The sequence below is a fragment of the Callospermophilus lateralis genome, unplaced genomic scaffold (genome assembly GCF_048772815.1).
Source record: "Callospermophilus lateralis isolate mCalLat2 unplaced genomic scaffold, mCalLat2.hap1 Scaffold_45, whole genome shotgun sequence".
NCBI classification, from domain to species: domain Eukaryota; kingdom Metazoa; phylum Chordata; class Mammalia; order Rodentia; family Sciuridae; genus Callospermophilus; species Callospermophilus lateralis.
Window position 1 is genome coordinate 483,297 of NW_027514398.1, and position 144,179 is coordinate 627,475.

At 36.0% G+C, this 144,179-nt stretch overlaps 3 protein-coding genes and 3 pseudogenes across 3 annotated transcripts; 4 read left to right on the forward strand and 2 right to left on the reverse strand.

Moving 5' to 3' along the window:
* Positions 1–3,408: 3,408 nt before the first annotated feature.
* On the reverse strand, positions 3,409–98,647 carry LOC143388888 (A-kinase anchor protein 9-like). The gene is given in 34 exon segments (XM_076842336.1): positions 3,409–3,474; positions 4,093–4,281; positions 4,503–4,694; positions 5,588–5,709; positions 5,841–5,904; positions 6,314–6,802; positions 7,280–7,431; positions 9,075–9,846; positions 9,848–10,138; positions 10,526–10,705; positions 11,042–11,194; positions 16,718–16,822; positions 17,185–17,361; positions 20,204–20,323; positions 31,052–31,284; positions 36,837–37,042; positions 39,486–39,589; positions 40,057–40,203; positions 41,253–41,456; positions 43,136–43,492; positions 44,392–44,484; positions 45,629–45,728; positions 55,994–56,172; positions 56,704–56,732; positions 57,876–58,089; positions 70,902–73,262; positions 77,627–77,824; positions 78,585–78,740; positions 79,674–79,847; positions 80,213–80,266; positions 83,755–83,799; positions 84,323–84,568; positions 98,183–98,272; positions 98,630–98,647. Coding segments are annotated over 34 exon segments (8,280 nt in total).
* Positions 98,648–99,619: 972 nt separating this feature from the next.
* Positions 99,620–101,842, forward strand: LOC143640661 (protein C-mannosyl-transferase DPY19L1 pseudogene; annotated as a pseudogene).
* Positions 101,843–105,709: 3,867 nt separating this feature from the next.
* Positions 105,710–106,787, forward strand: LOC143640657 (nucleophosmin pseudogene; annotated as a pseudogene).
* Positions 106,788–108,602: 1,815 nt separating this feature from the next.
* Positions 108,603–110,130, forward strand: LOC143388772 (myelin expression factor 2-like). The gene is given in 3 exon segments (XM_077108323.1): positions 108,603–108,629; positions 108,632–108,762; positions 108,801–110,130. Coding segments are annotated over 3 exon segments (1,488 nt in total).
* A 582-nt stretch (positions 110,131–110,712) lies between these two features.
* LOC143388891 (sodium/potassium/calcium exchanger 5-like) lies at positions 110,713–116,042 on the reverse strand. Its single transcript, XM_076842338.1, has 4 exons — positions 116,039–116,042; positions 113,487–113,693; positions 111,505–111,606; positions 110,713–111,035 (listed from the first exon to the last, which is right to left on the reverse strand). Exons 1-4 carry the CDS (start codon positions 116,040–116,042, stop codon positions 110,713–110,715), a joined length of 636 nt encoding a protein of 211 aa, XP_076698453.1.
* A 2,013-nt stretch (positions 116,043–118,055) lies between these two features.
* On the forward strand, positions 118,056–120,573 carry LOC143386527 (RNA-binding protein 39 pseudogene; annotated as a pseudogene).
* Positions 120,574–144,179: the final 23,606 nt, after the last annotated feature.

Below are 144,179 nucleotides of genomic sequence, written 5' to 3' on the forward strand. Positions count from 1 at the left end.
ATGACAAAAAATATACTTATGTACATATGGACATTGAAAAGGTCTGTAGATATATTTACTTGGGTGTTAAATAGTCATTATTTTAGGATTTATGTGACTCAAGATGTGATTCTTAGGGGTAGAGGTCAATAATGTATACATATAAACATGAATCTACAGAGATACTCATTAAGACTTCAATAGCATTCTATATAAACAATATTAAATACCTCTAAAATTTTTCAATTAAGCCTTTGTCTACAGGGATATGTTTAATTTAACTTATTATACCTGTTTTCTCTGAAGAATTTTAACATGATTCAGCTTTTCAATGACAAATTTTGAGCTTGTGTCATGATTTTAAATCAGCAAAAGCACAGGTTTTTCTATCATCACTACATGAAACAGTTTCTAAAGATGCATGTGTCCTCAATAGATACGATGAGAATTTAATAACGATTTCCATTTAGAGTTAAATTAAATAGACTTTTATCAAAAAGTGGGGAAAAGATCCAAGCAAGCATATCACAAAAACAATAATCCAAACAGTTGATAATCATATGAAAAAGCACTAAGCCACGTGAATAATTAAAATCAATTAAAACTACAATTATGTACTGCATGCCAAATGGACTGGCAGCAAAGGTCTAACAATACTGGAAAGTTGGCAAAGTTGTATATAACACAACTCTCATATACTGCTAGTGCATGCACAAATTGACAAAACTACTTTAAAAAAATATTTAGTTTTTAGTTGTAGCTAGACACAATATCTTTATTTTATTTATTTTTATGTGGTGCTGAGGATCAAACCCAGGACCTCCAATGTGCTAGGTGAGCACTCTACCTGTGAGCCCCTAACAAAACTACTCTTTAAAATAGTTTGGGGTTCTCTAATAAATTTAAAGATATGAATTCTATGACCCAGCAATTTCACTCCTAGAAAGACATAAGTACAATTGCATCAGAAACACTTTGCAACAGTGTCCACAACAGCAATAATTCTAATAGCTAAAAAGTAGAAACAATCCAAATCTAATCAACCACAGAATGAAATATAAGTTGTTGAATATCCAAACAAGAGAATTCTATATGGTAACAAAAATGAACTATAGATAAATGCAGTAAGTTGGGATAATTCAGGAAGGTGACAGAAGCAAGACATAAAATATAAAGTTCAAAAATAGAAACACTTTAAACATATATGATTTTGGAATATATAAATTAGTAATAAAACTAAAGAAAAATCAGGATAACCTGATTTTTAGAGGGGGCCTTTAGGATGTGGGCAATGTTCTACTTCTTAACACAAACAATGTCTCCTCCACAGACATTCATTTAATAATGTAATCCTGGGGCTGGAGTTGTGGCTCAGCAGAAGAGTGCTCGTCTAGCATCTGTGAGGCCCTGGGTTCAATCCTCAGCACCACATAAAAATAAATAAATTAAAAAAGATATTAAGTCCAACTACAACTAAAAAATAAATATTAAAAAATAAAAAATAATGTCATACTGAAGAGTTGAATTGTTCACTTTTCTGTATGTTGTTATAGTTAAATTTTTAATAAGAGGGATTAAAAAAGAAATGGCTATTTTAATTATGGATTTCCTTTTCCTTTAGGTAGTAATTCTCTAGTATATAAAACACCTTTCTTAATGTACAGCTTTAAGAGAGTTCAACATCTCTAGCAATTAGAGAAATGCAAATCAAAATTACTCTAAGATTTCATCTTACTCCTGTCAGAATGGCAATCAATCATCAAGAATAGAGGCAACAACAAATGTTGTCGAGGATGTGGTGGAACAGGCATATTCATACATTGCTGGAGGGACTGCAAATTGATGCAACCACTATGGAAAGCAGTATGGAGATTCCTCAGAAAACTGGGAATGGAACCACCCTTTAACCCAGCTATCCAATTCCTTGGTTTATATACCCAAAGGACTTAAAATCAGCACAGTATAGTGATGCAGCTGTATCAATGTTTATAGCAGCTCAATTCACAATAGCTTATCTATGCAACCAACCTAGGTATCAATCAACAGATGAATGGATAAAGAAAATGTGGTATATATACTCAATGGAATATTACTCAGAGCTTTAAAGGAGAGTAAAACTATGGCATTTGCCAGAAAGTGGTTGGAGTAGGAGAATATCATGGTAAGCAAAATAAGCCAATCCCATAAAACTAAAGGCCAAATGTTTTCTCTAATTTGTAAATGCTAATTCACATAAGGTGGGGGATAGTAGGGAAGAATATGGTTACCTTAGATTAGGTAGAGGGAAGTGATGGGAGAAGAGGGGAGGGAATGTGGGGATAGGAAAGATAGTAGAATGAAACAGATATTAATAGTGTATGTATATATGTGACTACATGACCAATATGATTCTTCAACATGTATACTCAGAAAAATGAGAAATTATATCCCATCTATGCATGATATATCAAAGTGCATAAATGCACTCTAATGTCATGTATAACCAATTAAAACAAACAAACAAACAAAAAGAGACCATGAAATTAATTTGTTTAACTTGGTCAAGGTAAGGCTACTGTATTTAAAATTAGATACAGTTGTTTAAAATCAATTTGACAATCCTCTCTAGCCACTGCAGTAATTACTATAATTAATGTTATGAAAATGAGAAATCAATACCACTGAAAGGAAATGTTTTAACTGAGTAATAATAATGTAAAGTAAAATATTTTCACCCATTTGTATAATTATATGAGTCTGTTTTGTAACATACCTAGGTTTTTTTTAATCATTTTCTTGTTCTCTTTTCAAGGTCATTTTCTTGTCATTAACTTGAGCATGTGGTACTTCAATTTCAGATAATAAGCTTCTTCTGTCTATTTTTAACTACTGATTTGATGCTGTTGTAGGTCTTTTTAGGTATTCTGTTTCTTCCAGCATGAATTTTGATAAGTGATTTTTTTTAAAATTTCACCTCAATTTTCTTATTTGTATAAATAAAATAATTTATAATATTTTGTTATTTTATTTGTTACATGTTTAATTATGATCTCATATTCATTTATAACATTTAAAAATCATAATGAATTCTCCAGAAAAGATTTTCTTATTAGCATTTTCAAGGAACCAATTTTTAATGATTTATTCTCTATATTGTACTGTACATTTCATTAATATTTTTTACTTTATTATAGTTAATCCTCATTATTAATGGATCCTGTGTTTTCAGATTTGTCTACTTGATAAAAAGTTTTTGTAACCCTCAAACCAATACTTGTATTGCTTTGTCAGACATAGTTAGAGTAGTAAAAAATTTAAATTTCCTCATGCACATGTTCCTGGCTAAGTTAAACAAGGGCATACTCTACCTTTGTATTTTAGCTCTCATATTGTACACAAATGTCCTGTTTAGTAACTTGTTTTTCCATATTGTGCTTTTTATTTGTGATTTCATGGTTTTAAATGGCCCACAAGTGAAGGGCTTGGTGTTCCTAATTGCAAGAAATCTGTGACGTGCTTTAAGGAGAAAAGTGTGTTAGATAAGCTTCTGTATGATTGCTCTTGGCCGTGTTAAACATTAATGAATAATATACAACACAGAAGGTATCTTTTGTCTTTTTTTAATGGCACTGAGTACTGAGCCCAGGGCCAAGAGTATGCTTGGCAAGCATTCTACCACTGAGATACATTTCTTCTCCCCTCCCCATATAAGATTTCTTTAAACACAACCACACAGAAAATAAGATCATGTATTGACTGGTTGATGAAAATATTGTGATTGAGGCTTGCAGTAACCTATTTCTGTATTTCCCACAGGAGCAATGACTCCTTGTAGGTTTATAAAATATAACTACTGAAAATAATGAGAAGTGACTGTATCTTATTCCTTCTCTTTTCTTTAGGTTTTACAGCTCTTTCTAAATTTCCAAGTTTGAGGACTATCTCATTAATTTTAAGTTTTTCTTACTTTCTAATATAAGACAAAAGGTAATGTTCTTCTCCTAAATACTCTTAGTGACCCCTGTTAAAAATGCTTATCTTCATACTTAAATTAAGACTCTGAAACAAATCAGCAACTGATTTTTTATTACTATTAAAAATAGTATTCTTTAAAATAAAATTTTGGTTTGATACTTGTTCTTGTATTCACTGTTCCAAACACTTTAATAATCCAACTGCATCTTTAGTGCCTAGAGCTGTCAGTTCAATCTGAAAAGCAGCCAGCAAAACATTGTGCTCCTTTAAGAAAACATGTTGGAGAGCAAGTAGAAATTCCCCTCACCAGTCCGGGAGGCTCTCATGAGATTGAGAATTATCATTAACCTAGCAGAGTACAAATAACAAAAGTTAGGTTTCAAATAAACATGTTTTTAAAACATTCTACTAACCAAAATAGGTATTTAAAAGAATGTATGTATTTTTGAGTCTGAAAATACAGACAATAATTTATGTGAAAATTCATATAAAAAAGAATTTAATTTACAAAGTTCATTATTGTCATTAAAAATAATAATGCTACAAAGAATATAATATTCTTTGGGTACCTCAGATTCCCTTTGCACTTGTATTTTGGTAATTAAATCCTTAAGAGATGAGATGATATTAAGATAAGATCTTCTCTCTTCTAGCCAAAATTCTGAAACCTGTTGAATAGAATGGTCTTCTCTTTCACCACATGGTGACTCAGTGAGAGAAAGCACCTGCAAGCCCTCATTATGAACAGCTCTCAGTAATCCCTAGAAAACAAAATCCAAAAGCCAATATTATGACAACTTCTCCAAATGCTGAAAAAATGAGAGCTACAAGGAGAAATATTAAGCAATATAGCATAATGAAGAAAAATAGATTTAGAAAAGCAACCGCAGAAAAGAAACTCCAGGCACCTTTACTAAATACCTTCTTCCTGTGGAGAGCTAAGTCAATTGCAACAGATGGTTTATGATTTCCATAGGTTACACCTCTAAGTTCCTTCAGTTTAGCTAATGTACTCTTCCTAGATTTAATGATTAGCCATTGATTTGACCAAAAGAAATACTGTTGGAAAAACTTCCATTTCTTGAGACTGCTTTTACAATTTTGGCAAACAAAATCAGCAATAATAAAAATTATTTTTTTTAAATCTTCATAACATAATTATTTAATATATTGTATTTTATTATTTGTGGAATATGGAAATAAAATGAAATACAATATATTATTATTTGTGGAATATGGAAATAAAATGAAATAGGTTCTCATGGATTTTTTTTTCTTTTAAGTCATTTATTTTAGCCTGTTTTCATTTGAAGCATGAGGTGAGTGCTACCTTTTGCTTCTATTTGATGGGGTGGACTGTACTAGACATTGTTTGAGCAACCAGGGATGCTACTTCCAACATCCTTTTTCCTCAATATCTAGTTAACAGAGAATTGACCAAAAGATCTTGTCACTAATTCTGGAAGAAAGGAGGGAGAGGAGGGCAGCATATTTTCTCGCTCTCTCTCCCCCTTCCTTCGATCTTTCTTGCTATACAGTTTTTTTCAGAGATCCAGTATATAACTTTAAATAAACTACTATGTTCAACATAGAAATTATACTGGCTAAGTTTACTAAAATATATTATGTTTCAGTAATATTTATCTTTCAGTACCTTTATTTTCTTTGGAAATGATTCTGTTATATTTTCACCTTCTTCTCCTCTTCCTTCCGATGCTGTGTCAAATCCCTGATTTTGTGTAAGATAAACTCCCTGACTCCAGTCTGATCCAGAATCTAAAATAAAGAAAACAATCATTTGTTGTTAAACAAACAATCAAACAAAAATAAAAAACATACCCTCTTCAAACAAAAATAACACGTTTTAATCAAATGCTATAAACATTCCAGAATTTTATATAACTTACCACTGGAATATATTTCTCTAGTTTTGTAAGCATTAGAATATGTAAGTTCAGGAATCAAGGATCCCTAATTAGAAAAAAGAAACAACATACATAAATATTTTTGTTTTAATAAAAACAGAACCCAATGAACTATTTTGCTGTTATAATGCTGTAAAAAGAAAAAAAAAGGGAAAGAAAAAGAAAAAAACTCAATCTAAGCATACTTGAAATGAAACTATGATTTATAACAAGTCTATAATTTTTTCCTTAAGGATATTACCATAGTAAGAAGAGATAGTTATTATTTAAGGAACCATACCCATAATAAGTTGCAAACTTTCATAAGAACTCTATTATCTAATACAATGGGGAGACTTAAATTCTAATAGTATAAAGAAGAGATATTTCTCAAATTTCTTTTAAAATTTTTGCTTAAAAACAGGTTGTTGACAACAGTGGAAACTCCCCCCACATGACAACAACAAAATAAATACCTCTTTAGGTCTCAGACACTGTATCACTGCCTTCAATGTACCACTCTCCTCTGTCAGTAACTCAACAGCAACATAATGTTCCTTCTTTAAAGTTTCAGTTTCTGAAATATGTCTGAATTCCATATCCAAAATTTCAGTGGCATGAAGTTCTTGTATGTGTTCAATTCTTTCAGTAAATTGCCTAATTATTTCAGAGACTTTTTCTGAGGAACAGCTAGTCTGTATATCAATTTGAATTCCTGCATTTTTAACAAGAATTTGTGGAGTCTGGTTGCTCATGTTGACCTTGAGTATTTGGTCTGTTTGGGATGCAGTGTTTTTACCTACTACAATAGGAAGTGGCTCTAAGCAGATGTTTCTGTTTGTTGGTACTTCAGACTTATCCTCTTTTATTAAGAAGTGGGATAATTTCTTTTTTTCCTCCTCGACAAGTTGATTCTTAACTTGGCTTAAATCTCTCTGAAGAGATGCCATATTTGTCTCTTTTACCTAAAACACAGATGAATTAAGTTGAAAATCTTGCACATCAAATGAAGAACTTACAGTGGAGAGGGAAAGAGTATAATTTCATTTATATGTTCACTTGCCGCACAATAATAGGAAAAACACGTTGGAAACTGTAATACATATATACTTTCGCATGTACGTATGGTCACAGGTTACTACAAAATTGAAATAATTTTATTAGCCTTTACTTTTGTTTCCCAGGGGATTTAAATTCTCTTTAACAGCAGTTTTTCACTTCCTTTGCTAAAAGACTAGAGATTAAAAGTATTCTTCTAATATAAAGATTCCTAGCAAAACAAGCAAGGAGATGGTGAATAGATTTATAACAATGAATTTTTCAAAAAGACTTGTAAATTTAGTTTTTAAGTTATGTCTCTGGACTTGTTTCTATAGGACAATTTGAAAGGGAATTAAGATGGGTAGAAATGAATGAATTAGGAGTTATGTTACTTGTCTTACCAAAAGCTCTTTTTGAAGTTTTTCTGTCCTTTCTTTGAAAGTGGCAAGTTCTTCTTTGGTAGCCACTAACTCGATTCTAAGAGCCTCAAGTTCTTCAAAAAATCCACTTTCTCCACTGTCATTTATTAACTCAGTAGTTGTTTGGATACAGTAGAAAACATAAGAAATACATCATTAAAAAAAAGAGCTAAATTCAAAGCATTTACACATTCTAATGAAGCTTTTCCAAGACTGACTGCCTAGGGGTTTTAGTGATAAATGCTCTTTTAACAAACAGTGAAACATTTTAAGAACCATCATTTTGTATTCTTAAAGAAATAAGAAAGATTTTCTGGAAATGAAAGACAAATCATGCCATTAATATATATAAAATTTATAAATTATTGATAAAAATATTCTTTGTGCCACTCAAAAGTTTCATATTTATATTACTTTCCTCAAAAGATATGAGCTCAAAGATAATTATTATAAGTTATACCTAAAAAGTTATATTAATATTTTAATAATTATTACCTACAGTAATATGCAATTCCAATGAGCTAGGAAGAAAAAGTATAGTGAATAAAATTATTATCCTTTGCCAATATAAATTAAGTAGACATAAAATCCCAATGTATCAATCTTCTGGGGCAGATAAGACTGAACTTCTGGTACTTGAAATTGTAAGTTTATTAAGTGAGGGAACTTGTCATGTCTGTCATACACTAAGAAATAACTGCAATTTCTGATCTTTATGTAAGTAGACTTAGGTCAGTTACAAATTTTTCCTAAGAAGAATAAAATATATTATGAGGCATAAAATTTGCCAAGCTAATAACTTGTTACTCATATGTTAATTCAATATGAATATATTTTGATATTTTTATAATTGTATCTCACCTACATAACTTTCACAGATTTTATGCCAAAATTGTTTTTGCAAAAGTGTGGTATGACCATTTTATAAAGCTCTCCCCCAACCAAAAAAAAAAAATTGTGCTGGTATTCAGTGCAAGATTAGAATGTATAGAATACTTATGAATATACATTACTGTGGTGTTGATGATTATAGGGTGCACTATAGTACTTAAAAGAGATGATGACATAACATACTTAGTAGACGTACATTAAGGGGGAAAATATCCACAGAAATTCTAGAGGACATTTGCTAAATTTAATGTTTCCATATTTATTTGAACTGTTCTAATTAATGACAACCTTGATTGAAAAAAAAGATGTTTGAAGATCACAAAATATAATTAGGGCCCATTATTCTAATGATGATAAAATGACCCTATAGTGTTAAATTTAATCTGGACTCTATACCTTGAGTTTCTGTGTAAGAAACTGCAATATAACTTGGTAGGGAAACAAATGAACAGAGTATAATTAACTACTAAGTCTCAGCCAATGATAATAGGCAACTATGTTTCAGCCAATCATAGGCAATCAACCAATCAAATCACATCCAAACAAGGTCTAGCCATGACCAATCAAGCAATTTCTGAATTTTATTTGTGAGTTCTGCCTCTAAATCCACCCACTGTTGCACAGTGAAGCTGTTCGAATCTCTTCTGTTTCTGAGTGTTGCACAATGCATGTAGCACTTTTTGCTCAAACAAACTCTTTAGTTTGTCTATAGTTCTTTAAGTACAGTATGATTTTTTAAATAAAATCCCATTATGTATAAATTGGTAGGTGTCAGCAGAACTGTTTGACTTAGTAAATTACCAATCAGCTTAATAAGCAAAGGGAAAAAAAAGAGTTTCTTAGGGTATTTATGTGAAAAATTCAAATATAAAGCTAACCTTAAGAACAAAATCTCCATGAGGGCTTCTTTTCCTTTCTTTTCCTTCTAGTTTTTTCTTACTGTCCTCCAATAACTTCTGCAGTTCTATCAGCTTCTTTTCTTTTTCCAAAGCATTTTTCTCTGCAGTTTCTACTTGTTCTTTTTCTGAAATCAAAGTAGTATGCATTTCAATCACTTGTCTTTCTAAGTCTGATATTCTCAAGGTTAATGCAGACATATCTGACTCCATCTTGTTTTCTGTTATTTGATTTAAATTCTGCATATTTTCCTTTTCAAGTTCTGATGAAGCTATTCCTTTATCTTGATAGAATTTCACATATTCCTGAACTGCCTCAAGTTGGACTTGACTTACAAGAGCAGCAGCTACTTTCTCCTCAAGGACTTTCTGTAGGTTTACGATCTTCTTCTGAAGCATTTCTGTTTCAGATTGGCCTTGTTCTTTTATGTCTTCTGTTTGTTTATAACACTGGATAAGTTCTAAGTCCTTTGTGCTATCAGAGCTCTCAAGCTGTAGCAGTTTTGTTTCCAAATTTCTGGAAACTTCTGTGCTTTCTTCAAAAGATCTGAGATACATCTTGTTCTCAGGGGGTTTATGAACATCTTCAATATGGATTACTTCCAGTTCGGGTTGGTCTTTGCTGAGATCATCTATAGTCATGCTAACACTTTCATCTGGTATACTTTGGATTTTTTCCTTATGGTCATGTTCTCTCTTCAAGTTGACTAATTCTTGTGTTAGCTGATTCATTTTAAAATTGGTTTCTTTAAGTACATTTTTTTGTGAAGGCCATTTCTTCATTAGTGATTTCTACTTGCTGTTCCAAAGACAGCTTTTCAGCTATAACCTTTTCCAACTGATGTTTCAAGCTGTCCTCTTGTTCTGAGGGGGAATTGGTATCCAACAACATATTCTGTTTAATATATGACAATTCCTCCTGAAGTTTTTCAATCAATTCATTGAGCTTGTCTGTTTCTTCTTCTCTATTTTTCTTCAAACGTTCTTGATCACTCTTTAGACATTCTATTTGGGCTTCAAGATCCCTTATCAGTTCATTTTTTTCGTCAAAATCCTATTAGTTAATTCGAAAAAGGGAAACACAGAAAAGTATGTATTCATATTTTAAAATTTTGTTTTATTTTAGGGTAAAAACTTAAAGATGATCAGGCACAAAAGCTGTATAGCTTGTCAGACACATTATGTTACTTTCAATATAGACCAACACCTCCCTTATCACATCAAACAAAGACCTTATTTAGAACATCATTCTGGAAGTTCTATTACACATAAGTGGCTTATGCTTTTAGTATTTGATTCTCTAATAGGATAATGTCAACATTAGTGCATTTTATTGGAAAGGATAAAATACTGAATTAAGTCTATAACAGATGGCATCCAAAGCTAATTACTCTATTTAACTATTAGATTTCAGATAATAACCAATTTTAAATGAGTATACCTTGTTATCTGTTGTAAGTCTAAGTTGTTGATGAAAGTCTCTAATTTGCTCATTTAATCGATCAATTTTTACCTCTTTTTCCTGTATTATTTGAGCAAATTTCCCAAATAGCATATGCTGGTCATGAGTAGAGATAGCCTCAGGATCCATTATGGCAAATTTCAATTTCTCCATTTCATCCTAGTGACAAAAATAACTATCATAGTTGGATGTATTCATGACTGGCAATTTTCACAACATTGTTTCAATTAAGTCTTATAAAAAATACATTTCCTACAATGTACAAGTAAAAAAAATTAGACATAATGTAGATCAATAATTCTTGAAATATTTTAATAAAAGATCTCAAAAATTTAATTATAAACAGAAAATAAGTTCCATGCAAATCTATTTGCTTGCTAGTGTTCTTCGAGTGAGTATTATTTAGATCTGGACTTAGTAAATGTTTATTATAACTACATAGGAGCAAAACTTATTATCTCTTTATAGAAAAAATTTTTTTTCTAAAATAGTTACCTTGAATAATTTATTTTCTCGTTCAAGTTCCTGTACACAGGTAGTGGATTCCTTTTTCTGTATTTCCAATTGCATATGTAGTTGCTGAACTTCTTCATTTTTATTTTCAAGCTCATCTCTAAATTGCTCTAGTTGTTCTTCTAAGTTTGTTATCTTTAATATCAAAATTATGAAAAGTAAAGAAAAAAAAACTTTAAACAGATGTTTGTCGAGATAGAATTAAGAATGTTGGGGCTGGGGCTGGGGCTGTAGCTCAGTGGTAAAACACCTGTTGTGCACATGTGAGGCACTAGGTTTGATCCTCAGTACCACATAAAAATAAATAAACATATTGTGTCCAACTACAACTAAAAAAGAAATTTAAAAAAAATAATGTTGTATTTGCTTTACAAAATACATATGCTTAATTCATAAGAATAAAGGAAAGTGGTTTTCCAAGCCAGCCATACCTGTATGGTTCCTAGACATGCTCACACTGCACATTCTTTTTTTTTTTGTTTGTTTGTTTTTTGGTTTGTTTATTTTGTTTTTGTTTTGGCACTGGGGACTGAACCCAAGGGAGCTTTACCATGGAACCACATCCCCAGCCCTTTTTTACATTTTATACTTTTTAGATACAGTCATGCTTAGTAAGTTGCTTAGGGTCTTGCTAAGTTGCTGAGGCTGACCTCAAACTTGCAATCTTCCTGCCTCAGACTTCTGAGTTGTGGGATTATAGGTGTGTGCCACCGTGCCTGTCACCTGCACATTCTTAAACCATCTTGCCCAAGCAGAAGACACCTTAAAGAAGGACACCAGGAAACATTTTCTATCATAAGCAGAAAGAGTCACAGAAAGGAGTAGTCCACATGCTAACTCTTATGTTAAATTCAGTTAGAATTAAGTCAGTTGCTATTGAAAAGCTTAGAAAAATTGTAGAATTAATTCAGTTATTCTAGTATCAAATAAAACTAACTTAATATAGTCCCACAAATATCTAATTATAATCCATTGAATGCCCTGTCTGCTTTGTGGTTTGATTAAGCAGATGGAAGCAGAGATACACAATAAGGTCAAGAGATCCTTAGGTCTGAATTGCAGAGTAAGTTAAACAAAATAATTTTAGTAGAAAATCAGGGAGCTCTTACTTATAGGAAAACAGAAATTTAAGTTTTGAAGATGGATTATTAGTAATAAAAGTAAAATAATCCTCTTTGATGGTTATACAAAAAAAATGAACCTGATGATGAATATTAAGAGCTAATTATTGCTCTATTTTAAAAATATGGGTTTGATTGAAGACATTAGCAGTCACTTTAGCTCACTGCTTCACAGCTACTTAATATTTAATAAATGAATTTATAAACATATATTTACTTGATGATCAAAAATGTTGCATTAACAGCAACCTAAGATGCAGAAGCAGTGTTTAGTAGTAACTGGCTCAGAGCCAACTTTAAATCATTTAGTGCCTTAAAGTTGAAAAGGGGCATATGTTGCTTATATACTGATACATCACATAATTAGAATCATTCTAGCACAGGCAAGGCAAGGTCTTAAAAATCAGCCTAAAAAGAGAAATTAGCAAGGAAAAAATAATCAGCCTAATATTTCTTAAACAGAAATGGTATCAATACTAAATAATGGCTATTATTTATAGAGAATTACTGCTAGGCATGGGTACAAAGTGCTTTATATATTGTTATTTTTTAAAAAGCCTGTTACAACCTTAGGAGCTCTATTCTATGATTAACCCCATTTCAGAAGTAAGGAAGGGAGTTAAAGCAAGGAGTAACTTGTCCTGAGGTCACATGTCTACTAGGTGGTGAAACCACCTTTGGAACCTGGGGAGTTCCAGTCCTAAACTATAATTTATCTTGTTTCTAATAACTAATGTCTAAGACCTCTATTTAAAATTTTTTGTAACACTGATATTAAATTCTGTAGACACTAAAACACGTTTAGTGGTTGTACATATATAATTTCCAGGTTAGTTTATTGAAAATTGTGATGACTGTATCTTCTTCAAAGTTATCTGACAGTAGTTACACCTATTCTTCTCTTCTCTAACAAATTTTAATGACAAGGTATTATAAAATCAACATACACATAGTTATTTAAGTTCAAAATTGCGCCCCACCTCACATGACCTTTTTTTTCCTTGTGACATCACTTAATAGTCAAAGTCTTAGCTCTATGTCTTAAAAGCCCTGCTACTCAAAGTGTAGTCTCTGGAGCAGCAGAATAGGTATCATGTGAGAGCACGTTTGATGCACAGAATCTTGTGCTGCACTCAAAATCTGCATTTTGGGAGCTGAGGTTGTGGCTCAGTGGTAGAGCGCTTGCCTAGCATGCATGAGCACAGGGATTGATCTTCAGCACCACATTAGGAAAAAAAAAGGTATTTAGTTTCTCTACAACTAAATATTTAAAAAAAAAAAGATAAAAAAAAGACCTGCACTTTAACAAGATCCCCAGCTGATTCATATGCAGAGAAGGACTGGTTTAAAGTACTAACATTTTTATTTTAAGCAGCTGAACTTGAGACATCACATCAGACCTTAATTTCTCCAAATGACACTATGGAACATTCTTGTTATTCAAGCAGACTCTAGTTTCAGGCTGTCTTATAACAACACCCAAACCAGAAGAACATTAGAAAGGTTTAAACTTGTTTTACTTATCTACCAATTGATATATAGACTATTTGGATGACACTAATTTGTACCTATTTGAGTTTTATTTTATTTTATTTTTAAGTGTTTTTTTTTTTTCTCATAAAAAAAGTATAGGGGCTGGGGTTGTGGCTCAGTGGTAGACCAAATGTTTGCCTGGCATGTGTGAGCCACTGCATTCGATTCTCAGCACCACATAAAATCAAAAAATAAAATAAAGGTCCATCAACAACTTTAAAAAAATGTTAAAAAAACTTATATGTTCCACTAATTAGACAGCACATTCCTTGAAGTCTGGTGTTGATTTCACAACTGAACAAAAGTGCTTTACATGCAGAAACAGTTTAATAATAAATGTTGAATGACAGTCTTTAACATTTTTCACTAACAAGCAAAATATATTCAGTGTTCTGGCAGTATAGCATCATAGGGTTCCAGAATCAGTTCTTTCTGTCTGTACTAAGTACTAACCTCTCTTAAGGATCAGCTCACACATTGGCAAATTAGGAGATTTTAGAACAGAACCTATTCCCAGCGAGACTGTTAAGGGTTAATGGGATAAGGCATTTAATATACTTTCTAGACTCAGCCCTCAGCAAAGTTAACTATTATTTACTATTACTATCTGTAAACTAGAGCTCATTAATTCTACAGAGAGCTAAAACTTATTGAAGGAATCCTTTTCTCAAAATAACTATTGTCTCCACAATATTTCCTTCTCCTATAAGAAGCTGTTTTCTTCTTTTTTATTCATCCCACATTTCTATGTAGTCTAATGAACTTTCAAAAAAATGTTTTATTCAAATCTAGGTTTTGGGAGTATTTGAACATCTCAACTATAATGATACATAAGGATATCTTTATGTTTATACTCAATAGGACATCTGAAAACATTTGCCTAGTTTTCCGGATAGAATGCTTAAGTTATTTTCATTAAAAGACATATGTTTTAATTCTACATTCATTATTCAGTTATAGGTAAGGGAGAGAGTTCTGATAGAATACTCATTATAGTTATTTAAAGCAAGTAAATGAAGGTCAGCTGCTATTTTAATCCGTATATATTCACTCAACATTTTTGGCTCTGGGTCTCTATCTGTAAAAACTGAAAGTCAGTTAACAGATGCTCTCTATGGTTTCTTATAATTCTGAACTACTAGTGCTATAATCCTGAGTAAAAGGTAGATGTGTATTAGAAACTTAATTCAGGAAATTAAGGTGTTAGTAGATATATATTACGTTCAAAAGATAATAAAAATAATAGGGCATGGTGGCACATGAATGTAGTCCCAGCTACTCAGGAAACTGATGTGAGAGGATTGCTTGAACCCTGTAATTTGGAGTTTATAGCCAGCCTGGCACTATACTTAATGGCTTCCATCTCAAAATACAAAAACAAAAACAAAAAAACCTGTGTGTGTGTGTGTGTGTGTGTGTGTGTGTGTGTGTGTGTGTGCGTGTGTGCATGTATGTATAGAATTAGGGCTAAGGAAATAACTCAGTGATGGAATGCTTGTGTGATGCCCTTTGACCCCCAGAACACACACACAAATGAAGAGAAACAACTAGTAAGCTACACCAAGATTCCTTAATCAACTACCACTACTTTTAGATCCAGTTGTGAAGGTTCATTTTTGGGGGGAGGAGATTATTCAGTCTTTAAGATAAATCATTAAGTATTAATTCCTTTCAAATATACATAAATAGTTACACAAAAATAAATGTGCTCACTGCCTTCAATGAAAACTCCAAACCTAATAAACAAGAACTTCTCAGATGTTACATAAAAATGGGAAGACGATCCTTCTCATGGATCATTTCAACTATAGTAATTTCTATGGATTCCTTTTTTCTTCTTTGAACTACACATTCGCTGAACCGTCATTTTGGCTGATGTCTAAATTAGTTTTGTAAACAGATTTCCAAGTACTTATTAACAAATACTTCTATGATATTTAAGGAAAATAAGTATTTGTTAAAATAAATTTAAATGTTCTGAGAAAAATTCTACGGAAAGAGACAAAAACTTAATTAAAAACATTTTAAACATTTAAAATTATTTACTACTATACAATGTTGAGTATTATATGTTTTAGGAAAACTATTAGTAGACAATAAAAGTTATGATTACTATAGCTCTAAAGGTAAATTTTCTTTTCTTGTTCTCACAGGGGTATTATTATGTTGTCTAGGCTGACCTTAACCTCCTTGGCTCAAGTGATTCATTCTCCTGCCTCAGTGTCCTGAGAAGCAGGGACTACAGGCATGCACCATGCCTAATTGAATCCTTCTCATTAAGAAGGAGGGAGAAGGGCAACACAGGATAACTTTATAGTTACTTTCTTTATTATTATTTTGTGGTGCTGCAGATTCAAACCCACATTGAGCTAAATTCCCATTCCTAGTTCATTATTAATCTTTTAAGCACAAGCTTCATATGTTGTAAAACAACACTATCAATTCTCAGGGAAAAGTTTAAAAAGAAAAAGGAAAGCAAGCAAACCCAAATTCACAGTAGAGGGGAGCAAAAACTCAATGCCCATAGCACGAACAGGAGAAAAGAGATGCTGCCTTTTGTCCTAACTACTACATTTCTCCACTGTCCTCTTCACTCAGCCCATACCTGCTAAATTGTCCTTTCTCACTCTCTAAATTTCTTCTTGCTTCAAAGTGCTCACACTAGTTATCTTCTCAACCTGGAATAAACTTCCTTCATAAGCTTATCATGTTTATTGTCTTGAAGATCAATCTAGGCACTGAATTGAGAAAGTCTATACTTTTGTTTTAGACCACAAACTTCATTTTGTTCAAATGATGTTTTCAAGGTAACTGATTTTAAAATAACTCAAAATATATTTTGTCATTTAAAAATAAAGTGGTAGAGTGCTTGCCTAGTATGTGTGAGGCACTGGGTTCAATCCTCAGAACCATGTAAGTATATAAAACAAAGATATTTGCCCATCTACATCTAATACACACACACACACACACACACACACACAAGAAAAAAAAAAGTCCTTACCTCTTTCTCTTTTCCGTCAATAGCATCTCGCTCAGCTTGCAGTTGCACTTCTAGAGACAATTCTGCTTTAGCTTCTAAGGCTCCAAATTGTTTCTGGTCCTCTACCTTTAAATATATAAGAATGTTCTCAAATTTTCAGACATTAAATATTGATTATTCAGTGTGTGTGTGTGTGTGTGTGTGTGTGTGTGTTTGTATGTTTCCTTTTGGTTAAGTAGCAATTCTCTCTGACCAGTTAGGAGGACAAACTACATTAGTGAATATCAAAAAGTTATAGATATTCAGTCTTGAATACTTTCATAGAGTCAAACAGGAACTTTTGACACTTAAAATGCATTTCTCAGATAAAAATGAAGGCTCTTTCCCATCTGCCCCCATCCTCAAGCTTTCTTATTCAAGCTCTGATGTTTGTGTATCAAACTTTTCTTCATTAAAACACTTAGTAAAGTTAACTCAAAATGTCACACCTTTTGAAAATTTTCTGTGATAACAAGTAAGGCTTGTTCCAGTTCTCTCACTCTGAACTCTAGCTTTTCAATTTCTTCATTCCTCTCTTGTACATCGCTCTGCAGCTGTTCTTTTGATAGAAGCAGCTCACTGAACTTGTCTGTTTTTTCTTTTAGATCTTTTGTTAATTGTTCAACCTGAAAATATAATAAACAAAAAAAATCTAAAAATTTGAAAAGGTCATAACTTTCAATTCATCTCAAAAATCATTTTTTTAAAAAAAACATTTTGAAATGCTATATTAATTTCATTTTTATAAGAATAGCAACTATTATCTCAAACAAAGGTTGATATTTCCCAAGTTGATAAGAACTAGGCAGCACTAGTAAACAACAAATATTGCTTTTGCTCAACGCTTTTTAGAAAAATTTCATTCTCTTAAGACTAAGACTTTAGCTAGGAAGAGGGGAATAATGTTGAATTATCTAGTAATGGTATAATTGTACTAAGACCTATGACCTTAAAGATGGCAAATTTTGTAGAATACTTACTGACTTGGTCTCAGAATGTGAAGTAAGATAACCTGAAAAAAATCTTTCATAAATCACCTTTTGATAATAGTTATTTACAAAGCACTTTCAACCTATACATTGCACCATCCCAGAATAGAGATGAGGATGGGTGGAAAGAGAGAGCTGTACAGTTAGTGTCTCAATAGTTCTCCTGCATCCAAAATAAATGATGACACATCCCAGAACTTATCCCTGAAGACTGATATGCAAGTGCCTTCAATTCAATGGCTCTGTGATAAAAGAATACAGGAAGGATTAATAAGATAATTTATGAAATTAGTTCTGATCAAGAGGTAGAGGAGGTTCCTAAAAAGATAAGTGATGGTAAGAAATAAAAGAATACTACCTTTATTCAGTGAAACACTTGGAAGCAATTATACAAAATGACAATCATTATTCAGAACATTAAAAAAATGCAAGCTTAATTATAATTATAGGATTAAATTTAACAGTAATAAAGCTACTGAGAATAATAGGTTGACTAAGTTTTGGATTAAGTTCATGAGAAAAGGCTATAAAACAGGTACAAAGAAATGGCATATTATAATATGTATTCACAGTTGGAATTTTTGAGTCTTCAAAAAATCAGAAGCTGGGATTAGTTCTGGCAGGGTAAGCAGAGAACAAATGGGTCACAATGTTCCTGAGGAAATTCAAACATACCTTAAAGTTTCATGAACGAGATAGGTCAACTTTCAAATATTTTTTAAAAAATTATATAGTAGAAAATGGCAGTCAAAGTTCTAGATCTTGAATTATCTTTTGAGTTTTAATGAATAAGTCACTGTTTTTCAAAATCTAAAAATACATTTGTTAGAAATAAGGGCAATGACTACAAACAAGGGGAATGATGACTTCTCTGCTACTCTAGCAGATTTAACATTTCATTACAATGAACTTATAGGCATTTTATACTTCATTGAGGTACTTTTAAGAGAAGTGAATCAAGTAAACTTCTTAGAAATTGTAGATAATTTTCAGCAATAAAATTATTTTCAGAAATAATAGTAGTTGAATTTAAGTGTTAACTAAGGGCCACACTAATACTGCTATGCAGTGGGAGCTATTACTGTCTTTATTTTAGAAATGAATAAATAGATTTGAAAGGTTAAGTAGCGTAGTTACTGTCAGACATCTACTACATAGCATAGCCATGATCCACACTGGAATTGCCTTATCTCAAGCACAATCTCTTTATAACCAGGACAAGCCATCTTTAGAAATATATATAAGTGATATACATGTAAATATGTATAATATTTCCCATGTAGCATTTGTTTAATAAATGTAGAGTTTTCTGTATGAGGAAAATGGACAGTGGGAGTGACAGAGTAGAAGCAGGGAGACTGGTCAGGAGGCTACCTCACACATATAGGCAACTAAGACACAAGGAAATGAATAAAGGTGAAAAGAATAAAAAGATGTAGTATAAATCTGATCCATTAGTGGTTTGGGATCAGGGCTGAGAAGGAGTGGGACTGAGGAAGAATTCTAGAATTTAGCAAAGAAGATGATTTAGAAGACAACATTTATTGAGATGAAGAAAAAATAATTTTATTCTTGTCTTTTTGATGAAGGCTAATCAGGAACCAAGAATATGATTCCTGGATATGTTAAAAATGAGACATCTACATGGAGACAGTGTAGGCAGTTGAAAATTCAAGTACAGAGTTCAACAGAGATGTTAGGAATAAAGGAACAACTGTGGGGCAATTTACAGATGACTGGGAAGAAAATGTAAAAACGGAAGAACGAGGACTCTAAGACTGACTAAGTCATGAGGCACCCCTCATTTATTTTGGGTAGGCAGAAGACAAATAAACACTGGAGGAGAGAGACCATACTCTACAGTAGGTGTGTCACAGCAGTCAAGAGAAGGAGATACTTATAGAAGACTGTAATGAGTGTCTCCAAATGGTTGAGTAGTATTGAAGACAGAGAGGTGATTACTAGATACAGCCAAGAGGCTTTGGGTAACCTTCATAGGAACAGTTTAAATATACTAAGGGTTATAAAATTCCAAGAAAAAGATGTTGGAAACTTCATTGTAGTGGACTGTAAAAGAGAAAAGAAAGGGAAATAATTAGTAAAGAGTGACTACAGAGAATTATCAGTTTTGTTGGGATGGGAGTAGAGAATTAGGCAGAGAAGTTTATTTAATACTAGAAAATGTATAAAGATGGAAATAATTCCAAATTTCAGTACAACATTTTTATGTTTTGTTTTTTATGGTGCTGGCATCAAATCCAAATCCAGGGCTTCAGGTACACTAGGCAAGTGTTCTACCATGAACTATAACTCCTAGTCCAATACAAACATTTTTTAGGGTTTATGACCTCCTCACATTTAAGTAACATTCAATGTCCTGATTTTTAAGATTTATACCTTATTCACTTTTAAGTTTTTCATAATGTAACTCTTACTTCACACTCAAGATACAAATAGGCAATACCAATAAAGTTCTTACCTCTCTAGTTTGATGTTCACCAACAGGCTGGATTCGAGGCACAACCTTAAGTTGTTGTTCTAACTTCTGTATTTCTTGTTGGAACACATCTCTCTCATGTTCTCTGTCAATGGCTTGCTCCTGAAATTGAACAATAATAAAAACAATAGTAATTGAAGAAACAATATTTATTAAACCTATTATCTCTCTTTAGTCATAGGTTAAGTTTGTTTGAAAAGAAAGGACTGATGACCATGGAATCACAAAGATTCAAAAATATTTTTGGTATGACACATTACTTATTTGGGTTCTTCCCCAAAATTTAAATACTTAAAATTTATTTTCTTTTTTTTTTTCAATTAATTTTTATTGTAGGTTGTTCAAAACATTACATAGTTCTTGATATATCATATTTCACACTTTGATTCAAGTGGGATATGAGCTCCCATTTTTACCCCATATACAGATTGCAGAATCACATCAGATGCACAACAATTGATTTACATATTGCCATTCTGGTGTCTGTTGTATTCTGCTGCCTTTCCTATCCTCTACTATCCCCCCTCCCCCCTCCCCTCCCCTCTTCTCTCTCTACCCCCTCTACTGTAATTCATTTCTCTCCCTTATATTTTCCCTCCTTTCCCCTCACTTCCTCTTGTATGTAATTTTGTATATCCCTGAGGGTCTCCTTCCATTTACATGCAATTTCCCTTCTCTCTCCCTTTCCCTCCCACCTCTCATCGCTGTTTAATGTTAATCTTCTTCTCATGCTCTTTGTCCCTACTCTGTTCTTAGCTACTCTCCTTATATCAAAGAAGACATTTGGCATTTGTTTTTAAGGGATTGGCTGGCTTCACTTAGCATAATCTGCTCTAATGCCATCCATTTCCCTCCAAATTCTATGATTTTGTCATTTCTTAATGCAGAGTAATACTCCATTGTGTATAAATGCCACATTTTTTTTATCCATTCGTCTATTGAAGGGCATCTAGGTTGGTTCCACAGTCTTGCTATTGTGAATTGTGCTGCTATGAACATGGATGTAGCAGTGTCCCTATAGTGTGCTCTTTTTAGGTCTTTAGGGAATAGACCGAGTAGGGGGATAGCTGGATCAAATGGTGGTTCCATTCCGAGCTTTCCAAGAAATCTCCATACTGCTTTCCAAATTGGCCGCACCAATTTGCAGTCCCACCAGCAATGTACAAGAGTACCCTTTTCCCCACATCCTCGCCAGCACTTGTTGCTGTTTGACTTCCTAAAGGCTGCCAATCTTACTGGAGTGAGATGGTATCTTAGGGTGGTTTTGATTTGCATTTCTCTGACTGCTAGAGATGGTGAGCATTTTTTCATATACTTGTTGATTGATTGTATGTCCTCCTCTGAGAGATTTCTGTTCAGGTCCTTGGCCCATTTGTTGATTGGGTTATTCGTTATCTCATTGTCTAATTTTTTTAGTTCTTTGTATATTCTGGATATTAGGGCTCTGTCTGAAGTGTGAGGAGTAAAGATTTGTTCCCAGGACGTAGGCTCCCTATTTACCTCTCTTATTGTTTCTTTTGCTGAGAAAAAACTTTTTAGTTTGAGTAAGTCCCATTTGTTGATTCTAGTTATTAACTGTTGTGCTATGGGTGTCCTATTGAGGAATTTGGAGCCCGACCCCACAGTATGTAGATCATAGCCAACTTTTTCTTCTATCAGACGCCATGTCTCTGATTTGATATCAAGTTCCTTGATCCACTTTGAGTTAACTTTTGTGCATGGCGAGAGAAAGGGATTCAGTTTCATATTGTTGCAAATGGATTTCCAGTTTTCCCAACACCATTTGTTGAAGATGCTATCCTTCTTCCATTGCATGCTTTTAGCCCCTTTATCAAATATAAGATAGTTGTAGTTTTGTGGATTGGTTTCTGTGTCCTCTATTCTGTACCATTGGTCCACCCGCCTGTTTTGGTACCAGTACCATGCTGTTTTTGTTACTATTGCTCTGTAGTGTAGTTTGAAGTCTGGTATAGCTATACCGCCTGATTCACACTTCCTGCTTAGCATTGTTTTTGCTATTCTGGGTCTTTTATTTTTCCATATGAATTTCATGATTGCTTTCTCTATTTCTACAAGAAATGCCGTTGGGATTTTTATTGGCATTGCATTAAACCTATAGAGAACTTTTGGTAATATCGCCATTTTGATGATGTTACTTCTACCTATCCATGAACAGGGTATATTTTTCCATCTTCTAAGATCTTCTTCTATTTCTCTCTTTAGGGTTCTGTAGTTTTCATTGTATAAGTCTTTCACCTCTTTTGTTAGGTTGATTCCCAAGTATTTTATTTTTTTTGAGGATATTGTGAATGGGGTGGTTGTCCTCATTTCCATTTCAGAGGATTTGTCGCTGATATACAGGAATGCCTTTGATTTATGCGTGTTGATTTTATAGCCTGCCACTTTGCTGAATTCATTTATGAGCTCTAATAGTTTCTTTGTAGACCCTTTTGGGTCTGCTAGGTATAGAATCATGTCATCTGCAAATAGTGATAATTTGAGTTCTTCTTTTCCTATTTTTATGCCTTTAATTTCTTTCGTCTGTCTAATTGCTCTGGCCAGTGATTCGAGAACTATGTTGAACAGAAGTGGTGAGAGAGGGCATCCCTGTCTTGTTCCAGATTTTAGAGGGAATGCCTTCAGTTTTTCTCCATTCAGAATGATGCTAGCCTGAGGCTTGGCATAGATTGCTTTTACAATATTGAGGTATGTTCCTGTTATCCCTATTTTTTCTAGAGTTTTGAACATAAAGGGATGCTGTACTTTGTCGAATGCTTTTTCCGCATCTATCGAGATGATCATATGGTTCTTATTTTTAAGCCTATTGATGTGGTGAATAACATTTATTGATTTCCGTATATTGAACCAGCCTTGCATCCCAGGGATAAATCCTACCTGATCATGGTGCACAATTTTTTTGATATGTTTTTGTATCCGGTTCGCCAGAAGTTTATTGAGGATTTTTGCATCTAGGTTCATTAGAGATATTGGTCTGTAGTTTTCTTTCTTTGAAGTGTCTTTGTCTGGTTTAGGAATCAGGGTGATGTTGGCCTCATAGAATGAATTTGGAAGTTCTCCCTCTTTTTCTATTTCCTGAAATAGCTTGAAAAGTATTGGTATTAGTTCCTCTTTAAAGGTTTTGTAAAACTCTGCTGTATACCCATCTGGTCCTGGGCTTTTCTTAGTTGGTAGTCTTTTGATGGTATCTTCTATTTCCTCAATTGATATTGGTCTGTTTAGGTTGTCAATATCCTCCTGACTCAATCTGGGCAAATCATATGACTTAAGAAATTTATCGATGCCTTCACTATCTTCTATTTTATTGGAGTATAAGGATTCAAAATAGTTTCTGATAATCTTCTGTATTTCTGAAGTGTCTGTTGTGATATTGCCTTTTTCATCCCGTATGCTGGTAATTTGAGTTCTCTCTCTTCTTCTCTTCGTTAGCGTGGCTAAGGGTCTGTCGATTTTATTTATTTTTTCAAAGAACCAACTTTTAGTTTTGTCAATTTTTTCAATTGTTTCTTTCGTTTCGATTTCATTAATTTCAGCTCTGATTTTAATTATTTCTTGTCTTCTACTTCTTTTGCTGTTGTTTTGCTCTTCTTTTTCTAGGATTTTGAGTTGAAGTATTAGATCATTTATTTGTTGGTTTTTTCTTTTTCTAAGGAATGAACTCCAAGCAATAAATTTTCCCCTTAGAACTGCTATCAATGTGTCCCATAGATTCCGATATGTTGTGTCTGTGTTTTCATTTATCTCTAAGAATTTTTTAATTTCCTCCTTGATGTCTTCTATAACCCATTGATCATTTAGTAACCTATTGTTCATTCTCCAAGTGATGCATGATTTTTCCTTACTTCTTCTATCATTAATTTTCAATTTCATTCCATTATGGTCAGATAAGATGCATGGTATTATCTCTACTCCTTTATATTGTCTAAGAGTTGCCCTGTGACATAAAATATGATCTATTTTTGAGAAGGATCCATGTGCTGCTGAGAAAAAAGTGTAACTGCTTGATGTTGGGTGGTATATTCTATATATGTCAATTAAGTCTAGGTTATTAATTGTGTTATTGAGCTCTATAGTTTCCTTATTCAACTTTTGTTTGGAAGATCTGTCCAGTGGTGAGAGAGGTGTGTTGAAGTCTCCCATGATTATTGTATGGTGGTCTATTAGACTCTTGAACTTGAGAAGAGTTTGTTTGATGAACATAGCTGCACCATTGTTTGGGGCATATATATTTATGATTGTTATGTCTTGTTGGTGTATGGTTCCCTTAAGAAGTATGTAGTGTCCCTCTTCATCCCTTTTGATTAACTTTGGCTTGAAATCTATTTTATTTGATATGAGTATGGACACTCCTGCTTGTTTCCGAAGTCCATATGAGTGATATGATTTTTCCCAACCTTTCACCTTCAGTCTATGTATGTCTTTTCCTATCAAATGCGTCTCCTGAAGGCAGCATATTGTTGGGTCTTGTTTTGTGATCCATTCTACTAGCCTGTGTCTCTTAATTGGTGAGTTTAAGCCATTAACATTTAGGGTTATTATTGAGATATGGGTTGTTCTTCCAGCCATATTTGTTTATTTATGTTACTAGACATGGTTTGTTTTCCTCTTTGATTATCCCCCCCCCTTTACTGTACTACCTCCCGCTGTTGGTTTTCATTGATATTTTCCATTTCCTCTTCCTGTAATATTTTGCCAAGGATGTTTTGAAGAGATGGTTTTCTAGCTGCAAATTCTTTTAGCTTTTGTTTATCATGGAAGGTTTTAATTTCATCTTCCATCCTGAAGCTTAATTTCGCGGGATACACAATTCTTGGTTGGAACCCCTTTTCTTTCAGTGTTTGAAATATGTTATTCCAGGATCTTCTAGCTTTGAGAGTCTGTGTTGAAAGATCAGCTGTTATCCTGATTGGTTTACCCCTAAATGTAATCTGCTTCCTTTCTCTTGTAGCTTTTAAAATTCTCTCCTTATTCTGTATGTTGGGCATCTTCATTATAATGTGTCTAGGTGTGGATCTCTTATGATTTTGCACATTCGGCGTCCTGTAGGCTTCTAGGATTTGGGATTCTGTCTCATTCTTCAAGTCTGGGAAGTTTTCTCGTATTATTTCGTTGAATAGATTGCTCATTCCTTTGGTTTGGACCTCAGTACCTTCCTGTATCCCAATGACTCTTAAGTTTGGTCTCTTTATGTTATCCCATATTTCTTGAATGTTCTGCTCATGGTTTCTTAACAGCTTTGCTGAGCTGTCTATGTTCTTCTCCAGTTGAAATACTTTGTCTTCATTGTCTGATGTTCTATCTTCTAAGTGTTCTACTCTGCTGGTAGTATTCTCAATTGAGTTTTTAAGTTGGTTTATTGTTTCCTGCATTTCCAGGATTTCTGTTTGTTTGTTTTTTATAACCTCTATCTCCCTGTATAATTGATCTTTTGCTTCTTGGATTTGTTTATGTAATTGATTGTCAAAGTGGTCGAAGTAGTCTTTCATTGACTGATTTTGCTGTCTAATGTCTTCCTTGAGACTCCAGATCATCTGAAGCATGTATATCCTGAATTCTTTATCTGACATTCCATCTGCTGCAGAAATTACCTCTTCTAAAGTTGAGTTGACCTGCATTGCTTGTGGTCCTTTCTTTCCTTGTCTTTTCATATTGATTGCGTTTCTTTCTGCTTGGTGAAACTGTTGTGTTATTGATTTTTCCCCCTATATATTTATATTGCTCTTGTATAGCTGCAAAGTCTCCCTCGCAGGCTTTGGCGGTGGTTCTGCCCCTTCCTCCAATTGAGGCAATGTGCCTACCACGCTGGGAGGCCGCTGTGCCTGTACTTTCGATGGGCCTGTTCTTTCGGTGGTCACAGATCCGCCTACCTTGCAGGCGTGAGCAGCGGCTTTGCCCCTCCGCTGGCCACTAGGCCTGTTCTGTCTGTTGGTTGCAGGTCTGTCTACCTAAAAGGCGCTGGTGGCGGCTCTGCCCCTCCCCCAACCGGGGCGATGTATCTGGCGGGCCACTGGGCCTGTTTTGTCTGTGGTCACGGTTCCGCCTACCTTGCACGTGCGTGGAGCAGCTGTGTCCCTCCGAGAGTTGCGGGTCTAACCTGCCGGTGGGTGGCAAGTGCGCCTACCTTGCATGCCCGGGGGTAGCTCTGCCGCTCCGCGGGTTGCTGGGCCTGATATGCTGGTGAGACGCAGGTTTGCCTACCTTGCAGGCGCCTGGCGGCTCTGCCCCTCCCCCAACCGGGGCGGGGCGATGTGTCTTGCCGTCCTCTGAGCCTGTTCTGTTGGTGGTCAGGGTACTGCCTACCTAGCAGGCTCGTGGGGCAGCTGTGCCCCTCCGCAGTTTGTTGGGCCTGACCTGCTGGTGTGTGGCAAGTGCGCTTTCCTTGCAGGCCCGGGGGTGGCTCTGCCGCTCCACGGTTGCTGGGCCTGATCTGTTGGTGAGTTGCAGGTCTGTGTAACTTGCAGGCGCCCGGCGGCTCTGCCCCTCCCCCAACTGGGGCGGGGCGATGTGTCTGGCCGGCCTCTGGGCCTGTTCTGTCGGTAGTCAGGGTTCTGCCTACCTAGCAGGCTCGTGGGGCAGCTGTGCCCCTCCACAGTTTGTTGGGCCTGACCTGCCGGTGGGTGGCAAGTGCCCCTACCTTGCAGGCCCGGGGGTGGCTCTGCCACTCCGCGGTTGCTGGGTCTGATCAGCTGGTGATTCGCAGGTCTGCCTAACTTGCAGGCACCCGGCAGCTCTGCCCCTCCCCCAACCGGGGCGGGGCGATGTGTCTGGCTGGCCTCTGGGCCTGCACTGTCGGTGGTCAGGGTTCTCCCTACCTAGCAGGCTCGTGGGGCAGCTGTGCCCCTCCGCAGATTGTTGGGCCTGACCTGCCGGTGGGTGGCAAGTGCCCCTACCTTGCAGGCCCGGGGGTGGCTCTGCCGCTCCGCGGTTGCTGGGTCTGATCAGCTGGTGATTCGCAGGTCTGCCTAACTTGCAGGCTCCCGGCAGCTCTGCCCCTCCCCCAACCGGGGCGGGGCGATGTGTCTGGCTGGCCTCTGGGCCTGCACTGTCGGTGGTCAGGGTTCTCCCTACCTAGCAGGCTCGTGGGGCAGCTGTGCCCCTCCGCAGATTGTTGGGCCTGACCTGCCGGTGGGTGGCAAGTGCCCCTACCTTGCAGGCCCGGGGGTGGCTCTGCCGCTCCGCGGTTGCTGGGCCTGATCTGCTGGTGATTCACAGGTCTGCGTAACTTGCAGGCGCCCGGCGGCTCTGCCCCTCCCCCAACCTGAGCGATGTGTCTGGCAGTCCACTGGGCCTGTTTTGTCGGTGGTCACAGTTCTGCCTACCTTGCACACGCGTGGAGCAGCTGTTTCATTAGTGCCTGGGCACACTCTCCTTGTTTGCCTCCCTCAGGCCCTTAGTTTGTAGAGCTTGGGGCTGAGCACCCCCAGCAAACTTGCTTACCTTCTGGTAGCCACGCCCCCGTATCTGATGCAAGAGACCTCACTTGTCAGCACTGGTGGGAGCGGTAGCCGTGAGTCCCACGCCAAGGCGAGTCGGTGCAAGAGACCTCAGTTGTCAGCACTGGTGGGAGCGGTAGCTGGGAGTCCCGCGCCGCGCGGTTCCCGCCGGCTCCTGTGCCAGCACCGCCGCGGCTCCCACCGGCTCTCGCGCCGCTGCTGCGGCTCCCGCCAGTTCCGGCCGGCTCCCGTGCCGCTGCCCCGGCTGCCGCCGGCTCCCTCGCCGCAGCCCCGGCTCCCGCCGACTCCCTCGCCGCAGCCGCCGCTGCCGCCAGCTCCCTCGCCGCAGCCGCCGCTGCCGCTGGCTCCCTCGCCGCAGCCTCGGCTCCCGCCGGCTCCCGTGCCGCCTTCGGTCTGGCTATTGTGCTCACAGGAGAGCTGGTTCCTCTGTGGTCTGACCGATGTGGAGAACCGAATTGGATGGCTTCCTTCCCCGTCTCAAGCCCAGAATTCAGCTCTGAGTACAGTATTTGCACAGCTGGCGGGAGCCTGCAGAATCCGTAGCACTGTATCTTTGCATTGTTATCTTACCGTCGTTTCCCAGCGAGCGCCGCAGACTCTGGCCGCAGGGCGATTTGCTGCATACGCAGCGTGACCCTCCGTGCGGACAAATCTCTCGCGTTTGAGCTCCAGTAGCAGGTCCTTATGCAATGGAAATCCTTCCTCTAGGTTTCGGAGCACCCCAATTTTGCTGGAAATTCCTAACAAGCTAGCTTTTATCCATTCTACCTTGTCTTTTTCCTGCTCAGTGATGCAGTACACGGGAGTGCTGCACTCCTTTCGCAGCCATCTTGACTCACCTCTTAAAATTTATTTTCAAGAAAGAAAAAGTAGGGGCTGGGATGTGGCTTAAGTGATAGCACACTCGCCTGGCATGTGTGCAGCCCGGGTTCGATCCTCAGCACCACATACAAACAAAGATGTTGTGTCTGCCAAAAACTAAAAATAAATAAATAAATATTAAAAAAAGAAAAAGAAAAAGTAGGGCTGCAATTGTAGCTCAGGGGTAGAATACTTGCCTAGCGTGTGTGAGGCACTGGGTTCCATCCTCAGCACCACATTAAAAAATAAATAGATAAATAAAATAAGGTTATTAAAAAAAGAAAGAAAAAGTATTACCAGTTGTTTTCCTGGTAGAAAAAGTACAAATCATAGAAGATAAACACTAATATGACTGAAATAAGCATAAACAAAACAAAAAGAAGAATTTAATACAGAATTATCTATACTATACATCTTTCATAGAATAAATGGGATAATTAAGATGCATATGCATTCAAGCTTTAAGTACTGACTCAGCTGACTCAGTGGACCCGCATACTCTAGAAGTGGTTTATGGATAAGCATTCTAAAAGAGAGAGAATGCAGGACTTAGGCTAATTATAAAAGACTAAAAATGTAGTAAATCTTGGTAAAAAATGTGTATTTTTTAATGATAACTATGGAATTTCACATTTCAAAACAACATTTACAATGTCAATGTTTGAGTTTAAATAGTCTTCTCAACTTTGGGCTAAAGGAAAGGTGACTATAAAAATTCTCTGATCCAAGAGTGTAAAATTAATGTCTTAATAATACCAATGAAGCTGAATTTTACGGGTACCATTTCATTTCCCTACAAGCACTTAGAATGCTGATAATGAAAAATAAAATAACTCTTCAGAACTTTGAATATAGGACCACCACTAATTTAAAAAAAAATAAATAAATAAATCATTTTTCCTACTCTTGGCAAATAACAAGCATTTGAGCTTTCAAGAATATTATGTCTTTGGTTCTCTGTGATGCTCAAGTAAATTTTTGAGTTACTGAAATAGAAGCTTTAATCATTCTGTACATGCTACAAAAGAAAGCTCTAGAGAAACAAGAATTACTCAAGGTTAGAAATTTCATCTGCTATTTAACTACAGGCCTCAGAATTAATCTATGAAAACATAAAAGAATTTTTGGGAACTACATAAGGCATATGTTTGCTTTAGTTTGGCCAATCAAGGTGCAAACCAGAAGATATATTTATCTAACTATTAATTCCCTATCCTTTCCCCCAGTGCTGGGGATAGAACTAAGGGCCTTGCATATACTGGGCAAGTGCTCTACCACTGAGCCATATAACAGGAAATACATTATGATGAATTTCCCTGACCAGTTAGTGAATTCCCTTTACAATATGTGGTATCTCAAGAGTCTTTTCAAGGTATAATTCATATTCTACCACAGAAAAAAAGGTTTAGTTTATTTCCAAACAGAAAAGAATACCTGGAGAAAATTCTGGGTGTCATATATGAAGACCATTCAAAGAACAAATATTTCAACAGAAATGTATGTTATATTGATAATTCCTTCCTCATTAAATCCTAGAAGCATATTAAAAGTATCAGGGGGTGGGACGGTAGATTGATATGAGAAGTTAAATGCCAACAATTGAAGAAACAGCTTAAGTCAATAATTTAACCCTAATAGAAATAAATCAGGTATTAAAATGCAAAATATATATTTGTCATAGTTACTGTATCTAATAGTCACAGCTATTGCAGAAACATGCCATATTAAATAATTAGAGAAAATAGTACCAAAGAAAAGCCAGTCATCAGAACAAGAGCTCAAAGACATTCTTTCAACTTCTCAAACTTAATATTTAAAGAACAATATTTTTTTTGAGAATTTTAATATTTATTTTTTAGTTTTCGTCAGACGCAACATCTTTGTATGTGGTGCTGAGGATCGAATCCGGGCTGCACGCATGCCAGGTGAGCACGCTACCACTTGAGCCACATCCCCAGCCTGTAAAGAACAATATTTTAAAGGAAAAACTGCTAAAACTAATTTTCTACCAAGAGATAACTTGTATGGTGAATTAATCTACTCATATTTATAAAAAGAATGTAAAAATCAAGTGAAGGAATTGCAAGTTTGATATGTAATACAATAATGGTATGTTATGACATACTACAACATATAGTTTTAGACATTTCCACTACAACATATAGTTTTAAAGATTCCTTATAGTATTAAATAACATTTTAATGGAACATTTCACACAATAGTGAAGTTAAAATCTCTTTTGATATAAAAAAAGTAATGTGTAACAATCTAGAAAATCTGGATATTAAAACATCAACGAGTTTTTGAACTGGAAGAGCTCATCATTACATTACCTTCACACCAAAAACAGGACTACTAAAACTAATATTGGTTATCACAAATACAGCCAATTATTAAAGAGAAGCCTAAATAAAATTCTTTGGGACAGTAGAGAGAAATATTTACTCATTTATGCCTTATGCAATATTCAGAAGGTAGTAATAATTAAGGAGTTTACCTGACTACTAGTTTCACTTAGAGCTTCCAGCATTTTTTCAACTGCTGCTTGTAGTCGAGAACTAATATTCAGCATTAATTCTTCATTTTCAGGATTTATTTCAGTTCCAGCAAAACCAATCCTTATAAGGTGTTGCGATAATTCTGTTCCTTCCTCAGTTACTTTTGAACACATGCTATTATCAGTTCTTGGCATATCACTTCCAGAATAGGAGGGTATGGATCTGTCTATAACTAGAATAACAAAATGTTAAAGGCATACATTAATAACAATAATTTCACTTTAAATTTTTAAAATCAAGTCAAATTGAAATCATTTTTCAAAGTACATGTGTTTTAATAACAGCATTGTAAAATTGCAGAATTTAAGGTTTGGGTTATTTAGTAATTTTTCTTTAATAAAAATTTGGGGTTTTTTTTGGGGGGTGATACTGGGGATAAAATCCAGGGTCTTACACATAATAAGCATGTGCTGTATTGTTGAGCTATACTCCCAACCTGATAAAAATTTTTTAAGATAACTTTTAATAGATATTTATCAAATGACAAGCATATAGAGTTTGCTAAGAAATGGGGACACTAAGGAGACAAAATCTGGTTCCTATTGTGAAGGACTTTACAGTATAATGCAACAACACACATATATACATAAGAATAAAAAAACCTCTATCCTGCAGTGGGATATGGAAGAATAGAATAAGTGCTCCTAATTTGTTTGGAGTAACCTGACTTTTAAGCATTACATATTTGAACATTACCTGCTCTGGCTACAGATTAAAAGAAACAGATAATTTTGTAGCTTGGTATTTTTGTAAAAAGTATACTGGGAAGAAATTAGGATGATGAGCAGTGCTAATTTAACTACAGACACTGTTACCATACTATCAACATTATTGTTACATCTTACATAAGAAAATCTGGTTGACATAGGCAGATGATAAGCTTTGCAACTGAACAGAGGAATATTAATGGAATATGTGGAGATACATAAACTGTTAGAAATTTGGGTCTGCAGAATTAGGGGTCATCTGTAAAAAGGTAAGAGTTTAAACACTGAAAGTGGTTACATCTGTTATAGAAGTGATATTTAGTGAAAGGAGGAAACAAAGTTGGAGCCTCTGTATATCATAAGCTAACAAAAGAAGCCATATAAGAAATATCAGGTAGACAGGAAAGGGATGTTCTAGAAGAGAACATTTCAAAAAGGAAAAGACTTTAGTGAAGTTATTTGCCTAGAAAGACAAACAGTCAAGGATTATGCTATGAATTTAATGACTGAAAAGTCACTGTTCTCCTCAGAAAGAAGTGTTGGTAGTATAAGAACAGAAACTAAAGTCAGTTAAAGCAAGAGTTAGTGTATTCTTTTTAATTTTTTATACCTTCATTTAATATATACATTTTTTATGCAGTGCTGAGGATTGAACCCAGAGCCTCACAGGTGCTAGGCAAGCACTGAGCTATATCCCCAGCCCAGTCTCTTCTTGCTTATTCTCTTATGAAGTATACTGAAGTTTACCTTGTAGTATGTGTGTGTGTAAGTTAAAAGAAACAAATAGTTATTTTTATGAATATAAAATGAAATTTTATTGTACAATATGACATTTTGTGGTACAGAGAAGCAATCAATGGTGAGAAAAAGACTGAAGATTCTGTGTACACATGGGAATAAATCTAAAACACAAGCACAAGGTGAAACAAAGCCATTTATAAATGATCACTGAGTGTTAGTTTTTTTTGGAATAGGCAATAAAGCACCTAGAAAAGATAAAGATGTCAATCAGCTTAATGTATTTTTCAGGGATGGAGATGTAGCTCAGTAGTAGAATGCTTGTGCTTGCCTGGCCTGAGTGAGGTCCTAGGTTCAATTCCAAGTGTGCGTGCACACACGCGCGCACACACACACACACACACACACACAAAAAGAAACTTGAAGATAGAAATTATCTGAAATAATCTGAATATGTTCCATTAAAGAAACAAATTTGTTTGTTCCTATGAAACAAAAGAGAAAGACAGCAAAATTATAATTACCCATAATGACTAGTCTGGGGGAAAAAATCTGAGGACAAAAAAAAGAAGGGCTATTTTATAACATGCCAACAGAAATCAAGAACAGGCAATTTGGTGAACAGAATCACTTGAGTGGTGAACCAACCACTCAGATGTATGTTGTAAACACAGCAAATAATAGTTATTCAAGTCTTTTAGTCATATACTTTATGAATTATACCATTCATTTCCTGATGCATAATGGTAAGTTTTTCAGGTTAAAGGAGGGTGAGCAATATCATAGTGTCTTCCCAGCCTCAGTGGCTCACTGAAGACCTTTATGGTTCCAATTGGAAATCATGTGAATCAAGCTTGACCCAAGTGTCTGACAGATGAAAACTATACTAAAAGATATGGAGTGGAGACAAAGAAATTTGTCCAAAGTCACATTAAGGCAGAAAAAAAAAATGAGGCTTTCTCATTACTAATCCAGTATTCTTTCTATAACTTTCCACTGATTCAAAAGTAAGCTGAAACAAACAAACTTCAATCCATGGACTCCTACAGGAAAGATGAGCATTCTACCCCTAAACTATCACACTGCAAACCTAAAGGAAATTTTCTTTTAACAACCTAGGGAACTCATTTTTATGAACTGATCTAATATCCACTCAGGTTCAAGTGATTTGACATTTGGCCAAAATTTCCTTTCAATTTCATAAACTAGTTTGCTTTTACAAGGAAGTGAATATTAGCACAATCAGTTATTATTTTCAAGTGTTAACAAGTTCATACATGTTTAAAGCCTAAACAAGTTCAGGCTTGAAGGCTGAAACTACATCACAAGTGATACTTTAAAAAAAAAAAAACAAAAGTTGATTCACAATCAGATTAAGCTTTAATTTTTTTTGTTATGGTAAATAACACAAATCTTTCAATGGTGCATTTTAGTTTTTACAGAAATGCTTCCATTAAGAATGTGAAGAAATGTCAAAAGAACTTCTTACATATGGGGCATATTGTCAATATTTAAAGCCAGTATTTTCATAAAATAAATGTTTTTAATCATAAACTCTATTAATTCACTATATCCTTAAAGATGCAAACTAGGTAAGTATACCCCAATGATACTTAATTTTATTAGTAAAAGTAACATAGCCAGACATGGTGGTACATGCCTATAATACCAGCAACTTGGACAGGAGAAGTATGGGAAGTTTAAGAGCAGCCTTAGCAACTTAAACCAGGCTCTACACAACTTAAGATAAAAAGGACTGAGTTATAGATTAGTGGTTAAGTGTCTCTGGGTTCAATTCTTGGTACCAAATCAAACCAAAGAATGATTTGTAAATACAAAAATTAGGATTGAGTTAATTAGACAAAGAGCATGAGAAGAAGATTAACATTAAACAGGGATGAGAGGTGGGAGGGAAAGGGAGAGAGAAGGGAAATTGCATGTAAATGGAAGGAGACCCTCAGGGGTATACAAAATTACATACAAGAGGAAGTGAGGGGAAAGGGGACAAAATATAAGGGGGAGAAATGAATTACAGTAGAGGGAGTAGAGAGAGAAGAGGGGAGGGGAGAGGGGAGGGGGGATAGTAGAGGATAGGAAAGGCAGCAGAATACAACAGACACCAGAATGGCAATATGTAAATCAACAGTTGTGCAACTGATGTGATTCTGCAATCTGTATACGGGGTAAAAATGGGAGTTCATATCCCACTTGAATCAAAGTGTGAAATATGATATATCAAGAACTATCTAATGTTTTGAACCACCAACAATAAAAATTAATTTAAAAAAAAAAGATTGAGTTAATTAAATGGACCAGCAAAATTATCTGTGCCACAATATTTTACACAATATATTTCTTAACTTTGGATTGAATTTTTCTTCTAATGTTTTCTGAATCAACAGTTGATTTCAACAGTTAACATTTTTAAAGATCAATAATAATAAAAATCAATAATAATAATCATAATCAATTAATATATGTACAAAATGGTTGTAAGTAAAATATTAAGTATGATTTAATCATCCCTTGAACAGTAATCTCAGTGTTTCCTAGACTATGAACTACTATAAAACACAGACGATACAGAAATTACTGAATAAGTGTTTACAGAATTGAACAGATAAAGTTGCTTATAATTAACAAACTATTGCTAGATATGTTAAAATAGACACTATCTATGGATATAGATAGTGGATAGAGGATTTGCTTTCTCCAAGAAAATGAACATGAACATTATCCTCTGTGTTTGCTTGATCTCAATTACCAATTTGTCTTTATAACTCAGCATACTGCTCCTTAAGTAGTTGCTGTTGTTTGCTGAATATTCAGTAGCCATTTTAAGAAGTATCTATGAGAAATGCTAACAAAAAGGCAAAAAAATATGTTTGCAATGTACAGAACATTCCTTAGTGTCTTTTGAATATGGAAGTCAATCTAGTACAGTTCTTACCAACAGAACAGAAAAATTCCTCCCTAGATGATTAAGTGAAACCAGTTAATTACCTTAAAAATATTTTGGTAGTCACTTTTATAAGTTTTAGGTATTTTCAAACATTACCTAATTCTTCTTAATACATCAAGATCCATATATAGACATAATAGTCTTCATTGAGAACTTAACCAAAAGTAAGTTAATTTGAAAAATATATCTACCTAGTTTGAAAAGAGTAAATGTGGAAGGAAGGGTTTAAAAGTCAGGATTATTTCATCTTGTATTTTACTAAAAATGGCATTGAAAATTATTTGTGAACTCACCTGAAGTGTCTTTAATTCAAATTTATTTTAAATTCCAAATCAATCTTTTCTCTGTAGTTAAAATGTACTGCTGGCTAACTAGAACTTAAGCAAACCTTCTGTAATTAGAATACTTGCTATTTTTGCCCTTGAAGCTTAAAAACTAGAGTGTTTCAAAAATTGTAAAGCTCTGGCATTTCAGAATATTTCCTTCTACCTGGGCAGAAGTGGTTGGATGTGAAATGAGAGTGAACTATAGGCTTGACCTTCTAATTTAAGAATCCAGGGCCTATTTCTCTGGAAGCACCTGACTAACCTTTCCCCTCTTTTATTTCCTGATATCTTCTCCAGCAAGGAAAAAGAAACAGAAAAAAAAGACAAATTGGAGGTCAGCAATGGGATGGTAAAAATTTAAAATAAGAGTGTACAATCACAGATATAAAAAATTGTGTTCTATATGTGTAATATAAATAGTAAAACATTCTGCTGTCATATATAACAAATTAAAATTTTAAAAAATTAAAAAAAAGAAATTAAAAGAAGAGCCCAAACCACACAGCTACAGGAAAATGACAGAATTAGGAAAAAAAGCCATCTCATAACAGGACAAAAACTGTCAAACCACTTTTCCAAAAGTAAGAAAGGACCTAAAAGAGGATAGTCTTTGGTTTCTTATAATCACATTCTTCTAACTATCTCAATGAAAACTGGTGCTGGATTCCTACAAGTTCTTTATTTTAAGCTTTCCTGATTTACAGGGTGGTGATGTGGAACTTTTCCTTTATAAGTGGAGAAATGAAAGAGTCTTCTGGCTTGTGTAGGCATACCAAGGTATATAATGGCAACTCTAAAACATTCACTTGCAAATGCTATACAATAATACATATAGTGCTTTGAACAGAGGGGCTTTGTGTTTGGAGGTACATTTGTTGAAAAATACTTGAATATTCTCTCTCCTATATATTCTACACACAGAAAAAGTGCCTTGAACTCAGCAAGATGATTTGAAGATGATTATTTCACAAGCATATGAAACTATTATTACCTCTTATGTGTTCCTCGTGGATACCTGACTTTACAGATGCCTCTGATTCTGATCTCCAAATAAGGCTGACAGATGACTGGCCTTTACTAGATCTATCTAAAATCCCAAGAATATGGTGGCCAATAGTTTCTTCAACAACAATGGTAGTCTTTACAACTTCTAAGAGGATCTTCAGAAGTCTGTTGTTAGTTTTCTGGAGTGCAAACCTATACAGATAAAAAAAAAACATTTATTAAAATATTTAATCTCTTTATAAATCATTTAATCTTAAAATATTTATTTATTAAAATATTTAATCTTTTTACCATATAAATCCTTTACTACTATCTCACCAAAAATACATTGCAAAATATGTGTTTGGTGAAAAATATCATATAGATTTGCTCTATTAAAATAACACAATAACACCTACAATGAAGTGCTTCTTACTCTTAATTTATTTTTTTTTAAAGTGATTTGTTTAGAAAACAAATTTATAAGATTTCTAAAGGTGCATTTTATTGACCTGAAAGAAATCACATAATAATATTTTTTAAGATAGTAATAAATTGGAAGAAAACTTTAAGAAGACAAAAAAATTGAGTTTCAAAAAGTGTGGTAATACCAATATCTACATAATTGCATTGGTTATACTGATCATGTTTTTATACATATAAGGTTTATCTTTTTATGTGTCAGACAACAATATTTTAATAATTAAGAATCCAACTAGAAATAAAGTGGTAGTATTTGTATAATTTCTTGGTGATAAACTAGATGTTTAAATTATAATAACTGGCAAAGACCTGCTTTAAAAAAGGCTTTCAGTGAAACTACTCAGTCAACACCACAGGAAATATCATAGGCTGTTATTATACCTGCTCCAAAAACAAAAATATCTCTAGTTACACACATTGCACTCAGCCAGTAGGAAAAAAACATATTTTCAACTAAGTAGAAATAATAGCTTGTCTTTATAGAGATAAGAAATACATCCTAATTTTAAAATGAGAAAATATTGTTAATCAGCCTTCAAAATATCTTAGCACTATGAACATGTTAATGCCTATATTTCTAGACTTTTTTCCTCCTCTGCTTCACTCTAAAATATATACATTTTAAAAACAAAAACTGATCATACTGGACAATGTGATTAGAAAGGTTTCTTTTTAGCTTAACATGAACATTTTACCATGTGAAAAAATGTGCTTCCATAAATGGTGATTCAAAAGATGATATGATTAATTTTATGAATAACTAAACAACTAACTCAACAGTTTAATTCAACAGAGATACTATGGTCATAAGCTTTATATTTAATACATGTAAGATATAATAAGAAACTTTCATAGTAAGGTCCCCTGGCCTAAGAGACTTCTTTCTCAACCTCACATGTTGTTTGACACATTACCAACAATCTGGTTGAAAGGGTATCTGTTTCACAGGCACATGACAGACCTATTTTAAGATCAGGTAATAAATGGAGAAGTTTTCCTTTAGTATTTGTCAAGTGAAAAAGAGAGTTCTATTTTTGTACCTAGATCAAATTCTCTGCTTACATAATCAAGAATGTTTAAACATAAAACCCCAAATAATTTAGTTAGTGGGACGTAAGGGTTTTAATTCCGTAACTTTTATTTATAGAAGTTTTGTTCAAGTCCTAAATCCCAGGAGTTGGATAATGTGATTAAAACTGATATAATGGTTAAAAGAAATGAAGATGAGCAAGATGTTTATTTTATATTGGCATGGTAACTCTAATTTTCATAAACTGTCTTTTTTATTGGAGTTCCATACTGACTATGTTCCATATTGATGATCCAATGGGGAAGCCAAAATCTTAGGGGCCAAATTCCTCCATGCAAGATGAGGAAGTAGATTAGGAGGACACAAAAGGGTTGATAGTCATAGAAATTGGAAAAGGAGGAAAAAGTTAGTAGATATTAGTTCTAATTAAAATTTAAAAAATTATTTCCATTTGAACACAATAAATTTTAGATACTGTGCTTAATATCAATGTGGGATAATTATAGTATAGTTTTGTACATTTTAATATTAACATCTACAAAATGAAAGTAAGGAACGTTTTGTTAACATTGGGCCATTAATTTATTACTTTATAAAACTAGGATATGTATTAAATGTTCTCACCTATTATGCCATGAAAGCATGAAAGAAACTAAATGTTGAATATTTACAAATGCAGTAATTTTTTTTCTCAACATAAACAAATCAGAGAATAGCTTACACTGAATCCATGCCCATACATTGAAGGAGGAAAAAAGAAATAAAGCTCACAGGTAGAACTGTTTTTAGTTTTTTAGGTTACAAAACAGCATTAAGAAGAATAAAATTAATCAAGAAAGGTTTGATGTTAAAACAATTCTAAAAATTTAAAGTCAAGTTTATGATCAATAGCCAATTAAAATTTTTATTACATAAAAAGATTTAAAAATTTGTAATTTAATGTCTAAAAATTGATAATCTTTTATATATTACACATATATGGACATGTTTCATACATAGAAATATATGACATGTTTCATACACAAGATAGTATTTTTAAGAAAATACACATGTACAAGATAAAAATAAGGATGAATAAAGTTTATTACATTTAAACAATCATTGTAATTGACTTTGCACTGAAAAAATACACATTTTGAATACCTTTCACTGGACAGACTATCAGGAGGTGCATCTTCAGGTTTTCTGTCCATTTCCTTTTCTTTCAATGTCTCTTCCTCAATTCCCCTTTGGTTTTCATTTTCATTCTGTTTAAGTTTGTGCAACGGCAGATAGGACAAGACAGAAAGAAAACCTGTCATCTTAAAAACAGCATATCATTCTTCTATACTGGTATGATGTGAAACAGAAAGTGCTTGAAATAATATTTAACTACAATTTACCAATAGATCAGCAGTATCAAAAAAAGAATAAAACATTCAAGTGTAGAGATGAAAAATGTTTTAATGGCTTCAAACTAATATACTCTATATAGTGTGACAATAAGGGTTGTCAACAAAGGTTGCTCCTTGTAGTTTCTCCTACAGCAATGCCAGATTCAAATTATCTTAAACAGAAACCAAGGCATTTTGACTCCACCTACCTTACATCTAAGTAATCACCAATATGTTAAGCTTAGTAACTATAAAAATACGTCTCCCACCAACAATAAAGACAAACAAATCCTACTTAATTGTTGATCTACTGTTCTTAAATGCACCAAAGTCAATACTACCTGTGTTTGCGTACTGCTGCTGCGCAGCTCACAACACAGCTTCTCTCTTCCAGATAAAGACAGCTGCTTTAGTGCTTCCAACTCTAACTCTTTTAAAAGCACCATTTCTCTTTCTGAAACCAGGTTTTCATTATTTAATGAGCATCTCTAAATAAGAAAAAAAGTCATGGAAGAATATTGATTGCGATAGAGGTAAAAAGCAGAAACATCAAGCAGATTTCTTTTAACCCCTTGGGACCAAGAGACCTTGATTCTACCTTATGATTCATATTTCATTATTAGGGATTAAAAGGCACATATGAAGTTCAATGCAAAATTTCCAACTTTAGAAAAAAAGTTATTTAAACTTAAATATTCAAGAATTTGTATAGTTCGAGTAATATTTTCTCTGTCAATTTTTGCATTGAAATTTTAGAAGAATAAATTCACAAAATGCAATGAAGAAAAGCAAAACAGATTTTTCAAATGATATATTTTATTCTCAAATATCAATTTCCCTATTATTTTATATTTAAAAAATACACGTTTTAGTTTTCAAAATTAAATTCAATAAATTTGTTTTCATAAGAACTTTCATGTAAATATTTCTTGCTTTTCTGCAATAATTTTGTGAGTATATTTTATATAGCAGTTGACAAGAATATAGCTCCCAAATACCATGGGATATTTAAATTTAGAAAAGAATGTTATATAAATTTGAATTTCTCTAATCAACAAGAGATGTGTCCTTGGAGAGAGTTCTAGAAACAGATTAATTCAGAAGATTTCCATTCATGATTAAAAAGATGGATTAAAGATAGATAAAGATAAACCTTGAAGATGGTAATTGGTAGACTCACAGAACTATAAATGAACATGGAAAAAGTGAATGACAGCAACTGTATATTCAAGTACCTCGGTATAATATTTCCAAAACTCTCAAAATGCTTTAGCTATGTATGGTCAACGGAATTTTTAAATTTATATTGTAGTCACATTTCCAGTGCCTGAAAGGCAGTTAAATAAAATGATAATGCACATTATATCAGTTGAGTTAGGTGTGCCTAACAAGGTCTAAAGTTGATCCCAGAAACTTCCTGATGTTAAGTATTTGTAATTTATTTGTATCTAGGAAAAATAATTTTGACTTAAAAAAAAGCCACATAAAAAATACCATTATTTCAATTGAGGAGAAAAGAGACTCTAAAGTTCCATACCTGGGCTAACTGTCTATTAAGTCTCTTAATCTTTTCTTGTAGCTGCTCCATGTGTCTCATGTGTGCCTGCCTCAACAGTTCTGTGGCCTGTTGATGTTCTTCATACTGTCGTACAAGTTCTTGCCTCATATCTTCCAACTGTTCTTCATTTGACATCATTTGTATAGAAGCATCCATGCTTGATGTCAACATCTTACCATGAATCTTTGATGGGAAAAAACACAAGCAAAAAACTCAATCATAACATATTTTGTGGCAATTAGTCAGCATTGATACTTGAACTGTATATGAAAACAATTCTATTAACAACATAAAGCACATGAGTTTTAGTTTTATTATTAAACAAAAGCATAAATTCCTTTTTAAAAAAAAATATTTTTTAATTGTAGATGAACATAATACCTTTTTTCATTTATTTCATGTGGTGCTGAGAATCAAACCTAGTGCCTCACCCATTCAAGGCAAGCACTCTACCACTGAGCCACAACCCCAGCCCATAAATCACTTTTTTTAAAAAAGTATTTTTCTTATTTATAATTCCCAAACAACATGAAGTTAATTTATTACCACCATATATGTTATTTTCCAAAAGGAAACAGCTACTTACCAGATAGTTTAGCTAAAATCTAATTCTAACAGAGAAAAACAAAATACTCAAGATTCTTTATCCACCCCCTCCAACCTCCACCCCATCCACTTTTTTTCCCACCCGTACTAGAGATTGATCCCAGGGCCTCACACATGCTGGGCAAGTGCTCTACCACCAAGCTACATCTCCAGCCCCTTCTCTTAATGAAGTTATAACTCCTTTATATCTCTTGATATTTTATAATGGGGAAAGAATATAAACAACAACAACAAATACACACACACACACACACACACAAAGTTTATAGGGCCAGGCTTGTGCCTCAGTAGTAGAGCGCTTGCCTAGCATGCATGAGGCACTGGGTTCAATCCTGGGAACCACATAAAAATAAACAAATAAAATAAAGGTATTATGTCCATATTCAACTAGAAAAATATTTTTAAAAATTAAGTTCACAAAATATAAGGAATTTTGCCTATTTAATTTTTATTCATTGGTCATCACAGTATTATAGAAAACTGCTTATTCAAAGAAAAATTATAATAAATTTTATTTGGAAATAAATGCTTTACATTTATGAGTTTCTCACACTCATGACAAGTCAATAGGTTCTATGAATACTTCAATCCCTTAAGATACTAATTAAAATCATTCTGCCTTGAACAGCAACAGCTAAATTAGTTTTCATAAACATTTCACAAGTTTTGCATTACATAAAAAGCTGACAGTTTTATTTGAATACTCCTCTGAACAAGATATATCTATCGTGAACACATAAAATAAATTTGAAATTCAGATAATTTTAAAAGAAGTAGAATTTATTGTTTTCTAATAAAGGCTGCAATTCATTGGGGTAACAGATCCTCAACTAACAAAAAAAAAAGAATTAGTATATAGATAATAAGATACTTTGAAACGTCTTCTTGAATTCGTAGCAATTTCCTTTTATGTTCTTACATTTAATTGAGCAAATCATTTGGCCACAGGTATTAACTAGTTATAATATAATTAGTCTTCAATTAGTTTAAATAAAATTAACACTGGTATAATTTACAATGAGAACTTAACATGTACTGTGTCCATAAGACAACCAAGAATACTATGACCTGACTTATTTTATACTTCACACCAATATTGTTTCACTTAATCAAATACCTTATAATTAATAAAATACATTAAAGTCAAGACTGGACTTCATACTTTCATTTTCTATTAATCAGCATTATTGCTACTGTTTTAAACTGAAGACATTATTATAAGTTTTTCTCTTTTACATTCAAAGAAGCATACTTACAGATTCACTAGCTATAAATGTTTTGTCTTTGGAGAACATTTCTTCTGAAATAATTAGTTGGTGGACCTCTGATTCTACTATATCATCAAGATGATCACTGTTTGGTAATAGAACTTCTCCATCTTCTCCTAACTCTTTACTAAGTGTCTTAAATTCTTCTTTAAATTTCATGTCCAATGCATCAGAGGTCTGAAGATCAATTTGATCCTGAGATAATTTCATTTCATTAAAATAATGTTTTTCATTTTGCTGACAGAAAGTAAGTGCTTGTTTTGATGACATAGTATTTTCTTTTCCCTTTGATAGTCTAGATAGTTCAGTTTGTTGAGCAAATGCAACGCTCATTGACACAATGACCTAAAGAAATCAATCAAACAAACAAAAAAGGATTAGATTTATAAATACCAGCTGGATTTAAAAAGTGGGTCATTACTCAAAATTATATGAATTAGAAAAAAGCCTGGCCTCATAGTTTTAAAAATAAAAATAAATCCTCTGATAAAGAGATACAGAGATAGGCTATTTTTCAATAAATTTAACACCAAAGTGTTTTACTGCCTGCCTTTTAAAATAAAACAAGCAAAACTTTTCTAACTATAACACCAATAAATGCTCAGTACAAAAATAAAAAAATAAAAGTCTTTATAAAGTGATACAGAGATAGGCTATTTTTCAATAAATTCAACATCAAAGTGTTTTACTGCCTGCCTTTTAAAATAAAACAAGCAAAACTTTTCTAACTATAACACCAATAAATGCTCAGTACAAAAATAAAAAAAATAAAAGTCTTTATATTTCTTCCTTCCAAGAAAATTCACTTGGCCATGAGTGATAATGTTCTGTGACAATCCTCCATCAGTATCTGTAGTTATTATCTAACATTACAATAATTTATCAGGGTAATACAACTACTTTTTCTCTTCATAACTTTTCCTTCATTTTTAGAATGCCAAACTCCTTCACAAGGTAACTATGTACATTGTAACACATATATAAAAACGTGTGGCATTCTGAAAAATTGTAATTGCTATTCTATATCAAGAAAAAAATGTCCTTTTCAAAGAAATGCACCGCAAAACATTCTATGAAGCAGCAATTATAGTTGATGCTGTTACACAACTGTTTGATGGACTATATATAAAACTTACAAATAAAAAAAGTACATACCATCAATAAAATCCATGCTTTTTTTGACAGTTCAAAGATCAAGAAAATCTACAAACCAAGAAAATCTTGCAGATAAACTATAAACTTACCTTAGCTATTTCTTCTTCTAATCTTTCTTGGTATTGTTTTTCCAACAATTTAACCATATTTGTTTCTTGTTTCATTCCACATTCATTAGAAAACTAAATTAAAGGGTGAAATATGACAATTTACACTGATTTTATACCATTAATTTTAAGGATGTACTCAATATTCCAAAAATATCACTATTTTTGAACACTTTCAAATAAAAAAAAATCAGTTATCTTTTAACTAAAAACATTTAATCTAATAATCCTACAAAATAATTACACTTACTATAAACTTACAGATGCAAAGAGAGAAATATATTTACATATTTGTAATTATTAGCATAAATTCTAGGGTGGGTTAAGGATACTTAAATATAATTAATAAGACATATGTATAAATGTATATTTATTTTAAGTAAAATGTTAACAAGTGGCTATGTTTGATAATGAAATCATGAGCAAATTTTCTTCTTGGTATTTATTAAAAGAACACAATTTTCCACATAAAAATTATTTTTAACAATTAAAAAAATAAATCTTCTTTTAGAAATGTAGATATACTGTCAGCATGAAAGTATTTGTTTATTTACCAATTATTTGAATTTCATCCAACAGACATTTAATAAGGGATGAGTGTGGCTCATATCTCTTCTTAATATCCAGAATGAGAAAGGGCAATAATCAGTGATTTTAATTTTTACTAGAATTTAGAATTATTGAGTGAAGATGAAGATGCAGTTGGGGGTTTGAAAAAAGTTTTGAATAATACAATGTTGAGGACAGGCAGAGAGTGGTTCAGTGGCAAGCACGGTAAAAAAAGCGTTTTTCTATCATTACTTCTGTTGGAAGATGGCCTGATCCATTATTCCAGCCCTAGCACCTTGGATTTTAGGGAATCCTATACACCATTCTGAAGATACCCTCTGCTTCCATAAGGGGAAGAAAAGACTATGTTGGCCATGGTACTGAAGCTGATTTGTTACACAGTTCATAAAGAAATGTTACAAAGAAAAAATTTAAACTGTAACAGGGGAGGAAAATTCTCAAATTTAACTTTCTCTGTGTTTTTCCTATGCTATAAAAATATTTCTATAGACATTCTGGATCTTTTACATAAGGTATTATCCTCATGCTTTATGCTTAATCTTAGCCAAATATTTACTACATAATTACAAAACTGAAGACATAAAATTGATAGTAAGAAAAAGTATCAGTGTACATAACTGTTTAAAAATGAAGATTAAAAAAAACATACCTCTATTGCATGATCAATATTCTCTTTTAGACAACTTCCAGGATGTACTACTGATTTCTGTACATCAGATTCTTTAATTACCACTGAATCAACAGAGAAGCTAAATATAAATAAAAAAGTATAAAAAAATTAGTGTTGTGTGTTTTATCCAAAGTTTCTACCATGCATAACGTGTACTGAGGCAGTGGGGAGACAAAAATGATAGTTCCCCCAGGGTTACAAGTATTGTAACTTAAAACATTTTTGACTAAGTTTTCCATTTAAAAGTAACAATGAATATTATGTCAGTATAAATGTATGATAAAAAATTTATTATGTAAAAAAAACATTTTTAATAAGTCTTTTAAAAATAACATCTTAGATATGCTTATATAGCAACAGTGTACATAATATAACATGCTATATACACTGATACTACACACTACTTATATACCTAAGATATATGATACATATTATTCATATTACATGGATATCTAAATTACACAGACACAAAACATATAATAATATAGAATAGATTTTATTGGATTAAATATATTAAAATAGCCAGGTACAGTGGTGCGTGCTTGCAACTCCAGAAATTTGGGAGGTTGAGGCAGGAGGATCAAAAATTCAAGATGAGCCTTAGCAATTTAGTGAGACTCTCTTTCAAAAAAAAAAAAAGGGTTGGAAATGCAGGAAGATGGCTGAATAAAGCATTTGCTTCCCTGACAGATCTGTTGAAGGAACCAAGAAAAGCAAAAAGGTCACTTTTTTCAACAAGATGTGTGAATGGTCCAGAACTAGGAAGGACTTAACTGGAATTTAATACTGGATACTCAAAACATATCATGGACTCAAGAGATCTTGTATAATAAAATAAGGGGGAAAGATCCCTAGGCTCCAGAGCTGTAAAATAGCTGGAAGTACAAATCAGAATAATCCCTAAGTGAATGTAGTAAAGCAATAAAGGAACCCCCATTCCTAGAAAAACAGAGATGTTTTGCGGTATGGAGAGCTTAAGAGCTCAGAGATACTGCTCAAAAAACAACAAACAAACAAACAAAAAAGCCCAGTAAGCTGTGCTGCACAGCATCTGTGTACAGGAGGGAAACTACCAGCTTTCTTGGCGGCATGCATGGAGGACAGCAGAAAGAACCCTTGTGAAGCAATGGCTGGGGGGCCTGTAGCTAGGTGAGTCAATTATTGGCAGATCGAAATCTGGTCCCAAAAATGTGCAAGGCAAACCCATGCTGTGTGATAGAGAGTGTTCCAAAGTGACCAGGAGAAAATCAAGCATGTAGGGACATTTACACAGGAGAATACTGATCAAGGAAACCCACCTGGCTTTCCCCTCCATATCCAATCAGCTGCTTGCAGTACTGGCTGGAAGAGAAGTGCCTGACTGTGAATTTGAAAGGACAGGCAAAGGAAGAGATCAAGTTTGGAGACCAAATGATGACCAGGGTTCATGGGGTCTGCAGGCAAAGTAGTGGGCTAAGAACAGATTCCTACATCACATGTGTAGAACCTAAAGGAGATTCCCGAGGTACGGTCTTCTAATGTGGACAGACAATTGCTGAGCCTTGGAGGTGTGATGACTTAAAATCTTCAGACCAATAGGCACGCAGTGAAGAGAATGGAACGTACCTAAGCCTACACCTTGGCTCTAGTAGTTCCACTTCCAGGACTAACACTCTCACCCTAGCAACCCTAACTACCCTGAGGGTAGAGCTAGCATCAAATTCCAGACAACATACCTAACTGCTCAGAAGAGATGCTGAGAAACTTGAACTGCAATGGAAAAAAGTGTTCAATTTTTCATCCAGATTCCTTTTTTTTCTTTTCTCACTTGTCTACCATTTTTGAAACCAAGTATTTTTCATGGATCATTTTATTGAGGACTGAGATATCTGAATAGTACATTACAGTTTTGTTGTTTATTTTTTTCTTTTAAAAAATTATATATATATATATTATATATATATATATATTATATATATATATATATATATATATATATTCCCCTCTCATTTATCTGTTTCCTTGGATTCTCTTTCTCACTTTTCTCTTGCTAACACCCAACCTCTATTAAGTCCTCCCTTCATTCTTCCTATAATTTTTTAACTTCTATCTTTTCTGATCCTTTCTCATAAACATCACACCCTACATGACTTTTGTTCTCTCTTTGTCCACCAATGGAAACTATAAACTTTTTGCAAACTTACTGTTTATATTGTAGACAATAATTGAACACATCATTTCAGTTTAATGGAACAAAACTGTGGATGCCTTAATAGGAGCTATTTGGTTTAAGGCTGTATATTGTTTGTATTGGTTGCAGTTATTATTTGTCTCTTCCTTAAAAGTGAGGTACTAGAAATCTTCAGGGACACTATGAATCTACAGGGTAGAAACTGTACTGCCTGAAATCCACACTGCTAGAAGGACAGACATAAGAACAACATGAGAAAACAATGGAACAAAGTGGCCCAAACAAACCAAGATGATCTAATAATTAAACCCATAGACAACACAGTAAAAAAATGTAGAAAAGGAATTTAGAAAGTACATATTAGACTGACCTGGTACATAAAGAATGATATAGAAAATAAAATCAGAGATAAATTTGAGGATGTAAAAGATCATTGCAGAGGCAGAGATTCTCAGAAAATGACAACAACAACAACAACAACAACCCCAAAAATCCTCAAAATGAAACAATCAATAAACCAATTAAAAATTCAATGGAAGATAGAACCTTGGGCAATGAAGACAAAATATATAATTTTGAAAATAAAGTTGACTACACAGGGAAGATGGTAAGAAACCATGAACAGAACTTCCAAGAATAATGAAATAACAAAAAAAGACCAAATTAAGATTTATCGGGATAGGTGAAGGCATAAAGATACAAACCAAAGGAATGCCCAGTTTTTCAATGAAATAATATGAAAAAGTTTCCAAAATCTGAAGAATAAAATGGAAAATCAAATACAAGAGGACCTCAAATGTACAAGATCACAACAGACCCACATCAAGACACATTATAAAGAAAAAGGTCAAATATAGAAAATAAGGTTTGAATTTTAAAGGCTATGAGAGAAAAAAATATCAGATTATATATTGAGGGAAACTAATTAGGATCTCAGGTGATTTTTCAACCCAGACCCTCAAAGCCAGGAGGTCCTGGAATAATATATACCTAGTTCGGAAGAAGATGGATGCCAACCAAGAATTTTATATCTAATAAAATAAAACTTCAGATTTAAAGATAAAATAAAAATCTTCCATAATAAACAAAAGTTAAAAGAATTCATAACTAGAAAATCTGTGCTATAAAACATTATCAACAAAATATTCCATGAAGATGGAAAAAAAGTCAAAATCAACACAGGGAGGAGCCATACAAAAGGAATAATCAATCAAAGGAGAAATTAATTCAAAGTAAAAAGTAGAAATAAACTAAAATGACTGGGAACACAAATCATATCTCAAATATAATGTTAATGGTCTAAACTAATAAACCCAAAAAGACATAGATTGGCAGATTGGATTAAAAAAACAAAACTCAAAAATCTGTTGTCTCCAAGAGACTCACCTCATAAGCAAAGACATCCACAGAGTAAAAATGAAAGGATGGGAAAAAACATATCACTCACATGGATTGAGTAAACAAACGGGTTTCTATCCCCATGTCAGATAAAATGTACTTCAAGCCAAAAGTTAATCAGAAGGGAAAAAGAAGACATTTCATACTGCTTAAGGAAATTATACATCAACAAGACATAATACGTTAAATATTTATGCCCCAAACAATGGAGCATCTACATATATCAAACAAACCCTGCCTCAATTTCAAGAACTAATTAGACCATAATACAATATTACTGAGTGACTTTAACAAACCTTTCTCACTACTGGATAGATCGTCAAAAAAAAACTAAACAAAAAAACTATAGAACTTAATAATATAGTCAATAATTTATACTTAACAGACATATAAAGAGTATTATATCCATCAATGAATACATGTTCTTCTCAGCAGCACACAGACTCTTCTTTAAAATATGCCACAAAGCAACAATTATGAAATAAAAAAAGAGATTATACCCTGCATTCTATCAGATCATAATGGAATGAAATTAGAAATCATTGATACAATAAAAAATAAAAACTCCAACACCTAGAGACTAAATAATATGCTATTGACTAACCAATGGATATAAGAAGAAGTCAGGGATGAAATTTTTAAAATACTTACCAGAGATAAATGAGAACTGATACAACTTGTCAAAATCTCTGGGACACTATTAAGCTAAATTCATTAAAAGAATGGAAAGTCAATGAGTATATGACCTAACATAAGATCTCAAAGCCCTAGAAAAAGAAAAACAAATCAACACCAAAAGCAATAGAAGACAGGAAATAATTAAAATCAGAGCTGAAATAAGTGAAATTGAAATAATCGGAACAATTAAAAAATTAACAAAACAAAAAGTTGTGTCTTTGAAAAAATAAATAAAATTGATAAACTCAATCGTGCTAATGAAGACAGAAAACTCAAATCACTAAAATTCATAATCACAAAAAATATTACAGCAAATACTGTTGAAATACAGTAGAGAATCAGAAGCTATTTTGAAAATTTATACTCCAATAAAAATGAAAAATTTAAAGACATCAACAAATTTCTAGAGACAAATGAGCTACCCAAATGGAATTAGGAGGATATACACAATTTAAACAGATCAATTTCAAGCAATAAAATAGAAGAAGTCATCAAAAGCCAACCACTTAAGTAATGCCCAGGACAAAACAGATTCTTACTCAGTTCTACAAGACCTTTGATGAATTAACACCAATAAGCCTCAAACTATTTCATGAAACAGGAAAGGAGGGAACTCTTCCAAACTCATTCTATGAAGCTAGTATCACCTGATATCAAAATCAGACAAAGACACATCAAGGAAAGATAACTTCAGACCAATATCCCTTATGAACATAGATGCAAAAATTCTGTATTCAATTCTGGCAACTCACATATAAAAACATTAAAAATATAGTTGTTATGGTTTGGTTGTGAGGTATCCCCCAAATGTTCACATAAGACAATGCAAGAATATTCAGAAGAGAAATGACTAACCTAATCAATGAATTAATCCCCTGATAGGAATTAAATGAAGTGGCAGGGTATGGCTAGAGGAGATGGGAATTGGGGGGATGGTGACGGAGTATACATTTTTTATCTGGAGAGTGGAGTCTCTATATAGGGTATATATTTTGTATCTGGAGAGTGAAGTCTCTGTCTCTGTTTCTTGATCACTATGTGAACTCCTTCCCTCTGTTACACTCTTCTTCCAGATGTTCTGCCTTACCTCAAAGCCCAAGGGATGGAGCTGGCCTTCTATGGACTAAGATGTCTAAACACCATGAGCCCTCAAATAACACCATGAGCCCTTTTCCTCTCTTAAAATTGTTCTGGTCAGATCTTTTAGTAATAGAAATAAAAAAGCTGACTAAAACAATAGTGCATCATATTCAAGTGGGATTCAAGGTTGGTTCAACATACAGAAATAAATAAATGTAATTCATCACATCAATAGACTTCAAGAAGAATCATATGATCATTTCAATTGGAGCACAAAAAAGCATTTGACAAAATAAAGCACCCTTTCATGTTTAAAACACTAGAAAAACTAGGGATAATAGAAACAAATCTCAACACTGTAAAAGCTATACATGCTAAACCCAAGACCAAAATCATTCTAAATGGAGAAAAACTGAAGGCATTCCATCTACGAACTGTAGTAAGACAAGAATACCTTTTTTTTACCACTTTTATTCGATATAATCCTGGAAACTAGCCAGGGCAAGTAGACAGAAGAAAGAAATTAAAGGGATACAAATAGAAAAAGAACTCAAATTATTACTATTTGCTGACAATATGATTCTATATTTAGAAGACCTAAAAAATCCACCAGAAAACTTCTATAATTAATGAACGAAAATCAGCAAAGTAGCAGGATGTAAAATTAACAACCATACATCAAATGCATTCCTATATATCAGTGATAAAGCCACTGAAAAAAATTAGGAAAACTACCCCATTCACAATAGCGTCAAAAAATAAAGTAGAATATTTGGAGTCAATCTAACAAAAGAGGTGAAAGACCTCTACAGTGAAAACTACAGAACACTAAAGAAAAAAATTGAAGACCTTAGAAGATGGAAATATCTCCCATGTTCTTGGATAGGCAGAATTAACATTGTCAAAATGGCCATACTACCAAAAGCATTATATAGATTTAATGCAATTCCTATTAAAATTCCAATGACATTCTTTGTAGTACTAGAAAAAGCAATCATGAAATTCATTTGGAAAAAAGAGACCCAGAATAGCCAAAGCAATCCTTAGGAAAAAAAGTGAAGCAAGAGGCATCATAATACCAGAACTTAAATTATACTACAGAGCCATAACAGAAACAACAAAAAACAATGGGATGACACTGGCACCAAAACAGACACATAGACCAATGATAAAGAATAGAAGACATAGAGACAAACCCATATAAATACAGTTATCTCATACTAGACAAAGGTGACAAAAATACTCAGTGGAGAAAAGATAGCCTATTCAACAAATGGTGCTGGGAAAACTGAAAATCCACATGAAGCAAAATGAAATTAAACCTCTATCTCTAATCTTGCACAAAACTCATTTCAAAGTGGATCAAGGATTTAGGCACTAGAACAGAGACCATGCATTTAACAGAAGAAAAAGTAGGTCCAAACTCTACCATCTCAGCTTAGGAACTGACCTCCTTAACAAGATTTCTAGAGCACAAGAACTATAAGCAAGAATCAATAAAAAGATTAAAACTAAAATGGTTCTTCACATCAAACAATCAATAACATGAAGAGAGTGCCTACAGAATGGGAGAAAACCTTTACCACACATACACCTCAGAGCATTAATCCCCAGGATATATAAAAAACTCAAGAAACTTAAAACCAGGTGCTGGGGTTGTGGCTCAGTGGTAGAGTGCTTGCCTGGCATGTGTGAGGGACCTAGGGTTTGATTCTCAGCACCACATATAAATAAATTTTAAAAATAAAGATTCATCAACAACTAAAAAAAATAAATAAAAAACAATAAAAACACCAGAAAAACAAACCAATCAATAAATGGGCTAAGGAACTGAACAGACACTTCACAAGACATACAATCGATCAACAAATATGTGAAAATACATTCAACATCTCTAGCAATTAGAGAAATGCAAATCAAAACTACAATGAGATTCTATCTCACTCCAGTTAGAATGTCAACTATCAAGAATATGAGCAACAGGCCTAGGGACATAGCTCAGTTGGTAGACTGCTTGCCTCACATGCCCAAGGCCCTAGTTCAATACTCAGCACCACAAAAAAAGAAAAAGAAAAAAATATGCAACAATAAATGTTGGCAAGCATGTGGGGGTAAAGGTACACTCATACATTGCTGGTGGGACTGCAAATTGATGCAACTACTATAGAAAGCAGCATGGAGATTCCTAAGAAAACGTCGAATGGAACCACCATTTGACCCAGTTATCCCACTCCTAGGTTTATACTCAAAGGGCTTTAAATCAGCATAATACAGTGATGCAGTCACATCATGTTTATAGCAGCTAAATTCACAATAGCTAAACTACAGAACCAACCCAGGTGTCCTTCAACAGATGAATGGATAAAGAAAGTGTGATATATATCTTCCCAATGGAGTATTACTCAGCCTTAAATAAGAATGAAATTATGGCATTTGGTGGCAAATGGATGGACCTGGAGAATATCATGCTAAGCTAAATAAGCCAATCCCAAAGAACCAAAGACTGAATATTTTGTCTGATATGCAGATACTAATTCACAATGGGGGTGGGGGAGTAGGGAAGAATAAACATATTTTGGATTAGACAAAGGGCAATGAGGGGAGGGGAGGGTTATGAGGGAAGAAAGGATAGTAGAATGAATCAGATATTATTACCCAGGTACATATAGGATTACATCACATATTCTACATCATGCACAACCAAAGAATGAGAAGTTACAATTCATTTATGTATGATATGTCAAAATGCATCCTACTGTCTTAGATAACTAGTTAGAAGAAAAAAAAATCGTTAGAACTAAAAAAAAATAATTAGTAATTGAAAATACATATATAGAAATAATAGTTCATTAAATTTGATTTGTCTAACATTACCCAACTGGTATGTGGTAGATCTGAACATGAGTTATTTTAAATAAAAACAGTAGTTCTGAAAAAAAAAGAAGAGGGGTGAGGATGTGGCTTGGTGGTAAAGAGCCCCTGAATTCAATCCTGATACAAATATATGTGTGTGTGTGTGTGTGTGTGTGTGTGTGTGTGTGTGTGCATGTATGTATGTATGTATGTATATAAAGATATATCTAAGATATATTACTGAGTTAAAAAAGCTTGTAAATTCTCACTTGCATTAAAAACCTGTTTTAACATATATGTCTATATAAATAGGAAAATGTCTGAAAGAATACATATCAAAAGTAACAATGATTGCTTATATTGGAAATGAAGTGTGGCAACAGTAAAGAGAAGGTTCTTAACTTACAGTTAGTTTAATTTTAACTTACAATCAGTTTAATTTTTATTTTATCTAGCCACATATCTTTTGGTATGTATGTCTAAATTCTGTATTGTTATATAAGCATTCACTACTTTGTAACAATGTTTTCTTAAAATGTCTAATCTTATAACAATAAGGTAAGATTAGTATTTAGAAATCATGTGGATTTAGAATATATCAGTGACTTATATAGACAAAGATAAGTTTAAATTCCTAGGCTGGGGTTGTGGCTCAGTGGTAAAGTTCTTGCCTAGTGTGTATGAGGCACTGGGTTCAATTCTTAGCACTGCATGTAAATAAATAAATAAATAAATAAAATAACAACTAATAAAAATGTTTTTTTAAAAAGGCTTAAATTCCTTAATTGAAGACAAACAAAATGAAACAATACTTCCTCTAAATTTATATACATTTGGATACATAAATTACATACATACATTATTTATATACACATATACATGCACACACACAATGATTATAATGTATGCGTACATATAAAACAAATAATTTTAAGAAAAAATGAAGTAGAAAAGTAAGATACAGACTCTTTGGGGATGATTTTAATTTATGTAAGAACATGACATCTAAGTAAAGATCCAAAAGAGATGAGGGTGTGGGCATACAAATACCTGGAGAATAATCATTCTAGGTAGAAGAAAAAGCCAATGAATCCCTAAAGCAGAAGCGTACTGATATGTGATATATTTGAGGATCACAGTGGGGATGTATGAGGTTTTTTTTTTTTAATCTTTTAAAATTGTTTTTAGTTGTCAATGGACCTTTACTTTATTTATTTATATGTGGTGCTGAGAATCAAACCCAGGACCTCACACAAGCCAGGCAAGCGCTTTACCGCTGAGCTCCAACCCCAACCCCATGGGATTACATGGTTTGAGAACAGTAAGTGATAAGAAAGTCAGTAGGAAATGAAAGTCAAAGATGTCATGGTCCTCAGGACTAGTGAGACTGTAAAGAGCAGAAGAGGATTAGAGTAACATGATGTAACTGAAATAAAAGGAAAGGTTCTGGCACTTGTGTTGACTATATAGAGAACAGACTGTAAACAGAAGTTAAGTAATCCAGGTGAAACACACAACAATGGCAGGGACCAGTGGAGCAGTAAGGAGTGGCACAATTTTGATGTACTTTGAAGGTTAAAAAATCCCAAGATTTTTTCATAGAATGGCAGAGAGTTATGACAGAAAGGAGTCAGGATGGATGAAGATGGCTACAGAAGGAGCAAATTTTAGAAGATCCTGATCCAAGAAAACATACATAGTGGTAATTGAAGATCATTTCTTCTCTCCTCATAGATCAGGGTTCTATTTGGGACATGATGAATTTGAGCATTAGACAATCAAATGGAGTATATTCAAGTCATAGTGGAATGATCATACTTAGATTATTTAAGTATTCACCACATCAACATATCAAAGCCTAGGCATAGAACAAACAAGTAAATATCTACTACCTCACTTATTTTAATTCAGAAAATAGATTAATAATAACATCTTTATAAAAGTATAAGTAAAATTCCTATAATAAAATGTCTTTGGTTTATACCAACATTTATTTCACACATTTCAAAGATACAGAATTATATCCTGCTCTTATTTATTAAAAATATTACATCCTATCTCTTTGTTAACGTTATATTTTATTCTTAAAATAACCATTCCAGATGATACTATCATTGTTACTAAGCTACAAATACTGCTGAATGAAGTTTTAAGTAAATAGATACCTTGGGTCCACTTTGGCCTCACTAATGGCTTGAAGCTTCTCCTGTAGAGAATAAATTTCTGCCCTATGATTTTCTTCAGTTTCTTTCAATTGTTTGCGCAAAAAGCATATGAAGTTTTCTAATTCTTGAATTTGTTCTTCAAGTTGTTTAATTTTTTTGGTATCTTTCAGAGAAGATAACTGGAAGAGAAGACAATACACATTTCAATACAAACTTCTCAGTGAAATAACAATCATTTTATTTCAATGTATAAAAATATTTATTTTTTGAAAAATGTTTTGAGTGAAACTCAGGTTTTAATTTGACTCATTCTGACTGATGAAAACAAGAGAACAGTGTGATTCAAGATCATTTCTCCTATCCTTATGGTATAGTATCTCTAAATTCAACAATTTTATATCTTTAAAACAATTCAGAAATATGAAACAAAAGAAGGGTTGAAAAGGGACCAGAGGAGAGTAGTTAACACCTTTTACTTTCCTCTTTTATTTTTATTTCTTAAAAAATGCTGAGAATTAATCACTAAACTAACTTTTTTGCCAATTAAATGAGCCATTAGTTAACATGCAATTTGGGAAGTAGTGGACAGACTACCTCAAGAAGATATCAATTTAAAAAAATACAAACTTAAAATATTACTATATTCAAAGAACCCCTGAAGTGAAAAAGCATGGTATTATCTGATATGCTTGAAATTCTATTCTGTTCACCAAAGCAATTCCAATAATAAAACTCATTCCTAAAAGCAAAAGTGAAGGCCTAGAGATACCTTAAACACAAGAAGTCTAGTTAACTGGCCAAATAATCATGAAAGAAAAACATTAACTGTGACTAATTGTTTATGGTTCATTGTATGGTCCCTTAACATTGTTACTTCCCATTATTCCATCTTGGTCTTTTAACTCACTCTCTAGTTTCCCCTGATAACTCATTCTTGTCCTTGACCTCTTCTCCTTGACATTCATGCTGATTATAAATCTTTACCTCATAATTAAATTTTTCTCCCAGGTTTCAGACTTCTATTTTCAACTAACTCCTATATATTTTTTCAAAGTCAATAAGTATTCTATTCTTAACTCAATATATTTAAAACTGAATTATTATTTTTTTCACAAATTGGTTCCTTTCTATGACTAGAACCATACTCTAGTTTCTTAAGCTAGAAACTTGGGTATCATTCTTAATTTCTGCTAACATTAAAAACAAACTAGAACCTAACTCTAAGTGTTGAACTTAACTTTCTATCATACTCAATTCAATCTGGCTGGTCTTCCCATCAATAATTTCATCCCTTCCAACTGATCCTAATGGTATCAACTTAAAATAAAAATCTTATTGTTACTCCCACTATTTAAAATCCTGCTGTAGGTCTTATCACCAATAGCATAAAACATAAACATGTTTCATCAGAGTACATAAAACCTTTCCTAATCAAGCTCCTTCCAATCTCTCCAGTTTTATCTAGCTAACACAACCTGAACTCCCAGTTCTCCCAAATGGATGCAATCTTAGATAGAGCTCAATGCTTAAGACTCCATAGCCTTCCCCAAATTTCCAACCCAGTTACTCCTACCCATACCCTCATGCTACTCATCTCCCCAGGAAAGACAAAACTCTTTTTACTCCCTCCATTCTTTACATTTCAGAAATTTTCAGTGTATTTTATATATGCTTTCCCAATGGATTATAATTTCCTATGGAAAATGACTCAGTAATTTTAGTTTTCTCTAGCACTTAAATGAATATCCAATGATTATGTGAACAAATAAGACTAGGGATTAGATACACAAGTCACCTTCCCCTGTGAGTTCTAAGGACAGAATTATGAAATGGTGGACTCTAAGTGATGCTTCATGTTAATTATAAGTCAGAAACTATTTACCTATTTCTTGTGTTTTTACATTCTGTAGTTCTAACTGGTATATTTTCTGAAGCTCCTTGATCTTTTCCTCTTGAGCAGAAATAAGCTCCTCTTTAAGATTGCAAAGAGCTTTATCTTTTTCATTTTCCATATATTCACAAACCTGATCCACGTGAGCTGAATAAACCAGTGAAAGGCATATGCATTGAGCTTCCATCTGTAGCCTTAAATCATTCTGAAAGTGAATATATATTAGAAAAATTTAAAATAATTTACTATAAAATAATTTGCTTTTTGCATATACTAAAACAAGAGGAGAAATAAATTATAGTTTAAAACTTCATAAGAGAACCAATGACATTTTTTTCTTCATTCTTCATTCAGTTATACTGAGCTACTTCTTTTTTCTAGGAGAGTAGTATCATTACCTCAATTTTAGAGCAAATTTTGATATTTGGTATAGCTTATGATTTGTCCATATTGGAGAGTCTTTATTCTGACTGTCCGGGACTGCTCCCTACAGAAACAAGTTGCCTCTGCAGGAAACAGCCTAGAGCCTCAACATTTTAGGATGTTTAAAGGCGAAAAACCACATCCAGATTGACTTGGCAACCAGCAATCAAGCAAGCAAGAAGTAGTACAGAGGCAGAATAAAGCCATTAGCAAAACAATGCAATGTCTTAATCAAATTTTCATCTCATTCATTTCTCCTGGGATTTTTTCATAATCATAATCAAAAGAGAAATGGAGCAAAGTGACCCTAGTTGAATATAAATTAAAGAATGGCTACTAACATCTAATCAATTATTCCCCAGAAAGGTACACTGCCCAAGGAAAATGGGAACCAATAAGAACAATTTTACATTGTGTAAGAATTGCTATTTTGTATTGTAATTAGGCTATGCTAGGCAATTAGTAATGTGGTACAGTGATGGGGCTTTCCTATGGGAGAAGCTCTTCTTACGTAATATGGAGTCTCAGGGTAAAATGAAGTCTGTTTGGTCATTGCTTATATAGCCTGTCCTATAACATTCCCCACTGGTTTTTTGGAACTAATCAAATAATTAATTAATCATCATTGGTTTACAGCTACTGTAGTGAGTATGGAGGACCATCAGTTTTACAGAATGTATTTTTTGTTTTATATATCTTATTAAATAAACAGTTAAAGATGCAGGGTCCAATTAAAAACCCTAAGAGGACTAACAGCAATGGATCGGCTACAGCTGTGTAAGAGTAGTTAGCCAAGGAGACCAGGAGAACAAATTTTCATACCAATTTCTCTCATGTTGTCTTGGCTCTTCCTTATCTTTCATTTTTATTTTCAAATAACATTTTATTTTCATGGCACTGGGAATTGAACCCAGGGGTTCTCTCTACCTGTGAGCGACATTTCCAGCCCCCCCTTTTTTTTTCAATATTTTCATTTTTATGTGGTGCTGAGGATTGAACCCAGTGCTTCACATATGTGAGACAAACGCTCTGCCACTGACCCACAATCCCAACCCCAGCCCTTTTTGAGGCAAGGTCTCAACAAGTTGCCAAGGTTGGTCTTGAACTTAGAACCCTTCTCTGCCTTAGCCTCCCAAATAGCTGGAATTACAGGCATGCACCACCATGCCTGAATTTAAAATACTATTTTAAATATGGAAAAATGCAAGCAATAAACTCAAAACCCAAATTAACAAGTACTATAACATTTTCTCTATTTTTTTCATTCCCTGTACTCCCCATACACTTCTATGTTCTCATCACTCCTTTCTCACAGGCAACCATAATCATAGTTTGGTACAAATCCAGTCCAATTCTTACATTATCACTTCTCATTAGAATACATTTTGCATTCTCAATGCACTGTATATTTTGTATTTTTATGGACTTACACAAATGATATTAATTTTACAAGTTTATTTTCTCATTCAATATGTCTCTGGTATTATTCCATGTAGGTAACAGGGGGTTTAATGTCCAGTACCACAAACAAACAAAAAATTAACAGCATGTAGGCAACAGGTTAATTCATTTTAACTGTGGTATTATGACTATACCAAAATTTGTCCATTTCCTTTCAGGAGATAAATTGGTTTATTCCTAACTTTTGGATAAATGTGCTAATTTCTTTCTAATTAGTGGTTCTTAAATGTAACATGCATCAGAATCACTTGGAATGCTTATTAAAACAGGTTACTTTAGGAACCTAACCCCATCCCCACAGTTTCTGTTTCAGGAGAGGTCAAAGAGCTGTGAATTCTAACTCGTTACCAAGTAATGCTGTGCTTCTGGTCAGGAACCCCACTTTGAGAACTACTTAGAAATATAACTGCTAGGTCACAGATAGTGCATTTTTAACTGTGCTAGATTTGATCAAATTATTTTTATATAACAGTACTAATTTACAATGCTACCAGAAGGTTGAGTACTTATATACTCACATCCTCACCATTCTTTATATCAGACTAACTTCACCAACCTAATGGGTATAAAATGTTATTTTATTTTTACACTGAATAGTAAGGTTGAAAGAATATTTTCATGTTTATTAGATACTTTGATTTCCTATTCAGGCACATGTCTTTCACATCTTTTGCCCATTATTATTTTGTTTTTGGACCTCTTGTTACATTAATTGTTCTTTCTATATTCTTGATAGCTTTTGTTTGCAACTTACCTTCATGGCAAATATCTAGTCCCAGTCCTCAAATCTATTTTACATTATTGTTTTTAAAAGATACAATAAAAATTTTAAATCCTTTCCCATGCTTTGTCTTTATTAAAAGTTTTCCCTATCTTAAGATTCTATTTTCTTCTTATGTGTACATTTTTAACCAACCTGATTTTTTTCCCTAAAGCGACAATGATCTAATTCCCTAACTTCTAACCTCTAGTATCAAAAGTCAATTGTGCTCAAAACAATTTTGTTTTTTTTTTCCTCCCAAACATTTTTGAATACTCTAAGCTTCTTATGCTAATTTGGTCTATTTTTTGATTTCCTCTGTCTCTGCTCAAATATCATCTCATCAAAGTAGTCTTCCTTGACCTACCCTATGCAAAAAAAGCCCTACACTTAGGGAGATCTTATTCTTCTTATCATACTGTAATTTTATTCATAGCACTTAAGACCACCAGAAATATTTGTCTGTATTTTCTAATGTTCATTTAAACCCTAAAAATAAACTTTATTTTTCCTTGATCATTTTTATTCACTGTTAAATTATGAATGACTTGAACAGTGCCTGGAATGAAGTAGAGATTCACTAAGTGATTCATTGATTTGTAGGGCCTTCTTGCTAAATTTTTACAAGATACAGATCTGTTCTGGGCTTTTCATTATATTCTACTGATCTACTTAACCATCCTGGCATTAAACCATATTGTTTATAATGATTTTGTAATAAGTTTTAATAACAAATACATACTTTTTAAGATTGTCTTGAGTATTCTTGGCTATTTACTCTTCTATATCAATTTTAGAATCAGTGTTCCACATTCATTAAGAAACCTTATTGTAATTTTGACTAGAATTATTAATTAGGAGAGAACTGATATTTTTCTTTGTATCTTTCCATTATGGATATGATATGTATTAGCACACAGTCAGGTCTTTGTGTCCTTCAATATTTTATAATTTTCTTAACAAAAACTCAAAACATCTTATTATCTTGGTTTTAAAGTTTTGCCTGATCTGTTCATATTTTTTCTCATTTCCTATTCTTGTCATATTGCAAGAACTGGAGAAGCATTCACTAAGAACTACAAAACCATGTTGCAATAGTACTGTTGACAATGGGTATGTATCCTAGTCCTATACTTGATTCTAATGGAAATGCTTCTAAATTTCACCATCATAAATATAATCTGTTAACATTTTGATGAAAATCAGCATCATGACTAGAAAATTTCCCTGCTCTTCCTGATTTCCTAAAGCTTTTTTTTAAACTTATAAATGGGTTGTCAAATTTTTTATGTATTTTTTTCTGATGTGCACTAAAATAATCATGGATTTTGTCTTGCTATAAAAATGTAGAGATTACAGTCACAGATTTTTTTTTCAAATGTTTAACTATTTGTACACTCTTGGTATAACTTGCTAATATTTTATTTGGAATTTCTGCAACTACACTTACAAGTTAGATTACTCTACAATTTTATTTTCTTTACAATTCCTATCAGGACTTCATATTAATATTGGCCTTCTAAGGTGAATTGGGTGGTTTTTCTTTCTTCAGTTTTTCTTCTTTCCTTTCTTCTTCCATTCTCTCTTTAATCCTACTTTAGTGGACAATTACACTTTTGTTCTTGGAGAGTTAATAAGAATTACTTGTAAAATGGTCTTAAGTCTAGCATTTTGGTTTGAGATGAGGCAAAAGGGAAAACTTCTGACCACTACTTCAACTCTTTAATGATTACTGACTTATTCATTTCTATTTAATGGTTATATGAACTTATTCATTTCTATTTGCATTAGTTCTGGTAGTTTATATTCTTCCAGAACACCATTTAGAGTTTGCTTATATTTTCAAATCTATTGGCAGAGATTATTTGTAGCATTATTTATGACTTTTAAAATTTCTTGTGGTACCTGTACTTATGTCCTTATTTCCTTCTTGATTTTGCTTATGTGTTTTTCCCCCCTTGGTCATATTTTTGGAGATCTAATACCTGTAAATAATCTTTTCAAATAATAAACCTCCAAAGTTCTTAAAAATTTTTCCCACTTGTTTATTACAAGTTCTCTTATTTTTTGCTCTTTATTTCCTTCCTTCTACTTCCTTTGAATGTAGATATTCTTGACACTTTTCTATGCTGTTGAATACTTAACTCATTTCAATATCTCATTTATTAAATTGATAATATTTAAACCTAAAAATTATTTTTTACACATCATGTTACATACATTCTACTTTTTTTAAAAAAAATATTCATGTCTCTCCTTATGCATTTACTCTTTCAGATGAACTATAAACCAATTAAGTCAAATTTCTGTAACTTTTTAAGTTGGATAAATCTAGAGATAACTCACATTCTATAATATAAAAAATTGCCCACTCAGAAATGAGACTTTTCATTTATTCAAATATTTTTCATTAAAGTATTCTTATTTTATTTATATTGGTCTTACATATCTTTGGCTAATTTTGACATTTATTTTACATTAGGTTTTTTGGATTTTTTGCTTAGATTATTTTTCTCAATTTCTTAATTACACCTGTGAATTATCTACTTCTATTTATGCCATGTATCTTTTTATCTTTGGAATGGTTAGGGCTTATAGAACAATGCTAAATAGCAAGCGACAAAAGCTATTCTGATTTTCATTCTAACATGAAGGCCTATCCTGATTCACAGCTGATTCTTGATAAAGCAGCTTTGTTTATTTCCCCTATTCACCCCTCATTCATCCATTCGTAAAACATTATTAACTGCTGATCATGTGCAAAACATTATTCTAGGTACTAGGGATATAGTAGCTGTCTATATAGCCTATACAGTAGTGTCTCTTTGTCGCGACCCCTTGCCCGCAAGGAAGACGCAACTCAGGAATCTTCTTTCAGCAGTTCATTCAGGCCTTGATTAAAGTATCTTTTAGTGACCTCTCTCTCTCCCCCTGAGCGCCCAAGCACAGCCTAATAAAGCCTCCCACGTACCAATCTTAAGCCGCCGCGTGGATCTTTCTTATAGGGTGGCAAGGGATAGCGTGCCAACTCTCCACAAAAGAATTTGTTTATCACAGGCCACAGTGGGAGTCAGCGCCATCTTCTAATGGCGGCCACAATCTACAACAATGGCTTACCACAGTTCCCCCTTCTATTTTATAAAACAATGCAGGCGAAAGTAGAGGTCCTATCTCACTGTGCAGAAGCGGCTGCAATGTATGGTTCAGTCCTAAGGAGGCGCCTTCCCCAGACCTGACCCCATATCAGACGACGCCTTTTTTCGTAGGGCGGGGGTGTGGACGTCAAACCCGCATGCAATAGGACATGCTTTCCTTGAGGTCCGTTGAGGGATCACTCAAGTGCAGTGCTTTGCCTCGCATCCTGCATCGTGACGACGGTGAGAAGTAGGGCAACACAGGTAGCCTGGTAACATAACAAATTTTTAGTTGGCAACACAATCCCTAAGCCCCAGAGGAAAGTAAAGAGTCTGTAGCCGAGAAGAAAGACCAGTTCTAAAACCCATCTGCGTGCAATGGTAACAAGACCTGCAGAGTGCAAGGGCTATTCAGTACTGGGGGAGAATGAGAAAGAGGACATGCCAATCCCAGTGCAATGTGAAATTAACTTGGGGTGCAATGGACATGTCAAAGATTTACTGTTTAAGCTGCACAAGCCAGACTTGAGGTGAATTGCCATTTTCTAAAGCTGCAAGAGCTTGGATGATCATAGCCTTATCGTGAGCATTGTGGGCCTTGAGGTGACAGAGAAACCACAAACAGAGAAACATACTGAAGCAACACATTGCACCAAAAATGCCTACCCCCACCCACTCTTTAAAAAAGGAAAAGGCAGAAGATATCCAATCGGTGAATTGACCCAAAGTCACGGGATCAACACGGGTGCTATTCAAGAGAGCTATCTGGGTTAGTTGAGACTGGATCATGTCTTCCGCTTCCATGGACCAATTTCCAGCCAAATATTCGCCAATGATGCGGGAAGCATTCCTGGAATCATTAAATCTGACAGAGGTTATGCATAAATGTGCACGTTGGTCAACACAACCCAAAAGCACTAAGTCAGCCAATTCTTCTACCTGAGCTTGGAGTAAATCTATTCTTTGGTTGGCAGCTAAAATCCCTGACAAAATATGTTGATTAATTGTATTTTGGGATTCAAGTATGGTGGAAGTTTGTTGGACAACTTGATTAATAGTGGCAGCAGTTTGTACTTGATTGGCCATAGCCACTTCGGCCGTAACCGCTGCAGCAGCAGATATCGCCACTGCTGTCACTATAGCCGCTGTGATTCCAAAATCTCTGAGGACTCTAAGTAGCTCAACAATAGGGAATTTATCAGGATCCGCAGTGACCGGGATTGGGACAAAAGTTGGAATTTTCATAACCACTGCTACAGTCCAGGAACCATTCCAACACTCAGATAAGAGACAGGTAGTATGAGAACAATCCAGCATCCCCGATGAGGTGGCCTTAGCCAAAAGGAATAAGAAGGGGGATTGGACACAGACCATTGCAGGAGGCAATGTGGCATTATACAACAGAGAGTTGAATGAAACAGATGTAAGTCTATTACCTTGTTCACTTTCCCTAACAGTACCAGAAATATTAGCCAGCCAACTTTTGGCTCCTACCAACTGAGCCAGTGCAGAAATATCGGCTGAAGCCCCCTTTTCATTGGAAATCAGCCATTGAAACCAGGACCAACCTACTCCTGTAGAGGAGCTGGCACTATTGTTAAAGTTATAAACATACCTCTCAAGAGAGGGAGAAAGGGAGAAACCTTTAGCAACTTGATGTTTCTCCCAAGAATGATCCTGACAAGGCATAAATGTTGGGGGGAAACCAAGATTAGGGGAAGAGTAAGGAGAGGCCTTGAAATGAGTGGCATTATAAATACTACTAGAAGAAGGAGGCACTGGGGTTAGTGCCTCAGAGATAATAGCCAAGGTAGTTATGTTAAGAGCAGAGCTGCTGTTTGCGGGGGTCTCTGAGCCTGATTGCTTCTCCGAAGCTACCTTGCTCAATACAGCACTGATAATGCTTCCTGAGGCCTGATTGGACCGCAATGGGTCCTCCCAGTTAGTCAAATTTTTGGTCTTAAGGCTAATGCAATTAGCGTTTCTAAGGCTGAAACAAAAAACTCCTGTGAGATTAACTTGAGATTGATTAAAAATTCTCTCCATGTCCCCTCTAGGAGAGGCACAGGGAGCAGACATCTCTCATGAGGTTGAAAAAAGAGTGGGGAGGACACTAGAATTACCATGAACCGGCATCGGCATTGGCCATGCCCGTGCCACTGCCCACCACCGCATTGGTGTCGCCTGTGCCATCGGCACCAGCACCAGAGCCAGAGCACTTAGCAGAATGAAGATCCTCATCACAGGATTGTTGTGGTATCTCTTGTTGCTGGTCAGTTGATGTCGAGACTCTTCTTGTCAAGCGTTCAGGGACCCACAATGGTTCCATACGATCCTGGGGAAAAACACATACAGATCCTCGTGCCCATGTCAGCACGGGGTCAGGGCCGTTCCATTGGCCCGTAAGAACATCCTTCCACTTAACATAGCCAATCACAGAGGGCTGAGGGGACACATGTCTATTGGCTGCAGAGCGACCATGAATATCCAAATTCAAAAAATTAATGGTAAAGAGAGCTAAGGACAGGCGTTCTTTAGGAGTGTGTTCAGCTCCTATTCCCCCTTTTTGTTTTTGTAAAGTTTCCTTTAAGGTGCGATGAGCACGCTCAACAATGCCTTGTCCTTGAGGATTATAAGGCAAAACATGAGTAAGTTGCACTCCCATAGTAGAACAAAAAGCTGTAAATTGTCTGCCAGTATAAGCAGGTCCATTATCAGTCTTAAGGGATGCAGGTGAACCCCATGCTGCCCATGCCTCTAAACAGTGAGTAATGACATTACGTGCCTTTTCTCCCGATAAAGCAGAAGCATGGATAATTCCAGAGCACGTATCAACGGAAACATGCACATATTTAAGGTTACCAAAGTCAGGTATATGTGTCACATCCATTTGCCAAACAACCAATGGCTTTAATCCCCGTGGGTTTACTCCATAATTAGGGGGATGAAGAAATGTGACACAATGGGGACATTGCAATACTATCTGCCGAGCATCCGCTCTTGAGATGGAAAAACGCCTGTGCAGCGTTAATGCATTAACATGGAAGTTTTGGTGAAACAACTTAGCCCCCTCTAAGGAGGAAGCCAAGCATATCAATTGACCTCTAGTGGCTAAGTCCACACAGGCATTACCTTGGGATAACAGACCAGGAAGAGAGGTGTGAGCCCTGATGTGCATTGGATAAAAAGAAGCAGTGCGGTTAGAGATAAGCTGTTGAAGCTGAGTAAAGTAAACAGACACATTGTGGGCATCACTAATAGTTCCCACGGCCTCCAGGACTTTTAGTGCTTGTACCACATAGCTAGAGTCCGAAATAAGATTAAAAGGAAAAGAACACTGTTTAAAAACTTCAATAACAATTTGTAGTTCTACCCATTGTGGATTTCCAGGAGCAAATTGATGCTGGATAGGGGGAGAGTCATTAATTACGTAGGCTCCCATTCCAGACTTGGAACCATCAGTAAAAATGTTAACAGCCCCCGGAATTGGACTGGAAAGCTCTCCTCGAAACACCCCCACCGTACGGCGGCGGGTCCGGAGGATCATTTTTTTTTTCTTTTTGAGCTCCTGTTTATTTTTGTTCCCTTTTCCCATAGTTAGACTCCCTAGCTGCCGAGACAGTCTCCCGAGCTCCTCCTCCTCATCGTCCTCCTCTTCTGACCCACTTTTGCATGGGAGTGTGCGCAGTGTACTGAGATCTGGATACAAGCGTTTCCTCCCCCGTTTCTCACTCTGCACATTCCCTTCCTCCTGAAATATTTCACTCCGTGCCAGAGACAATCGCCTCCTCCCCTTTTTCTCGCTCCACACACTGCCATCCTCCTGAAATACGTCACTGCCTGCCGGAGATAATTGTTTCCTCCCCTGTTTCTCACTCCACACACTCCCACCCTCCTGAAATACCTCACTGCCTGCCATTTCTGATCTTTCTTCATGTAATTGCTCTAAAACTTCTTGTCCTTCTGCGAGGCAACTACGGATCATCTTCCAAAGGGGTATCACCCCACCCTCTAATATGCCCTGCTCAGAAGCAAAATCAAGATCTGTGCCTAACTTATCCCAGCTAGGCAGAGTGAGGCTGCCCGAGAACGCGAACCACGGTGCAACAATATCTGTCTTCTGTAAAAATCTCTGTAAATTACTACGTTTCACTTTTAGGCCCTTGGAATGTAACAGGTTATCTAGGGCCAGGAGAAGCGGACTTGAAGATACGGCACCCATGACACAACAAAAGACACACAAAAAACAAGAGTGAAAGTAAGAGCGAAAGTACACAGTGCAGCTGCAATAAGATGTAATGCTCTCTCTGGCTTTACAGAGGAGCCGCCGCTTTGATAGCGGGTCCCAATTACCTAGGACTAATCTCCGCTTTGATAGCGGGTCCCAATTACCTGGGACTGATCTCCGCTTTGATAGCGGGTCCCAATTATCTGGGACTGATCTCCATTTTGATAGGAGGTCCCACTTATCTAGGACTGATCTCCGCTTTGACCGCGGGTCCCACTTACCTGGGACTAACTGGTGCACCACCCCTGACTGCTGAAAGTTCTGGTTCCCGGGTTTTCAGCACCACTTGTCGCGACCCCTTGCCCGCAAGGAAGACGCAACTCAGGAATCTTCTTTCAGCAGTTTATTCAGGCCTTGATTAAAGTATCTTTTAGTGACCTCTCTCTCTCCCCCCGAGCGCCCAAGCACAGCCTAATAAAGCCTCCCACGTACCAATCTTAAGCCGCCACGTGGATCTTTCTTATAGGGTGGCAAGGGATAGTGTGCCAACTCTCCACAAAAGAATTTGTTTATCACAGGCCACAGTGGAAGCCGGCGCCATCTTCTAATGGCGGCCACAATCTACAACAATGGCTTACCACATCTCTTCACTAACAGAACTGATATTATGGTTCCTCTTGAGGTTTCTAAGCTCCAGTAGATGTTTCTAAGCTCAGTATCTCTTCCAATACCAATAATTACCTCCAATTGTAAACACACACACTTGAATTTATGGCTTCTTTCAGCATCAATAACTAGCCAATATCTATAATGTTCCTGCCACTCCTTATTTCTTGCACCCCAATGTTGAAAAGACTCTTTGATAATCTGGAATTATACTCCAAAACTATTCATTTCTTTCTTTTCAGTAAAAAAATTATTTTTTTTCTTTTTCTTTTTTCTTTTTTGGTACTGGGGATTGAACTCAGGGCACTCGACCACTGAACCACATCTCATCCTTATTTTGTATTTTATTTAGAGAGAGGGTCTCACTGAGTTGCTTACTGCCTCACTGTTGCTGAGGATGGCTTTGAACTCACTAGCCTCCTGCCTCAGCCTCCCTCAGCTGGGATTATAGGCATTTGCCACTGCAGCTGGCCAGTTAAAAATTCTTAACAGCCACATTTATTTTGGTTTCAGTGAGATATACGTGCTCTGATTACTAAGTTTAATACTGAGAGTAGGAGTATTTTGTTGCCTCTGCAGTATTTCAGACAAGTAAACAGTATCACTATGTAAGTCACCGCTCAATTTCTTCTGTGAGCTTCCCTCCACCTGCATACATACCTTACTCCCCCCTCTGTATCAATGATGGGGTTTATTTTAGTAATGATAAATGGGAGCAATTTACAGACTTGCTTTTCTTCACTTTGTTTAGTTAATTTCAAGGAGAGAGTATCTAAACACCATTGCAAGTATCTTCAATACAGAAACAAAATTCCTATTAATAAAATTTCACCAATTTGACAAATGTGCTTCAAATTCAGGTCTTCTTCGAATAATGCTTTTTAATAAAATTTAAATTATGTCTGACACTTTTTAGGAGTAAACACCACCATTTATAGTTTTAAAAACAATTTGCAATATTTAGCATAGCAATTGTAGTTAAGCAATTTGAATTTCTTGGGTCTATTCAAGTTATTAAAAACATAAAGTATGACCACATTTGATAAGATCATCAACATGAACATGTCATTAGAAATAAAAACAGAAAACTTTCCGATGACTTCCTATTGTACTTAGGGATAAAAATCTAAACTTACAAAGTCTATAAGGGGCTCCCTATGATTGAGTTTCTTCCTTCTTCAAATTCTTCTCAAACTCAACTACATAGGCCTTCAATTCGGTTCCTCAAATTTACTCATGGTACAACTGCTCTAATTTCCATAATGCAACCTCTTCCCTCTCATTCGAATCTCAGTTCAAGTGTTAATTCCTCCAAGCTCCAGACCACCACCCACCTCCACCCATCATTCTCAATTTCTTTTGTGAGCTTCCCTGTTTTATTTTATCACAATACTGTGTTTTATTTCTTCATAGACTGTTAACAATATTTCTGTCTTATTTTCACATTTATTTCCTGTCTTTCCTCACTGAAATATATACTCCTTAACTTCTCTCTTTCAACACTAAACTCTTATATCTGCAAAAGATATTTATTACCTAAGTTTTAGAAGCACATAAGTTTATTTAGCAGGCTACAGTTGTGGCTCAGTGGTAGAGAGCTTGACTAGCATGTGTGAAGCACTGGGTTAAATTCTCAGCACCATATTATAAATAAATAAAATAAAGGTAAAATTTCCATCTACAGCTAAAAGATGTTTTTAATTATAAAAAGTTTTTTTAGCATTATCATACTGAAGATACACATCAGACTTTTCTGTTATTTCTAATATGAATAGCTGACATAAAAGGAAATAACCTATTATTTTATGTGTTTTATTTCTTTAGCTGTACAGAGAATTAATACTATTTTTTTTCCTCCTCAGGTATAAGACTCAAAAAACTCTAGGGCTTAAGTGTTTTTCTTGCAAAAAGGAAAAAGAATTTATAACTATTGAACAACTGCATAAGGTTCTAAAACACTCAAGAGTTTGTTTACAATTGTGGAACCTTGAAAAAGACAAGTATGAAATAAAAACTCTAAAAGTCTTTGAAATTGCACCAAATACTAAGTTATAAAATCAATAACTTTTGTAAAGTTGAGATTCTAAACAATTTTATTTAAATTATTGTCATTACAAAGAAAATGCTGCTTTATTTCCTGAGCAGAATATATAATAGATTAGCTAAAAGAAAAGCAGTTTAAGAAAAAAATAGGATAATTAAATGATAAATGATAGATCCAAATGAGAATTACATGATTCACTTTCATTTTCTTTTATAAATTTGTTTTAAGAAGGTGAAAACTCTTTTTAGCATGAAATATACATTTTCACTGTGCTATACCATATGTAAATAAGTAAACATACCTGTTCTGATTTAAGTACATAAAGTTCCTGAGGGAGTTTATCGTTTTCACTTGATTGATCTGTCCCAGGTGAGGACTCATTTGTTACTGATGGTGAAAATAACTGTTCTTGCTTGCTTTCTCTTCTAATAGCCACATTTTCAAAAGAAATTTTCTCTTCCACTACTGTTTTTGATTCTTCTCCAAAATCTTCACCTACATTAGATAATGATCCTTGAGAATCCTTGTTTATAATAGTTACTATTCCATCTTGTAAAGAACTTAAATGAACATCACACATGTTTATATTTTCTGCTCTATGATGGTTAATTAGGAGTTCTAGCTCTTGAAACCTCAATAGAATTTTCTCTTTTTCTTGCTTTAAAGATTTGACTTCTTCACTGAGAAAATTAACCTCACCATGTTTCTGTTTTAATTGTTCAGAGAGATCAGACAGTTTCTCTGGCAATTCTAGCTTTTCTCGCTTGGTTACCTCAAGTTTTTCTGTAAGTTCTGCTGTATCTTTCTCAACAACTTCACAGATTTCTAATGGCTCTGTGACAAAAGCTTTGTCAGTATCAAGCATGGCACTTTTCACTTTGATTGTAGCTGGATTTATTCTTTGTAAATGAAGCTCTCCATTAAGTGCTTTAAGTTTACTTTTATACTCTAATTCTTGTTTGTTTTTACTGTCTTCTAAATCATCTTTTACCTTGAGAAGGCAAGTATACTCCTCCTGTAACTCTTGATAGTTAGCTTCAAAATTTTTTTCAGCAAATGAAAATGTACTTCTTTGCTTTTCAATTTCTTCATTTAGCTGAATACACTGTTGCTTGAGGGCCTCATTCTCTTTTGTAAGCATTTCCATTTCTTTTTGCCAGCTGCAATCTTTGGATATGGACTTGCTGGAGTCAATGAAAATCAATTTTTCTTCTTGTTCAGCAGGAACATAAATTTTCAATATGTCCTCAAAAGCTTTTTTCTCATTTTTAAGAATGTTATTTTCTGCTTCAAGTTGTGAAAATTTTTCTTTAAGGTCATCCTCTTTTTCCTTTATTTGTTTCTTCAATAATTCAATTTTAAGTTGTAATTACTGAACTTCTTGTTCAAGCGTACCTTTTTCTTTTTATTCTTGTCTTAATATTTCGATTTCCTTTTGGAGTTCATGCATCTGAAGGGTCATTTCTTCTGATTTTGAATCCATGATGGACTTCTGTAAATCTTTTAGTTTTGAAATTTCCAAAACCAACTGATTCTGCTTAGTTATCAAAATATCTTTTTCAAATTGCATTGTTTCCATCTTTTGACTCATTTCATTTTGTAAGCCATCTATCTTCTCTTTATAGTGAATGCCTAAACTATCTTTAAGTTTTTCAATATTTATTCGATGTTCAACTTCTAAATCATCTTTTAGTTTTGAAAGTTCTTCTTCATGACTAAATAGGAGCTGTGTTCTCAGCCTCTCTACTTCAGCTTCTTGTGATTCAGCCATTCTGTCTAATGCAGCATTTTTTCCTTTTTCCAACATTTCAAGTTTTATCTTGTAATCTGTAACTTCTGCTTCATGTTTTAACTCTAGTTCTTTCCTAGATTCAGATGCCAGAACAATCTCAGCTTTTAAAGCTTCCACTGTACTAAGGGACTTATGTGCTTCATTCAGTTGACTTTCTTGTTCAGCTATTATCATTCTAGCTCTCTGAATTTGGTCCCTTAAAAAGTTCAATTCTTCAAAAAGGTCATCAAGTTGTCTCTGCAGAGTAGATTTTTCTCCTGAAATTATTCCTAGTTCTTCTTGGAGTTTTTCCTTTTGCGCATTAGCATCTTGTAATTTCATATTCAGTTCATTTATTGCCACGTTCATTAACTTTATTTGATCTTCATTAATTGTAATATTTAAATTTGATTTTAAAACACTCTCAATTTCTTCCTTATGTTGTGCTTTAAGTTCCTCTATCTGTAACATGTGTTGCTTTATTAACTCTTGTTTCATCTGTACTATCTGTTGCCCATACATTTCATCCATCTCTGCTCGGAGTTGTTCTAATCTTTTCTGCATTTCTTGTTCCACCATTTTCTGTACCACATAAGATTCAAACTGGCTATCTGTGTAATGATGTCTTTTCTGAAGGTCTTCAACTGTACCCATTAATTGTTTTATTTCTTCAGGACATTGTCTTTCTTTTTGCTTAGAATTAGCCAGCTCTAATTTCATACTTGCAATTTGTTCTTGTAATTCTCTCATTAATTTTTCAGTGGCTGTGACTTAATCCTTTAGCTCAAGATTCTTTTTTTCTTCTTCTATTATTCTTATATTTAATGCCTGGATGATCGCCTCCTTTTCTTGTAATTCTTTTTTATTTGACTTTTCTACTTCATCTTGTTCCTTTAGAAAGAAAAGAAAAAGAAAATATAAGAATGACATTTTTAGCTTCTGGCAACTTCTTATGGGTGTCTCCTTTTTATAAAATTCTATAAAAAAACAACTGTTGGGCCTGCCCCCCCCCCGTTTTTCCCAGTACAAGAAGACCTAGGACTTATCTACCTGACAGTACATATGAGCAAACAATATAACAGTTTTACCCTTCTTGGGAAGAAATTTCTCTTACATTGTGCTGTGATTAAATATTTAAATTTAAAAATGCAATCTAATTTGCCTAGCATGTGTGAGGCCTTGGGTTTGATCTCTAGCACCACCAAAAAAGCAAAACAAAACAAAAACCAGTCTGATTAAAATATCTATATAAACTATCACATTTTCATTTTTCTTATTAACTGGTCAATATTCTAAATATAAGTATTTCTGATCGCTAGTTATAGTACTACATACTATTCAGACACTCTCAGAAGACACAAAAATATAAATACCGGTCCTCCCCTGGATTCTAGTGATTTGAAGGTATTTCATGGACAAGTGCTATAAAATAAGAACAACAACAAGAACTAAAGTGGATTCCTTTAAGTCTTCCTTAACTTCATTCCTGGGGTTTTAAGTGAATCAGAAATTTAGGGATATGCAATGCTTAAGTGACTGAACATCAAGTGACACCTAAGACCACTACTGTATATTTACAGCATACCAACTTGGGCTTAGACCCACAGTTCAAACAGAAAGATAAAAGACCATCAGATAATTTTCCCCAGTTCCTATCTTTGGAACTGGAGATTAGGCTAAGACAAGACATATTAACGCATATTCATTAAACAGTTAAGAGCTATAGTCCCAAAGCCAAGGAAATAAGTGAAATCCATATAACTGATGAAAATATAGGTAAGGAAGTAAAGTTATCTTAAGGAGACACGAGTCCTTGCCAAACAAGGACTTCTAGTCACCTTGAATGAATGTACTAAGAAAATGTAGGCATTGATCAATTGAGTATAGTTCTTAGAAGAAGACCAACACACCATCAACCTTTGAGAAGTCTGATCCCTCTCGAAAAACCATACTGAATGCAGAAAACAATGTTGGGAGTTACAGCAAGGAGCATTTAAGAAGTTTAGTCTACAGACATGAACATTACTACTCTGAGATGGATGTAACAGGTTATCTCAACCTCATACCACTGAACATCTGATTCCTCCAACACCCTTTCATCTAATACTTAATAAACAACTTTTTAAATTATCACCTGGCTTTTAAAATTCATCTGTCCATAGAAAGAATATAAAATCCAATGAGCTTAAAATCTGAAGTTTGTGATAATTATTTCTCATTGTAAATTCACAGTCTTATATTTAGACTTAAACATTAACCTCTTGAACTAATTAACCTCTGATATAGCTCAAGAAAAAAAAATATGACTTCTGAGCCTAACAAATAAAGGCCAAATTTTGCACTACATAAACCAAGGTTATCTTGTGCAGCCTCTTGAGTGAGACTATGAGCTGTTGTCTTAGTGTCACATATTCCTTTTCCAATTACATCATATGTTATTATCAAGTGCTGAGCCTTCTTAATTTCTACACTAGAATGCAACATTAGTAAATTAGTGTAATCTATTAATCCTGGTATTTCTATCTGTACAATAAAGATAAATTTCCTCTATCTCCCAGAATGTGTTTGAGGTTAAAATAAAATAATTAAGGTATTTTATTTTTACTGAGCTTTATACAAATATATTCATATGCTAGAAAGAAATTTATAAATTATTTGGAACCTATATAAAATGTAAAATCAGGACTGGGGCTGGGTCTCAGAGGTAGAGTGTTTGCCTCACACACATGAGGCACTGGGTTCAATTCTCAGTACCACATAAAAATAAATGAATACATAAAGATATCTTGTCCATCTACAACTAAAAAATTTTTTTAAAAAGTAAAATCAGTTCATGATGGTCAATTTTAGCTAAACTGTTAAATAATAACTAGTTTTGAAAAATGTTAACATTGATATAAAAATCTGTTATAATTTTATTTCCTGATTTTCTTCTATAAGATGAAAGGAACACTCATAAAAGAAAATAACTTAATTCAACACTGTCCAACACCTAATATGATAACCATAATTCTTCATTCAACTATTAAACACCACAAATTCACAGTTTTCTTTGTTTAGATTTTTTCAAATTACATGGTTTTAAATCACTTGTTCTATGTTACAAAACTGAGAGCCCTTCAGTCAAGGAAACCTCTATTTTTAGAACTACACCTGAAAGAGTGGGGAATAATATACTTCCTGTTTGTGACTACTATAACACAGGAGGTTTGGGGGATTAGGATAATGAGCCTTTGACTATCAATATAGTTACTTCAGCTGCTCTGACAGAACTACTTCTCAAAGGGATTAAATTTTTTCAAAACTGAGAAATTAAAATATAATAATAAGAACAATAAAAGTATTATTGCTAACATTCAAATAAACAGTTTATTTTCATTACTAAAATGAATTACATAAATTTTAGATTATCTGAAATTATACTGCCTAGTGACAATAAGAAATAATAAAATCCTAGATCCGGGCACTTTCAACTTAGGCCTCGATTGTCTTTCTACTCTTACCCTCCAGAAAGACACTTCCAAAGCCTATTGCTTTCTAAGTAAATTACTTTTTGCTCCCTATACATTTTCAACATTTCAGCCCGGGTCTTTATGCCCACTCCACACCCTGCAAAGAATATCCTGCCTATCTCTATTTGTCATGAATTCATAAACAATTCTCTTGATTACCAAATAGGTATTGAATAGCTGTTCCATATATTATGTTCCATATATTATACCAATTTATGGGTAAACAAAATATAAATAACACATTATTCCAATTTATAGATCTATCTCAAATATTACCTCCCTGCTGATGTCTACCCTGAATCTTTTCCTCATAAATCAGGCCTCGTCAAAACATTCATAACACTTGTTACCTGCAATTACTTTTTATTTTGTGGTAACTTGTGTACATGCCGCACCTCTCCATGGGTTCAGTGAAGAAAGAGGACATCTTAAGGTCCGTCATATATCTTTTGCAAGGGTTACTACAGAATAGGTATTCTGTAAACACTTGCATAATCTTTAAATTACCTTAGTTGAAAAGCATGCCCTTCTCATAATTTTAATTTGTACATTTCCTATTTTTCAAAGGGGAGTCTCTGGAGTCAGATAACTGAGCTATGAAATCTGACTCTATCAATATATCATTTCTGCACCTGGATTATTTCCTTCATCTTGCATTGTCTTGGTACCATCATTTGTAAATGATAAAGGTACCCTTATCTCATGGGGTTGTAGTGATTATTCAATGCATTAATATGTGTAAGAGGCTTTGAATACTGCCTGTTATACTGTAAGTACTTAATAAGTGCTAGTTAATGCTTTTGTTATTCAAACAATATTCTAGTCTTGGTAATTTCTCAACTTCCTGTAGAATCTTCTAAGTTTATAAAATATGCTGTATTATATGTATTCTCCATCTTCATTATTCCCAGATTCTGTATTTGCCGACTTGCTCAAATTTATTTGAAACCCACAAATCCATTCCAATGGTGCTTTCATAGATATTTGTAGACACACACAGAGTGATGGCAAGAAATTTGAGTTACTGTAAAATGATGTTCAGCTACATTCAAACACGGTGATCACACTGCCTTGTTTCAGCTCTCACAGAGCAAAAAAGAGGACAGAGATGGCAAGGATCAGAGTGCAGTGTAGTTCAAGGAGCTCAGAATTTCAACTCTGGCACCTGTTAATGGGGCAGCTTCAGGCAAATCACATCTAAACTTTAACTTCTCAAAAAAAAAAAAAAATGGAATATGCTAGCATGAATTGCTTTTAAGATTAAAGATTACAATCCATGTGATACATTTCCTACCAAGAGCACTTATTGACTAAATAATCCCCCCTAACTGGAATATAACTCAAGTGAATAAAAAGAATCAACCACATTTTTTTTTCTAATTTAAATTTACAAAATTTCTTTTTCAGAATTTTATAATCATGGCTAAAATAAGAAGAAATACATTTAGTTGGTGGAAAAGGGATAAAGATCCTAGTTATAAAAATAGATTCTCCTGAGACTTTAGTTTAGCATAGGCAGATCACATTTAAGGAGCAGAGTAATGAGTAGTATCATCTGTAAAACTATTACTACAAAATTCTCAATGTTTTTGAAATATATTATTTTATATACTCAATGAGTTTGTCTTAATTATGAAATTTTGGGTGCATATGCATAAAAAAAAGATAAACACCTTCATTAAAAACTTTAAAGTTAATTACAAAGCTGCTACAAGTAGGTTGACTTCCTTAAGATACACATACCATTTCATATACTTTAATTTTCTCCTGTAAGAAATTAATTTGCATTTTGAAGTCTTCTTTCTTTTTTTGATAATCTTCTAATAGATGGTCTTGTTCTTCAACCTGTTGTTGATGAGTGAGAATCTGTTGTTTGGCTTGCAGTAAATCTGCAGCTGTGTTACTGTGAGTGCTGTTTCGTAGAGTTTCACTAGCCTGTAACTTGAAAATAGAAAGAAAATATTTAAAATATTAAATTTTGAAGTGACACTTTATTTTACCCTCAGCCCACAGGGGTTATCTAGAAACTATGCTCACTTCATAGGCTTACGATCTCAGTCAACATGTTTCCATGCTGTCAACATGCTGATAGGTCATGTGCACTTTGGGTAATGAGCCAAAGAATTTACCTTTCACATTATAGGAGAAATAAGACAGGCCGACAGGCAGAGAAAAATGCGGACTGAAAGTTCTTCCTGGATTCTTGATGACTTTTCAAACTCTAGTTCCAATTTCTCTCAGAGTTCTGATTCTATTTCTGCCCTTAAGTTCTATAAACAAGCCTGTATTCTTACCTTAAATTCCACCCTTTTGTTTAAAGCAATTAGATTATAGTTCCAACTAAAGATAAATGGAATGTATCCAGTTGTCAGTCTAGTTATAATTGAGAACCTAATTAACATAAAACCATACCAGGGTTGGAAAAAGTAGAGTGTAACTGCAGGTTAAATTTCTGCAAAAATACACCTGATAAGACTTTGTAGAATTTTTAAATAGAGACAGGGAAGAAGTACAAAGAAAACAATAGCAAGAAACTACCCAAGAAGTATAAATTAAATTCTTGATTAACATAACACTTATTCACTAGTTTTTCCAGTATGAATAAACAAATGGCTTTATAACAGATTTGTTCTAGAAAGTGAAAAAATTTAAAAATTCGTTATAAAAATATAGTAAGTCTTGTTCTACTTGTAATACTTACTTGTTGGAATTGAATCTGCAATTTTTGACTTTGCTCCGTCAACTCTAAACATTCTCTCACCGTTTTGTCCCTTTCCCTTCTTGCCTGTTGTAAATTGGCGGTGAGCTGTGTGATAATACTATCTCTTTGTTTAACTGCTGCTTCAAATTCTTGTAACTAAAGGAAATCAGTGAAAATAATTACATTCTAGGCTTATATTTTACATAAAACTGATTATCATTGTTACAAGCAACTTTTTAAAAAATATGAGATTCAAAACACATTAGTGGAATTCTTACAATTTGTATGTTTTCTCCCACATTTAAAAGCTATGAGCTTTAAGAAGTTTGTTTTACTTCCCAATCAATCTGAAAGAAATTAATGTGGACATGCAAAAAATTTTCACTTGTTCTGGCTTTTCTATATATCTAATTCTAGAAGCAAATGCCTTTATATTGGGGAGCTCCCCCAATCTGTTACCAGGCAACAGCATCAACTTGTTTTTGGAGAGGATGAAACTGAAATCTATTCTGTCATCCTCATTAATATCCCATTTTCATCTTGATTCATAACTGATTACTTAATACAAGAGATGTGACTCTAACTGCAGATAATATTTACAGGGACATGCTGACATTCTTAATGGGTTTAAGTCATCATTTTTAAAAAAATATGATTTATACCACAATTTTCTTTCAGGCTCATTAGAAAAACATCTGTCCTGAAATCACCAAAGTTATTTTACTCTATCTTATTAAGTTAAATAAACAAAGTAACATACATGTTACCCCAATTAGTTGAATTCTAGGTGTAAAATGGGATTCTTAATACTATGTGCAAGAACCCCATTTTTCTCGTGAATGAGATAATCTTAAGTTAACACCTGTAATTCTCATTAAATAAACTATCATTAAAATTTCCTGGAGGTCTGGGGATGTGCCTCAAGTGGTAGTGCACTCACCTAGCATGCGTGAGGCACTGGGTTCGATTCTCAGCATCACATAAATGTAAAATAAAGATATTGTGTCCACCTAAAAAAAATATTTTTAAAAAAATTTCCTGTTTTTGTTTTTGTGAGTAGCAAACAAAGGCCACAGAAGGTAAATGTACCTGATGCAATCCTTCAGTCCCATAGGTGGTCCTCATTTCTTCCAGTTCTCTGTTCAGTTCTTATGGCTCATGTTCAGGTTTCCCAACTAATTCATTTTCTATCAACTCTAGGCGAGTCTCACTATAGTGTGCGCCTTGTTCAGAATAAGAATCAATGACACCAAATTCTTTTTCCTAAATCAATCCAATATTTTTAATAATTCAGTACTAGCAACATTCCTGAGAGAGGAATTCAAATATTGAATTCCATAGCAAAATCCACTTTAAAACATCACTCTTCACTTTGAAGTTCACTTCTATGGGAATCTGGTTTGCTATTAATGTGATATTACCCCTAAACAGCATATCTGCAAATTTTGTTCCAATTCCATGTTAAAATGAAATGAGGTAACTTTGTTTTGTTAAGCAGTAAAGAAGATCTAGTAACTTTTAGAAATCACATACAGAAAGAATGACATACAGGAGAAAGCTTGGTTAGTAAGTCAAATGATTTTAAATAATAAAAATATTAGTATCATGAGTAGTTTTATATACTGTACCATTAATAAATTGGTAGGCTTTCCTGTTTTCACCACATTACAGCAATCATTTACCTGTATAAAAACAATTTCTTGATATATTATGATAGACCATATTTTATTTACCTAACAATATTTCTACTAACTGTGTATCTTTTACATCTAGGGAAAATGCCTTAATAGAAAAACAAATATGGTAATTATATTTAACTGAAGTATCTAAGAGGCATATCAAATGTCAATCATTCCTCAAACATCTAAGTTCTTACAATGCAAAAGACACTTTCATTTAAGTTAACTGAAGTTCTAAGTGCAGTTCCTGTTTAGTCTTCAGAAAGATAACTAAAAGCTTCAAGTTACTAGATCTTCTTTTACAAAATGCTTCCTTAAAATTAGCTAAAAATATTTTTAAAATTAAGCCTTATTTATTTTCAAATAAAACCATTTACTGGTATAAATTTAATTAAAGGCTAGTAAGCAAGCAAAGGGAAATAAAGAGGTAAAGAACACTCCTCTAAGAACTTTCCTCTGGGGATAGTACTACTGCTAGTCATGCCAATCCAGACAGATGTGGGGGCTTTCTTTAATATATCACCACTTGTCTGTAGAACAGATATTTTGCAGTAAGAGAAAGGAGGATGATAGAATATGTATATAGGGTTTAAGGAGTGGGAAATGAATTTCTTATCAATTAATCATTTAATTGCCTTTTTACCACTAAGAGTACAAAAACCAACTTCATTCCTGCCCACATTCCTGCCCATATCTTAAGCCTTCACAATTCTATGTTTATAGAACCCAGGAGAATGAAATTGTTAACACTGAAATATGTAGGACAGACTAGTCAGAATGTCTAGTCAGAATGATAGGATTAAGTCTGTATGAGCCATGACACATTAAAAAGTAAAAATCCTAGGACTGAAGATGTAGCCCAGTTGTAGAGCATCTGCCTAGCATGTGCAAGGCCCAATACCCACAACTGCCAAATAAAAAGAAGGGGGGGGGGGAGGGTCCTAACTAAGAGACTTTTAAAAAATCAGTTTGATTGCTCTACTTTTATTCTAAGAATAATCTCTGAGAAATAAAGCTAAATGGAAGGCGAAAAAACAACTTTTGTTAACACATTATTGTAATTGGTGAAAAACCACAAGAATGTAGGAATACTAATTCTAGATATAAAGTCACTTGTGATAATTTTCAAATTATAATACTTCTAAATTTTAATTACTTTTTCATGACTCAGAAATGACACATTCTGATTGTAGTACACACTAAAATTTCTATTTTGAAGTAACAGTGTAATCAAATGAATATTTGTAAATATCATCAAAGATCATGTCAAATATCATGTTATCAATATTACATAAATTATTTATCCAGTATAATAGTTATATCTAATACCTCTATAGCAAATATTCAGTTAGTTCTCCTCTAATTCAGTTTAAACATATTTATAATGCCCCACAATGAGTTGGTTAGGGTCTATCTCCAAGTACTTTCTGGACATCATGTTGCCGATTGTAGAGTTGTCTGGAAGTGCCTGGACTGTTATGATCTGCTCTGAGTTCGCTGTTCAGCCCTGAGTGCTAGTCACAATGCAGCAGGTTGAAGACAGCCTACTGGAGGATTGTCAAAACCTTCATAACTAAGATTCTCAACTTCTTCTCTAAGATTTTTTTCATAAGTTTGCAGAAGAGTTCTCAAAGTTCACCTCATTCTCCTCCATTTCATTCTTCTCATCCTCATCTTTAGTTAGTTGCAGGCCTTCCCACCAAATTCCCCAAGCTACAGCATACAATACTCATCAATATACAACCTGAAAGCCCTGTTTCTCCACTCCACAAAAGCAGAGTTGCTATCTGATCTTTGCTCTCATCAGTGATGAGACCTGAGTCTCCTTCAGGCAACAGACATTTTTGACAGAAAAGTGATCTCACCTCCAGACTGGGAGGTATGATAGTCAAGCAGCTCAGAAAGGCATCAGTAGTTATTGAGAGTCCTCAGAGCTTCCAGGTTTTAGAGAGTTTAAGTGAATGCCTCTGACTTTTTTTCCCTGTAGTTTTCTTTATTTTGTGCCAGCTCAGAAAAAAGCTCAAGGCAAATTTTAAAAATGTCTTTGTGAATGTCTTTCAAGATGTTGCTCTGCTGGAGCATTTTCTTGGCAGATGTTCAGAGGCAGGTCCTCAGAGAACCACACCATGGATAAAGTTGAGATAATTCTGGTTTGCAAGTACAAGGCTAGCCTGAGCAACTTAGCAAGTCAGTTTCAAATAAAAACAGCTGGGAATGTAGCTCAGTGGTAGAGCACCCCTGGGTTCAATCCCCAGTAACAAACACACACCCACACTCAAACAACAAAAATAAAAACTGTAATATGTTAATTTAAAAACATAGTTTTTCGAGCTGGGATTGTGGCTCAGCAGTAGAGTGCTTGCCTAGCATGGGTAGGACCTGGGTTTGATTCTCAGCACCACATTAAATAATAATAATAAAATAAAGGCATCGTGTTGTGTCCATCTACAAAAAAGATTCATATTCATTCTCTCTCTCTCTCTCTCTCTCTCTCTCTCTCTCTCTCTCTCTCTTTAAAAACAGGACATGGTTTTTCTATTAGAAGCCTACAATAAATTCAGACTTGTGAAATATACTAAGTTGCTTAAACATTCAGAGTAAAGAATAATTTTCCATGTACTCTAAATCTGGGAGCAAAGAAATGACAATCATATCTCAAAAGAATAATATAACAAAGTGATACTTATTGCAAACATATAAAGAAGGCAGGTATTTCTTAAGAGACCAATGCCTATTTTATAGTTTATCACCTAAAATAAAAATCATCATTGTCAGGCATGGTGATGCACACCGTTAATCCCATCTTCTCAGGAAGCTGAGACAGGAGGATCACAAGTTCAAAGACAGCCTGGGCAACTTAGTGAGAATCTATCTTAAAATAAAACTTAAAAATGGCTGGGAATGTAGCTTGGTGACAAAGTGCTTTCCTAGCATGTACAAGGCCGTGAGTTCAATGCCCAGTAACACACATGCACACACACACACGCACAACACTACAGCAACATTAATTCCAATAAACATTTATATATATAAATGTATGTGTGTGTGTGTCTGTGTGTATATACACACAGACACACACACACACACACACACACACACACACACACTAGTATTCAAACATTTGTAAAAAGCATTACTATAAAAATCATACAAATTATAAAATTTTTACTGTGCTAAATGGCTATCTTAAAATGGTCATGGATCCTAGAATGCAGACTCACTTTCCTAAAAACCAAATTAGGGCTGCTATATAATTAAGGATTAAGCAATTCAAAAAGTTAAGACTTTAGCTAACCACTGGAAAAAGATACAGCAGTAAAATGTAATTTTCAGTTTTTCAATCCATTTATATTATATTATGTTACCTTAAATTATATTAAATATATACAGAAGCATATAAATTTATAAGAAATAAAGTACAAACAATCAATAATTTCAAAAAAATATCAATTTTATCTATGACATTTTTAATTGGGATATGTTAGTCTTACCTCCAAAGTGTAATCATCTGCTGTGGTTGAAATCTCACTTTCTGGCTACAACAAAAGTAAAACATGATTACAATTATGACATTTTTCCCCTGCTAAATATCATACTTTACCAAAAAAAAAAAACTCTGCTTTACTAAGACATTGCTGTTAGTAACAAAGATAGAAAATTCACAAAAATACTATTAAAAAACTAGTAAAAATTATCCAAATCTTTAAAAATTTCATTTCATTATGAATTATAATGACTTATAATAATGCATATAAAATTTATCACAAGGCATTGTTATAAATACAAAAGAACCAAGAAATTTTACATATATAGTAGATGTCATCTGTAAGCCAAAAGCATCAAAGACACCATTCCTCTAATTCATGTAACTCTTTTAAATAAAAGTAAATCCTTAACATGCCATCAGAAAAGTTCAAGTTCTTTAAAAGAATCATCAGTTCTTGATGCTAAAAAGTCAATGACTTTGTCAAGCTTCCCTCAGGTGGATGTTAATGACTTTTCACTGCCACTACTTTCTAGTTAGAGGTAGAATGTTTTAAAATCTGGATGAATACTTACATCAACACAAAAGACCTGCTCATGCTTAAGCATTTCTTCATTGTTTAAAGTTCTCATTATTGTGGAGTCAGGCATCACGGCTGATCCAACACCCTGAGAACTATTGATGAACATCTCCTCACTCTTTGATTGATCAATATTCAAGCCATGAACATCATTTTTACTGCTTGAGGTTTTCTCCTTTTTTGGCTTCTTATGAGGGTTTTGTCCATCCAATCGAGCTCTTCTTTGTCGAAACTGGGCAAGCTACAGGAAAAAAGTATCATTAACATCAATGATAATTTTTCTTTGGGATCACTTTCTTTAAAAGATCAAACTATCATGAAATTAAAACGATGATAATAATATAGATGACTTCACAGTTTCAGAATAACTATTGGATTGAATATTCGGGTTGTAAAGGTTGTAAAACTAGGTACTTGTGAATGAACTTATTAAATATTGAGGGGTAAGAAATGAACATGTCAAGTCTAAAGAAGAGGAAATTAGCTGAGTTAGGGGAATAACTATTCTATAACTAGAATAGGGGAATAGAGAAACTCTCATTCACAGTATAATCTCTAGATTTAAGATTATATGAAAATACACACAAAAACAAGGAGCTCCAAACACACTTGTTCTGTTCTACTACTTTATACAAAAGATATTGTCTATAATTATCTTTTATACAAAAAAGATAATTAGCCTATTAGCTATACAAATGCTCACTGCAACCATATTTATAGTGGGAAAAACTTAAACAGCAGTGTTTTCTACCCTTTATCATTTGTCTGTCATCATCAGAATTTGTACCAAACCCTAGTCAACGATACGTTATCATTTACTTAACATATTTTAAACAGTGTATTTTCTTTAAATTTATTTTAAGAGGAGATGTAATCTCTGGCATAAATTGAAAGTTAATATCACTTGTTATTTCTTTTAAGAGATAAGTTGAAAATAAAAGAAATGATAAATCTATTATTGAAATTTTAGTAAGAGGTTGCTGAAGGCTATGAAAAAAAATGGACAAAATAAAAGACTGTTAAAGAGAGACAAGCATCAAACAGATTTTCATTATCATAAGCAGAAAGAAAACTGAAAAAGGCAAAAACTTTCTTACTATACTATCCAAAGTTTTTTAAGACCTAAAATATTTTCTTACCACCTAAAATCAGAAGTACACTTTATATACCAGGTAACACTAGAACTAATTATGGTGAACTTATAGTAAAAATGCCAATGCAAGCAATTGCTATTAAAGACTTTGTGATATAATAGCAGGTATAAAGTAGTATTGTAGCATATCTATTTCTTTTCATGAAAGGAAAATTACACTTCATTTTTTAAAAGATAAGGCAAGTCTCAGGCTCATAGCTTTCAATGATTATATCCAGTATGAATTAAACATCATTATATTCATAGGCATAGGTAAATTCTGGAAAACTACAACCTTAACAACTTTAGTTTACATTTGGAGTTCAGATTACAGGTATTTTTCCTATTGCTCACTTACATTTTATTTATTTATTCTTAAGAATTTTTTTTTGATGGACACAATACCTTTATTTTATTTATTTTTCTGTAGTACTGAGGATCAAACCCACAGCCTTTTATATGCTAGGCAAAAGACATATTGCTGAGCTATTACTGTATTTTTTAAATACAGTAAGTTTTCTGATTTTTATATAAAGCAACTACTGACAAAGACTTAAAGTTAATTTGAGCTCCTGAATCACTCTTAAGAGGAGAAAAAAGAAGACCACATGTAAGTTTCTTTCTGCCTTAAAAAGAGGAAATATATGCCTAGAATTACCAAAACTATTAACCAGACCACTTACAAAGACAGCAAATAAATTTCTTATTATCTAAAGTACTAAAAGCAATCTTGCTAATGTTACTATCAAAATATGTGGCAAATACATTATTTATAAATAACATTTTATACTTAAATTATCTGCTGTAGATTAAGAAAAGCATATAAACAAGTTCTATTCCCTTAATAAAGATATTTAATTCATAAGTCAGAAATAGCTCATGATTATACTTACAGAGTATAAAAATATATCACATTTAACATTTTTTCCAGTAATTTAGTAACTACCCAGTGTGTTGAGGAACAGGTGCATGACTAGTTGCCTCTATTTTCACATTATTAAGCTGCTGGAATGTACTTGAACTACTTGGAGCATAGCAGATCATTCTTAAAAATAAACTAACTAGAATATTGGCAAATACTTTATCTATAAATAGAATCAGAAATCCAGGAGAATTATTTAAAAGCATCCCTTAGAGAGAATGCAATGCCAAAAAATAAATACTAATAACGACATTTATAATATTTATACTCAATTTCAGATACTTCTTGAAATATCACGTTTCTGCATCAGAATATATTTAGTCAGCAAAATTTATCAAGGCAAAGATGAAGATTTTGCTTAAAATTCCAAGTGTTAGATTATATCAATAATTTATATCTAATATTTATTCAAATGTCAAATATATAACAAAGGAAAAAATATTATCTTTGCATTATAGAAAGAATGACTTAGATCTGGGGATGTGGCTCAATGGTAGAGTGCTTGCCTAGCAAGCACACAGGGCCCAGGTTCAACCATCAGCACAACATGAAAGATAGATAAATAAAGAATGGAAAGTTTGATTTAAACAACAACAACAACAACAAAATAACAACAACAACAAAAAAAAACCTCCAAAATACGAATATCTGTTACTAAATGCAAAAAGAAGCACAGATATGGAATAAAAAGTAGAAATAGTTCCACTATAGTATTTAGAATGAATCACTTCTACAAACATAATTAAAGATACTGTTCTAGGCCTATACTACTCATTATAGAGTCATATTATTTTTTCAGAAAAATTAACCAGAAGGTAAACCCCATGAGGGCAAGGACTTTTTTCCTCCCTACTTCTATATACTAAAAGCCTAGAGCAATATTAAATAAATATATGTTGAATTTTTATCTATTTTTTAAAAAAATGTTAGAGTCTGTAAACAAGTCTGGATGGGCGCCTGGCATTTTGCCAGAGTGAGTGGTTTGTGAAATAACGCCAGTGAGCCATTAAGTGTGGAGATTCCTGATTGGTTGACTTCTGTATCTAGTTTATGTTAATTAGATAAGCTGTGTGGAATGTATAAATACCGCTCCTGTCCTACAATAAACGGCTCCCATTCCTGCTGTATCAACGTATACAAGTTGTTCGTCATCCCCTGGCTAGTTTGCTGTAGCCGGACTGCGGCAAAAAGAAAGAGAGAGAGAGAGAAAGAGAGAGAGAGAGAGAGAATTTTAATATTTATTTTTTAGTTATCAGCAGACACAACATCTTTGTTTGTATGTGGTGTTGAGGTTTGAACCCGGGCCGCGTGCATGCCAGGCGAGTGCGCTACCACTTGAGCCACATCCCCAGCCCCTATGTTGAATTTTTTAAAAGGATAATTTATCTTTTATTGAAAAGTCACCACACTAAGCAAGATCATATAAAAGGCATACCTAATTCTACTTTATTAAAATGTTCCATGGTTTCAAAATTAAAATGAACAATTTTCAAATTACTTGAATCACTCTTAAGAAGTGAAAGATAAAAGAATGAGACTAAGTGAATTTCTTTGTTCCTTAAAAAGAGGAAATATATGATTGGAATTACTGTAACTATTAAATAGACCAACTACAAAAATGGCTAATAAATGAATAAGAACATAAAAATAATCCTTCTCACTATAACCTCCCTCCTCCATCAAGAAAACCAAAACAGAACAAAAAGTTTCTCATAAAAAATAATATCCATAATAGCTTTCTGGTAAGACTACTGTTTTATAAAAATGTGAAAGGGATAAGATCGTATCATGTATTCAATTATTTATAGCTATTTAGTTTTATTTTAAATTTGAAAAATGGCAAGCTAGCAGATAAGCAAAAAAATCTGAATCAATTAGATAACCATCTGATACTGAAATGATGCACTTTAAATTACTGAGAAAACATTTATTCTAAAACATGCTGAAAATTCAGACTACAGCCATCTGTGTTTGTCATTTGGAAGCCAATTATAAAAGTGTTAATATATGTAGTCACAGAAATAGTTGCAAGATGTACTGAAAAGATATTATGTTCACATATTTATCTTTCAAAAGTAGACCAGATCACAAGTAAATGTCTTATCTTGACTAGAACATGAATAAACAACTGAATATAAATATATTGAGTTCCTTAAATTCAATATTTATACTTTTATAAATGATCATTCTAAATAAAACAATACATTTTCAAAATGTTATATATAAAAACATGCCAAGTTTTTATAATGTTCCTTCAAAAATAAATGACTAATTGAAGTCTGTTTAGGTTTTTGTGTGTACATTGACTATTTACTACATGCCAGGCACTGTGCTAGACATCAGTGAAACACATGGCCCCAAAAGTAGAACTTCACAGTATAATGCCAAACTCTATTATTAAATGGAGTGAGAAATAAGGGTTACAGCAATTTCTTAAGCCTGGCAATCGTTCATACATACATATATGGACAGCGAGAAGAGAGAGAAGAGGTGTATTGTGTTATAGGAAACTGTATTGTCCTGATTTTCTTTAAAAAGGACTTCTGAAAGAGATGTGTTGTAGTTTTATGCCTGGAAAGCATAAAAATTGGATTTATATCCGGTTGTAAGTATATAGTTCAGTTATTTAACAAATGCTTATTGACTGCCTATCATGAGCTATGACAGGGCATGTAGTGATAAATAACACATATGAACTCTCATAAATTGCAATCCAGTCAGAAAGATAATATTAAACAAAAAAGAAATATGTACATTCAAGTTATAAAAAGTGCTTTGAAGAGAAAGTATATGCATTAAAGACAGCATACAATGGAAATTCAATTTGTGGGACTGTGGGGAGAGGTCAGAAAATATCTTACTGAGACAAAAATGTAGAAGCTGATATATAAAAATCAATTTGTTAGGGGCTGGGGTTGTGGTTCAGTGGTAGAGCACTCGCCTAGCACATGCAAGGCCCTCAGCACCCATAAAAGTAAATAAACAAAATAAATGTCTTGTGTAGAAATAAAAAAATATTTTAAAAAAATCAATGTTACCTGATCAATATTATAATCAGTGGCAAAACAAAACAGAACTAGAGTATCTGACTCCAAATTCAACCTTTCATTCTACTAATTTGCTTTCTATGTATTTTTAGGTCCTTTTTCATTGTATTTCACAATCCTAGAACATTAATTTTAAAGCATGAACAAATGAAATTGCCAAACTGACAAGTGTTTTTTGATGAGAGGAAAAACAAACGTGAAAATGCACATACCTCAAAGAGAATGTTACAAAAATATGTAATCTGGTAATCTCTATAGTATTTAAAAATAAATATAAAAAGTGATTTTTATGTTTTTTCTGTAGAAAATGGAAGAAATCCCAAATAATTCTAATTATGGTGACTATTTGTTCTTTGCAGGGCTGTCATTAAGCCTTTTTAATATTTCTTTATGGATGATAAACAAGAAGCTATATAAACTATCACAGAAAAACTTTGGTGGCCTAACCATGGAAACAAAAAGATTATAACGACTAACCTAAAAACCAGCTGAAGAAGGGCAAATGAGAGCAAAGATAAAAGCACCATTTTAGGATGCTCTGAATCATATTTTCCAAAATAACAAAAAAAGTACAAACCAGGCCTAGTAGAATGCCTGTAGTCCCAGCTATTTGAGAGGATGAGGCAGAAGGACCTCTTGAATGTAAGAGTTTGTGGTCAGCCTCAGAATTAGCAAGACACACCCCCCGTTCAAAAAAACAAAACAAAACAAAAAAACCTATAAGAAAAAAATAGTGCTAAATAAAACTAAGGAAATCAAGAATGGAAAAGACCATAAGACTTTAAATCATTGAGCAACCAAAACTATTTATAGCCTATAATCTCATTCAATTCGATCACCTTCATGTTTAAAAAGAAAACAGATTCTTTAGCTTAAGGAATCATCTTAATTTTGTGTACTTCATGGCCTGGGTATACAGACAACCCAAATATTTCTTGAATTTCAAAACAATATGGACTACATATAATATAGTGCTGAGCTGTCATATAGTACAAGCTATGTGACAGTGGACAAGCCACTTTACATCAGGAGAATTCAGTTTCATCAACTGTATAATGAAGAGATGCATTAGAAGGATCATTTAAAATTTCCTCCAGGTCTTGAGGTTTTTTGAGAAAATTTTTCAATTATTCCCTTTCCTTTCTCCTTTCTTTACCTGCAATTCTAAGGAAACCAGCATTTTACTTATGAAAATTTGTAAACTGTTGCTTGAAAATACAAGTCAACAAAAAGTATATAGCTATTACTAAATAATTTCAACTGAAAATGGTATAGGATACAGAGAAAGTGGAATGATTCAGTGTTCAGAACGAATCACATCTAAGTACATAAAATTACCAAAACATTATTTTATTCTCATGTTATTAACTATCATTCAGAACAAATTACTAGAAAGTTCCATAAAGGAGGGGATTTTTAATAAAAATCAATCATTATACACTCCAGGTCTAGAACAGTGACTGCATATAAGCTCTGAAAAATTGCTAAATTTTTAAAAACTGATTTTTTGTGAAAGAGGCACCTCTAGGCATTAATTATAGGCATTATTTCTCAGAACTTCAGAACTCCTACATAGTTTCTTTAACCAAAAACAAACAAACAAACAAAAAAACCCCTAAGATGATATATTCAGGTCCATGGCTGCACATGGCTATAATTACTTAATGCAATGTTATGTTATGCAGCTGTCAAAAAATATTTTCAAAAAATTCTAATGTGGGAAAATGTTCTCAGTATAAAGCTGGGTAAAATAAGAGCACAAAACTGCATAAAATGAATCAAGTGGAGTTTTTAAATATATTTGTGCATATAAACAAACTATTAAAAATTAAAACAAATTATTAAAAATAATTACTTGTAGATAATGAGACTACAGGTAATTTTTATGCTTCTATATTTCAGCTCTTTTGACAGAAAAATTCAAAGTGGAATAATGCATAAATATCATATAAAATTATATAAAGCTATGTTTATGCAAGAACAAATGTAACAAATTATTATCACTTCTTTCAGAAAAAAAAATGAAACAAGTCTATTTAATGATTTTAAGTGTCTAGAAAATGTGTGCAAAGTTTATATTTTCCCCATATTTCAATCAATATCTCAAAAGCATTCAGGGATATTTTTTTCTCAGTAAAGAAATGGTGAAATATTATTTGAGAACTTGGTCCATTAACTTTAATTCATCTCCTAATAATTATTCTATGTATGAAACACAGAGGCACTTACCTGGAGAAGTTTTGCTATTAAGAGATTAGCAATAAAAATAATTTAAGTGACTATCACTTGAAGTAATATCTTAATTTCTAGACTAAGAAATAAAACATTAAAGTATTAGGAAAAATAGGTGAAATTACCATATAAAGTTTCCAAAAATATAACACTTGCTTATTCTGTGCTTTTAAGGGTGAATTTTACTAGCATAATCACTTATTTTGCTGCTTTAACATTTCTGATGTTTCTTCTCAACTCCACTTTAAAATGTTCTTAATAAAGATGGATATTGATTTCAGAAATGGTTAAAGCATTTTATTCAGTTTTTGTTGACAGCAATTTCTAAATTGCCACTAATGTTCAACATAACTCTTAGGCGTTAACTTATTTAATCTTTATTGGATTCTAGGGCTACAATGATACTAATTTTTTACTGTCTACTTAGCTTAAGCCCACCCAAACGGTTACATATGTCTTTTTTTAGAGAGAGAGAGAGAGAACATTTTTAATATTTATTTTTTAGTATTTGGCGGACACAACATCTTTGTTTGTATGTGGTGCTGAGGATCGAACCCGGGCTGCACGCATGCCAAGTGAGCACGCTACTGCTTGAGCCACATCTCCAGCCCCAACATATGTCTTTTTAATAGAGTTGTGTAATAATTAAAGGTTGTCAAGCAGGAAAAAAATTCAGATATTTAGAATTTGAGATTTTCTATATTTATTGGTATATAAATCATGATTCTGGCATAAACTTCATCCCATAATTTGCAAAATATGTCTTAAATTTTCAGCTTAAGAATATCTAAGCTAGTTTCTGTACAGACATTTGAAAGCCTATATTCTAAATTTTCCACACTGACATGCAAATTATCATACTGAACTACTTACAAATTAATCATACTCTTTCATGGGCTCCAGATCCTTTCTACATGTTGGCTTTGCTAAATACCCAATGAACTTAGCCTGTAGGATATTAAAATGGCTCTTAATGAACTTGTCTTCCAAGTAAGCCTTTTCTCTCTTTATTTTTTTCTTTTGAAGCGACAGCACATTCACAGAAAAGTTGCATAAATAACACATAAACTCCTATATATTTTGGTCAGTAATTTGTTTTAACATTTTGCCACAAGCTTCATCATTCTGTGTGCACCATTTTACTCCTTTTTAAGAGTAGTTTTTGATACTTTCCAGTTCCTTGGAGAAGAACAGGAAATATTTATGAATGCTTTTGAGATCATTTTTGGAATATATGAAAAAATCAAATGAATCACAAATTATCAAATATTATTCTTCCCATTGACGCCTTTAATATTTCAGTGGTACATTTTAGAATAAGTATTTTCTTTCTTTCTTTCTTCCTTTCTTCCTTCCTTTCTTTTTTCTTTCTTTCATTTTTTTTTTTTTTTTTTTTTTACAGAAGCTCGCTACAGTGATACATTTCAGGAAATTAGATGTTAATAAAGATCTATTACCTACTCTACATTTCATATTCCAGTTCTGTCAGTATTCCCAGTAACATTTTTAGGATATTTTTCCTCAGTATAAGATCAAGTCAGAATTTTACTACATTCTCCCATTTCTATTTACAATATAAATAGTTCTTCAGTATTTATCTTTCATGACTTATTCAAATAACTAAGGTCAAACACACTTACTAGGTAAATCATTATTCACCCAACAAATTCACATGAATTTTTAATCTGATTGCTCTATGCAGATTTAGTGAGTTCTACCATGGTGGTCTCATAATATTACTTGTATTAACCACTTATATTATAATTCAGTGTTTTTCTTCATTAAAATGTAAACACCTTAAAATATAGTTTTTCTATTCATTTTTACTAGAGTTCCTACACATGGTAAGTACCCCCCCCAAAACTGGCAGAATTTACTAAAATAAATGACTTATTCTATAAACACTTAAAAATTAGATATTAAACCAAAGAAAGATGACTATTTTTGTATTTCTCTGTCCATGTTCTCTTATGCATTAGCTTATTAATCTTTATTACATCCCTGTAAGATAAGCCTTTTTATCATAAACATGGCACAAATAAAGGAAGTGAAGCACAGAGAAGTGAAGTCATGTGCCTAAAAGGTTTAGGAGGTGTAACAATACACCTTCCCCTGAAGCTTTAAACTAGAGACCTCCTAAAAAAGGAAACAATACTTACTCTAAATTTGCTGAAGTCAGAGAGTACATATGTCTTTAGCAATGAAGGACAGACTTGATATTTTCATGTGAATATAAAATTATAAAGAATTTGTAAATTGGGAAATGAGATTATTTTTTCTTCCTATTAAATAATGATTGAAGAATGTTTTAAAAACTAAAATTCATCTTTATAAAGAGGAGTTCATATGAATTAATATGAGGAAAAAAATGAAAAACAAGATTTATTATCAACAATGGGAGGGGACCAATTTGTAAAGAACAAAAAAGAAAAGTGTTTTCTACAAAAGAACTTTAAAGTATTGCTATCAGTAACAGCAATTCAGCAATGTATTTGAAAATAAATTTTAGGCAACTGTGTATGTATGATATCTACAATTTCGCATTATATAAATGTTTTCCCATCTGACCATATAATGTATCTTCTTTGGGGAAATAAAATTCAAAAACTATTTAAATATTAAGTTCACAAATAGATTTTTCTTGTCACTGAAGTAGATAGCCACTTTAAATTAAAACAGTGGCTTAAATCTGGTCTGATATTGTGTTTTATATTCCTAAAGAAAGTGATAACCTTAAGCCAAACTAGTCCAGCCATATTTCTTATGATTCTCATTCCAAAGTAACAGGAAATTGAGCTTATTTTGAATGAGTACTAATTAGTACTAAAATACTAAATAGTATCATGAAAATCATGTCTCCAATACATGTCCTGAATGTATAAAGAATTTCTATTTATAAATTATTTTAAAATTCTGGTTAGAGAATGGGCAAAGGACTTACATAGATATTTTTCAACAAAAAGGGCCAAAAAGGTACTCAACACCACTAATCCTTACGAAATGAGATGTGCATGGTAGCCAAAAGGTAGAAGGAATCCCAAGAATTCGTCAATAGATGAGCAGATAAACAAAATGTGGTACATATATACAAAAGAATATTGTCATCTCTCATATGTAAGCATCACTGATAATGGTGTTTGTTGTACTAAATTTTCTTCCAGTTTTCTGCATAAGATGTAATTTATTCTTTTATGGTTGATAATTTTTATGCTTTTATTATATTTTATTTTTATGTGGTGCTGAGGATCAAACCCAGTGCCTCACACTTGCTAGGTGAGAACTCTACAAGTGAGCCACAACCACAGCCCAACAATGTTTTCTATTACTGATAAAACTTGCTATTATGAACATTCTTTTCTGTAAATTATTTTAACAATATTTATTGAACACCTACTATGTGCCAGGTACTGTGATTTTTTTTTTCCTAACTGGTTTTACATGACAGTAAAGCAGAATTCATTTTGACACAATGTACACAAATGGAGCATAAATTCTCATTCCTCTCGGTGTACATGGTGCTGAGTCACAGCAGTACTGTAATCATATATATATGCTAATAGTGTCTGTTTAATTGTAATGTCCTTCCCATCCCCAATGCCTCACCCCTCCCTTCACTCTCCTTTGCACTATCCAAAGGTTCTTCATTCTTCCCTACCCCAACTCCCACTGTGGATCAGCATCCATTTATCAGAGAATACATTCAGCCTTTGGTTTCTTGGAATTGGCTTATATCATTTAGCATGATGTTTTCTAGTTCCACCATTACACCTGCAAATGACATAATTTTATTCTTGTGCATGTCTCTTGGTACACTTATGCAGTTAATTACTCTGTAGTACATATTCAGGGATAGAAATGTTTTGTCATCAAGTATGTATATCTTCAAGTTTAAGAAATAATACAAAGCAGTTTTCCTAACTAGTACAGATTTCACTGCTATTAGAATACATAAAAGATCATGTTGCTCTTTATACACATTTTCAATTATTAAGTTTTTTCATATGTGTGTATGTAATGGTATCTTGTGGTTTTAATTTCTATTTCCTTGAGTAGTAATAATGAGCTTGAATATATGTTCACTGGCCATTTGGATAATCTTTTGTGGAGTTATTAAAATTTTTCCCCATTTTAAGTATCTTCTCTTGGCTTATTCTTCCATTTTACACTTCTAATTGTTTTTCAAATTTGCCATGCTTGAATTAAAACTAATGATATTCCATATTTATGCCAAGGATTATAGTTTTGTTGATTACACATGGGTGGTTTCCTTGTAAAAATTATTTAAAACTTTAAAGTACCTAGTAAGAGAGAGTAACTGCTGTCCTTAAATAAGAATCAAAACTAATCAAAGAGTTTCCTTTCTCACTTCAAGTGCCCACGCACTTTCCTTTAATCTTTTAAAAGCAGGAGAGGGACTACCAAAGAGGCATGTGGGAAAAGGAGATTTTCTGGAACCATCCAATCTCATTCCCCTCCACAAGTGCTACTAATTTCCACTGGTTTCAGCTATCATCTGAGCACTTTCATCTGCTTTCAGATTGCTTTTGATTTTTCAGGTGTGATTCCAACAAATATTGTTCACTGAAATTTTCTTCTCAAACATTTTTAAGAAGCAAATGAATTTTCTGCTTGACTATTTTGTACTTGCTTTCTTTTGGGGGAGTTCTGGGGATTAAACTCAGTGGCAACCAATTAATGAGCCACATCTCCAGCCCTATTTTGACTTTTACTTACAAAAAGAGTCTCACTAATTTGCTTGGTGCCTCACCATTGTGGAGGAGGCTGAGTTTGATCTTGTAATCATCCTGCCTCAGCCTTTTGAGCTGCTAGGATTACAGGCACACCTGGCCTAATTTACGTCTTTTGATTGTATTGCTTCAGACAGCCTGTTTACACTTTTTCCATCTAATTGTTTTAGTAAAAATATTAAATAAATGTCAGAATAATTATTGTACATACATTTTAGGCACATAGGCAAGAAATTTATTTGGTGATTTTTTCTTTTTTGTATACTTTGATTTTGCTGTCAGCAGTGAAAACTGAACCCAAGAGTGCTCTACCTCTGACCTGCATCCCCAGTTTTTTTGTTGTTGTTGTTTAATATTGAGATAGTTGCCCATCCTGGCTTCCAACTTTCAATCCTTATGCCACAAGCCTCCTGCGTTTCTGGAATTAAAAGGATATATCACCCTGCATAGCTCATTAGGGGATGTCTACTGGATACTTACCTATCCCAAGAATTCTCTACTTGGTATGGTGGGTCACACCTTTAGTAATACCAGCTACTTGGGAGGATGGAAGATCACAACTTTGAGGCCAGCGTCAACAAATAAAAACAAAAATTAAAAATAAAAATAAAAAGGTCTGGGGATATGGCTTCAATCCTCACTACTTCCAAACGAAAAGAAAAAAAAAAATCATTGAGAAATATTACACATATTGCGGAAATAATCCTTACATAATTTGATTGCACATATCTTCATGAAAGCTAATCACTTCATAAAGAATACATAAATATAGTGCAGTCTTAATATGAATAATACATACATTACCCCAGATATCTACTTAGTTTCTTAAAACATGTCTAGATTATGTACAGTTCTTCTTAGAAGTCCTATCATTGGACTTATACTTGTCTTCTATATTTATCAACATTGCAATAATCCTTATTTTACTATATAGTACAAATATTTTCCCTATGTGGATAATTACACTGTTGTTCGTATAGCCACTTAAGTCTACATATAAGATTAAGATATTTGACTATGGTGGCTTGACTCAGCCTAAAGCCACAGCTACTTTTGTCACCAATCCCTCACTAGATCTCTTGACACTTGGCAAATGTGAATAAGACTAATATGTATATTCTAAATACATATAAAGTCTTAGCCCTAATTGTGAAAGAAATAATACTATACTGCACAGTAAAAAAAAAAAAAAAAAAAAAAAAAAAACAACCAAAACACTCAACTTAAAAGTTACTTTCTTTTAAAGATATTTTTTAGTTCTTGATTGACATTTATTTTATTCATTTAAATGTGCTGAGAATCAAAGCCAGTGCCTCATACAAGCAGGGTAATTGCACTTACTTGCCCACGACAATTATTTTCTTAAGAAGTTAAAATAACATGAAACTTTAGAGCAATATCATGCATAAAATTATTACATAAATAAATCAACAATTAAAAGACTAATATTGTGTGTCTCTAAAAGTTCATTTCAAAAAGTAAACTCTTCTATCACATTGGTAACTCAAGATTTCACTGTGAAATAACAGATAAATTTTCCTGTCTATCTATTCAATGGAAATTACCTGAACATAAGAAAGATATTTCTCCAAATTTTCTGGAAAGTTGATTACACACACACACACACACACACACACACACACACACACATTTAGCCATAAGATATTTTATTTTTGTGAATAAAATGTATATAAAATACTATGACCAGTTCAAAAAATAGATTTCAGACGTCATAAATTTATTTCCTGTAAGGCCCAGGAAGTTTTTGCCTTACCTTTAATATTTTCAAAATAATGAAAACCGTCACCAGCATAAGGTGAGGAAGGACATAACGAACTGCTTCCTTAAACTCATCAGCAATGGACTGCAAAGCAAAAAAAAAAACAAAAAAAAAAAACAAAAAAAAAAAACATAATAATGTTCCTCTGACATCAAAGATACATAATCACCATTCCTAACAAATAGTTTTTAACCTATATAATACAAGATTGTCAAAACTATAATGAAAAAAAATAAGCTACACTGAAACTCAAGTACCATAAATTACGTTTTGCCTCTCCTTTTCCCACTTAAGATAACTTCTTTTCCCACTTTATTAGATATATATATATACATTTTATCCTTTAGGGTAGGGCTAATAACTCTCACAAAAGACTTCTGAAGGTTTTTTTAAACATTTGAGCTTCCATATACCCTAAAGGAATTCTAAAATGCTGCATACTCTCTTGCACATTTTCATGTTGTAATTAGAAATGTTTGAAGTTTAAATACCAATAAAGGGTGTATGTGAAGAGATGATGTTTAATATAAATGTAACTTAAGTATATTTTATCAATGACTGAATAAATTTCAGACTAAAGCCATTTAACATATGAAATATTTGTTATATAATTTAATTGACAAAGCCGATCTTCAATTGATATAACAAGTAGACAGGTCATATATTTGTCAGAAAGCCTGAGTTGATTAGATTTAAAAAAAAAACATATTAATACCCTGGCCTCAAGGAGTAAAAGCATAAGGAAGGATCTAAAATTGTTTCTACCATAGTACATCCAGGTATGAGAATTGTACATGCTTACCCTCTTAAATATAGTCAATAAATAATGAAGCACTCTTTTTAAAAAGTTAATAATCATCTTTGAAATCAAATCTTTTTCTTTATTTTTTAGTTTTACATGGATGCAGTATCTTTATTCTGTATATTTACTTTTATGTGGTGTGGAGGATAAAATCCAGTGCCTCACATGTGGGAGGGAATTGGTCTACCACTGAGTCACACCCCAGCCACCCATATATTGTTTCTTAATTCATAGGTACTCAGATAAACGTGACAAGGCAGAGGCACATATGGCATTTAAATACCAAGATCTTTTACCATTATCACCCCAAATCTTTCTTTTGGATATTCTTAGTTTGTACTCAATGAATTATTAGTAGAAATCCTTTTTGTTTCGTTTTCACTGCAGCCCTGGGGATTTTTACATGTTGGATCAGTGTCTAAAAGGAAATTCGATATGGCAAGGTATAATGCATAAGAGAAGTTGGAAAGAACAATGTAAAATATACAGGCAAGATCTCAGACAAACTAGGAACTGATTCCCTTAAAGATCTTATTATCTTTAAAGATTTTATTATCTTTTCAAGAACTTTCAGGTATACCTAGGGATAGGTATACCCAGGTGTTAAACACTACTACTCTGTAGAATACATGATTTTCAAAGGGGCTCCGGACGTCGGGGCCGGGGAACCAGGACCGAGCGCGCGTCCCCGTCCCCAGGGCGCAAGGGCGCTGCGGGCAGGAAGGGGCCCCGAGCGGAGCCCAGCGTGTTGCCCGTCGGGGTCGGCCTCGGGGGGCGCCTGGTGGGGCGCCTGGTGGCCGGGCTGCGCGGGGCGCTGGGCCTGCGGCGCGTGGGGCGCGGCCGGACCTGGACCATGGACCATGCTTCTACTAGCTGCCTTTGCAGCAGTGTTGCACTGGAGCCATATAACACACCTGTTTGAAAATGATCGTCATTTTTCTCACCTCTCAACATTGGAAAGGGAGATGGCTTTTCGCACTGAAATGGGGCTATATTATTCTTACTTCAAGACTATTGTGGAAGCCCCCTCATTTTTGAATGGAGTATGGATGATTATGAATGATAAACTGACTGAATACCCTCTTGTTATTAATACATTAAAAAGGTTAATCTTTACCCTGAGGTAATCTTGGCCAGCTGGTACCGAATTTATACCAAATTAATGGACATGATTGGTATTCAAACCAAGATATGTTGGACAGTTACCAGAGGAGAAGGACTCAGTCCTATTGAAAGTTGTGAAGGATTGGGAGATCCTGCTTGCTTTTATGTTGCTGTAATTTTTATTTTAAATGGACTAATGATGACATTATTCTTCATATACGGCACATATTTAAGTGGAAGTCGATTGGGAGGCCTGTTACAGTGTTATGCTTCTTTTTCAATCATGGAGAGTGTACCCGTGTGATGTGGACACCGCCTCTCCGCGAAAGCTTTTCGTATCCTTTCCTTGTACTTCAGATGTTGCTTGTGACTCATATTCTCAGGGCTACAAAAGTTTATAGAGGAAGCTTGATTGCGCTCTGCATTTCCAATATATTTTTCATGCTTCCATGGCAGTTTGCTCAGTTTGTACTTCTTACTCAGATCGCATCATTATTTGCAGTATATGTTGTGGGGTATATTGATATATATATAAATTATGGAAGATCATTTATATACACATGATTTCTCTTGCACTTTGTTTTGTTTTGATGTTTGGGAACTCAATGTTGTTAACATCCTACTACGCTTCCTCTTTGGTAATTATTTGGGGCATGCTGGCATTGAAACCACATTTTGTGAAAATAAATGTGTCTGAGCTTAGGTAATGGATTATCCAAGGATGTCTTTGGTTGTTTGGAACCATTATACTCAAATATTTGACATCTAGACTCTTTGGAATTGCAGATGATGCTCATATTGGCAACTTATTAACATCAAAATTCTTCAGTTATAAGGATTTTGATACTTTATTGTATACCTGTGCAGCAGAGTTCGACTTTATGGAAAAGTAGACTCCTCTGAGATATACAAAGACTTTGTTGCTCCCAGCTGTACTTGTAGTATTCATTGCCATCATTAGAAAGATTATTAGTGATATGTGGAGCATCTTAGCTAAACAACAGACACATATAAGAAAACGTCAGTTTGATCATGGAGAGCTGGTTTATCGTGCATTGCAACTGTTAGCTTATACAGCCCTTGGCATTTTGATTATGAGACTAAAACTCTTCTTGACACCACACATGTGTGTTATGGCTTCCTTGATCTGCTCTAGACAGTTATTTGGATGGCTCTTTTGCAAAGTACATCCTGGTGCTGTTGTTTTTGCTGTACTAGCAACAATGTCAATTCAAGGTTCAGCGAATCTTCAAACCCAATGGAATATTGTAGGGGAGTTCAGCAATTTGCCACAAGAAGAACTTATAGAATGGATCAAATATAGTACCAAACCACATGCAGTGTTTGCAGTGCCATGCCCACTATGGCAAGTGTGAAGTTGTCTGCCCTTCGTCCGGTTGTGAACCATCCACATTATGAAGATGCAGGCTTGAGAGCCAGAACGAAAATAGTATACTCAATGTATAGTCGAAAAGCAACTGAAGAAGTGAAGCAAGAATTGGTAAAGTTAAAAGTGAATTATTACATTCTAGAAGAGTCATGGTGTATAAGAAGATCCAAGCCTGGTGGCAGCATGCCTGAAATTTGGGATGTGGAAGATCCTGCCAGTGTTGGGAAAACTCCCTTGTGTAATCTCTTGGTGAAGGAATCAAAGCCTCACTTCACCACTGTATTCCAGAACAGTGTTTACAAAGTTCTAGAAGTTATAAAAGAATGACTACTACTTCATGACCTGCCTCCTACAGAGAATTACATCAGTAATGGTTTTAATGTTTTGCTAATAAGTCATGTATTGTTTTTAATTCAAATCCCCCAAATTTTTATAGGTAACTGTTTTCAAACAGAAAACATTTTATTTGGTAAATTTGAATGTTATTCTGATTGTGAAAATGGCATATACCCTCATCAGTTGGTTACCATTTTAATGCACCCCTTAAAATTTGCTATGCAAGTGAGTATATGCTTGTACTTGACTTCAATATTTGTGCTAAAGTGAGCAAAGCCAGCTGTGTAAAAATATATGATGGTCATGACAAAAGCGATATGAAAATGTAATCAGTTCTGAATCCTGTTGGGGCTTCCCTTACAGTTTGTGGCCTGTTAACGCCCCTTGCTTACTTTTTCGCCTCCTGCTCTTGTCTTTGGACAGTGCAGTGTTCATGTAGGTTTTCAGTCCTGCCAGCCCTCTCATTACTTGAGTTCTAGTAAATGGCACAAATGTGGGTATTTGCTTTCTGGAATTATCTATTCATCTCAGTTCCTCGTGTTCATTTTCTTCTCTATTGCTCTTGTGAATGAGGTCTTTTCTTCCCATTTTTAATCCAGACTCTTGAAGCTAATGGTTAGGACCAAATCCCTCTAACTTCCAACCATATGGCATTCTTGTGTCTCTATACCACTCACAAGGTTTTTTCAGATAAGTGCTATTTACCCAAGTTGCTTATCAAGTACTTATACTTAGTAAAAAATAATAATAATAATAATAATAATGGTAACTGTCTTTACTTAGTAAAAAATAATAATAATAAAAATAATAATAATGGTAACTGTATTTTTCTCATTTTTAGTATTATTCAAATGTTTATATTTTAATGACTTTAAACCACTTTAAATTTTTTTTCATGTTTAATTCTAGTTTAAAAAAAAAAAAAAACAAACTATTTTAAACAACCCCAAATATACTGCATCTACAAACTAATGTATATTCAGGTTGACATATAGTAGACTGTAGCATATGGTAATTCTTCTTTTACTACTAAGATACAATGAAACATGACTAATTTTTTCTGTCAAAAAAGTAAATGAATAATGATAAACAAAACAAAACAAAACAAAAAATAAAATTAATATTTATACTATGGACAACAGTATGAAATGAAAACATCCACTGTATTTGGCAAATTAAGTTAATTTTTACAGGTAGATTTTAATATTATATCCTGATTACAACAGAGATGATAGTGTTTTGAGGGGAAGGGTAAAAAATAATACAAAGATTACTGACTGTAGAGGGAACAAATGGAAGTATGGAGTAACTAGAGTAAAGAAATGTTGAATGGTTTTATTCTTTGAAGACAATACAGAGTTGATTATCATATTTTGAGAAGAAAGAGCTACTCTAGATGGAGAATTTGCTATAGCTAATAAGTAGTCAAGTATCACTTATGTCAATGAAACATACAGGGGTTAACAGAATAAAAATTTTTCCTCTCTTCACTTATTTCCATTTTATCTAAATGCTTTATTAAACCAAGAAATCTGTGTCTTCCAACTAACTTCAGTATTTATCTCCTTTAAATTGTAGACCTGATAGTGAAACTGATGTGAGAATGCAAGAGGCTATTCTCATTTCTTTATGATTTCTCCAAGTCATCCTACTGGGAATATAATACTGAAATAGCTCACAGATCCATCTCTATACTCTCATTCAGAATATATTGGATTCTTCTGGGTATTCCCACCATCATATGAAAACTAAATAATTTTTTCTTGCACCTGTTGTCACCTCTGACTCTTTACTGCATGCTGAATATTTTTTCCAGGTATCCTATGTTGATTTAGGTAGAGTCACAATTTTACAATTGAATTTTTGTTCACATATTCTAATTAAATTAAACTTATTTTTTTTTACATTTGCCAGGTCCTTGCATGTTTTATAATATAAAGAGAAAAATATATTTGTAGAGCTATCTACATTATGCAAGTGCAGAAATATTTTGAAAATACAAAAAAGTTTCTAAATATTTGTGGTATTTACTCAAAATTATTTAATTCATTATCTGATTAAATAATGTATTGATATGTTAAAACTATCAATTTTGAATGATCAGAAATAAATAACTAAATAATATACTTGTTATTTTTGGAGATTAAGTTCGGTATAGTCACCTCAAATGTTCAATTTATGAACACGGAACTACTATTCTTGTGGGAAATAAAAGGTTGATTTTCTGAGGACTGATATCTCCATTTTCATCAACATATAAAAACATAACCTTGTTTTATGAATGTTTTTATTCTAGAATTTACCTCAGGTAATAGGAACAATTTTGGCTGACAAGTTAGCTTCTCCAGGTGTATATAACTGCAAGCCAATGGTTAACTGAAACTGGGCATACATGATCACCCCAATACTTCATGACAATGTGAAATTGTGTCAAACCGCTCATGCTCCAGAGACTACACCCTTTCTCAGTTTTCTTTTTCCCTATTCTATTTCACCGTCTTCTTTAAAGGTTATTACTTAATTTTTCTTGCAGAACATTTTCTCAAAATTTATTAATGCACAAAACAACAACAATAACAAAAGAAAACTGCATCTAGGTACCCAACCTAAGATAGCCATCAACACTTCATTGAATCACAGTGCATTGTTTTCTTCTTCATGTGAGTTTTCACCTTGGCTAAAGATCACTGAGTTAGGTGTTTTTTTTTTTGTTGTTGTTGTTGTTGTTGCTGTTGATGTACATGCTCTAAATTCCTCACTCTCTGTGGCATCATGATGCTCTTTTTAAATTAATTTTGATTGCTGCCTTTTTTCAGGGGAGGGAGATGCTCTTGGAAAATATGTTTTTTCATTACTTGTAATTTTCCTTTATGAAACAGGTTACATAAAAACATAGTAGTCCTTGATTCTTGCCAGTTTATCTACAAAATTTAGAAGATGTAATGTCATACAATAAATGTTCAATAAAAGTTTTGAACAGGTGACTGTAAAAGGCAATGAAAGTGTGTCCATAGATTTCATGGAAAGGGTTTTTTACTCTAATATATATTTTTTTTTTGCAAAACCTGTCCCTAATGGTTCTAGAAAAATCACATACTCATAATTTCCTCCTAACGTCTTAGATGCTGTTTTCAGGCTAATTTATGTAGGCAAATAGATCTGGAACCATGGTGAAGAATCTGTATACCGATTTTACAAACAGCTCTTACTGTTTTTTCCATCACATAGTACTTCCCTACCTTCTCATTGTATTTCAGTTTAAAAAGGTTTTAGGGGAAGTGTGATATGGGCCATGAATAATTCACATGATGATTGAAGTCTGCATATTCCTTTTCTCATTTGGAAATTTTTAGGAGACTTAAAACTTTTTCAAAATCTCATTCTGATTGAATAAATTATATGGTAAATTTACTGGTATCTGATTTCCATAGTGAGATAGTCAGGATTATTTACAGAAATAGAAAAAAAAACATTGTATCCACACACCACACATTCATTCTTGTACAGTCATAAATATGACTTATGTTAAGAAATTGGCTTATGCAATTATAAAGGCTGAGGAGTTGTAGGATCTGCAGTAGGCAAGCTGGGGATATAGAAGAGGAAGAGGGAAGATAAGTTACAGTCTAAACATCAGACAATTCAAGATCAAAGAATAACTGATGTTTCAGTTTTTGTCCAACGGCAGAAACAAAGCAGAAAAAGATGTTTCTGTTCAGGTAATCAGGTGTGAGGAGCTCCTTATTACTTACTCAGTTAATCATAATATTTTGTTCTATTCAAACATTCAAATTGGGTAAGAGCTACCACAGTAAAAATGGTAATCTGCTTTCACACTCTACTGATTCAAATCAGTCTCATTAAAAATCACCTTCAGCCTGGCGTGATTCCGTCCTGCACGTCTCTTTAGAGCAGCCACCCATTTTCCGTCCGCCTTCTCTCCCACCTAAGTGCGTGCTACCACCCCATGGAAGATTCGATGGATATGGACATGAGCCCCCTGAGGCCCCAGAACTACCTTTTCGGTTGTGAGCTAAAAGCTGACAAAGATTATCACTTTAAGGTGGATAATGATGAAAATGAGCACCAGTTATCATTAAGAACGGTCAGTTTAGGGGCTGGTGCAAAGGATGAATTGCACATTGTTGAAGCAGAGGCAATGAATTATGAAGGCAGTCCAATTAAATTAACACTGGCAACATTGAAAATGTCAGTACAGCCAACTGTTTCCCTTGGGGGCTTTGAAATCACACCACCTGTGGTCTTAAGGTTGAAGTGCAGTTCAGGGCCTGTGCATATTAGTGGCCAGCACTTAGTAGCTGTGGAGGAAGATGCAGAGTCAGAAGATGAAGAGGAAGAGGATGTGAAACTCTTAAGTGTATCTGGAAAGCGATCTGCCCCTGGAGGTGGTAGCAAAGTTCCCCAGAAAAAAGTAAAACTTGCTGCTGATGAAGATGTCGATGATGATGAAGATGATGATGATGAAGATGAAGATGATGATGATGATGATTTTGATGATGAGGAAACTGAAGAAAAAGCTCCAGTGAAGAAATCTATACGAGATACTCCAGCCAAAAATGCACAAAAATCGAACCAGAATGGAAAAGACTCAAAACCAACAACACCAAGATCAAAAGGTCAAGAATCCTTCAAAAAACAGGAAAAAACTCCAAAAACACCAAAAGGACCTAGTTCTGTAGAAGACATAAAAGCAAAAATGCAAGCAAGTATAGAAAAAGCACATTGAACAGCCCTGGGCACTACTGGTAAATTAAGCCCAAAGATGGGGAGAAAGGAAAAGGAGAGACAAATATAGTCCATACTGAGTATCATCAACAATCCAGGCTGAAGTCTTCTATTTTAATCTCAATCCCCTTTCCTGATTTGCCACCCACACCCACTTGCAGGCTGGAAGCAATCTCTCTTGATTTCCTAAAGCACTTTTGACTGCTGTGAATTCAGTTGAACCTTATATACTGCTCTCTTGTGCATATGCCTCATCATCTCTTGGACCATGTTTTAATCACCTTTGTATCTCCTTAGCTGCTCAATAAATATTTGAATGAATCAAAAAAAAAATCACCTTCATGTGCATCATCCGAATAATATTTGACCAAACATCTGGGGACAAGTGGCCAAGAGAAATCCAAGCATAAACTTAATCACTAGAAATGCACATGCATGCTTATTCACAAATAAATTTTATTATATTTTCATTTCCTGAATGCCACTGATTGAAAGAAAAGTGAGATCATTTTAAAATTATGTTAGCCACTGATTTAAAGACAAATGAGATCATTTTACAATTATGTTAGCCATAATATACTTAGATATTTTTAATTTATATATACACACAAGTCTCACTCTGATTATTGTATCTTCATCACTTAGATATAGCAAAAAAAAAAAAATACCAAATTTCAAGGCTTTGAACATAAAACTGTGTAACCAAAATCTGGTATTTTTTCTCCAAGTAAGAAATTTAGATATTTAATGATCAAATCTCATCATTCTGTGTACAGCTTATATTAATTTCTTCATTATTGTCTTTATTTTATGTTCTTTATCATTTGATTATGAGTCATAAGTATTTTTCATCCTGTTTCATTGGAAAATGATAGACTAAAATCTTATTAGAAATGAGACAATTTAGTAACATATTGTGTTAATTTTAAGAGAAAATGAATCTTTTAATTTGCCTTCGGATCCATGTTTCTTATTTAGAGATATGGAGCATAATATTTTATGGGATATTATGCATTGTATTATGAATTGTATACATTGTTGTATCTTTTTATTGCACTCTTTTATATAAAAAAGACATTCACACTACAGTTTATTTCCTAATATAAGAAAAATATTTTGATTTCACTGTGAAGCCATGCATTTCATCATTGCACCCTCTGTATACAATCTTGTTTACATTCTATATAAAAACACAATTTTATATACAAAAGTCACAGTGCAATTAGGCTCCTATGTGGAAACAACCAGAGTCACCAAACCAGTGAGCTATATCCCCATTTCTTTTAATTTTATTTTTTTAAATTTTTAGACAAGTTCTAAGTTGCTGAGACTGTCCTTGAACGTGTAATCCTCCTGCCTCAGGCTTCTGAGTTGTTGGGATTGCAGGCATGCATCACTATGCCTAGCTGAATTTACATTTTACAAATAAATTGGCATGAATATTTACATGTACCTATATTTTTGTATTGAAGGATTTTGGTAAAATTACTGAATGATAGAAGATGTGCATTGAAAATATTACGTGTTTCACAGTTGTAAGCAGGTATTTGCATTGTGTTTCTGATTTCAAAGAAATTCTTCTGAAGATTATGAACAATCTCACTTTAGATTAATTTGTTTTTTAAACAAAGGTACCAATATTTTATATCTGAGGAAAATTTTCCAACTTTTTGTTAGTAATATTTTTAGACATGAGTAGGTTTTGAACTACATCACAATTTTGTATAAAATTGTTTTTTACGTAATTCTGACAGACCCTATTTAATGTTCTTCCAAAACTTTCCTGATTCTATTAAATGAAATTTGGAGCAAGTACAGATATAAGATGTCCAAATTTGGAGTAAAATCAAGATTTTGTCAGAAAAAAAGAAAGAATATAGTCACTAGGAGGAATGAGCAGAAGATGCCAAATTGAGCAGAAATTTTATTCAAAATGTGATGAAATAGGGGATCCGTTACCGCTTCCCCGGCCGCCGCCATTGTCGCGCTCGGAGCCCCTCAGTGCAGGCGGCCCAGGCGGAGCCAGCAGCGGCGGGATGGCAGACGCTGACAAGCCCGAGGTGGTCGGGCCGCTGGCGACGACAGCCCTCAGCAGCTGCCCGCAGAGTCTCAGGGTGAATCGCGGGGAGAATCGCTCCCCCCGGAGCCAGAGAAGCAGCCTCCGCAGCACAGCAGTAGCTCCAATGGCGTTAAAATTACTGGGGGATTGAACCCAGAGGTGCTTTACCACTGAGGGAGAATGATGAATCAGTGAAAGAAGAAAAATCTGACTTAAAAGAAAAATCTTCAGGAAATAAGAAGGCCAATAGATTTCATCCTTATTCAAAAGACAAGCATTTGGGCACTGGAGAAAAGAAGGGTCCAAATCGTAACAGAGTTTTCATTAGCAACATCCCGTATGATATGAAATGCCAAGCTATTAAAGATCTAATGAGAGAAAAAGTTGGTGAGGTTACATACGTGGAGCTCTTTAAGGATGCGGAAGGAAAATCAAGGGGTTGTGGTGTTGTTGAATTCAAAGATGAAGAATTTGTAAAGAAAGCACTAGAAACTATGAACAAATATGATCTTAGTGGAAGACCCCTTAATATTAAAGAGGATCCTGACGGAGAAAATGCTCGTAGGGCATTGCAACGAACAGGAGGATCATTTCCAGGAGGACATGTCCCTGATATGGGATCGGGGTTGATGAATTTACCACCTTCCATTCTCAATAATCCAAATATTCCTCCTGAGGTTATCAGTAATTTGCAGGCTGGTAGACTTGGTTCTACAATTTTTGTTGCTAATCTTGACTTCAAAGTTGGTTGGAAGAAGCTAAAGGAAGTGTTCAGCATAGCTGGAACTGCAAAGCGGGCAGATATTAAAGAAGACAAAGATGGAAAGAGCAGAGGAATGGGCACTGTCACTTTTGAGCAAGCAATTGAAGAAGTTCAAGCAATTTCTATGTTCAATGGGCAGTTTTTATTTGATAGACCTATGCATGTGAAAATGGATGACAAGTCTGTCCCTCATGAAGACTACCGTTCACATGGTAGTAAAACACCACAATTACCACGTGGTCTTGGAGGCATTGGAATGGGACTTGGTCCAGGTGGACAGCCTATTAGTGCTAGCCAATTGAACATAGGTGGTGTAATGGGAAATTTAGGTCCAAGTGGAATTGGGTTTGGTGGTCTGGAAGCAATGAATAGCATGGGAGGATTTGGTGGAGTTGGCCGAATGGGAGAGCTATACCGTGGGGCGATGACTAGTAGCATGGAGCGAGATTTTGGACGTGGTGATATTGGAATAAATCGAGGCTTTGGAGATTCCTTTGGTAGACTTGGCAGTGCAATGATTGGAGGGTTTGCAGGAAGAATAGGAGCTTCTAACATGGGTCCAGTAGGATCTGGAATAAGTGGTGGAATGGGTGGCATGAACAGTGTGACTGGAGGAATGGGGATGGGACTAGACCGCATGAGTTCCAGCTTTGATAGAATGGGACCAGGTATAGGAGCTATACTGGAAAGGAGCATCGATATGGATCGAGAAATTGATGTTCGCTTGGATCGTAATGCATAATTTCAAACCACGGTTGGAACATTCCTTCATCTGTTTTGCTGAATCTACTAGTAAAAGTCATTTTTTTAGTAATACTGTATGCTTACAAAAGCTGTAAAAATGAACTTTTAAAATTCCCACCAGCTTTTAACAGTATAATGTTAAAAATATACTGTGATTTTTGTTAATCTCAAGTTTGGGTTTCCTAAAGACAGCAAGTCTGGTCATTCAGTTTAAATGAATGGTTATACTGTTTTTAATGAAATAAGCCATTTTCTTCTTGTTTTCAGTATGACATAGTAGTGTTTGTTCTAGTTTCCCCAGCCTTTATCAACTTATTGTAAGGTAAATGATAAATGGTTTTTTTCATAACTTGTGTTTTATAATATGTAATTGTTCATGAAAAGAAAGGGCTCAGACAAATTAGGATGTGATTTTGGTTGGTTTTAAATTGCTTTTCTGTGGTGATAAAGAATTACTATTAAGTAAGTTTTAGATTCTGAAGTTTAGGATGTTTTTATTTGACTTAAATGAAGAAATGGGTTTTTCCTTCTCTACCACCCCCACCATTCACATTTTCCACATTAACACTATTAAGAAAAATCAATCTCCACAGCCCCTTATTTTATTATTTCCAATTATTCCAAGTTCATATAGAACTGATAACGAAGCAAGTCCAATGTATAATAACAGGCAGACAGCTCCCAACCTTCTGTCTAATTTCCAACCATTAAAGTGAACTTCTAAAAAAAGAAAAATAATGGAAATGTTAAGAGAAATGGTTATGTAAGTGAGTCCTTTGCTGTTTACTTCTACAGGAGCTGATTCATTTATAAAAGCAGTTTTAATAAGCCAGGGAACACCTTGGCATAGCATATCAAACACATTGGATCCTACAATGTTAGACATAGCCATGTCTCCTTTACCTGCAAAAGAAAAGCATGTTGTTAAAATGTGCATATAATACTGTTTTATGACTAATCTTCATAAGAAAAAACACTGGGTACTTTTTTGTTGTTGGTAGTTTGGGAAAATTGTTAGAGCAAGTCTTATTGAATTTGTATTTTTAAATTTTTCTTGGGTTAGTATTTAAGTTTAACATTTATTTAATAATGATTATCTTTATTTATTAAACCATTTTCAATAAGATGTAGCTTACTCATTGCTTTTCATTTTAATTTAGTTAATTACCATTTAATGCACAATTCAGTTAAATCATATGGGGAATTAGATTGAATGAAATTAATTTGCTATGATATAATAAACTTGTCCCTTGAGTCAATTTTTTTTTCTTCAAAAGTATGTTACTGAAGAAATAAATATTTTTCACATTACCTTGACTCAAGTGTATTTAGCTAAGCTTAAAGAAAGGGCACTGCAGCTTCCAGGTCTTACCTTTTCTTGCAACCAGCACACTTGCAACTGTATCTGGTATGCTTGTTCCTGCTGCTAATAGAGTAAGGCCCATTACTGTGTCTGGAATTTCTAGTGTTTCCCCTGTAAGACACCATAATTATAAGTTATAAATCTTACAGATGAGCTAACCACTCTCTTAGATATTTCAGATATTTCCTCTTTGTTCAAAAACAAAATAGGCATGTTTAGATTTCTGAATCAATGTGTATTTACTTAGTTTTTAGCTAGCAAAATCTTTGAATTGAGTTGGTAATTTGGGTAACCCAGGTAGTACCGATTTTTAATGACATTTGTAAAGATATTTAGCAGCCGCAATTTTACCAATGAGAAATGTTCGTTCCCCATTTGGTATTTTTATAGAAGTTGTAGATGTTCACTGTTATTGGGGTTGTTGTTTACTTAATATATGCTAATGAGACTGATCATTTTCTTTTTTTAAAAAATATTTTCTTAACATAGTGAGTTAAGCCAACTCTCAATTTGAGCTACAAATGAGTAAACATGTATGTATTTTAAAAGTCCTACTTTAAACATATACCTTAATTTGGTGTTTTCCTTGGGAAAGTCCAACAATCTTAGAAGAAAACAAATTTTTTTTTGTTTTTGAGTCTAACATATAGTCCCAACTCATTAATAATTTCATTATATTTGATGTCAGTTTAACATTTTTTCAGGAATGTGCTTGTTCTTGGTAACAGAACCAAAGGGTAGTTAAAATGAAAAAAAAGAAAGGGACATGTAACTAACTGAAAACACAGTTTAGAATATTTTTTCTGTATTCCCCCCCCCCCAATAATGCTAGTTGTAATAATTTATAAAGTAGCCTATTTCTTGCATGTTCATTTTCTTGGTATTGGAATTGGTTGTTAATTTTTGTTACTTGAGTTCATATGTACATTAATAACACTATTATTTATAATCTTAGGGGCTATTCTGTGATCTCTTACTTGGTTTTGCTTTTTTCATGTTTTTCTATTATCAATTATGTTCTTACTTTGAAAATTTGGATAGATTTAATATGTAAGATATTTGGATTTTTCATTTTCTTCATTAAAAAATGAAAAAGAAATATTCTGCTTTTTCCTAACATACTATTTTAAGACGTCTATTAATTTGGAAAAGGTCAGGGTCAGCAAATTTTGGGGGTGGAGGAGCCAGATAGTAATTATTGAAACTATCAGGCTATATGTTTTCTGTTGCAATTATTCATTTCCACCAGTGTAGTGTAAAAGCAGTTATAGATGACATGTAAAGAATGGGCCTGAATGCCTTCAGTAAAATTTTACTAATAAAAATACGCTGGGTGATTTTGGCAAACAGGCAATAGTTTGTTTACCTTTCCTATCAATCAATTCAGGTTAACTTTTCTTGTTTTTTTTTTTTTAAGAGAAATTTCTAATATTTTGTCTATGTTTATATTCAGTTCTTTATTTGGGAACTAGAGCAGATTATTTCTGAGCAGTAATAGTTAAATCTTAATCATGGAAATAGTAGAAACCTAAAATGAAACTTTATTTTATACCTCTTTTCCATCACTTTATTTTTAAAAGCAAAATGAAATATAATCTAGTTAAATAGCACTCATCATTTTCTCAAAACAGTAGCTCTTTATTCTATTTTTCATTATGGAATAGAGTTCAATATATTTTATTGTGAATTCCTTGTAATGTGATTTAATTATTAGCATAATAGATATCTTGTGATTTTGGTTTCATTTATAAGATAATTTCTTGGACTATACCCCAAGCTATATAGTAGTAAGGATATAGTTGATACATGAGCTGGAACTCACAAAACCTGAATGATCTTGTTGTTGTATTAATATTTAATCTCTCTGTAAATAGCACTAATATTAGTCTTGCCGAAAAAGAAGTGTGCCTCCTAGACTACTTGAAGTGAACCTATGTAATTTGTTTTTACATGAAATTATTTTCTTGTGCTGTTATGCTTAAGATACATACCAGTTATTGTGACCATCCATACCAGGATATATGTAAATGCAGATATCCATAGTGCAGACATGAAAAAGGTTATGACAAAGTAGTTTTTCCAAAACTTTTTTCTGCAGTCTGGTGTTGTTAGAAAAAGTAATGTAATAATAGGAAGGGATAATACCCCCAAAATTCTTTTTAAGTCTGCTTCAGGCATGTTGAAAACACTTGGTGGATCTGTTGTAGAAAAATTAAACAATTTTGAGTTTTCTCAAAAGGCCAGTTACATTGGAAATGCCCATTTAGAAAGCATTATTGAAATAAATTAGCTGTATCAGTTTCTTTTTTTTTTTAAGTGAGAGAGAGAGAGGGAGAGAGAGAGAGAGAATATTTTTAATATTTATTTTTTAGTCTCGGCGTACACAACATCTTTGTTTGTATGTGGTGCTGAGGATCGAACCCGGCCCGCACGCATGCCAGGCGAGTGCGCTATGGCTTGAGCCACATCCCCAACCCGCTGTATCAGTTTCTAAAAGGCTATTTAAAACATTTGAATACCTCATTACTGATATTGCTGGCAAAAAAAAAAACTAATTGAAAGTTGAGGGCAGACAGTGTAAGATGTGATACTCAGCATTTCTTGATTTAAGGCCTTAAATTCATCAAAATTTCCTGGAGCATTTGCTAAATATGTCAGAAACAATGTTTATGAAGGGGGAATTGGACATCTCTTGATTGCCTATATTAAGGATTGTCCTCAGGGACATTTTTGGGGGTATTAACCTGGCTTCTATCCCTGCTATTTCATTTGCCTAATATTGATCTTGCTTCTGGCCTGCCTTATGATAATGCTTACTAAGGGAGTATAAAATAATTATAGCATAATCTTATTAAGTTGTATATTCTAATTCTTATTTTAAATTGGTTTTTGGGTCCATTTTGTAACTTATTTTATTAAATTTGGGCTTGACCACAATTCCTAGGAAGAACCTTAGAAAGGGCTGAGAGAGAGAGAGAGAGAGAGAGAGAGAGAGAGAGAGAGAGAGAGAGAGAGAGATGGGGGGAGAGATGGGGGAGAGAGAGAAGGAGCTAGTAAATAATCTACAGTGTAACTTTTAACATTTAACTGTGTTCTTTTTGTTAGTTTGTTTTAAGTTAGTGGAGAGTAAGGATAACAATATATTGGATAAAAATGAGAATTTCACTTTGGAATTGTTTAAAATTTGTATGGCATTTACAAAATAATGTACACATTGGGGCAAACTGCATTAAAACTAACGCTAGTAAAATAACTTCAAAATGTTTACCAAGCTTCAAGCAATATGGTATTAGGTATTATTAGATATAATTTCAATGTAATAAAAGAATCTGGACTTGTTCTTTTGAGTTTCTTGTTATAAAACTTAAGTTAGAGGTGTATATTTCTTGTACCTTGAAGACTAGAAACTAATTTTTGTAAAAAGGGGAAGAAGTCACATTGTATTTTTTTAAATGTTAGAATAGGCCCTTTAATCAATTAAAATTACAATCTGTTTTGTACAAAAAAAATGTGATGAAATAAATACGGACATATAATGAGTCCTCTGAAGGATATATAAGCAACTTGTAACTGGAGGATCAAAATCAATCCAGGAAAAGACTATCAGAAAATTGACAAAAGTGACAGCTTTGGCAATGGATCAATAGGAGACATCATTCTCTTGAGGCTAATTCTAAAATGATCAAAATACCAGATTTAGAAATAAAGATGTGGTTAATAATAGAAGCCAAAAACAGCAGAGCCAGAAAAAAAATTTGCAGAATTTCTCAGTGAAGATGGAAGTGGGGAGTAAGATGATGGATATGGAGCCTTTAAAATTATGTTCTATTCAATTTTTAATAAAGTTATCAATGTAACAACAATAACAACAAAACAACACAGGTTTTCCAAATAACTCTCATTGGATTAGAACTGAATTTACTAATTTAAGGTAATTAGCATGTTAAACATTAATTGACGGATAAAATGTCAAATTTAGTATGTTGATCTTATAGCCAGCTACTTTTCAAGCTGTCTTAATAATTATAAAAGTTTTTTTTTTCCTGTAGATTCTTTGGATTCATATGAAGACAATAAACGACCATTTTCTCAAAGAGTGTATTGAGTTTTACTTTTTTACTCAAATTCTTCTAAATTTTCTTATTTTAAGTATATTTTTGCCTTGTCTCACCTTCTAGCAGATATTTATGTATGGGCTCTTATACAAGCACACCAAATCAAGATGATGTTTTGCTTCAGATTTGTTGTCCTTTTGAAAAATGGAAACTAATTTTAATTGGTTAATTGATTTCTACTTCTGATTTTTTAAAATAATTTCCTACTCACTAATAGAAATTGAATATTATTAAATATGTTTCATCTCCCTATTAATACTCATCAGTTTCTGTTCATTATGTGACAAATTACATTGGTAGATATAACAAATTCTGGCCATCATTGAAAAAGCCCTTGTCTGTGATATATATATATATATATATATATATATATATATGTATGTATATATATATATATATAAACAGTTGAGAAGCTCCTTCCTACTTACTCATGGGAGAGTTTGCTATTTTGTTCTATTCAAGCATTCAATTAAGGTAAGAGCTACCACAATAAAGATGTTGATCTTATACCCAGCTACTTTACAATTAACTTTTTTTTTCTATTTTTTTCTTTATTATTATTTTAATTGACAGATACAATTGCATTTCTTTCTTTCTTTATTACGTACAACAAGTTTTGAAGTATATATGCATTATGGAATAATAAAATCTTATTAATTAACATATATATTACCTCTCATATTTATTATTTTTGTTGTGAAAACACATATTATCCACTGTCCCAGAATTTTTCAAGTTAAGCTATATGATTATTGACTATAGCTAACATGAAGTACAACAGAACTTTTAAAATTGTCACTCTTAACTGAGATTTTTTCTCCTTTGACCAAAATCTCTCCATCAACCCTCCCACAACCACCTCAGATTCAGGTAAGCACCATTCTGCAGTTCAATGGGAAATAATTTTAGATCGTACTTACAAGTAAAATCATGGTGTTTGTCTTTCTGTGCATGGTTTCAATTTAATAACATCATGCCTTCCATGTTTATGTATCTTCTCACAAAGACCAGGATTCTCTTTAGTTTAATGATTAAATATTATTCTATTGTGTGTATGTACCATTTCTTTATCCATTCATCTATTAATGGATCCTAAGGCTGATTCTTTACCTTGGATATTTTAAATAGTGCTGCAATGAAAATTAGAGTACAGATGTCTCTTAGACATACTTATTTCATTCCTTTGGGATATATAGCCAATAGGGATTGCTGGATATGTTGTAGTTCTAATTTTAATTTTTTGAAGAACATCCATACTGCTTGTTATATTGGCTGTACTAATTTAAATAGTCACTAACAGCGTGCAATTTTCCCTTTTCTCTACATCCTCACCAAAACTGTTTTCTTTTGCTTTCTCTAGAGTAGGTATTCTATCAGACATAACTAATATATATTGTGGTTTTAATTTGTATTTTTTTTGTGTGTATGTATTGGCCATTTATTTGCCCTCTCTTGAGAACTGTCTATCAATATCTTAACTTGTTTTACAAGTTGTGTTGTTTTCTTGCTCCTATGTTTTCTCTGTATTTTGGATATTAACCCTTTATCAGATGAATTGTTTACAAATATTTTCTCCAATTATGCAGGTTTTTGATTCCCTCTATTGACTGTTTCCTTTCCTGTGCAGAAGCTTCCTCGTTTTACTTAATCTCTTTCTGTATACAGAATGGGTGTCAGTGGAGAGGTCAATACAAGGCATTTGGGAGTTGTAAACCCACAGGTGGCAGTAAAACTATGCAAGGATGATCAAACAGGATGTTCATGGAGTAGCATTTGGCATATAATAAGTTCTAAAAATTATTTATTTAAAAATAGCCCTAAAGACAAGAATAGCACCATATATAGATGAAAAAAAAATACCAACAGAGAAGGGAGGTACATGCTACATGGTGTTCTTTATATAATGTTTTCTGTGAACCTACACATATATAGTAAAAGTATAATAGAATACAAGGCAGGTGAGTATCAAAATTGTTTAATGAGTGATTAACTATTGCTAGCAAGGAGGATAAAGCATAGCTATACCAAAAACGTCAACAATATCAATAATTATTTATTTGTGTTCTTAAATACAACCTTGAAACAACAGGAAATATATTTTAAAATTGTATAGACTTGGTTAGTGAGTCCATAAATATATACTTGAAATATTTCCTTATGAATTTTATTAAAGAGTAACTGAAATATGAAGAATTGATTAAGAAAGTGTGGACTGCACTTTCTAAACTTTGGCTAGAAAGAAAAAAGAAGAGCAAGAGTTAGACAACAAGTTTTTCTTTTTAAAAGACAAGAGATATTTTGGCATTTTGTGGATTTAAGAAAAGAGAAGATAAAGAGTTTTGAAACATGAACATTAAGAGATACCTTAGCAATACAGATGTGAAATAAAAAAAAACATGAGAAAAAATTAACTTATCTGATGTTTTCCCTTCAAATTTTATTACAATGGAGGTAAAACTTTTTATTTTTTAATATATTCCTTCTCCTACTAAAAGCATAAACTCATTTTGTCTAGTTCCACATTATAAAAAAGAGCTAAGAGGATAATATTATATTTATTAGATGACATCATTCAAGAAATTATAGTAAGACAAAGTCAAATAATCTTTTTTTCTCAGAGGAAATCAGTGACCATGAGACTTCTTTTTATTTCACAAACTGAAGTGCATTTATATATTTTGAAGCATCACCACGTAGTTGAAGTATCCACTTGTACTCTATCATTACCAAGGCACACTGAAAAGAGAACACCTGTAGGGAAAAAAAGGAAAGGAAACCGCATTACACAACATATAATTTTATACTTTTGAATACTGAAGACCTTTGAAAAGATGATATAATTGAAATAATGAAAGCATGCCAGAATGGCGAAAGAGAAGTCCCCATTTATAATATTGACTTTCTGAAGGACTTCAAGCATTGTTATCTCAGGTAAAATATAATGGCCTTTCATCTGCTCTGTATGATTGCACATATTGCAATTCTGTGAGATGAAAATTCTTTTAAACTTTTTGGCAACTTATTTGGAAGTAACTGCATTTTATTTGTTGGACTTGTCCCTCAGGTCTCTCCATCTGATTGTAGAGGACATGAAATATTTTACTGAGATGCCTTTTCAGCATTAAGGTCATCATTAATGTGCATGAACAATTAATGAAATTGAGGGAAAGATGGCCATAATAAAAAATAGTATTTTAAAAAATTAGGATCAGTGGTGAAAGCAGACATACATCCCTCTCTTGGTAATAGAAAGTCTTTTTTAAAAATGCAGAATTTATTGAAATCATAAATCAGAGAACACATATTGTTAGGGCAAACTTCCCAAATATGGAGTATGCAGCTGCCATTATGATTAGTTCCACTACCACAAACTACTTGCTATTTATTTATTTATTGCAAATGCTCTCCCCTTGATACTTCTCTAATTCCCTCCTTCAATCCTAGCACTGATCATCTACCTATGTCAGTGCTAAGCTGCTCTAGAATCCTTTTGAACTTCTGAATCCCAGGGATTGATCCCATTGCTTGTTTCCAATGAGTTCTATACTTTGGCATTAGCTAAAATCTTAAATGTGGGCAAGACAGTGTTCCTAATCAGATAATCGTAGTCACAATGTGTTGGCTGCACTTACAACAGCATTGGGATTTAAATAACACCTTTCTTCTTTAAAGAAGCAAAGCTGGAGCTTAATTGGCAGAATTATGAACTAGACAAAAATAACCCATGACACCTCCCATCTTGCATATACTGACTCCCTTTAACCCTCCTATTAGCTCCTGCCTTCAGTCTCTTTTTCATTCCATCTCTCAGGCAACAAATTTTAGTTTCAGTCAAATCTTTTTTTTTTGCATTGAAAAATCATCTCATTGTTTTCAAATGCAATATTTACTAGTCTATGTGAGCTACCAGAAATGTCTGTCACACTTTCAATAAAGAATTTTAAACTCCATTGAGAAAGAAATTTCTATTTGGCAAACATTTAGATACTTCTGAAATGATACAGAGAGCTGGTATATATGTGAATTAATAAGAAGATATTGACCTCTAAAGTATAATCCCTAAGATTAGTAGCATTCACTAACTATTAATAAGAATTGTAATGACATATGTTGGACATTTATCATGTTGTAGATATGATCTCAGTCTGCAGATCAAATATTAGTATCTTCTTCTTATTGATGAGAAAGTTAAGATGTTAAGAAGTTTATAAACTTGTCCACTGTCACCTGAATAAAATAGCAGATGCATTTTTTTTATATAATGAAGCTACTGTTATAAAGAATGACCCTTAGAATTTGTTGACTAAGAGAAAATCAGATCTGTAGTGAATTCATGTTACTGTTTCTGTTTTTGGATATTCAAGCAAGCATCATACACACTCCAATTAATGGCAAGACTTGTTGAAGGTACAGGTTTGCAGATTCTACCAGCAGCCCAGCAGGCTTTACAAATGAGTGGCTCTTTGGCATTTGGTGCTGTGGCAGATTTGCAAACACGACTTTCCCAACAGACTGAAGCTTCAGCTTTAGCTGCAGCTGCCTCTGTTCAGCCACTTGCAACACAGTGTTTCCAACTCTAACATGTTTATCCCTCAAACAGAAGAACAAGTTGGATGGGATACAGAGATTAAGGATGATGTGATTAAAGAATGTAATAAACATTGTGGAGTCATTCATATTTATATTGACAAGAATTCTGTTCAGGGCAATGTGTATGTGAAGTGCCCCTCAATTGCTGCAGCTATTGCTGCTGTCAATGCATTGCATGGCAGGTGGTTTGCTGGTAAAATGATAACAGCAGCCTATGTACCTCTTCCAACTTACCACAATCTCTTCCCTGATTCTATGACAGCAACACAACTACTGGTTCCAAGTACATGATGAAGGAATATATAGTCCCTTATTTACATAGCTTTTTTTTTCTTGAGAATTCATCTTGAGTCATCTTTTATTTAGATAAAAATAAAGAGGCAAGGGTCTACTGTCATTTGTATACAATTCCTGTTACCTTGGAAAAATGAAAATGTTAACAGGAATGCAGTGTGCTCATTCTCCCTAACTAGCAAATCCCACTGTATACAATGCTGTTCTCATTCTGCCTTTTAAAATTTTCATGTAGAAAATTACATTAAGGATCTATACGAATAGCTCTAGGGGAACAAGTGTGTGCTTTCTGTACAAAGGCAGACAGGTATGTAATGATGTTTTCAATGTTTCAGAAGCCTAACTTTTTACCCAGGTTACATTTCACATTTCACTAATGTTGATATTTTACTCATGGTTTATCAGAGGTTTCTGGAATACACATTAAGTGTATGGGGATTCAAGCCAGGTAAAGGGCTGTTTGGCTAGCATCTCATCTTGCATTGTGATCATTTGGCAAGAAAGGGAGATTTCAAAATTATATTCCTTAATGGTTTCTTTTCAATTAATGTATCTGTAAAAGTTTCTTTGTAAATATTATGTGTTTTGGTGTGTCTTAAGGTTCCAAACAAAATGATCACTGCATTTCCTGAATATGCTTAGTCAAGAGTCTGGTAAGAAAAAGAAGTCTCAGCAAGAAATAGGAAATGCAGAAATAGGTTTTGTCTAGTTGCATATAATTTTTGCTCTTTTTAAGCTCTGTGAGCTCTGAAATATATTTTTGGGTTACTTCAGTGTGTTTGACAAGACAGCTTGATATTTCTATCAAACAAATGACTTCATATTGCAACAATCTTTGTAAGAACCACTCAAATAAAATTCTCTTAAAAAGGCAAAAAAAAAAAACAACATTCAAATGTAATGCCAATTAAAATAGCAAACATAGAAATATAACTAACTTGCTCAGGGTTAGTTGTTAAATTGCTGAGGCTGGCCTTGAACTTGTGATCCTCCTGCATCAGGCTCCCAAGTTGCCTGTATTAGAGATGTGCCCCGACATAGAAACCCCTTACCTTTTCTTCCCAAGCTTTTTGTTATCCTATAGTTCGCTTCATCTGCTATCCACCTCAGGTAGCCATAGCATTCAACAATTGCCTGTGGTTGTTTTTGAGAAATGCCACCATTGTAATGGGGGTTTGCAATGAGCAACTGCTGAGTCCAGTCAAATAAAGAATCTTGTGAGTGGGGTGTGACAGTCAGTCACCAGGAACAATGATGGCAATTCCCTGGGAATTGGGGCCTGGGAGCCGTGGAAGAGCTCCAAGCCCTTTTCTGCCCCCTCCAGTGGCTTGCAGGCTTCAGGCTGGAACCTACATATGGGATGCCATTTTTTGAGATGATTGTAGAGTTGTAGGAAAGGGAGGATAAATAAAAATGCCTTGATGCATTGCTGAGGGTCTTCAAATTTTCTAAATGCTCCAGGATTGCTGCAAGCCTTTGGTTAATTTTAAGAGTTTTAAAAAAGTAGGTACTGGCTATCTTTGTCAGTATGTTCATTTCCTTTCTGAAAGGCATTTTTTTAGAGTTTTTTATTCCACACATTAATGGGATGATATGAAATCATGGTTATTAACATACTAGACATAGAAAGAAGAGAACAGAATCAACCAACATCGAAACAGTCATTATGTGAATCAAAACATAAAGAGAAAAAAAGATGAAAAATAAAATGGAACAGGGCATTAAAATGTATAGAATAATCTCAGATGTCCAAAGTGTTCATTTAACTGGGATTCCAGTATGAGAAGAAACAAAAGAATTCTTTAAAATTACTTAAAGCCAATCAATCACAGATCTGAGAAGCTCAGAATAATTCCAAGCAAGATTTTTTGTAGTGTTCTTAATAATTCCTGAATGGCATATTTTTGAACCCAGACGTTCATAAACCTTAAAAAATGCCATTTCTACTGCAATCCTAAACAATTAACAAAAAAGCAAAAATGGAAAGCCAATAGAGGAGATCATGGAATTCTAAATATATCAATTCATCTCCTCTGTCTTCTCCAAAGCAGCCAATAATAAGCAAAGAGAAAAAATAATTGGTGGGATTAACAGAAAATCAACATGAGAGATTTAAATCTGAAGTACTATAAATAATCACATTAAAATAAACCAATTTAAGCTCCATATTAACTTCTGACTGTTGTTATATGTAATTGTCAAAATAATAAAAATGATAATAATAATAATGGCTTAAACAACATAAATGTATGCTCTTATGACTCTAGAGATAAGAAGTTTCCAGTGCTATTAGGTGACTAAAATCACAGTGTTAGCAGGGGTCTGTCTTTACAGGGGCCCCAGAGAATCCAGTTCCTTACTTTTTTCAGCTTCTGGAGGTGGCTGCCACCCTTGCTACTAGCCTTATAGCACCTTGACCTCAGCCACACTCATCGCATCACACTTTCTGACTCTCCTGCCTCCCTCTTTCCCTTGTAATGACCTAAGATAAACTGATTCCACCCAGATAATAAAGGATCATATCCTCAACTGAATCACTGGAGGAAAATGGCCTGCACCAATACTGAAAGATGTTTGATAGAAGAGCAAGGAGCAAGCACCACGCCACACCACCTAGATGCAAGGGTGGGCATTTCACAATGGCATAGGGCTGGGTGTGGCTAGAAAGTGCTGCAGAGTAGATTACAAACCTGGCTGACAAGCCCTGGGATACAGAAAGAGCCCCAGTGCTGTGCTCAGTAATCTTGAACAGGGCACATTTCTGGAGTGCTCACCCTGTGCCAGGAGACAGGCAGTGGCCTGCACATGCATTCTATCTCTTATTTTCCCAGCAGTCCTTTGACAGGGCCACTGTCACTCCAATCTCACAAGCAAGAACACTAAAGCTATGAGAAAATGGGTGTTATAAATACCACAGCACCCAACAAACAATAACAGGCACAGGCATCTCCTTCCTTTCCTTGCAGAAATACTCAGCAATAAGGCAGGAGATACACTTCAAAATCAAGAGTATCACAGAGGTTGCTGGACACCGGACCAAAAAGGGTGGATGTCTTTACTTTTTTCAAAGGCAATACTTGTTCTATCTCATGTAAAGCTTAGAGATAAGACTGGCAGAATTATAGGAAATATACGTAAATAAACTTGTCCTGATTAAAATTTCAACAAAAGAAACTTAGACTACTGATATAGCATTAAATGAGGTCCATATGGACTGTTTTACTTAAATATATAGCCCTCACAGCAATTAAACAAGTTAGTCACAAAAGTTCCTAGTTTGTTGTTCTCAAGTGATAGTCAAACCAGGTGACAATTTTTTTAAATATGAAGAGATGAGATATAAAGTATGCAATAAAAATGAGAAGAATCAGTATGAACAAGAGAATGTACTGCATTAAAAGACAGCTTTTCCAGGTGAGCATTAGCACATTTTTCACTTCATGGCAACATGTCTATTGCATTTAAGTTCTGCTGAGAAGAATCACAGATACATAACACATTCGAGGTTTGCAACAGGATCTCTGAACTGACAAATGCCAGCTATTACTCAATATTAGAATTTTTAATTAGCAAAACATATGAATTATAAATGGAAAGAAAAGTCAAAGGATAAGTCCAGGCTCCAAATTTTACTACTAATTCAATTAAAAGAATTATAAGAAGTAAAGCATTTTAAGAAAGTTTCCAATTTCTTATAATTAAACTTAAACTGATTGCTTTTCACTCCAAAGGTAAATAAATTTCATCTTTTATGACTAAAAAGTGATTTTGACTGCCTTCTAGGCCTCACACTCCTTGACCTCCATGCAGTACTTAACAGTGTGAACCAACATTTTGTTTTTGCAGTACTGGGGATTTAATCCAGGATTTTGCACATGCTAGGTAGGCACTCTATCACTCACACACATAACTAGTCACAACAGGTACTTTTAAAATCTCCTTTTTCCCTAAATGCAGAAATGACATAATTATTTATCTTGCCTTCTAGTTCAGACTTTATTTTGCCCTTTACTGATGTTGTAACTCTTCCTCTGTATCCTAAATGTTAAACCTCATTCTTATCTTCCATAAAGATTCACTCTTATCCTGATTGTCATTTGAAAGTCCTCCTTACATGTTTGGAAAGGGCATTGTCAGTTTAATACTCAAAACACCCCTCTGCATGTCAGGTGTTTTGCCCTGTGTCTCCCCTCTCTAGTAGACAGTCTTCCCTCTATAGGACACAGCCTCTGCTGAAGAGATTATTTTCACAAAGGGTGATTTTTTTCCATGTAAAAACAATGGGGCCAGCAATGGATCAGACAAGTGCTTTCAAAAGGGTCTGAGTAACATCACCTTAAAAGTAAGATAAAAATATAGATGAAAAACTCTTCAAACATTTATATACTTACTCCCAAAACAAAAACTACTAGCCCCAGGAGAGGCACAGTGGCACACACCTGTAATTCTGGTAGCCTAGGAAGCTGAGTCAGGCAGATTGCAAGCTCAAAACGAGCCTCAGCAACCTAGTGAGACCCTGTCTCTAAAGAAAAAAAATGTTAAAAGGGCTAGTGAGGTGGCTCAGTGCATAATCAACTCTGGGTTCAATCCCTAGCACCCCCAAAAAAAAATTCACAAAAGCATTTCCCTAGGTCACATGCAGCTCTAGATAATGTAATGATGACTTTGTGGAGTATTGCATTTGAGTTATGGTAGGTTGAATCAGACCCAAGGTTAAATATGAGAATACTGGTGAATCCATTTGTTTAGTAATGATAGCACCAAAGAACTGATGAAGTTACAAGGTAGAAAAGGTCACAGGTGGAACCTGGAGAACATCTACACATATGTGGCAGAAAAGAAAAGGAAAAATCAAACTTGGCTAGTTAATGTCATCCTACACATTAATTCGCTCAAAAAGCTCAGCTCTAACTGGTTGAGCATGCAATGTCCTGAAGTCTCTAAGAAAGACAATCTGTGGTCTGAAGGAGTTTATTTATGTTTAACATTAGACAGAAGCTTCCAAGTACTATAACAAAGATTTAGAAAAATGCTGTAAGACATTAGAGGTTATTCTAGCTGGGTGAAATAGTGAAAACCTGTGAAGGAGAAAGCACCTTCCTGATCCTTCAAAGGGAGAAAAGTTATAAGCAAAGGAAAGATGATAACAGAATAAGAGTAAACAAAAACCAGTAACAGTTTGATGGGGTTTTTACATTATTTAAGCCAATCCTAGCAACTACTGTCATTCAAAAAAAAAAAAGAAGGAAAGGGATAATATAAAAGGCCATGTGCAGGCTTGCAGACCAGCAAGTGGTTGTGGAAGGCAGGAAGGCACTCTTCCTTAACTGCCTGTGGACCTGTTTTCCCTTATGTGAAAATCTAAACACATTGAGTACTCACGTCAATGTTAAGATTTTAAGTTGAAGATAAAAGATGATTTGGAATGGGCACATACCTCTTGTATTTATAGTTTCCCATTATGGAATTTAATTGTTAAATACAGTGTTAAATACTGTAAAATATTCAAGTGCCAGTTATCAGGGTCAGTAAATGTTCTGGGTGAGCATTAAGTCTGCACTCTATAGCAATTCTTACAGGAAGAATTTCTTTTACCACTCCCAATACAATTGGGAGTGATAAAAGAAAAACCAAAGATAAATGAATTTGTTTCAGGGATTTCATATTGAAAAGACTGCAGATGTTTGCTACAACAATCGTACTTCCAGAAAGGAGGACAAAGATGAAACTATCCCTATGTACAACTGTTCAAAGACAAGTGGAACAACACAATACTGTGAACAACTTATCACCCAGGGATATCCACAGAATGAGGCACTGCAGAAAGGGCAAGAGAACTCTACCTGCTAATGCCTGGGGACCAGAATCTCACGCAATTAAAGCTCACCATGTGGGCCTCCCTACTCCACCCAGTATCCGAGCCTGCACCCACCCTAGGCCACCCCAGCAGCACCTGCGACCACCCTAGTCCAGGCCAGCAGCACCCCAACCTGTGCCCACCGTAGGCCACCCAGGCAGCACCCCGACCAGTGCCCACCCTAGGCCACCCAGGCAGCACCCCTTCTGTGCTCATCCAAGTCCAATGAGGAGGCGCCCCATGCCTGTGCCCACTGAGACCGCCATATATGGACCCAGAGCAGGCTCGCACCCTCCCAGTGGCGCCATCTCCACGGCCACCTACCTTGCCCTGGAACAGGTGGTGCTGGAGCGCCAGCCTTGCCCAACATCTGCAGCCACCAACGAGGGTCTTGGCTGCCACACAGGGCCCTGTGGGTCAGCACCAGGGTCTCAGCCAGCCCACCAGCTCAGGGGTCGCCACTCTGCCACTGACCACAGAGAGAAGAGCTCATCACTACTGGTACTTTCATCCTGTCCACTGCAGGTGAACATGATCCATGCCACCAATCCTGAGGAACACACCATCCACATGGCTGCCCAACCACAGTTTGTCACCCTACGCACTGCTTTTTTGTTTTCCTGTCAGGCCACAACCTGCTCAGTCCTCAACCATTTGCAAGAATGTCACGGGAGGCATCTAAGTGAAAACACCCCAGGTCTTAGGCAGATGTCCCTGTCCCACCTGGCAAGGAGCATGGCAGCACAGTTCCCACTCCCCATCACACTTGAGGATATGATTGCCTGCCCACATCCACAGTGACCCAGCAAGTTTGAGACCATGCAAAGCTGTTCTTGGTGCTTTCTACTCTCTGTAGGTCAGGTGGAGTACGCCAACCTAGGAGAGCCAAGGACAGGTGGGAAGCGTCTATCTGGGTGAACTCTCTGCAGGCCTCTTTGTCCTTTTGCTCCCTTGACAGTCTTCCTGATTACTGCCACCATGGTGATTGTTGTTTGCATCTACTTCATGGTGTTTTAGAAAATCCTGGGGGTGTTTCAGATCTGGGCTGCACATCAGTGAATCATGTGGGACCAGGACACAGGGAAGAAGAATGAGATGGACAGCGATGACTCTGCCTTGACCATCACCATGAGCTCCAGAGATAGGAGCAGGCACGGCCCCAGGCTGCAGAACACTGCAGGCCAGGCTCCTCCGTGTTCATGTGCCTATGCCTTATAACCACAAAACTCAGAGAGCTTGGATCCTCAAATCCATTGGGGGCTAATCTGAGGCTCAGTGAGGCCTTACTGAAATTCATACAACCTAGTAAGTGTAAGTGCAGAGATGAGCTGGCTCCAGGCTGGTGCTCCTCCCACTCTATGCAGAGACAGTGCTCCAAGGAGGGAACTGAGCATCCCCATCCAGGAGCTCTCTGCATGCCTGCACTCTGTGGAGCAGCCATTCCCAGTGAGGCCTAGGCCCCTATCTCTGGGCAGTCTCCCTCACTGGGGAGCATCTCCCTTCTGCTGCTGCTCCTAGGAGGTGGACACTGGATGACTTGGCCATGAGCTGGACTCACACCTCCCTCTCTTTGCAGACCGACCAGGACCAGCACAGTGGTGAGGAGGAGGAAGAGGAAGAGCAGCATGAGTTTTGAGAGGAGGAGGAGGAGGAAGACATCACTACTGACCAGTGGGAGAGCTTCAAGGAGGTGGAGGTTGACCCTTGGGACAGCCAGAACTCCAACCAGCATCAGCAGCTGAAGTGGGAATACTCCACACTCAGCTACTGAGTGCAATCTGGAATCTTGCATCCCCACCTCAGAATGTCTGCTACCCGTCTCCCAGACAGTAGGTGCTCCATGTAGAAAATATCTTCAGCCAGCAGGTCTGCAGACTCCCATTGCTAATTATCCTCCCATGCCAAATGTGTGGGACTGTAGGCTCCCACCATTTGCCCACCCCTGCTGATCTCTTTTCCCCGAAGCCAGGAGCTGACTTTTCCTCCCTGCCACCTCCTACCAGCACAGGGGCTTCAGCACCCCACACTCCTGCCATCCAGTGAGTTGCCCACCTCTTGCACCTCCAGAAGAGTTGGAGTGACTAGACTAGCTGACGAAGAGTAAAAATTAGTAATCATTTTTTCTTTCTCAGAGGTCTTCATTTTTTTCCAAACTAGTGCTTTTACAAGTGGTAAAAGGGGGTTAACATGTAGATAATCAACTGACTTTTTACTACTTGTTAAATACATTGGAAATGTCTGTGTCCTTTGTGCTAGTGTACTCAGAACTTGGAGGTGAAGTTCAGGGACAATGCTCCTGTTCCCTCCCCCTTGGGAAACCAGGAGGGGAGGCCTACTCACTCTGGTCTAGGCATGAGGCTATGTAGGATTTGGTGTTCTTTTGGGGACCAGAACAGTGTTTCGTGTTTGAAGTCTGGAAATGGGTCTTGTCTTTGGGATTCTGCCCACTTCTAGTGTTGTGTTTGGGATGGGAGCTGTGGGGTCCCTGGCCTCTCAGGACCAGCAGCTTCCTTTGATATCACCCAGGTCTTGTGTTCCTGTACTGAGGCTTCATAAATGTACATGTTTCTGCTGGGGACGTTCACTGTGGATCATGGAAACTGACAGCTGTGGTGCAGATCACTTGACCACTTTCCACTTTGTTTTGGAGATAACAGTGGTTTCCTAAAGGATCTGCACTTATAATGGAGAAAGAGTGCTAGAATGTCCCCAAAACAGTCTGTATCTACCCCACCGCAGACCCTATGGGATGTCCTACAGGATGCTCCTGCATTGAGGTCAGATCCTCACTCCGGTAGCCAGGATTCCTGCTGCTCTGATCCACGGGAAGGTGAAAGAGAGAAAGACATTGGGGCTAGAGCCACAAACAACTTTGCTCTTCATGCACATATCAGATGCTAGACTGTAAACCTGGGAGTCATCCTGCACACAGCCCCTGTGACCTCACTGCCAGTATTAAGAATGGCTGTGCTGTTGTGTGGCTGCCCATCCACATACAGTCTGTGTAGATGCTGTATAGACAGTGGTAGAAGTTAACACAGAGAGGGTTACTCTATTTATTGAACACTTTATTATGTAAAATCCATTAAAAATTAATAGAGCAGTCCTTCCCTTCAAGAAATTTGTAATCTGATAGAGGATTTCTAAATTAATATGCATATTAATTTTATATGGAGATATATATATATATATAAATATATATAAAACAGTGCTATGACAATGAAGCACAGAAATGTTTTTAGAGAACTAGTTTTTTTATCATGTAGAAGAAAAAAAAACATTTAAAATGAACAGCATATATCTACAGATGTCCTCATATGATCTGTAGTGCCTTGGTGTTCCTTCCCAGACCTCATATGGTCTGTAGTACCTTTGTGTTCCCATTCATGGTGTACCAACCACCTCTCCTTGTTTGAACTCTACCCCATTAAGAAAGCACCAGTTAGCCTAAGATCCTCTCAGCTGTTTTCACCAATAATGATTGTCTCAAAAGTTCTATAGCTTGTTTCACCCTAAGAGGAATTAATATACTATGTTACCTGGTTAGTTGGTCATGATTGTTCTGACAATCTAACCTGCAGTCTTGTGAGGGAGAGGGGCCATAGCCTACAATATTTTTCCCCATTTCTGTGATCAAACGCAGAGTCTTGATGCATGCCAACCAAGCAGTTTTATCAGAGTTAACAAGAGTTAAAAAAAAGAATAATTTATTTTAAATTTAAAAATGCTTAGGGAGGACTGATGCCTTTCACAAAGGTTTTACTTATCTTTTCTTCAACAGTGAACTTTTTGTAATTTTCCTGTTATTGATCTTTCTCCTGTTTCTTAGAATAAAGACATCGTTGGAGATTGCTCTGACATGGTTGGTCAGGAGTGAACCCTCCAATATACCTGTATAAGTATCAATTAGATTGCTTATTAAAGTGCATACTTTAATATTCTTTTACCTGAACTATTTACTTTTTTCCATTCATATCATTTTGTTCTTTTTGTCCTTTGGTCACACTGCTGGTCCATTCTTTTATCAACTTTGAAAACCTTCCTATTTTCTCTTATTTTTTTTTTTTGCATACAATTCTAAATTGACCTTTATACCACCATTTATTGTATCTCTGTATATAAGGTATAATAACACCAAATTCACATCTTCATACATGTATTTTGTATAATAATGACCATATCCTTTATGTTTTCTAAAACAGTAGTTAGTTGCAGATAGAGCAATTTTAGGGTGCTGGTTAGGAATATAGGCTGTGGATATATGCTATTCATTTTAAATGTTTTTTTTTTCTTTTACAAGATAAAAAAACTAGTTAACTAAAAATACTTCTGTGCTTCATTTTCATAGTACTGTTTTATATATATATATATATATGTGTGTGTGTGTGTGTGTGTGTGTGTGTGTGTGTGTGTGTATATCATAGTGCTGTTTTTATATATATCCATATAAAATTAATATGCATATGTGTATCTGGGCTAAGTCTCACTTGATCAGGAGAGAGAGAGCTCTATAATTTCCATTTTGGTATTGCCTCTTTAATATCAATGTAATGATACTCTCATGAATTTGGAAATGCCCGGGGTGCACTGGGGAGCTCCCCCCACCACATCCAGGTAGGAAGGGCTCCCCCAGAGGTGGAAGTGCCCCTCTGCCCTGGGTGCACTAAAGAGCTCCCCACCCACGCACGCCGACACCCAGGTCCCAGGGGCCTCGCCCACGGAGGGGGGAGTGCCCTCTCCCCTGGGTGCAGGGGGGGAGAGTAGACCCCCGCCCACATCCAGGTCAGAAGGGCCTCCCCATTGGAGGGGGGAGTGCCCTCTCCCCTGGGTGCGGGGTGGGGGGAAGGAGCTCTCCCCCTGCCACACCCAGGTCAGAGGGGCCTCCCCCATGGAGGGGGGAGTGCCTTTCTAACCCTGGGTGCACTGGGTAGCTCTCCCATACAAACAGGTTAGAGGGGCCTACACCCTGGAGAAGGGAATGCTGCTCTGCCCTGGGTGCCCTGGGGAGCACCCCCTGACACCCAGGTTAGAGAAGCCATGTCCCTGGACGGGGGAGTGCTCTCTACCCTGGTGCACTGAGGAGATCCTCCCAACACACAGGTTAGAGGGGCCTCGTCCCTGGAGGAGGAGTGCCCTCTCCCCTGGGTGTGGATGGGGGGAGCTCCCCCCAATACCCAAGTTAGAAGGGCCTTCCCCCTGGAGGGGGGAGTGCACTCTCTCCTGGGTGAGGATGGGGAGCTTCCCCCCCACACACACCCAGGTTAGATGTGCCTCCCCCCTGGAGTCAGGAGAGCTCTTTCCCCTGGGTGTTGAGGAAGAGCTCCCCCCTTACACCCAGGTTAGTGGGGCCGACACTCCCAAGGAGGGAGTACCCTATCCCCTGGGTCTGGGGCAGAGGCCCCTCTAACCTGGAGGGGGGAATGCCCACGCCCCTGGGTGCTGAGGTAGAGCTCCCACCCCCTACACCCAGGTAGGAGGGGCCTCACCACCCCACCGAGGGGGGAGTGCCCTCTCCTCTAGGTGAGGGGTGGGGGGCGGTAGCTCCCCCAACACCGACATCCAGGTTCGAGGGGCCTCCCCACAGGAGGGGGACTGCCCTCTCAGCTGGGTGCGGGTAGTGGGGGTGAGTTCCCCCACTCAGACACCCAGGTTCCAGAGACCTCCCCCCATCCCAGAGGGTTAAGGTTAGGGTCAGAGAACAGAGTACCCCTCTGCCCTGGGTTCGCTGGGAAGCTCTCCCTGACACCCAGGTTACAGGGGCATACCCCTTAGTGGTGGGAGTGCCCCTATGCCCTGGGTAGGCTGGGGAGCTCACTCCACCAGCAAGGTTAGATGGGCCTCCTCCCTGGAGTGGAGAGTGCCCTCTCCCTTGGGTACAGAGGGGGGGAGCTCCCCCCCACACCCAGGTTAGAGGGGCCTTCCCCTGGATGGCGGAGTGCCCTCTACCCTGGGTGCGGGGCTGGGGTTGGAGCTTCCCGCCCCTTACCCCAACACCCAGGTCTGAGGGGCTCCCCCCCCAGCGGGGAGTGCCCTATCCCCTATATGTGTGGGGGTGGAGCTCCCACCTGGACACCCAGGTCCGAAGGGCCTCCCCACTGCGGGGGGAGTGCCCACTCCACTCGGTGCAGGGGCGTGGTGGTGGAGATCCCCCCAACCCACCCGACATCCAGGTCCCAGGGGCCTCCCCTGTGGAGGGGGGAGGGCCCTCTCTCCTGGGTGCGGGGGGCGGGGAGCTCCCCCCCGACCCGGACATCCAGGATGAAGGGTGCGGTGGAGGAATTAGGGCCTGGTCTGCGGTCAACCAAGACGGGCATTTCTCTCAGGTACTGCGCTGTCCCTGGGCCAGAAAATGGAGGGCCGCCCATGGCAGCGGCAAGTGTCAAGGAGGCATAGTAGCTGTGGCACAAAAGGATCTGCAGGGCGCTGGGAGCCCATCCTGGCCCATGATCCTAAGCTCCCGCAGGAGGGAAGGGAAGGCACTGGGTTGATGCTGGTAGAGCCTTCTATGCCCACAGGGCTTTCCCTTGTTCCTCCTGCAGGTGGAGCTGCAGGCTGAGACTCCTTGCTGGGAAGCTGCACCCTTCATGCTCCATAGTGGGAGTCAGGGCAACTCAGGCTGGGCAGGTGGCACTGTCCCTGAGCTGAGAGGGAGGCCCCTCCACAGCCTTCTTCAGAAGTCCGGAGGCAGACTCTGGGGCAGAACTCAAGCTCAGAACATTGTAGCCCTCTGCCTTCCTATATTTATGAGTGCAAATCCCTCAGAAGACCACTGCTCTTTCCAAAACCACGTGGTCAAGTGATCTGCCTGACAGCTTTCACTTTTAATGAACCGTAGAGAACTTCACCAGCAGGAAAATATACATTTATGAAGCCTCAGGACAGGAACACAAAGCCTGGGTGACAGAAAAGGAAGCTTCTGGTCCTGAGAGGAGTGCATGAGAAGCCAGGGACCCCACAGCTCCCATCCCAAACATGACACTAGAAGTGTGCAGAACCCCAAAGATGAAGACCCATTTCCAGACTTCAAACACAAACCACTACTCTGGTCCCAAACTGCACACCAAATCCTACATAGCCTCATGCCTAGAACAAAGTGAGTAGGCCTCCTCTCCTAGTTTCATGAGGAGAGGGAACAGAAGCAGAGTCACTGCACTTGGCATCCTAGTCCTGAGTACACTAGCACAAAGGACACAGAAAATTACAATGTATTTACAAAGCATTAAAAAGTCAGTTGATTAACCCCATATAAACCCCATTCTATCACTTGTAAAAGCACTAGTTTGGAAAAAAATAAATAAAGACCTTCAAAAAGAAAAAGAAAATATGATTATCAATTTTTACTCTTTGTCAGCTAGTCTAGTCACTGCAACTTTTCTGGAGGTGCAAGAGGTGGGCAACTCACTGGATGCCAGGAGCCTGGAGTGCTGCAGCCCCTGAGCTGGAAGGACATGGCAGGGAGGAAAAGTCAGCTTCCAGCTTTTGGGAAAAAGAGATCCAGGAGGGGTGGGCAGATAGTGGGAGCCTACAGTCCCACACACTGGTCATGGGAGGATAATCAACAATGGGGTCCTCAGACCTGCTGTCTGATGAGATTTTGTACATGGAGTACCCGCTGGCTGGGAAATGGGTAGCCAGCATTCTGAGGTGGGGATGCAAAGTCCAAATTGCACTCAGTAGCTGAGTGTGGAGCTTTCTTACTTCAGCTGCTGATGCTGGTTGAAATTCTGGCTGTTGCTAGGGCCACCCTACTTCTCCTCACAGCTCTCCCACGGGTGGATAGTGATGATTTCCTCCTCTTCTTCTCCAGCCTCACACTGCTCTTCCTCTTCCTCCTCCTCCTCCTCACAACTGTGCTAGTCCTGGTAGGTCTGCAAAGAGAGGGAGGTGCAAGTCCAGCTCATGGCCAAGTCACCCAGGGTCCACCTTCCCGGAGCAGCAGCAGAAGAGAGATGTCCCCCAGTGAAGGAGAATGTCCAGGGAAAGGGGCCTAGGCCTCACTGGAAGTGGCCTCTCCATGGAGTCCAAGCACGCAGAGAGCTCCTGGATGGGGATGCTCAGTACCCTCCTTGGAACATTGTCTGGGCATAGAGTGGAAGGAGCACCAGCCTGAAGCCAGCTCATCTCTGCAGTCACACTTACTAGGTTGTATGAACTTCAGTAAGGCTTCACTGAGCCTCAGATTACCCCCCTGGATTTGAGGATTCCAGCTCACCGAGTTGTGTGGTTATAAGGTGCAGGCACTTGAACATGGAGGAGCCTGGCCTACAGTGCTTTGCAGCCTGGGGCCCTGTCTGCTCCTACCTCCTTTTGGAATTCATGGTGATGGTCAAAGCAGAGTCATTGCCATCCATGTCATTCTCCTCCCCTGTGTCCTGGCCCTGTGAGGTTCACTGATTTGCAGCCCAGATCTGAAACACCCCCAGGATGATCATAAACACCAGGAAGTAAATGCAAACAACAATAACCATGGTGGCAGAATTCAGGATGACTGTCAAGGGAGAAAAAGGACAAACAGGGCTGCAGAGAGGTCACACAGATTGAGGCTTCCCACCTGTGATTGGCTATCCTAGGTTAGGTGCACTCCACGTGAACTTCAGAGACTAGAAAGCACCAGAAACAGCTTTGTGTGGCCTCAAACTTGCTGGGTCACTGTGGCTGTGGGCAGGCGATCATTTCCTCATGTGTGATGGGGAGTGGGAATGGTACTTCTGTGCTCTCAGCCAGGTGGAACAGGAACATATGCCTAAACTCTGTGTGATGCTTAGTGTTTGCACCTAGGTGCCTCCCACCTCCTTCCTGTAAATGATTGAAGACTGAGCAGGTTGTGGCCTGACAGGTAAACAGAAAAGCATTGCTCAGGGTGAACAAACTGTGGTTGGGCAGCCATGTGGCTGGCATGTTCCAGTGGATTGGCAGCATGGATCATGTTCACCTGCAATGGACAGGAAGAAAGGATCACTAGGGATAAGCATCCTGACTGTTTCCAAGAGGAAAAATGGGGCAGCAGCAGCTGTGAAAAATGCTAGTCTGAGTAGCCCCTGGGCCCTGCTGTAAGAAAATGGTGCATGTGTCTGTGACCAGAAAAAACAAACAAATAAACAAACAAAAACAATACAAAACAGAAAAAACTCTTGTAAGCACTTAGATACCACTGTAAATCTGAGGTTGTTCCATGTTCAAGAAACAGCACTTTTCTAATAATTCCTTTATAGTTAACTTTAAAAATAATCCATCCATGAGAGCAGAGTGGCAAAGCCATCTCAGGTCCTAGTCACTTGGGAAGTGGATGGTGTAGACATTTCCCCTGCTTTACCCGAAAACCTAGAAATAGGAAAGATGACACAATTCATAATCTTTTATTTCCTTTCATGGTAAAGATGGTCAGTTGCTAATAACAACCCTGGATCCAATTCCCCAGACCACAGAGCCCTTGAGGAAAGAGGAAGCCATTGAAGATGCTGATGAAGGCTTCAGAGCAGGGTGCTGCTCTCCCTGCTGTGGTCTGACAGTGACCACTGCCAGCTGGGACAGTGTTAGCCCTGTGTGTGTTGGGTCCCTGCATCAGTCCAAGGACCCAACTTCACTGCCAACAGGGCCAGTGACCTGACACCACTACAAGGATCCTTTAGTTAACCAGCTGCTGTTCTTTATGGAAGAGCGTCCTTGTGTCTCATATGTGAAAACTTTAGCAACAACCTTATTCCTTTCTGTGGTATTCCCTGACACTTGCTCTCTATCATCTCCCTCCATGGTTCCTCAGGCTCTCACTCAGAATGCAGCAGATGGTGGAATGGAGAAGCAGCCCAACCTGTCAGTCCAGACTGCACAGATCTAACCACAGCAGGCCAGGCTGAAGAAGGCCACCACTCCTGGGGTAAGCCTCATTTGCCATGATGAGTGTGCTAAAGTGTGTCTACAAACATCAGGGCCAAGAGACAGGGCCCTCTGTCACCACCACAGCTGGCTCTTCTGGGTAGGAGTCCTATACACAACTCCTCCTTAAGTTCATTGATGAGGTAGCAGCCATTTAGCTCAGAGCAGATGAGAATGAACTACCAGTTGGTCAGTTGAACTACCAGTTGGTCAATGAACTGCCAGATACGCCAGATCCAGTAGCATAGGAGTTACAAAGCCTTTTGGTAGCTGGCCATGGTGCCACACCTGCATTGTTAAGAAAAGTACCAGGTGGCTCAAGTTAGGAAGCTGGGTGGGGCCAGAGCAAGGGCCCCAGTGGCTAAAGGTAGGCTCATGGGTTGCTGAGCCAGCAGGCCAAATGCATGTGGTTTTCCAAATGGGGAGACAAACAGCATGCTTGGAGTTTTAGGGGCATATGCTAGTCCTTTGTAAGTTAGTGCCACATGTCCCCTTCTTGTTCAGAAGGGAGACGCTGTGCAACAATGCTGCCTCTCCACAAGTTTGCAGATGGTGGGAGCCAGGAGGCCTCCAACTGGCTTTGGCCTCTCACCTGTGAAAACCATGCCCAGGTCTGCAGAAATGGCCCAACCAGATTTCACTGAGACTGTGGGGCCCACCAAAGCTGGTCATATCTAATGGTCACCCAACTCAGGCTCAAGCTCACAAACCCCTTTTCAGGAAAGCAAGAGAGCTAAGGGTGAGTCAAATTCAAGAATTGGGGGCTACTGAGGGTGTAGCTCAGTGGTAGAGCATGTCCTTGGCACACACACGGCCCTGAGTTTGATCCCAGTGTGAAATAAACAAAGTAAACAAACAAATGAGAGCACTGCACAAATCCTGGGCAACAACAGCAGGAACACTGTCCTTCTAGAGAGTGAGCAGAAAGGCATATCTCAGAGCCACAGATCAGTAAGGAAAAGGTGGAAAGACCCTGAATTGGTTTCCAAAGAGCATGATGACACCAGGCAAGTAAGTAGCCCTCTCAGGAACAGGATCTTCTCAATCCTCAGAGGGAATGAAGGTGGGTACATCAGCAGCAGAGAGGAGTGTCCAGGAAGGAAAGGAGGCCTCCCCATGCAGAGCGGCTGTTACCCTGGGGTCTTCAGATTCATCCCCCATGAGCTACACTTCTCATGTGATTGTGCTGATGTTTCCAAGTTCACGGAACAGGAAAACCCCTAAGAGCTCTGAAATTTAGAAGCAGTTCAGGCAAAGCAGTGGACTCCACTCAGGTTTTTCCTGGATTCTTCCAGCTACCAAACCATGATGTAGCATTCCACTGGGGGGACTGCAATGCAGGGCACATTATTAAAACACCTGCCACCAAGAATGAGGCTGTCAGGGCTCTGAAAAACACCTGGGAACCCACAGGTACAAATGATGGTGAAGGGGGACCACACAGGTTCTCACTACTTTGGGACAGAAGATTGTGGCCCCTCCACGAACCACAGCAATCAGCACAGCTCTCAACCCCACCATGAAGTTACACAGAAGTTACACACAATGTCTGCATGCTGTAGGCTTTCATTTAGGTAAAGCACTAGAAAATACAAAATAATGTATGGCAACAGAGAAGAGACCTGTTGTTGGTTTGGGGTGGGTGGCTGGGGAGTGAGGGGTTAGCAAGACATTAGGAAAGGGCTAGAGAAATGTTTGGGATAATAAGAGAGGGGTTCACTATGATTGTGGCAAAATAAATCATGGGTATATACATATTTCAAATGTACCAAACTGCACACTCCTAAATATGTGAAGTCTATTACACGTCAATTATATTTCAACAAACACATCTTTAGAAAATACAGGGAGAATAGTTTCCTGCCCTCTGGAACCTGTGTCCCTCCAGCAGAGTGAATTCCTCACATCCGTGGACTCCCCGGCCCACACTGGGCAGAAAGCCTCACCTGTAGATGTGCCCTCAGGTGCCACTGCCAACTATTGGGAGGAGCTTGAGTTCTGCCCCAGAGTCTGCCTCCGGACTTCTGAAGAAGGCTGTGGAGGGGCCTCCCTCTCAGCTCAGGGACGGTGCCACCTGCCCAGCCTGAGTTGCCCTGACTCCCACTATGGAGCATGAAGGGTGCAGCTTCCCAGCAAGGAGTCTCAGCCTGCAGCTCCACCTGCAGGAGGAACAAGGGAAAGCCCTGTGGGCATGGAAGGCTCCTACCAGCATCAACCCAGTGCCTTCCCTTCCCTCCTGCGGGAGCTTAGGATCATGGGCCAGGATGGGCTCCCAGCGCCCTGCAGATCCTTTTGTGCCACAGCTACTATGCCTCCTTGACACTTGCCGCTGCCATGGGCGGCCCTCCATTTTCTGGCCCAGGGACAGCGCAGTACCTGAGAGAAATGCCCGTCTTGGTTGACCGCAGACCAGGCCCTAATTCCTCCACCGCACCCTTCATCCTGGATGTCCGGGTTGGGGGGAGCTCCCCGCCCCCCGCACCCAGGAGAGAGGGCCCTGCCCCCTCAACAGGGGAGGCCCCTGGGACCTGGATGTCGGGTGGGTTGGGGGGATCTCCACCACCACCCCCCTGCACCAAGTGGAGTGGGCACTCCCCCCGCAGTGGGGAGGCCCTTCGGACCTGGGTGTCCAGGTGGGAGCTCCAACCCCACACACATAGGGGATAGGGCACTCCCCCCTGGGGGGGGAGCCCCTCAGACCTGGGTGTTGGGGTAAGGGGCGGGAAGCTCCAACCCCAGCCCTGCACCCAGGGTAGAGGGCACTCCGCCATCCAGGGGAAGGCCCCTCTAACCTGGGTGTGGGGGGGAGCTCCCCCCCTCTGTACCCAAGGGAGAGGGCACTCTCCACTCCAGGGTGGAGGCCCATCTAACCTTGCTGGTGGAGTGAGCTCCCCAGCCCACCCAGGGCATAGGGGCACTCCCACCACTAAGGGGTATGCCCCTGTAACCTGGGTGTCAGGGAGAGCTTCCCAGCGAACCCAGGGCAGAGGGGTACTCTGTTCTCTGACCCTAACCTTAACCCTCTGGGATGGGGGGAGGTCTCTGAAACCTGGGTGTCTGAGTGGGGGAACTCACCCCCACTACCCGCACCCAGCTGAGAGGGCAGTCCCCCTCCTGTGGGGAGGCCCCTCGAACCTGGATGTCGGTGTGGGGGGAGCTACCGCCCCCCACCCCTCACCTAGGGGAGAGGGCACTCCCCCCTCGGTGGGGTGGTGAGGCCCCTCCTACCTGGGTGTAGGGGGTGGGAGCTCTACCTCAGCACCCAGGGGCGTGGGCATTCCCCCCTCCAGGTTAGAGGGGCCTCTGCCCCAGACCCAGGGGAGAGGGTACTCCCTCCTTGGGAGTGTCAGCCCCACTAACCTGGGTGTAAGGGGGGAGCTCTTCCTCAACACCCAGGGGAAAGAGCTCTCCTGACTCCACGGGGGAGGCACATCTAACCTGGGTGTGTGTGGGGGGGGAAGCTCCCCATCCTCACCCAGGAGAGAGTGCACTCCCCCCTCCAGGGGGGAGGCCCTTCTAACTTGGGTATTGGGGGGAGCTCCCCCCATCCACACCCAGGGGAGAGGGCACTCCTCCTCCAGGGACGAGGCCCCTCTAACCTGTGTGTTGGGAGGATCTCCTCAGTGCACCAGGGTAGAGAGCACTCCCCCGTCCAGGGACATGGCTTCTCTAACCTGGGTGTCAGGGGGTGCTCCCCAGGGCACCCAGGGCAGAGCAGCATTCCCTTCTCCAGGGTGTAGGCCCCTCTAACCTGTTTGTATGGGAGAGCTACCCAGTGCACCCAGGGTTAGAAAGGCACTCCCCCCTCCATGGGGGAGGCCCCTCTGACCTGGGTGTGGCAGGGGGAGAGCTCCTTCCCCCCACCCCGCACCCAGGGGAGAGGGCACTCCCCCCTCCAATGGGGAGGCCCTTCTGAACTGGGTGTGGGCGGGGGTCTACTCTCCCCCCCTGCACCCAGGGGAGAGGGCACTCCCCCCTCCGTGGGCGAGGCCCCTGGGACCTGGGTGTCGGCGTGCGTGGGTGGGGAGCTCTTTAGTGCACCCAGGGCAGAGGGGCACTTCCACCTCTGGGGGAGCCCTTCCTACCTGGATGTGGTGGGGGGAGCTCCCCAGTGCACCCCGGGCATTTCCAAATTCATGAGAGTATCATTACATTGATATTAAAGAGGCAATACCAAAATGGAAATTATAGAGCTCTCTCTCTCCTGATCAAGTGAGACTTAGCCCAGATACACATATGCATATTAATTTTATATGGATATATATAAAAACAGCACTATGATACACACACACACACACACACACACACACACACACACACACACATATATATATATATAAAACAGTACTATGAAAATGAAGCACAGAAGTATTTTTAGTTAACTAGTTTTTTTATCTTGTAAAAGAAAAAAAAACATTTAAAATGAATAGCATATATCCACAGCCTATATTCCTAACCAGCACCCTAAAATTGCTCTATCTGAACTAACTACTGTTTTAGAAAACATAAAGGATATGGTCATTATTATACAAAATACATGTATGAAGATGTGAATTTGGTGTTATTATACCTTATATACAGAGATACAATAAATGGTGGTATAAAGGTCAATTTAGAATTGTATGCAAAAAAAAAAATAAGAGAAAATAGGAAGGTTTTCAAAGTTGATAAAAGAATGGACCAGCAGTGTGACCAAAGGACAAAAAGAACAAAATGATATGAATGGAAAAAAGTAAATAGTTCAGGTAAATAATATTAAAGTATGCACTTTAATAAGCAATCTAATTGATACTTATACAGGTATATTGGAGGGTTCACTCCTGACCAACCATGTCAGAGCAATCTCCAACGATGTCTTTATTCTAAGAAACAGGAGAAAGATCAATAACAGGAAAATTACAAAAAGTTCACTGTTGAAGAAAAGATAAGTAAAACCTTTGTGAAAGGCATCAGTCCTCCCTAAGCATTTTTAAATTTAAAATAAATTATTCTTTTTTTTAACTCTTGTTAACTCTGATAAAACTGCTTGGTTGGCATGCATCAAGACTCTGCATTTGATCACAGAAATGGGGAAAAATATTGTAGGCTATGGCCCCTCTCCCACACAAGACTGCAGGTTAGACTGTCAGAACAATCATGACAACTAACCAGATAACATAATATATTAATTCCTCTTAGGGTGAAACAAGCTATAGAACTTTTGAGACAATCATTATTGGTGAAAACAGCTGAGAGGATCTTAGGCTAACTGGTGCTTTCTTAATGGGGTAGAGTTCAAACAAGAAGAGGTGGTTGGTACACCATGAAGGGGAACACAAAGGTACTACAGACCATATGAGGTCTGGGAAGGAACACCAAGGCACTACAGATCATATGAGGACATCTGTGGATATATGCTGTTCATTTTAAATGTTTTTTTTTCTTCTACATGATAAAAAAACTAGTTCTCTAAAAACATTTCTGTGCTTCATTGTCATAGCACTGTTTTATATATATTTATATATATATATATATATCTCCATATAAAATTAATATGCATATTAATTTAGAAATCCTCTATCAGATTACAAATTTCTTGAAGGGAAGGACTGCTCTATTAATTTTTAATGGATTTTACATAATAAAGTGTTCAATAAATAGAGTAACCCTCTCTGTGTTAACTTCTACCACTGTCTATACAGCATCTACACAGACTGTATGTGGATGGGCAGCCACACAACAGCACAGCCATTCTTAATACTGGCAGTGAGGTCACAGGGGCTGTGTGCAGGATGACTCCCAGGTTTACAGTCTAGCATCTGATATGTGCATGAAGAGCAAAGTTGTTTGTGGCTCTAGCCCCAATGTCTTTCTCTCTTTCACCTTCCCGTGGATCAGAGCAGCAGGAATCCTGGCTACCGGAGTGAGGATCTGACCTCAATGCAGGAGCATCCTGTAGGACATCCCATAGGGTCTGCGGTGGGGTAGATACAGACTGTTTTGGGGACATTCTAGCACTCTTTCTCCATTATAAGTGCAGATCCTTTAGGAAACCACTGTTATCTCCAAAACAAAGTGGAAAGTGGTCAAGTGATCTGCACCACAGCTGTCAGTTTCCATGATCCACAGTGAACGTCCCCAGCAGAAACATGTACATTTATGAAGCCTCAGTACAGGAACACAAGACCTGGGTGATATCAAAGGAAGCTGCTGGTCCTGAGAGGCCAGGGACCCCACAGCTCCCATCCCAAACACAACACTAGAAGTGGGCAGAATCCCAAAGACAAGACCCATTTCCAGACTTCAAACACGAAACACTGTTCTGGTCCCCAAAAGAACACCAAATCCTACATAGCCTCATGCCTAGACCAGAGTGAGTAGGCCTCCCCTCCTGGTTTCCCAAGGGGGAGGGAACAGGAGCATTGTCCCTGAACTTCACCTCCAAGTTCTGAGTACACTAGCACAAAGGACACAGACATTTCCAATGTATTTAACAAGTAGTAAAAAGTCAGTTGATTATCTACATGTTAACCCCCTTTTACCACTTGTAAAAGCACTAGTTTGGAAAAAAATGAAGACCTCTGAGAAAGAAAAAATGATTACTAATTTTTACTCTTCGTCAGCTAGTCTAGTCACTCCAACTCTTCTGGAGGTGCAAGAGGTGGGCAACTCACTGGATGGCAGGAGTGTGGGGTGCTGAAGCCCCTGTGCTGGTAGGAGGTGGCAGGGAGGAAAAGTCAGCTCCTGGCTTCGGGGAAAAGAGATCAGCAGGGGTGGGCAAATGGTGGGAGCCTACAGTCCCACACATTTGGCATGGGAGGATAATTAGCAATGGGAGTCTGCAGACCTGCTGGCTGAAGATATTTTCTACATGGAGCACCTACTGTCTGGGAGACGGGTAGCAGACATTCTGAGGTGGGGATGCAAGATTCCAGATTGCACTCAGTAGCTGAGTGTGGAGTATTCCCACTTCAGCTGCTGATGCTGGTTGGAGTTCTGGCTGTCCCAAGGGTCAACCTCCACCTCCTTGAAGCTCTCCCACTGGTCAGTAGTGATGTCTTCCTCCTCCTCCTCCTCTCAAAACTCATGCTGCTCTTCCTCTTCCTCCTCCTCACCACTGTGCTGGTCCTGGTCGGTCTGCAAAGAGAGGGAGGTGTGAGTCCAGCTCATGGCCAAGTCATCCAGTGTCCACCTCCTAGGAGCAGCAGCAGAAGGGAGATGCTCCCCAGTGAGGGAGACTGCCCAGAGATAGGGGCCTAGGCCTCACTGGGAATGGCTGCTCCACAGAGTGCAGGCATGCAGAGAGCTCCTGGATGGGGATGCTCAGTTCCCTCCTTGGAGCACTGTCTCTGCATAGAGTGGGAGGAGCACCAGCCTGGAGCCAGCTCATCTCTGCACTTACACTTACTAGGTTGTATGAATTTCAGTAAGGCCTCACTGAGCCTCAGATTAGCCCCCAATGGATTTGAGGATCCAAGCTCTCTGAGTTTTGTGGTTATAAGGCATAGGCACATGAACACGGAGGAGCCTGGCCTGCAGTGTTCTGCAGCCTGGGGCCGTGTCTGCTCCTATCTCTGGAGCTCATGGTGATGGTCAAGGCAGAGTCATCGCTGTCCATCTCATTCTTCTTCCCTGTGTCCTGGTCCCACATGATTCACTGATGTGCAGCCCAGATCTGAAACACCCCCAGGATTTTCTAAAACACCATGAAGTAGATGCAAACAACAATCACCATGGTGGCAGTAATCAGGAAGACTGTCAAGGGAGCAAAAGGACAAAGAGGCCTGCAGAGAGTTCACCCAGATAGACGCTTCCCACCTGTCCTTGGCTCTCCTAGGTTGGCGTACTCCACCTGACCTACAGAGAGTAGAAAGCACCAAGAACAGCTTTGCATGGTCTCAAACTTGCTGGGTCACTGTGGATGTGGGCAGGCAATCATATCCTCAAGTGTGATGGGGAGTGGGAACTGTGCTGCC

Bases quoted from the DNA above. Each gene is read 5' to 3' on its own strand.
- LOC143388891 (XM_076842338.1), bottom strand. The intron at 111,607-113,486 runs GTATGTATCTTA...GGTGTCTTACAG, and splicing joins ATGGATGGTCACAATAACTG to GGGAAACACTAGAAATTCCA. The intron at 111,036-111,504 runs GTAAGACCTGGA...TTTCTTTTGCAG, and splicing joins TGTGCTGGTTGCAAGAAAAG to GTAAAGGAGACATGGCTATG.